The sequence below is a fragment of the Thamnophis sirtalis genome, unplaced genomic scaffold (assembly GCF_051295495.1).
Source record: "Thamnophis sirtalis isolate CommonGarterSnake01/CBP01778 unplaced genomic scaffold, rThaSir2_p1.2 scaffold_2, whole genome shotgun sequence".
NCBI classification, from domain to species: Eukaryota; Metazoa; Chordata; class Lepidosauria; order Squamata; family Natricidae; genus Thamnophis; species Thamnophis sirtalis.
In genome coordinates this window covers 120,957,358-121,101,536 of record NW_028261382.1, presented here as the reverse complement: position 1 = coordinate 121,101,536, position 144,179 = coordinate 120,957,358, and the positions used below count along the sequence as shown (strand labels likewise).

General features: G+C 39.0%; 1 protein-coding gene across 1 annotated transcript; it reads right to left on the bottom strand.

Moving 5' to 3' along the window:
- Positions 1-70,545: 70,545 nt before the first annotated feature.
- Positions 70,546-125,374, bottom strand: LOC106549910 (nardilysin-like). Its single transcript, XM_087703570.1, has 31 exons — positions 125,190-125,374; positions 123,480-123,840; positions 121,757-121,838; positions 119,560-119,713; positions 117,246-117,319; positions 115,627-115,722; positions 113,005-113,127; positions 110,181-110,238; positions 105,585-105,658; positions 103,440-103,509; positions 100,511-100,588; positions 99,703-99,823; positions 98,806-98,864; positions 96,817-96,871; positions 96,527-96,631; positions 95,500-95,623; positions 94,289-94,375; positions 93,698-93,817; positions 92,792-92,843; positions 91,557-91,707; positions 89,520-89,647; positions 88,151-88,313; positions 86,911-86,942; positions 84,711-84,849; positions 82,839-82,886; positions 80,227-80,279; positions 78,619-78,702; positions 75,119-75,209; positions 74,391-74,507; positions 72,303-72,392; positions 70,546-70,740 (listed from the first exon to the last, which is right to left on the bottom strand). The coding sequence occupies exons 1-31, from the start codon at positions 125,372-125,374 to the stop codon at positions 70,546-70,548; spliced, it is 3,369 nt and encodes a 1,122-aa protein (XP_087559696.1).
- Positions 125,375-144,179: the final 18,805 nt, after the last annotated feature.

The following is a 144,179-nucleotide window of genomic DNA, read 5'->3' as shown; positions in this document are numbered from 1 at the left end:
GAGGCAATCAGCCTTATGCCCACAGACATACAGTATATAAGAAAGGAAGATTGGGGTGATGATTCTTGGTTAGCTTTCCTAAAATTCCAAGTTTTAAATTTGCTCTCTCCATATCCAGTAAAAGTTGGAAGTTTCTGCTGGGTATACAGTGAGATGCCATCCCCTACCCCCCGCCAATTTAAATTGAACCAGAATGTGACTTTAGGATAATGCAGTATGTAGTTATGAATGAAACAAACTTATAAGGAAAAAAATATCATTTGATTATTCAGCTGCCAGTTTCTTTCAAAAGAGATATAAAAATATATGTTTAGTTATATAGTACTAACTAAAACCATGCCTTAAGTGTTCATGCCTACTTTAAGCTCATTCATGTCTACTTTAAGCTCATTCGTGCCCGTGGCACGACATAACCGCGAACGTCAAAAGCGCGCCGACAACAGCGTGCTGACAGAAGCGCGATTTAAGTTAAGGTAAGGTTTAGGGTTAGGGTTAGGTTTAGGGTTAGGTTTAGGGTTAGGTTTAGGGTTAGGTTTAGGGTTAGGTTTAGGGTTAGGTTTAGGGTTAGGTTTAGGGTTAGGTTTAGGGTTAGGTTTAGGGTTATGTTACAGCGCGCTTCTGTCGGTGCGCTGTTGTCGGAGCGCTTCAGCGCTCATTCGTCTCCGTGGTTTTGACGGCACAGTTTTGTCACCGCGGTTTAGTCACACGCGCTTTTGTCGTACGCGCATTTGTGGTGGAACCAGTTGTGCCTACTTTAAGCTCATTGATGAATAACCTTCATTTTGTTTTATTTTCTTTTACCATTCATTAATTTTGGATTTAAAGATGGCTTGGTCCTTCAATGGACCTGTTGAGGACTTGTGCTGTTTTTCACATCTTTCCTTTTTATCAGAAAAACAATAAAAATCAAACATTCAATTAAACAATCAAATTATTTAGTCTATTATAGAGTAAAAATGATCTCTCTTTCTCTCTCTGTGTGTGTCTCTGTCTGTCTGTCTCTGTGTCTCTGTCTGTCTGTCTGTCTGTCTGTCTGTCTCTCTGTTTCTCTCACTCTTCTCCTCCTATTGGATTAGTTTCAGAATATCAAACATTAACAAATATCTAATTTGGTGACTTATCTAAAAATAGCATTCCATTTTATTTGATACAACACCCCAAAAATCTTTTTAAGATCTTCTGACTTAATACAATGTTTATTTACTGAAATCAGGTCTCCCCCACTGTCCCCTCTTCGATGTATTGGTCTATATCTCTAAAAATTGTTGGAAATATTGAAATTTATAGTCTTAATATAATCCTAGTTTGGGGGTCCATTCTTTTTCCATCCAACAGTAAAGAAAGCTGCTTTGAGTGGTGTGCAGTTTTATGATGTGATTAAAAATGTTCTGTTAGCAGACACTTTAACTTGGAAAATCTGCAATCCATTATCCATTACTTTTATTATTTTTAAAGTTTTTGAATTCTAGTATTATCTTCTTGGCTTTAAGACTGAAAACAATTATTCTCATGGTATAGCTGTAAGTGATAACATGAAGCTATTGAACAATGGCACAGTAAAGATGCTATATTTTATAACCTATTTTATTTTTGAACAGCAAACAGCTTTTTTTTAAAAAAAATCATTTTTATTATTAATAATGATGCCTATGAGAAAGTAGGGATTAGTAGAAAAATCAATCGCAGCTAATTCCTCCAGAAGCACTTGTGTTATAGGAATCCATCCATTTCTGTTGGGCTGCATCATGTTCACTGATTTAATCCTGTTGAAAACGACTCTGTCAGCACATGGGGAATACATGGTGGGGAGGGTTTAAAAATTACCTAGGAATGATTGTTCTGTGGGAAAACAGTGGAGGCAACATCACAGTGAGGAACATCTTTCATTACCTGATAACACTAAAATTTGAAGAACTTTAAAACTATGATTTGCTGAACATCTCATACCCTTGTGTGGATGAGTAAACAATGTGTTGAATAAGAGCCAAGAATATTTAGTCCTAGCTCTAGTCAATAAATTTTGAGGTGTTTTTGGACATCTTAATGCTACAAAGTTTGGGGGATGTTAAGATTGCAATCGTCATCTCTGTTTCTTCTCCTCAATTTCTTGGGTGAAGCAAAAGATACAAATACTGTATTCTTCGGAGTATAAGACACACCGGGGTATAAGACGCACCAAGGTTTTGAAGAGGCAAATTTAAAAAAAAGTAGGTAGGTAGATAGAGGGATAGAGAGGGAGAGAAAGAAAGAGAGAGAAATACAGTAGGTAAGTAGGGAGAGAGAGAGTGTATGTATGTATGTATGTATGTATGTATGTATGTATGTATGTATGTATGTAGGTAGGTAGGTAGGTAGGTAGGTAGGTAGGTAGGTAGGTAGGTAGGTAGTAGCTAGGTAGAGGGATAGAGAGAGAGAAATAGAAAGCGATAGAGATATACAGTAGATAGGTAGGGAGGGAGAGTGAGTAGGTAGGTAGGTAGATGTTTCCAGGTGTATCTATTCATGTGCTGGAGAAGGAAATCGCTGATAATCTGCAGCACCTTAAGACTTTGTTTCTGCTGACACAGCACTTGATCTATGTAATTCTCATCAAGCAGTTAAAAGAGCTTTTCAAAAGGAAAAAAAAGTTTTTGCACTCTGCAAACCTCCCAAAAATGGCCCGTTTTTCACAAAAATGGGCCTGTTTTTCTTTTTTTAAAAAAAGGCATGAATAGCCTTGTGGGGGGGGGGGTCTTGCAGAGTTCTCCTGGGAGGGTGTGGGGGGGCAAAAACGAGCAAAAAATGGCCCATTTTTTTGTGAAAATGGGCCCATTTTTGTCAAAAAACCTGCATGAATAGCCTTATGGAGGCTTGTAGAGTGCTGCTGGGGGTTGGGGGAGGCAAAAAATGGCCGTGTTTTGCTCATTTCTACCCTCCCCAGCCCCCAGGAGGTTTCTGAAAGCCTCCATAAAGGTATGCACAGCCATTTTGATGAAGGGGGTGGGGCTTTGGGAGGCAAAAAATGCTGTATTAGATGTATAAGACGCACCCAGATTTTCAGCCTCTTTTTTGAGAAAAAATGTGCGTCTTATACTCTGAAAAATATGGTATATTCATTTGATCATTAATCAATCAATCACTAAAAAGTTCAATCCTTCCATCCCAGGATTCACTGGCCGATGTGTCAAATCATTTCCCTTTAGTGCAACTTTCAGTATAAATATAATATTTTTATTAAATAAGAATATTATTGAAGTGGGACAGAACAATATGTACCAGTCCCGAGCATTCTTGAGGAAGGTTAAACTTAAAATGAGACATAAATAGAATAGAATAGAATAACAGAGTTGGAAGGGACCTTGGAGGTCTTCTAGTCCAACCCCCTCCTCAGGCAGGAAACCCTACAGCAATTCAGACAAATGGTTATCCAACACCTTCTTAAAAACTTCCAGTGTTGGAGCATTCACAATTTCTGGAGGCAAATTGTTCCACTGATTAATTGTTCAAACTGTCAGCAAATTTATCCTTAGCTCTAAGTTGCTTCTCTCCTTGATTAGTTTCCATCCATTGCTTCTTGTGCTGGCCTCAGGTGCTTTGGATAATAGTTTGACTCCCTCTTCTTTGTGGCAACCCCTGAGATATTGGAACACTGCTATCATGTCTCCCCTAGTCCTTCTTTTCATTAAACTAGACATACCCAGTTCCTACAACTATTCTTCATATATTTTAGCCTCCAATCCCCTAATCATCTTTGTTGCTGAATTAAATTGTAATAAATAAAACAAAATATTTCAAATGCTTTGGAATACATATGACCCTTATCCCACAAAAGAGAAACATGGATTATGGATCTTGATAACGCCATGATATCTGCTCTGAAAAGCCTAGACACGGTTCCAGTTAAAAAGAAAAATAAATGTTTTAATACTATATTCTGGAGTGTCTCCAACGGAGCATAATTTTTCACATCCTCAAATCTCTGAGCCATATTATACTAGGGCAATGCCATTCCCTATAAAACTTTAAGAAATTAGCCTACACAATAATATCCTGCAGTGAGATCACTTGTTGGAACTCCCAGGGCTTGATTTAAATGCAGACAATTGGATGATCTTTATTAAAAAGAACAACACTGTTCAATTTTATGTCCATCTAATATCTGTTTGTATGTCTGGGCAAACTGCTGATATGACACTTTGTTATAGATTGATCTCTGTTTTACTCATGGTTGCTCATTCTTTTCTAAAGACCTCTGCTTGAAATCTTTTAGGATCTTCCTGGACCAGGGGTATCAAACTTGATTTCATTGAGGGCTGCATCAGGGTTGTGTTTGACCTCGGAAGGCCAGGGTGGGTATGGCCAGCTCGATGTTTTGCAGCTCTCTGCCACACGGCCCTCCCGGGTTCTGTTTTTGCTGGCGGAGGCTGCAGGAGGCCATTGCAAGCCGTTCCGCGCGCTCCATTTTCGCTGGCAGAGGCACCGTGGGTCAGTCCTTGACTGTTTCCAGGGCAGCCCTGTGGGCCAGATCTAAGCATCCTGCAGGCTGGATCCGGCCCGTGGGCCTTGAGTTTGACACTCCTGCCCTAGACATTCATTGCAGGCTCATTTTAAACTTATTTTTAGAAATACAGTATTATAAGACGCACCAAGGTTTTGAAGAGGCAAATTTTAAAAAAAAGTTTTTGCGCTCTGCAAACTTCCCCAAAGACCTGTTTTTTATGAAAATGGGCACTTCCTCCCCCCCAAAAAAGGCATGAATAGTCTTTAGGGGACTTGCAGAGTGCTCCTGGGCGGTGCCCCCCCAAACAAGCAAAAAATGGCCCGTTTTTCATAAAATGGGCCTGTTTTTTGTCAAAAAATTGCATCCATAGCCTTTAGGAGGCTTATAGACTACTCGTGGGGCTTGGGGGGGGGGCAAAATTGAACAAAAAAATGATCCATTTTTCACTCATTTCTGCCTTCCCCAGCCCCCAGGACCTCTCTGAAAGCCTTCTATAGGCTCTGCATGAGTATTTGGGTGAAGGGGCGGGGTTTTGGGAGGAAAAAAAATGCTGTATTCAGTGTATAAGATGCACCCAGATTTTCAGCATCTTTTTTGAGGGAAAAAAGTGCTTTTTATACTCCGAAAAATACAGTAGCAACATATTGGCAGAAAATGATCAGAGACTGTTATATATTATGATTTGTGTTCTGTCATATTCAAAAGGGCTAGCAACTGCTCTGTGCTCCCTGATTGGTTGGGACACAGAGGAGGCCGTTGCTAGCGTACTCGGATTGGCTATTGCTGCCTATAAATACTCTGGTGACCGTTGGAACCGTTTGAATTGCTGTCATCTCTCTTCTGTAACTAATAAAGTACACCTACTGGCTTATCCATGGCTCCTGTGTTCTCTCCCACATCAGTATGTAACAGAGACCATTCCTGATTTCAAAAATTAAGTCTAAAGTAAAAAGAGTTCGAGCACTTGTAAAAGATATACAATTTAATATATCAATTAGAATTCAATCATATGCACCCAGAATTGCATACTAGAGAATGAAGAGGGTGTAGGTGTATGGGAGATTCCTCTCAGTGCTTGTGATAATCTGTGCAACAAAAGAATCAAATAGTGAAAGATTTAACACTTTTACTAGAATTGTCCTTGAGAGTAGTAAAGCTGAATGTCTGTAGAGATTCTCAATCATCCAGGTCAAGATTGTCAAGAGGTCAAGAGTAATATTTCATCATGATGCTCTGCCATAATGATCAGGGGATGAAGACGGCTGGGCTGACAAAATAGAATAGAATAACAGAGTTGGAAGGGACCTCGGAGGTCTTGTAGTCCAACCCACCACTTGGGCAGGAAATCCTACACTACTGCAGACAAATAGTTATCCAACGTGTTCTTAAAAATTTCCAGTGTTGGAGCATTCACAACTTCTGGAGGCAAGTTGTTCCTCTAATTAATTGTTCTAACTGTCAGGAAATTTCTCCTTAGAACTAAGTTGCTTCTCTTCTTGACCAGTTTCCACTCATTGCTTCTAGTCCTACCCTCAGGTGATTTGGAGAATAGTTTGACTCCCTCTTCTTTGTGGCAACCCCTGAGATATTGGAACACTGCTATCATATCTCCCCTAGTCCTTCTTTTCATTAAACTAGACATACGCAATTCCTGCAACTGTTCTTCATATGTTTTAGTCTCCAGTCCCCTAATAATATTTATTGCTCTTCTCTGCACTTTTTCTACAGTCTCAGCATTTTTTTAAATATTGTGGTGTCCAAAACTGAATGCAGTATTCCAAGTGTGGCCTTACCAAGGCATTATAAAGTGGTATTAACACTTCATTTCATCTTGATTCTATCCCTCTGTTTATGCAGCCTAGAACTGTGTTGGCTTTTTTGGCAACTGCTGCACACTGCTGGCTCATATTTAAATGATTGTCCACTAGGACTCCAAGATCCCTCTCACAGTTATTACTATTGAGGAAGGTACCACCTATACTGTACCTGTGCATTTTGTTTTTCTTGCCTAAATGTAGAAACTTACTTTTTTCACCACTGAATTTCATTTTGTTAGATAGCAGCCAATGTTCAAGTCTGTCAAGATCCTTCTCTATCTTAAGCCTATCTGTTTGCCATATCAAAAATTAATCAGTCAATCATCCAGTCAATTAATCAATCCAATTAGTTTAGAATTAAAAGGGAAGGAGAGAAAACAAGCACTTTAATGGTATTGCCAGTCTCAGATATTCTTTTCCTTTTGTTCCAAAGATATATGACTACTGCAGTTCATTTACAAAGCTTCTTAAAATTCGGGGGGGGGGGGGATACTTATGGAATATGATATCACAATTTGTATTGTCAAATCAATCCCAAAAATATTACTACAAGACAAAACCATTACAAAGCGGAAAAAGATATAATACCGATACCAATTCTGAAGAGAAGTCTACACTGAATTAAGGATTATTTTAATACCTTTGATATCAGGAACTGACAATCTGTTCCATGTATCTCTGTGGATTTATTTCTTATTTGTTAAAGAGCGTTGGGGATAAAAAGTGACAGTGTGTTCAGAAAAGTTTCATTGGTTCATCACATTAAATCAATTTCCCCTTCTTTGTTTGCAGAAATGTCAAATGAACAGCCATATTTGGCTCACATTCATATGTAGACAAGCATACCCACCAACGTGTGAAAGAGTGTATTTAAGGTTTCCTTTCATGACTATTTGCTGCATTTTTTCACATGCCAGTCATTATTTGTCTGCATTAAAGCAGTTCCAACTAGGGAAAAAAATACTGGGGAGATGTTTGAATAAAGACATAGTAAGTACTTGTGAGTGTATCTGAGACATAGATGGAAATGTGGATGCAATTGGGGGGAGGGCAGGGGTGATCAAGCGCTCCTCGGGTAGAAAATCCTGTTACTTTATAATAAAAGTAGTTTACTTTTCGTAACTTTGATTTACAAGTCTGGTTTATCTCACAGACCTGATACCAATCCCTGCAAATATTTTACTCACTTTCTAGTCAGACAGAAGATCCTACTTTGGCCTCGGATTTCTGTTTTCTAACCATTGTCTTAGTTGCAGCTCTTCCTCCTGTTTTTTAAGGTGATTCTTACAGCCCATTATGTACCTACATTAGTGCAATAATTGAACCAATATAGGGTCTACCAAAGCCTTCTATCATACTATTTTCAAGCTGGTTCAATGCTATTAAGTTTTCAAATTATTTTTGAGGGACGCTGGGGTCAGCCTTTGCAAGGCACCAATGTTGTTCTCTTGCAAGCCAAGATTGAACAATAACATTTAAGCTCTCTGTGCCTTTTGCTTTCTGCAGTGATGCATTCATCATGTCACTGCTTTGCTCTTAGGTATGCACTTAATTTCTTATGGAACATAACATCTGATTAATATGAAATATCATCCTCTTTATTCAGAGATTAGAATAGTCTCCGTAGAAATAATGTGATGGAAGACTAGTTTCCCCAAGGACATATTTAAATGACACATTTTGGAAACACATAAAATTGTTATGGAAATGTAAGCCTTCTATTGGAAATAAAGTTGTGTGTGGAGGCCAATGGCAATGTCTTGATAATGATTAGGCACCACTTTTTGGACAATATATAGTAACCCCTTTCCTCGGCTGGTTTGCTTGGGCCAATGTCCAAGCTGCTGTAAATTGTTGAGGTTCCATTGAAGTTGGAGAAGTTTGGCTGACTTGCATCACTACAGAATGTGGACAAGGCTGTATAACTTATCTCCTGTTGGGAAAGATTTCAATGAAGAAAATTTCCTAGTTATGTGGAGCATAATCATCAGGGATTTTGTCTCTGGAATAATATCAGAACTAGGATTTCCCTGTCAGTTGCTCTCAGTCATGGCTTCACCCTTATAGGAAGGGGCAAACTGGTGGTTCTTTGGTTGTTTGAAGCTAGTCCCTGATAGTCTCATATTGTTCTTCAGTCCCAGTTACAGATGATGAGGTTATTCCTAATTTAAAGACATGACAGGAAACATTGAACCAATGTGATTCACAAGGTAGCTGCATTGTATTTTGTTCTCAAGGGTATAGATATAGTTGGTCCTCCCTCAGTTGTTGTTGATACTGAATCTTATAAATAGCAATAGCAGTTAGCAATAGCAGTTAGACTTATATACCGCTTCATAGGGCTTTCAGCCCTCTCTAAGTGGTTTACAGAGTCAGCATATTGCCCCCACAGTCTGGGTCTCATTTCACCCACCTCGGAAGGATGGAAGGCTGAGTCAACCTTGAGCCGGTGAGATTTGAACCGCTGAACTGCAGATAACAGTCAGCTGAAGTGGCCTGCAGTACTGCACCCTAACCACTGTGCCACCTCGGCTCTTATAAATGTTTAGTAGGAGATGATAATATACATTTCTAGCCAGTTCTTCAGTTACATTTATGCTGTGATGTTTTCTTTTTGTTCACTATTAATGTCCTAGTAATCCTGTTATTATAAGGGTGTTCACTTAATCTTAATGCTATTTAAGATTCTAAAGAGTTGAAGACTTTTAGATGGATTTTTATAACATAAAGCATAAAATTGTATCATAGCATTTCCCCTGTATTTGTGTGTATCCTTGCTTTGGGTTTGTTTCATTAACTGAGCATAACCTTATAAATACTATGAATAAGAGTGTTAATGTAATTCAGTCCAGAGTATTAGAGGCTAAAACATCCTCTTTTCCCATTTGATGATTTCCAAGGTAGAAACATGCTGGATGGATCCTTGTCAAGTTAAAACAAACAAACTTGGTCTTCAATAGGGCAGAAGATCAGGGACGGACTACTCGCTTCTACTTTTAAGTCACACTTGAGCTGGTCCTCTTAATCTTGGCCTTTCATGAAAAGTTATGTTTAGCAACTGTCACGATCACCAAAGAAATGTGAACCGTGATTAAGGAGATGAAACATCAAGGCAGGGCTAGGGGTGGGCTTGGTGGACAGAAAGCAGAAGGTTAGGGCATAATAATAATGCAGTCTAATAGGAATGCATGGCCTTCGTGATGACGGGTTGGGTAGTGGATATTAAATTTAGGCAAAGAAAAGCTGTCTTTTCAGGAATGTGGTTAATAAAGAAGCCATTTCTCTGTCACATTTGTAATAAATCTTTTCGTGCATTATAAAGAGTGTATGTGAGAGGAAACTTTTTTGTGTGAACGTGGAAAGAAGAGAGTGGAATAATTTACATTTCTTTCATTACTTTTAAATTAATATATTCAGTAATTGCTCTAAAACACTGAATATATCATGTATGGAGTTCTTGGTACTGTCTGAGCTTGGCTGTTTTCTTATTACCTGATTAGGTAACAACATCTGTTCTGGGGGTTCCACCACAAAACCGCAGACGACAAAATCGCGGTCGACGAAAGCGCGCATTTGACGTCATCACAGCGCGACGAAAACATCGCGCTGTGATCGAAAAATGTAAAAACAAAGCGAAAACCTTACCCTAACCCCCCCAAACCTAACCCTAAACCTAACCCTAAACTTAACCCTTAACCTAACGCTAAACCTAACGTTAACCCTTAACCTAATGCTAAACGTAACCCTAACGCTCTAAACCTAACCCTAACCCTTAACCTAACCCTAACCCTAAACCTAAACCTAACCCTTACCTTTATGTGAATCGGCTTGCTTTAATTTTATTTTTATTTCAATTTTTAATTATTTTCGTCGCGCTGTGATGACGTCAAATGTGCGCTTTCGTAGATCGCGCTTTTGTGGACCGCGGTTTTGACGGGTCACGGTTCTGGGGAGTGTAGAATTTATCCAGTTATAAATCTGGTCTGGGATAGTCCTCTCCACGCATAGATATCTCTATAAAATTTAACTTTAGGCTAGATATGAATTTCTGGTCCTTCTGCAGTTGCTATACTTAAATTTCCTTCAGGTCCAGCAGGAAGGAGTGATGGGCATTGTAGCTGAAGAACATTTAAACATTGCAATATAAAGATCAGCATTTCTTCAGACAGATGACAAGCCTCCTGGAAACATTTAGTGATATAATTGTTATGGGGGGCACATATGCAACACTTAGAACTCATAGAAGCATTCTGAATCCTGAAGATTAGAACTCAGACTAATACACCTTCTTGGAGATGGGAGAGCAGGTTGTTCAACTGGAAGAAGAACAAGATGGCGACACACTAACAGCTTCTGAAATAAGTGCCTAATCTGTGTCAAGGCTTAACATTTCAGATTTAGCCAGACACCTGCAAAATGCTACCTAAGAGCAAGAGAAGATCAACCTAAGCATAGATACCAGGCCCCTTAAATCTAACAGTTGCATGCATTGGCATCCATCAATCTCAAAAGACTATGGTATCATGCTCTGGAAAGCGGTCAAAACTGGCATGTCCTCTACAGCACGAGGCCTGAGTGGGAGGATAGACTGTTACTCAAGAAGCAGATTCCCCCTTTCCATGTCACTGAAATAGTCCAATGGAATGGCAGACCCAATATGATTGGTTTCAGATGCATCACAGGAGTTACCAGAACATGGTTGTACACAGTCACAAACTGCTTCTGGGACTCCGGCTCCGGATTTTCCCTCAAGGTTGACTCCTGAAGCCTTTTCCAGTAGTGGATATAGCCACAAGGCAGTGGAGGTTTGTAATCAGAGTTTCCCTTCTCCTAGAAGATGATTATTCTGTTTTATCTGCTGTTGTGGTGTAAAGCCCTCTTCCACCTTCTAAATCGTTGACTGTCTTCTAGTGTAACCCTGGAAAGGGGCCCTTACAAGATGCTACCAGCCGGACCAGCTGGACCAAGGTTTTTAAAGGAGATGTTACTCCTCCATCACTCACCCTTTGTCCTGGGCTTGTGACAGGCAGACCCTGGCTTCCCAAACGTTGGGCCTCAGATGGTGTGTTTAACAAAGCAGAGAAACTAATAAGGACCAACTCCTATGTCCCCATTGCAGAATCAACTAAAATGTGAACAATGGATCCATCATCCCAGGATTCATTTCACTTTCAAAGATTATACAACATGGAACCCAGTAATAATATATTCCATGTCCTTAACCCTTCAAAAACTCTGTCCAAATTATCCCTAGAACACAGAGTTAGCCTCACTAGAGTAAGCTTCTGGTGCCCCCCATAACAATTATGTCACTAAATCTTTCCAGGAGGCTTCCCATCTATCTGCAGAAATGCTGATATTTACTTTGCAACATTTAAGTGTTGTTCAGTTACAAGGCCAATCACTCCTTCCTGTTCGCTGTCTGTGTTTCATGGAGCTAAAGAAAATGGAAGTCCAGCAATTGCAGAAGTTCATTCGTGCCTTAAAGTTAAATTTTGAGACAAAACATGGTGTCAGGAGACACTGTTTGTTCCTAAAAAAGCAAGAAGAGATGAGAGTGGGTTCCATAGAACAAACTTAATACTGCAGAGTGCATGGTTATTAAGAGCAACACTTGCAAAATGCTGAATTCAGGGACTATTTATATCATTGCTCCTAATTCGTGCAGGAAAAAAAATGTCTAGCACACCATTTAAACTGTTTCAAGGCATATAACAGCACAATAATATAAACTTTGACATATTTTGCATTGTTTTCATTGAATGATTCTTGAAGAAAAAATAGCAGTGATATCTGATTTTGAAGAAACACAATCCCCAGACTTAAACTATTATTGTTAACTGGGAAAAATCCAAATAACTAATGACTTGAACCTTTTTCAACTGGAATTAAAATCAGTTTCAAGACAGACAGACAGATAGAAACCAAATTATTTATACAAACTGTATACCTTCACCAAATAGGTTGTATTTAAACAAATTGTATCTAGTACCTCCAGTTGTATTGGCTGTTAGCCATATTGGACAGGAATTTGGTTCTTGTATTTCCAATACGTTTGGGCTTGCCATTTTAAGAAAACTTATTATAGAAATTTATGGCTGTATGAACATGATTTGAAAATGATTGAAAAATATTATTAAGATCAAAAGAAATTAGAGTGATTAAAATAACACAGAATCTCTTTAGCCCAATAACATTCAGTATGATAGATTAAAAATCATGGATGACTGAAGTTCCATGTTTCTATATACTCAATTTGCCACCAGTGGTTTTCATACTTTCCAAACACAGATTCAGTTTATTTATTTGAAATGCATCAGAAGCATTTTTGAATATACATGTTTATTTTTTATTTTGCTGATACATCATTATGCAATCACATATGCTGAACATTGAAATCATATTTCTCTTAATGTTCTCTCAATGCTCTATGTATGTGTCTATATTTGTTGCTTGGGCAATGAAGTTATGGGTGCTCCATAGTGGTGGGATTCAAAATTTTTACTACCGGTTCTGTGGGTGTGGCTTGGTGGGTGTGACATGGCTTGGTGGGTATGGCTTGATGGGTGTGGCAGGGGAAGGATACTGCAAAATCCCCATTCCCTCCCCACTCTAGGGGTAGGTTCCTGCAAAATTCCCATTCCCTCCTGATCAGCTGAGATTCAGGAGGCAGAGAATAGATGGGGGCAAGGCCAGTCAGAAGTGGTATTTACCTGTTCTCTTAAATACTCAAAATTTCTACTACTTGTTCTCCAGAACTGGTCAGAACCTGCTGAATACCACCTCTGGTGCTCCAACAATGGAGGTTTTAAGAAGATATTGGACAACCACTTGTCTGAAATGGTGTAAGGTTTCCTGCTTGAGCAGGGGTTTGGACTAGAAGGAAGTTCCCTCCCAACTCTGTTATTCTGTGCAACTTCCTACACATTGGAATACAAATTTCCTTTGGATTTTGCACATGTGCTGATTTTGCTGTGCAGTATGATCTCAGATATGCATTATACATTTTATGTTTTAGGCTGCAATCCTTATGATAGGAACCCTGAGGGAATACAATATTAGAGTTTTTCTTCAAGATCAAGATTTATTTCCTTTCCTAGATGCCAGGGAAAAATCCACAGCCCTTCCTTCCTGTGATCGGAACTCTGGAAATAGGAGAATGTTTCAGAACAAGGGATATGCAAGCAGGAATCAAAAGAATTGAAAGCATTCCTGATCACATTCCCTACCCAGAGAAATTTTTTAGATCCATTCTGGAATTGCAATAGAAAATTAATTATTTGGGAAGAAAAAATGATAGGCAGATGTTCATTTCTACTCATTTTCTTTGGGATGGTAGAGAACATTATCACGATGTGAAGGCTAAATTCCATATAAGCGCTCATGTTAGCATATTTTCCTACAGGTAGTTCTCTTACTAACAGCATCATTCAAAAAACATTCAAAGTTATGACAGTGTAAAAATTTAGCTTTCCAACCAATCTTTGCATTTATGACCATTTCAGAATCCCACAATTATGTGATCATCATTTGTGTGTGTGACATGCAGAATCAATCGAGCAGGCGGAAGACGTAAAATTGTAAGTCACAGTCATGTAATGGTTCACTTAATGATTGAATGGGAAGTGAGATTGTAAGCTTTTTTTCAGTTATGTAATTTTTTTCACTTAGTGGTTGCAGACCTTAGCAACAGAGTTATTGGTACCAGTTGTGGTCACTAAACTAGGAATACCTCAGTGGTGGGTTTCAAAACTTTTTGGAACCTCTTCTGTAGGTGTGGCCTGCTTTCTGGGTCCACTGGTGGAACTTTGTCTAACTGGTTCGGTAGATTTGACGAACCGGTTCTACTGAATAGGTGCGAACTGGTAGCAACCCATCTCTGGAATACCTGTATTCATTAAGATTTATCTACCTGTTATGATCACAGGCAAATTCTGTCAGCAACTTTTTCCTGGTAAAGAGACTATTACATTCCCCCCCCCCCCAAATAAACAAGACATTTTATAACTCTACTACAAGTGAAAAAATATTTTTGGGAACACCGAAACTCTTGCAAACTGCTGGCACTTTCTTGCAAAGTATGTATTGCAATAGTAATTGTCCTGGAATAATAATAATAAAAAATGCAAGTTTGAGAGAGTCAGCAATACATTGATACTCTAGCTATGTAGATTGTTGTTGTTGTTAGTTGCGAAGTCGTGTCCCACAATGCTGTCCATGGGGTTTTCATGGCAAAGATACTGGAGTGGGTTGCCATTTCCTTCTCCAGTGGATCACATTTTATCAGAGACTTCTGCTATGACCTGTCTGTCTTGGGTGGCTCTGCATGGCATAGCTCATAGCTTCATTGAGCTACACAAGCCCCTTCACCACCCACAAGGCCGTAATCCATGAATGGGATCCATGAAGCTATGTAGATCCTGCATGGAAAATCAAATATCAACCACAAGCATCAGTGACAGAATACTGTAATTAGAGCAGAAGCAGTAAAATAAAACAAAAAGGATAAAAAGGATATGCCAACATGTGGAGGTTTGTTCATCTAATCGTCAGGCAAGAGCTGTCCCCACCTCCATAGTAGCTCCTCATGTGTGCTAAAAAGAAAACAAAACAGAAGGTGGTTTGGAAGAGACCTCTGAGGAGAGTAAATGTTTGAAACTGAAAGTTATAAGGCAGGACTGAAGTGTTAGTTGTTGCTGAGAAGTTAACAATTCGGAATGTGTGCCCTACCCAAGAGAACCAGCCTTGTGGAGGTGAAATTGGCAGACACATGCTTTAAATTAGTGCTTTTCAAAGCAGGAAGTGACAATTATTTGTTATGATTATTTGTTAAACAATCACATCTGTCCTTAATTACCACATGAGCTAACCAAGTTTGCATTTCTCACCAGTCAAAATTCAAGAGCAGTAGGTTTGTAGGGGCCCTTCTTTTGTGTGATAAGCAAAATAATTATTCCAGGAATGTGGGAAGTTAAAAGTTCTAAAGAGGTTTGTGTCTACCAGCACACAATATCAACACCAGAAATAACCCACAAAGATTGCAACCCACACTGTTTGTAAGATTGCTAGGTAAGGTCATTTTTGTTTTTTGTTTTTTAAAAAAGCTTTTGGTAGTGTGTTATTTCAGAGAATTAACAGGTGATATGTCCTATAGTATGAAGTCAATTAACAATGGAAGAGCACAGAAATATCAAAACTGTTGTCTGGATTTTCACAAAACCAGGTATTTACAATTTTATTTGTATAATTGTGACTCTTAAAGTGCAGTAATATTAAAATAAAACAAATTAGAAATTCTGACAGAAGAGTGACAAACATTTTATTTTGATCAACAATTAGAACATTATATAAAACATAATTTATAAGAACATCAACACTGGAAGTTGTATCATCTGTTGCATTGTTTTTACTTCAGGAATATAATACTTAGCTACTCTTCAGAACAGTATCATTTGAACTTGAGAGAGGTTTCACTTAATAAGTTACCCTTTCTCCCTGCTGTTGACACAATAGACATGTTCATATGGAAGTTATAATAAAGTAGAACATGATTGATGGCCTAACGCCAGTAATATTGGTAAAGATAACATCATGCAAGATTGGGCACTGACAAATTTATAGTCTTACTGAAAAGCTCCATGAAAGACAAAATCCATTTTACTTTTTGGCCTTAAAATTAAATGGCATCCATATCTAGACTTTGACCTTATTGTGCAAAATTGCTTCTCTTACTATGCATACCAACCCCGTCTAATTTGGTGAGGTCCAGTCAGCATAATTATTTGCTCTGATATTGAGGAATTCTTATGCTTCTATACTTAGAAGTCACCAGCTTGGAAAGGCAAGCATTCACACATTCTATGTCCAGAGACACCTCTTCACTCAGGTTCACTGAAGTTCAGGGCCTATCACAGAATAGTTGGTCTATCAACAAGAACTTCACTAAAAAAAGACCTGGCAGAAGATAAAGAAGAGTCTCAAATTTTATTTTTCATATCTTTTTTTTCTTTGGAGGGGAGGAATTTGCTAGACACGGGTGAATCATGGAAACATTTGGTGATACAGGTAATGCTGAACTTACAACTAGTCACTTAAATTTACAGCCCATAAAGTACATCTGGCTGTTGCAAAATGTGCCAGGCGCCTATGGCTGCATGCCTGCTTTTAGGTGCATGACAACTGACTCATCTGTACAATCCTTTGCAGCCCATATGATCATGTGACTGTGATTTGCAATGTTTTTTGCCAGTTTCCAGCAAACCACACCCAGTTGAATTTGTACGTATGGTCAACTCTGTTTGCTTAATGACTGAATTTGCTTAATCATCACCACAAAAAATGTCAAAAAAAAAAACAGGTCTAGTCATTGAGTACCTAAGCTTACTATTGTTATTGTCATAGTTTATGACCTGAAATTCAGTTCCAATTGTGTTAATAAGTTAAGGGCTACTTGTATAAATGTAATGCAAGCATGTCAGGTTGTTGTATGAAAGCGTCAAGTTTTATTTCAGAGTAAATACCTTATATTAGACACACACACAGACACACACAATAAAGTAATATATTTAAGAAGATACTGTACTTAACAGACAAAGCCCCACTGGATCTATCTGAATATTTTTAATGAGTGATCTTGATATTCACACTGATGATGCTTCCTTCTTGACTCAGCTGTCTCCCATCTTCACTCCCATTTATCCCTATATTTCTCTGATTTAGAAGGGGTTTCTTTCTTTTATCTTGTGCAAGGACAGCTTTGTTTATCCTATAACCAGCTGTTTTGTTGGCCCACAAGCTAGTTAGCACGTAGCTTTTACCAGTTTTTAAGTTCTGCTTCTTCTGAGACGTTCATCTGTTTCCTTTTTTTCTAAAGTGTTGCATGTTCTGACCTCAGCTAGTTCCTTAGAGTCTGCTATTTCTATCTTGTCTTCACCCCTGCCCTCAACTTTTCACATGTCAGCTGCAAATGAACTATTCACCCTAGGTATGTCTTGGTTGTGCAACTGAAGGAATCTGATGTCTTCATAGATCCTATCCTCCTTTTTGTCTGACATCTATTAAACCTAAAAAACACTATGATGCCTTCACGATTCACACAGAATAACATTAGAGAATGTTAAAGGAAAAAAAAGCTTTTTTAGTCCAGGATTCTGCTTCCCATAGTGACTAGACATATATCAGTAAGCAATAAGGATGCAGCTGCTTCTTTGTTAACTGATTTGATTAAGCCTATTGTGCAAATTAGAACTATTAGAGCAGTAGTTCCTGTTGTTGCCCAGCAGGAGCCGTTGGAGCTGCCACCGGACTCTGACAGTGAGGGGACCTATGAGTCAGCTCTGGAGAACGTGGAGGACCCTGGACAGGGTTCTGACAGCGAGCAGGGCGCAGAGAGGCTGGTTGGCCACCAGGAGGTGCCTGAACCTTGGACCAGTGGGGAGGAGACAAGGGAGTGTGATCCTGAAGGCATGCATTGGAGCAGTGGGGAGGAGCCAAGGGAATTGTTCCTGGATGCCGGGCAACGAAGAGCTAATAGGCGTAAGGAACAGTTACGCAGTTACAGGAGATAATTGCACTCAGCTGGTGGTAATTAGGCTCCTCTCAAGACTATAAAAAGAATGATTGTGCACACGCCCCTTTGCAGGAATCAACGTATTCAAAGTTGGAGAACTTTTGAGGCTAGCTTGGCAGGCTGGATTGCTGCCAAGGTTAGTCTGTGCTAGATTGCTGGCAACGTCTTGTCTATGCTCGCTTGCTGCCAAGGTCCTGTCTGTGTGTCAATAAATCCTTGCAATATCTTTGTCTCGACATGCTTTGGTGTAGGACGAGGTGGGTCAGAACAGGTTCCCAACCTTTTTTTTTTTTGGCCATGCTCCACCTAAGCATCTCTGAAATCCTGATGCTTCCCAGGACATATAGCTTTTACTTTACTCAAAAAGTGAACTCTACTCATGTGGAGGAAACCTAAAAGGCCATTAGCTTGGTTTAAACAAGTTGCCCCCATTAAAAATCAAATTGTCCCCCTGTGCGGCATGGGCAACACTGTATTAGAGAAAACTCTGGCTGCAAAATTCTGGGCAGAGACTAGATGGCACAAGGTTTCTTGTTTTCTGTCTCATCTGTGGCATTTTCTGCAGGCAACTCTGATAACCTGGAAGCAACCCAGTCCTTGAGTTGATGGGTCTTGCCCAAACTATAAAGACAAAAATATTTTCCAAAATTTGAAAAATTGAGGGAGATATTGAAACGTTCTAGAATGAGAAGAAGGACTAAAGGTGACATGACAGCAGTGCTCCAATATCTAAAGGGCTGCCACATAGAAGAGAGGGGCAGCTTATTTTCCAAAGTACCTGCAATGGATGGAAACTAATCAAGGAGAGAAGCAACTTCAAACTAAGGAAGAAATGAACAATTAATCAGCGGAAAGGCTTGCCTTCAGAAATTGTGAGGGCTCCAACACTGGAGGTTTTTAAGAAGAGAATGAACAACCAATCTCTTGGTGTAGGGTTTCCTGTTTGAGCAGGAGGTTGTACTAGAAGATCTCCAACGTCCCTTCCAACACAATACTCTTGTTTTATCTATGCAAATCTGCTGTTTAAACCAATACCTCCCAATGGCTGATAAGATTGCATAGTGTGGGCCTTCTTCGGGTGCCATCAGCCAGGCAATGTTGGCTGGAGGCTCCCCAGAAGAGGACCTTCTCTGTTGCCCCTCCAACCCTATGGAATGAACTACCCCCTGAGATCTGGACCCTACCCACTATCATGGCCTTCTGAAAGGCTATTAAAACCTGGCTATTCCGGCAGGCCTGGGGGCTGACCTCATGACTGAGGTCCAGCCCTGACCAGAGTGGGTGCATGATGTGGTTTTAATCTATTTTCTCTGTTTTTTTTAATTCTTTATATATTTTTTTTCAAGATTTGTTTCTTTCTGTAAGCCGCCCAGAGTCCTCCAGAATTGGGCGGCCTATAAATCTATTAAATACAATACAATACAATAATAATCAATCAGCAAACTCACAGCAGCCTGTGCTGAAAGGAATGCTATATCTGATCCTGGAAACCGTAGTAAGTGATCCTGGCTAGTAGCCATGAAGACTACTTGGAGGTTCAAAGGAACATTTAATTTTGTCACAGCAACACCTTGAAATGAATCAAAATATATCTGAGAGCTGAAGATTGAATGCGAGCAGCCATGATCTTTTAATCCAGAAGCAGAAAAGAAGCCTCTGTAGATTCTCAAAAGTTCATTTCCCACAGAATAAAATAATCAGGTAACTTGAACGCTTTGATTTGACACGCTGAGACAAAATGACTTGCTTTTTTTTTTCTAAGTTGAGGTATTGCCTCAATGGTTTGGATTGAGCCAGTATTTTTAGGCAAAGGAGAGTCATTTTTCATGGCCCAGCTGGCCACAGACAGATTTATTGCTAAGCTCTATTATCTGTGTAAGCATGTGGTAGATCACCACTCTTGATGATAGATTTTCAAAAGTTAACTCTGTGAAATAGTCCCTTTCATCTTTTCTGACTCTCCCACTATTTATTTTTCCTGGATTAGCACCCTACACTGTGGTCTATACATATATTGATGCTACCTAAGACTTATCCAACCAGATTTTTTTTCTCTTTATCTGCTGCTTGAAACTCTACCTCGCTCAACTATTTTAACACTGAAAAAGATAAGCTCTGACTTCTTTATTTCTTGTTTCTTTCAATTCATTCTTTCTTCAACTCTACCTTTTCCTCACTTCTCTTCTCTTGAGATGACTCAAGTCTTTTGATTTTGTCTGATTAATCTGATGTTAGTCAGAACCTTTAGATTTCTAGCCAATCTCCTCCTCTTATTTATTAAAGAAGAAAATATAGGATGGAATAGTCATTATACAATAGATTAATTGTATGATTAATTTCTATCATTTCCTTCTTTTTGCACTCAAGCATTCCAGATTTAAAAAATCATCATTCCTAGACCCATTTTTTTTTCCTACAGTTAGAAAATTGCTATCTAATTGTCCTTTGCTGTGTATCCTTGAGATGTGTACTGTTGTCTAAAATATGTCTCCATTAACCCTTTAAAAAAAATATTTTTTAATTGAATGAACATTAAAAACATTGGACACAGAGCGACCTTTCTGGCTTTGTCATTTCCATACATATTTTAACGTAACAACAAATACAGCTTCTACTTATCATACATTAATCTTTTTATCATCCTTTATATATTTAGCTATGTATTATCCAGTTCCAATTTTACAATCCTCAAAATATTCTGTTCTTGATACCCTGCAGAAGGGTTTCTATTTCACATATGTGATCAATTTTATTTTTCTTCTGCTTTGGTGGTGGTGGAGGGGTGTGTGTGTGTGTGTGTGTGTGTGTGTGTGTGTGTAAATTAGAGTTTTTATTTGTTAAACTGTATTAAGCTTATTTTAGAGCTTACAATTTTCATGTATTTCCTGTTTCTAAATGAAAAAAAAAACTCTTGCACCACATGTAGTCAACAATTGTGCTGTGGGGAAATTTTCTGAGGCAAAAAAAGTGGATATACGTGGATTGAAAAGCTAAGGCTGCAAAATGGCTTAAATTTAACAGTTGAACATAATTGACTAGTACTTATGGGAGGTCAATCCATGGTACAAAATTCATGGTACAGAAGCAATTTATGGTACAAAAGCAAATGTAACAATGACTTAAAGAAGGGATGTATTGTAAAAGTAAAAAGAAAAAAAATCAGAAGGTGGGCCACTATTTCTAGATTGGAACCCAATTATACAGGTTTGACATTATTCTCTCTTGACTTTTGACAAACTGACCTTGAGGCGCCTTAGGAATAAAATCAGAACCCACAGTTCCTTCTTGGGTGTTTGTTGTAACAGAATATAATTGGTATCATAATTGGATCTTGAACCACAATCTGTTTAAATGCAAAACCCCTCATTTGTTTAACGTCTTTGTGGTCAGAGAAGGAATCTGAAAATTGATTGTTTGCTGATCTGTATTGTCATTATTTTGTACATGTCTCTGTGGTATAGGCAGGTCCAATAATCATACATTTATCTTAATCAGAGTAATCATAGGGTAATTAGCATACTTTGTTTTCCTTTTGTGTAGGCTGTATTTGAAGAGAGAAAGAACTCTTGATTCTTACTGTTCAGATCATTTGAGCACCTGAGGACACAGAGACCATCATGAAGTAGATGCCAAATTTGAAACAACAACAACAACCTTTATTGTCATTGTACATATATACAATGAAATCTAAGGACCTAAGAATCCGAGGAACATCAAATTTGTAGAAACATACAATTGGAAGTGACTCTTTAAACCATTAAACCCAGCTCCTTGTTCAGTGTAGAAATCCAAATAAAAACATGCCTGATAGATGGGTGTCCATTTTCTATTTGAACACATGCAATAAAGAGCTCTCCCAACTTTTCATGTCGTTGGTTCCTGTCATTCTTGGTTCATTAGAAATATTTTTAACACTTACCCAGCAACTGCCTTCCCATAACCCAAGACAATTAGCCCACATCCTGCATTCTGAGAGAACAAATAACAGACTTCTGTCTGAGAGAAAAAGCAAATAAGTCTTGATGTTCTTATATATGATACCCATCAGATATTTAAGTAGTGCAGTCATGTTAAGACAGTAAATCCCATGGAATCTTCGCCCTTCAAACACACCCAATTACTGCTTCTTAATAAACAAGATAGACTTGTGTGATTGATATTCTACTAAAACTTGAGGGAATCTTAATCTCGGGATATCATTAGTTTATACCCTGTCATTGCTATAATTTTTTTAAAAAAAACTCAATAAAACTTGCTAAATATTTAACCCCTCAATTTGTTTTTGAGGAATTGATTCAATTTTTTCACATTGTAGAGTGATTTCAACTAAGCACAAGATTTGTGTAAGGAGGCATGGCTTTATTTCATGATATACTTTATCCCTACAGTGATACATAGCTTCTCATTGAGGCAAAGAGGCAATGTATTATCCTGAATCTTTCATTGCTAGTTTCAGGAAATAGAGGACATAATTGGAACAGGTGAACTTAAACATGGGCACTTTGTATGGGCATTTTCTCTTGTCCTTTAGAAGGAAAGTGTTGCTTCATGTACCGTTCATGAGGAAATGTTTTGCTCAAGCCTTGGACAACCCTATTGAACAAATATATACATTGAAGTCATAATATAGTTAAAGTCCATTTCTAACTCATCCCTGATATAGTTTGGTGAAAACAGGATTCTTGAAAGACTTGAAGTTATTCGAACCATAACTGGTTTCAAATTCCAGTTCTAAACTCATTTGGTTGATGTAGAAATCCCTCCCGTACCCATTTTTTTCCAGAGCTGAATCTGTGGGGTCATCCAGCTTCCCAAAGAAAACAATTTTAGTGCCAACTCTATTTAGGAGTGACTGGATGCTATTAAAGTTGGAATTTATCATTTTTGTAAGGATAGCACTGACAGTTTTATGTCAAGAATAGGAAAAATAATAATATTCTTTGCAATTCACTCATTTTTAGTTCCTTTTTTGGCCATAGCATGGACATTTTCATGGAACCACCTACAATTCCAATATTGACTTCATGGCCTTGTTACTTAAATAAATCTCCAGAAATATGAAGCATACAGAAACTGATGTGCCTGTGATCTATGGTAACAAAATATGGTCATCCTGAGCATGTCTATCTCCCAATGGTTTAATATTCCAGCTTTATGGCATATTAAAGAAAAATTCGGGAACTCTGAATGCTTCCCGATCAGTGAATGTTTATTTAATAGTCAATTCTGACCACCGTAAATATGCTCTTCTATCTTGCCCAGTTCTCACAGTTTTCTTCCCCTTCAAAAGAGGACTTATTACTTTTTTAAAGAACTTGAGACTTTCTTACCAGTTTCTCTTGGGGAGTATTTTGAGCTTATTTTATGATTGGAGATGAGAGATAGCTACTTCTGGAGTTGTGTTTACTGCCAATCATCTTTCAATCCCTCTAAAATAGGGTAACCAAGATTTCCCAACTGGAAAAGTTCCTATAGGAAGGGTTATTGACCTCGTTATGCCTTTCCTAGAGACTGAATGAGTGAGAAGCCAGTAAGACTGTAGAGGACTGAACCATGAAAAAGAAGACATTCTCTTATAGCCCTTGACCGTCTTGTCATATAAAAAGTGAAAGAATAGTGTGTTTTTTCCCCTGAAGAATTTATTATTAAATTCATAGAACTGCACCTCAAAATCAAATTCTCAAATTAAATGAGAACTGATAGGGGAAAAATTATTTGGGACTTTTTCTGCATAATAGCATTTCATGAGGCAAGACCTTTACAGTATGTAAAAGCCCCATGTGGTTTCTGCCTTCTCCTTCTCCTCCTTCTCCTCCTCCTCCTCCTCCTCCTCCTCCTCCTCCTCCTCCTCCTCCTCCACCACCACCACCACCACCACCACCACCACCACCATCATCACCACCACCACCACCACATCCTCCTTCCCCTCCAATTTGTGCTGCCCTCATGTGTCTTTTCTGACCTGTATGGCATCTTTTGAGCAATTCTACATATATAGATCAAGGAAGGAAGGAAGGAAGGTCTCTGATACTCCCTGCCAGCTTCCAACAAGGAATCTCAATGGGAAGCCAGAAGAAAGTTGCTCTCATTCCTACTGCTTTTTTTGCCCACTCTTGGTTGCTCTCTTTAGGTAAGAAAATATCTCTGAAATCATGAGGTACAATCGGGTACAGGTTGCCTACTTAAAAATGGAAATGAAATCAATATTAATTTGATTTCTTGCTTTTATTTTTGCATGGATTTTGAAAAAGTTCATGATGCACATACCAATATTTCAGTGTTTCTTCTGTTTTGGGAAAAATTGCATCAGAGTGATTGCATAGTTTAAAAACAAAAGCCTAAGATATATTCAGCATAGCATCAAGCATCTAATTCATACGAATGTAACATATTACAGTTCTATATAGCAGGGGTGAAATTCAGCAGGTTCTGACAGGTTCTGGAGAACCAGTAGCGGGAATTTTGAGTAGTTTGGAAATACCACCTCTGGCTAGCCCCAGAATGGGGTGGGAATGGAAATTTTGCAGTATCCTTCCCCTGCCATGCCCCCAAGCCACGCTCACAGAACTGGTAATAAAAAAATGAATTTCACCACTGCTATATAGCATGTGGCTTCTGATACTAGATACTCTTACATTTCTTCCACCATGCTTGACTCAATTGCTTTTCCTTCCTATATTTTGTTATACTGTTCTTTTGCAATCTATGTAAATAAAATGAAAGTCTACATACTTTCTTGGGAGTAAATCATACAAACCCCAGCAGAGAAGAGTGCCAAGTAAACATAGAGACTGCTGAAGAGGAAATGTTACCTTGCTCTGAATCCATCAATGGTATAATTATTTGCTTTTCTATGGAAATATTTCTATTTAAACTGCTCAGAAAGTTAACAACCAGTTCTCCTGAAGTGGTGCAAACTGGCTGAATCCCACCACTGGATACAACATCATCTGTCTCCAGTCTACAACACAATCCTTTCAACAGTTCCAAGAAGGATCCCCACTCATTTCTACCACCCAGGTAACTCTGACTACACAGATAAACCTCCAGGTGGCCTTAACAACTCACTAAAAGAAAGCAAATGACCAGCTGTCTGCAAAGAGTATAAAGTCTTCCATTCCCCACCATCCAGTCAGAGCTGAAGAAGTTTCTTGGATGAGAAGCAAAATGTCTTCAAAGAAAAACAGGAAAAACAGTTGCCTCTTGAAGAAAGCACCTTTGTTTCTGCTGGTTAGTTGTATATGTGGAGAGTTGTATATGTGAAGAGCTGACAGATAAAAAGAAATTTGTAATTTTTAAATGTTATCTATCAAGTCTATTGGAAAATTAGAAAGGAGAACAGTAATTGAATTTCCATGAAGCTGGATCATCTCATAGGAGGTTGAATGAGAATATTTCAATAGGAAATCTAGCATTGGATCCATCAACACCACTCGATTGTTTGAACTCGGTATAGGCGGTGGAGACTACATCTCAACTGTATAAGTACTGAGAATACAAGTTAAACTCCAACACCCTTCAAAATAATAATAACAAAACCTAAAACTAAAGTCTGAAAACCTGGGCTGTTGGTTTTAGGTGTCAATTTTGAGAATATAGTCCAGTAGTCTTATTTAAAATAAAACAAATACTTTGTTCTTATATTGGCCCTTTTTGTTTGAAATTTGATAAAGGTAAAGATAATTTGGTAAAGGTTCCCCTTGCACATATGTGCTAGTTGTTCTTGACTCTAGGGGGACATCTGTCTTTAGTCATGTGGCTGGCATGACTAAATGCTGAAGGCGCACGGAATGCTCTTACCTTCCCACCAAAGGTGGTTCCTATTTTTCTGTTTGCATTTTACATGCTTTCGAACTGCTAGATTGGCAGAAGATGGGACAAGTAATGGGAGCTCACTCCATTACATGGCACTAGGGATTTGAACCGCCAAACTGCCGACCTTTCTGATAAGCAAGCTCAGCATCTTAGCCACTGAAACACCACATCCGTTCTTGAAATTTGGTACAACTACTGAAATCAGCAATTTTTTTGATTGGGAGAATATCACTTTAGGTTTATTATGGTGGTAGGTTGTTGGGGTATTTTTGGCCCGTGCCTGTTCCAAAATCTTTTTGGGATATGTTTGTGGCCAATGTGTTCAGTAATACCAAAGTGCCTAAAAGTTACAATCAAGTGCCTCTACATCAAAAGTTATTTATACTTACAATAGATTTATTGAATAAAAGACCTTACATTTCTTTACTAAGAAACATCACAAACATTCTTCTCAGATTTAATTTATTCCACCACCCCTAAAATCATTCTACCCTTTCTGTCCTTGGTGTGGTTTATTGGGGGATATTAAATCTCCATTGTGCTTATTTTCCCAAGCTCTGATTTGCTATTTCCCTAGACGGCAGTCTACTACTAATTTAGCAACCTAATTCCCCACCTCCATTGTCTGTTATACTGAGAATGTCAACAATCTGCTGGTCTAATGCTATACTAATTAAATCTTCTTTTTAGAAAACATTCTGGTAAAATAAAGTTGTGTTAGTTTCTAGCTATGCCTGTGAGTGACTAAATGGCCTATTTCATTACCATTCAGTGAGTCCATAACCCACTGTTTATGGCCATGTTTGTCATCTTTAAGAGATATGGACTTGCTGGCTGGGGAATTCTGGGGGGTGAAGTCCAGACTTCTTAAAGTTGGCAAGATTGACAAACATTGGTTGATGGAGCATTGGTCTGTGAAAGACTCATACATTTCTGGCTTCAGCAGGAACTTATGTAAATATGCACAAGGATGAATATGGAAGTATGGTTTCAGCAGTACATACATAGAAATATGTCTCTTTCTTTTAATAATAGCTAAGGTATTGCCCCAAGTATATTTGGTATTTTTGGTATTTATTGTACATTTATAGGCCGCCCTTTTCCCTGAGGGGACTCAGGGCAGCTTACAATAAAAGGGGAAAGGGAGTGTAAGACAAATACAAAAGAAATGTGAACGAAAATAAATTAAACAGTAAAACACAACATTCACTCGACATTCGGGAGGGGCGAAAGTAAAAACTTATCCCCAGGCCTGATGGGCTAGCCAGATCTTAAGGGCTGTGCAGAAGGCCTGAACGGTGGTGAGGGTACAGATCTCCACGGGGAGATTATTCCATAGCGTCGGAGCCGCAACAGAGAAGGCTCTCCTCCGAGTAGTCGCCAGTCGGCACTGACTGGCGGATGGAATACGGAGGAGGCCAACTCTATGCGATCTGATGGGCCGCAGGGAGATAATTGGCAGAAGGCGGTCTCTCAAATAGCCAGATCCACTACCATGGAGCACTTTATAGGTGGTGAGTAGAACCTTGAAGTGCACCCGGAGATCGACAGGTATTTAGGTATTTAGGTATTTATTGGGATTTATATGCCGCCCTTTTCCCTGAGGGGACTCAGGGCGGCTTACAACCACAGGGGAGGGGAGGTGTAAGGTCAAAACAAAAACAATATGTGAACAACAGAAAAATAATAAAACCCAACTTTCATTCAGCAATCAAACACTCGGGCGGGTAATTAGGAGCCTATCCCCAGGCCTGCTGGGAGAGCCAGATCTTGAGGGCTGCGCGGAAGGTCTGGATAGTGGTGAGGGTGCGGATCTCCATGGGGAGCTCGTTCCATAGGGTCGGGGCAGCAACAGAAAAGGCTCTCCTCCGTGTGGTCGCCAGTCGGCATTGACTGGCAGATGGAATTCGGAGGAGGCCCAGTCTGTGCGATCTAATTGGTCGATTTAGGGAGGTAATCGGCAGAAGGCGGTCTCTCAAGTACCCAGATCCACTACCATGGAGTGTTTTAAAGATGGTCATCAATATCCTGAAGCGCACCCGGAGACCAACAGGTAGCCAGTGCAGCTCGCGGAGGACGGGTGTAACGTGGGCAAACCGCGGTGCGCCCACTATCACTCGCGCGGCTGCATTTTGGACTAGCTGTAGTCGCCGGATGCACTTCAGGGGCAACCCCATGTAGAGCCCATTGTAGTATTCCAGTCTAGAGATCACAAGGGCTCGAGTGACTGTTGTGAGAGCCCCCCGATCTAAGTAGGGCCGCAACTGACGGACCAGGCGAACCTGGGCAAATGCCCCCCTGGTCACAGCCGACAGCTGGTGATCAAGAGTCAGCTGTGGATCCAGGAGGACTCCTAAGTTGCGGACCCTATCTGAGGGGTATAGAATTTGACCCCCCAGCCTAAGCGTTGGTGTGTTAGCCAAATTATTGGGGGGGGAAACACAACAGCCACTCGGTCTTATCCGGGTTGAGTACCAGTTTGTTAACACTCATCCATTTCTTAACGGCCTCCAGACCCTGGTTCATCACGTCCACCGCTTCATTGAGTTGGCACGGGGCGGACAGATACAATTGTGTATCGTCCGCATATTGGTGGTATTTTATACCGTGCCTCCGAATGATCTCGCCCAGCGGTTTCATGTATATGTTAAATAGTAGGGGTGATAGGACCGAACCCTGGGGTACCCCACATGTTAGGGGCCTCAGGGACGATCTCTGCCCCCCGACTAACACCGACTGCGACCTGTCCGAGAGGTAGGAGGAGAACCACCGCAGAACAGTGCCTCCCACTCCCACCTCCCGCAGTCGTCGCAGAAGGATACCATGGTCGATGGTATTGAAAGCCGCTGAGAGGTCAAGGAGAACCAGGATGGATGCATAGCCTCCATCTCTGGCCCTCCAGAGATCATCGGTCAATGCGACCAAAGCGGTTTCTGTGCTGTAACCAGGTCTGAAGCCGGACTGGAAGGGGTCAAGATAGCTAGCTTCCTCCAAGGCCCGTTGAAGCTGAAAGGCCACCACCTTCTCAACAACCTTCCCGATAAAGGAAAGGTTGGAGACAGGACGAAAGTTGTTTAAAATGGCTGGATCTAACGATGGTTTCTTCAGGAGGGGTCTCACCACCGCCGTTTTGAGTACGGCGGGGAAGTGCCCCTCCCGAAGGGAGGCGGTGACAACCGCCTGGATCCAGCCATGTGTCACCTCCCTGCTGTTAGCCACCAGCCAGGAGGGACACGGGTCCAGAATACAAGTGGAGGCACTTACAGCTCGGATGGCCTTGTCCACATCCCCAGAGGCAACTTCCTGGAACTCAACCCAGAGCTGATGTGGCAAATGATCCTCCTGTGTCTCAGCTGGATCTACTGCGGTGGAGTCCAGGTCCGATCGAAACCGAGCTACTTTGTCCGCCAAGAATTGAGCATAATCCTCAGCCCTACCCTGCAAGGGGTTTCCCGCCTCCCTCCTATTAAGGAGGGAGCGGGTTATCCTGAACAGGGCGGATGGGCGTGACTCGGCGGACGCAACCAAGGAAGAAATATATGATCTTTTTGCAGTTCTTAATGCTCGGACATAGTCCTTGGTGCAGGTAGTTAAGAGTGCTCGGTTTGCCTCGGACCTATCGGACCTCCACTGGTGCTCTAGGCATCTCCTCCGGCGTTTCTTCTCCCGGAGTTCCTCGGTGAACCAGGGAACTCTCCGGGATCCACTGACCCGGAGGGGCCGTAGTGGCGCAATCCGGTCGAGAGACTCCGACGCCGCCGAGTACCAGGCGGCGGCCAGAGTCTCCGCCGAACTGTGGGCGAGGGTATCAGGAATAACCCCAAGCTCCGTCTGGAACCTCAGAGGGTCCATAAGTCGCCTGGGGCGGAACCACCTGGTCGGTTCCTCCTCCCTACGGTGGGGGTTTGGCCTCCGGAAGTCAAGCCTCAGTAGGCAATGGTCTGACCACGACAGGGGTATGATCTCATTACCCCTCAGACCAAGATCACACATCCACTGCTCCGAGAGGAATACGAGGTCGAGCATGTGACCCGCTGCGTGGGTTGGGCCCCAAATTACTTGGGTCAAGCCCATGGCTGTCATGGAAGCCATGAACTCCTGCGCCCCATCAGAGCGTTCACCGAGCGATGGCAAGTTGAAATCCCCCAGAACTATAAGCCTGGGGAACTCAACTGCCAGCTCGGCTACTGACTCGAGGAGCGAGGGGAGGGATGCTGCAACGCAGTTGGGAGGCAGGTACGTTAGCAGCAGACCCACTTGACCCTTGAGGTCCAACTTTATCAGCAGAGACTCACACCCGACAAGCTCCGGAGCAGGGACCCTACGAGGTAACAGAGACTCCCGGATTACAATAGCCACACCGCCACCCCTTCCCTGGGCTCTCGGCTGATGAAGCACCTGAAATCCCTCTGGGCACATCTCCACAAGGGGGACTCCTCCTTCTGTGCCCAGCCAGGTTTCAGTAATACATGCCAGGTCTGCCCTCTCGTCAACAATTAAGTCCCGGACGAGGGGAGCTTTGTGAACAACAGACCTGGCAGGTAGCCAGTGCAGCTCACGGAGGATCGGTGTTATGTGGGCGAACCGTGGTGCGCCCACGATCATTCGCGCGGCCGCATTCTGGACTAGCTGAAGTCTCCGGGTGCTCTTCAAGGGCAGCCCCATGTAGAGCACATTGCAGTATTCCAGCCTGGAGATCACAAGGGCTCGAGTGACTGTTGTGAGGGCCTCCCGATTCAGGTAGGGCCGCAACTGGCGCACCAGGCGAACCTGGGCAAATGCCCCCCTGGTCACAGCCAACAGATGATGGTCAAAACTCAGCTGTGGGTCCAGGAGGACTCCCAAGCTGCGAGCCCTGTCTGAGGGGTATAAATTTTGTCCCCCCAGCCTGAGTGATGGTACGTTGGTCAAATTTTTGGGAGGAAAACACAACAGCCACTCGGTCTTGTCTGGGTTGAGTACCAGCTTGTTTGCTCTCATCCAGTCTTTAACGGCCTCAAGACCCCGGTTCATCACGTCCACCGCTTCATTGAGTTGGCACGGGGCGGACAGATACAACTGTGTATCGTCCGCATATTGGTGGTATTTTATCCCGTGCCTCCGAATGATCTCACCCAGCGGTTTCATGTATATGTTAAATAGTAGGGGGGATAAGACCGAACCCTGCGGCACCCCATAAGTTAGGGGCCTCAGGGACGATCTCTGCCCCCCCACCAACATCGACTGCGACCTGTCTGAGAGGTAGGAGGAGAACCACTGCAAAACAGTGCCGCCCACCCCTATCTCCCGCAGTCGTCGCAGAAGGATACCATGGTCGATGGTATCGAAAGCCGCTGAGAGGTCAAGGAGAACTAGGATGGAAGCGCTGCCTCCATCCCTAGCTCTCCAAAGATCATCGGTCAATGTGACCAAAGCGGTTTCTGTGCTGTAACCGGGCCTGAAGCCAGACTGGAAGGGGTCAAGATAGTTAGCTTCCTCCAAGGTACGCTGAAGCTGGAGTGCCACCACCTTCTCAACAACCTTCCCCACAAAGGGGAGGTTGGAGACTGGACGGTAGTTATTAAGGACAGCTGGATCCAAGGACGGTTTCTTCAGGAGGGGTCTCACCACCGCTGTCTTAAGCGCGGTGGGGAAGTGCCCCTCCCGAAGAGATGCGGTAACAACCGCCTGGATCCAGCCTCGTGTCACCTCACTGCTGTTGGCAACCAGCAACCATATTGTAATGGTAAGTTCCAGAATTCTCAACTAGCACAGTCAAAATTAGCATAACTTATCAGCATCAACTGGCTAAACACACACACAAAAATTGGTCAGTTATTGCTGAGAAAAAGGAACTAAATTTGTATATCATGGGTTGAAATAGGAAAGATTTAAACAGCTTCTCAGATGACATCTTTTAACACTTAGATTTCTAGCATTTCCCCCTTTATTTAGCACTTCTTTATGTGGCACAAAATTCCACAGACATCATGTGACAAGATATGTCTCCTGCAGTATCACAGGAGTGATGGATTTAAATTTGGAAACCTTTTTCTTCCTTTTGTGAGTCAATAGATATTTATCTGGTCTCTTGATAGCCTTTAGAAGATCTGATCTATGTTGACAAAACTATTCTGTCTGGCATGAAGACCATGGATTCTTCCTCACCTGTTGTTTTTTATTTGAAAGTTACAATGAGTAGAAGTCTTGTCCATCAAACAAAAAGACAGATTATCATATCATTTATAAGACTGTTTTTCATTAATCTAGTACAGTGGTTCCCAAACTTGGCAACTTTAAGACTTGTGGACTTCAACTCCCAGAATTCTCCAGCCAGCTCTGCCGATCACCTTCCATAGACCGATTAGATCTCACAGGTTAGGTCTTCTCCGGATTCCAACTGCCAGCCAATGTCGGCTGACGACTCCCCGGGGGAGAGCCTTCTCTGTCGCAGCTCCAGCCCTTTGGAATGATCTCCCCGTGGAGATCCGGACCCTTACTACCCTCCCGGACTTCCGCAAAGCCGTTAAGTCCTGGCTGCTCCAGCAGGCCGGGGGGCTTTTGAAATATCCAGCCCCTCGGAAATTGTGACTGTTGTGTATTTTAACATGTTGTTTTGTGTATTATCTCCTTCCCTTGTTTATTGTAAGCCGCCCGGAGTCCTTCAGGAGTGGGAGGCATACAAGATCAATAAAACTAAACTAAACTAAAACTAAACCACTGATCTAGTATAACAGGGACTACAGCTTTAAAACACAATTCAAAATCCAATGTAATCATGCTGGGAACCAGAGTTTTAGTTGTAGAAACAAAATTATCAAGAAAATATGTATCAAAAGACAACATTTTCCAACCATCATTTCTACATCTCTTCTCTGATGTATTCTAAATGTCAGATCAGATCAGGATCTTCATGTCACGATATTTGTTTATGTCTATTGTAATTTGGCAGACCATTGCTAATGATCAACACGCAGAACTTCTTCTCAATTCATTTGTTATGCAGAATGAGTTTCTAAATCTAAAAATTAACTCTTATCACTGTATCATTGTCAAAAGCAAAGTAAATAAATTATGTTGCAGAAACGAGACACATGTTTCACAAACCAAAAGAGGGAAAGAAAAATACTATAATAAGTTTTCAATAAACTCCTCTATTTTGTGCATAATTTTGATTGGCACCAGGTTTCTTCACAGTTGGTTGCCATTACAGCATCAGATGACAAATAGGACCGTGCCCAAACAATTTAAGTGCCTCTAGTTTAATCAAGCAAACAGTCTAGCAAACCTGGTCTTTTTGTAATTCCACCCAGATTAGAGACACCTGTCTCAGAAGAAGGCTGAATAAGTTTTATTAGATAGAAAGGCCATTTAATTAAAAATGTTATTCTTTATGCCTTCCAAATCCCTGGACAGTAATACAATATTTTTAAAAGATCTTTTAGTCCATGTACTTTGTATAATAGAAACAGACCAGACAAGTAATTTTAAGAACTTAATTGACTTCCTTATTGCTATGCATGCATGTCTCTCTGTGTGTCTTATGTGTTTGTGGAATGTCTTACAGTATAAGGTCTTCCTAGATCCTTTCTTTGTATTTCTTGGCAATTGTAGTTGCTTAGATTTAATTGGAAAGGTTTTAGGGTTTTATTGATAGCCTTGCTAAACTCTGAAACGCTTTTTCCAACAGCGTTTTGAATTAGGATAATCAAAATAGTGTACTGACATGATTGCAGTTATTTACATCCCCACAATATGCATCCCATTAGTGGACTAGTCCAATGGTTATTCACATGAATTGGTAAAAATATACAATGGGGTGATGTTGCCACACCTTTAATCTCATTGTTATTTTATTTGATACTTTGCATGAAGTAAAACCAAATGACTGTACTGGAGAACCCTAGGTACCAGCATTTTTCAAACTTGGCAACATTAATATTTGTGGACTTCAATTCCCAGAATTCCCCAACCAAAATTCTGGCTAGAGAATTCTGAAAGTTGAAGTCCACATATCTTAAAGTTGCCAAGTTTGAAAAACACCACTCTGTACCTATGTATACTTCTCAACTTATTATAAAACCCATTGCTATCAAAGTTTGGATGGATTCGGAAACAGAATTAGTTAAAGACTGTATGTTAAAGTGGGCACAAAATTTTGAAGAACCAATAACGTTGGATACATGGGAAAAGATATGGGTAAGAAATGTAAAATTTACACAAGCCCAGAATTTGAGAGAAAACTTTTATAAGATGTTTTATAGATGGTGTTTAGATCCTAAAAAACTGGCCTCTAGGTATCCAAATTTACAACCTAAATGCTGGAGATATGATTGTGCTGATGCTACATGCTATCATATATGGTGGACTTGTAAAAAGGTAAAAGCATTTTGGATAAAAATATGGTGGATTATGCAAAATGTCTTTAAAAAAGGATAAAGTTTACCCCTCAGTTATTTTTGTTAGGTATAACTACTGATTGTACATTTGTAGAGATTAACCTGATTTTGCATTTAATAAGCGCAGCTAGACTGTTGGTGGCGCAATACTGGAAGAAGGAAGATTTGCCTACTATTCAAGAATGGACATTAAAAGTAACAAATCTAGCAAAGATGGCTAAAATATCAGCATATCTCAAGGATCACTCAAATGAGAGATATAAACCAGAGTGGAGAAGATGGATTGACTATACTCAAAATAAATATGGGACTAAAAAATTCCAGATAGTTCATGACTGAAGAAACAAGGAATGATATAATCTGTTTAGAGTTAGCCTAGCAAAGAGGAGTTAAAGCTCAAATGAAAGATAATACTAATTTTTTTTAAAGTTTATTTTAGAATATCTTTGTTAAAGATTTATACCCTGTATTGGTTCTGAGAAGTCGGGGGGGGGGGAAGGTTGGGGGGGTTGGGGGGGAGGTAAACATTTGTAAAAGTTTTTTTCCCCAAAAGTTTTCAATAAAAAATTAATATTTGTGGACTTCAATTCCCAGAATTCCCCACCAAAAAGCTGGCTAGAGAATTCTGAAAGTTGAAGTCCACATATCTTAAAGTTGCCAAGTTTGAAAAACACCGCTCTGTACCTATGTATACTTCTCAACTTATTATAAAACCCATTGCTATCAAAGTATATTATGTTTAGTTCACGTGAATATGAGTCAGTGGTTGGATTCAGCCAGTTCACACCTATTCAGGAGAACCGGTTGTTGGAAGAAATCTCATTTTGTGTTTTTTCCACTTTGCAGGGCTAATCCTGTAAGGAAGGCGGGAAGGAAACATTCCGGCGTTGTTTCTAGCCTCATCTTTATTGCCTTGCTTACAGAAACTGTCTCTCTGGTTAACCCTTATTACATTGTCACAGCTAAGGCGAAGCGCCTATTGATCTGAGTGACGTTGAATTAGCCACGCCCACCCGGTCAAATGACCACCGAGCCACGCCTACCCAGCTGGTCATTAGGGCAGAGAACTGGTTGTTAAATTATTTGAATCCCACCACTGATATGAGTGAATGGGACAAAACAATGTGGACTCATAGCAATGGTGGGATTCAAATAATTTAACAATCGGTTCTCTGCCCTAATGATTTTTTTCCAACAACTAGTTCACCAAACTGCTCAGAAAGTTAGCAACTGGTTCTCCCAAAGAGGTGCGAACTGGCTGAATCCCACCACTGACTCAGAGTACCTCCATACTTAAAGGATTTTCCCTTTAAGAAAATAATAATGATCTTATAGCAATAGCACTTAGACTGCTTCACAGTGCTTTACAGCCCTCCCTAAGTGGTTTACAGAGACAGCGTATTGCCCCAACAACCTGGTTCCTCATTTTACCGACCCTCGGAAGGATGGACACTGAGTCAGTCTTGAGCCAGTGGGACTTGAATTGCCGAAATCCTGGCAGCTGGCAATCAGCAGAAGTAGCCTGCAGTACCATCACTTCAACTGCCATTTTATGAAAATACTCCAGCATGTTCTCAAAGTTCTGAATATGGTCACCATCTCAGGTTGAAGGTTTATCTTTGAGATGAAGAATATTTTAAAGCAAACAATCCTCAAACTTCAAGTGTATTTTTACATGTGCTGAATATAAATAGCAATGCAATGCACTACAGTGCTTTTCTCTAACCTGATTATTTTTGCTGGATCAAGACAAAATTCAAAACTTCAAGGAAGGTCAAAAGCCTCTCCAAGTACATTGAGATTTGGACAATATAGTTCTCCAAAGATCACAACTTTTAGAAATTATCATCTGGATGGAGATTAAGCTTTCTGGTCATTAAATAATATATTTCTTACTTGTCTATAGCCATAAGAATTATATTCTGCTGTGATATTCCACTCCTGTGTAAATTCTTGGGTTAAGCTTCTGTAGCCCCATTCATTCTGAAATATTGGCCAGAATGAATCTATCATAAATATTAGCAGAGCTATTTTAAAACTTGCTGGTTTTCTGCTTCAAATGCTCTTCTCAACTAGCTAATGACTTCTGCATGTTTGTTATAATTTCTTCGTCTGAAAAGAAACCATACCTTTGTCTATAGGAAACATACATTTCAAGCCAATGGGGAGACTTGACTTAATTATCAGATTTTTAAACTGAAATTATGTTTTCTAGTATGGAGGATCTATTCAATCAGATACACTATATTGCCAAAAGCTCACCTGCCTTTACTCGCATATGAACTTACTATACGTGATATCCCATTTCTAATCCACAGGGTTCAATATGACATCGGTCCACCCTTTGCAGCTATAACAGCTTCAGCTCTTCTGGAAAGGCTGTCCACAAGGTTCAGGAGTGTATTTATGGGAATTTTTGACCATTCTTCCAGAAGCGCATTTGTGAGGTCACACATTAATGTTGGATGAGTTTACATGGCCTACCACTTTGTGGTTGAGTTGCTGTTGTTCCCAAACACTTCCATGTTCTTATAATACAGCTGACAGTTGACTATGGAATATTTAGGAACAAGGAAATTTCACGACTGGATTTGTTGCACAGGTGGCATCTTATCACAGTTCCACACTGGAATTCACTGAGCTCCTGAGAGCGACCCATTTGTTCACAAATGTTTGTACAAACAGTCTGCATGCCTAGGTACTTGATTTTATACACCTGTGGCCATGGAAGTGATTGGAACGCCTGATTCTGATTATTGGCTGGGTAAGCGAATTCTTTTGGCAATATAGTGTAGTTCTCAACTTAGAACTTAACAACCATTTGAAATTGCAACAGATCTACTGAGGGAACTACTCATGATTCAAATTTCTGATGGTTATTTCCCCACAGTCATGTGACCAAACATCAGGCACTCAGCAACTGAATTGCATTTATGACTGTCACGACTAATGACCATGATGGGCAAGCTCCATTACAGTTGTAAGTTAAGGACTAAGCGTATAACTCACATACAGGCTGGCTATCAGATTGAAAATGAAATATGTATTGAAACGTGGAAATTCCAGTCCAATCATGATAACAAACAACTCAGTTTAAAATAACATTTTGAATTTAGCACCTCCATAGATATTGGGAACCCAAAACCCAGAGTTCCCAGCACAATTATTAGATGGGAAAGCAATTTAAAAGAGCATGAACTGGAATTCAGTTATGAAAATCAAAAATATCTTTTCAAACACAGAATTGGAGAAACTGGATTATGTTGTTGTATTTTGCTTGGCTGCATCAACTGCTGAGCCAATACAGTGCTGATTTTGAGGTTATCACATCTTTATATAAAGCACAGTCAAGACTTTGGGGCTTTAAAATATTTATCTCCCCCCCTTGTTCCCTCCCTCCTTCCCTCCTTCACCCCATCCATACCTAGCATCTTCAGGCCACCCTGTCAATTTCCATTTCCAATTTCCATAAGATTCATATTTCAATTTTATCAAAAAAAAATCATAATAACCCCTTGTTATAAAATTCAGGCCATAGTCTTTCTGGCTTTCTTTCCCCAAATTATATTTGACTTATGTTATTTTATATTATTATCTAAAATAGTTTTTTATTCTCTGTATCTCTGAAAGATCCATTGGCATGCATACAATAAATCATAAAATAAAATAATTTGCTAGGTTTTTTAAATAAAGGCAAGGATTTGAAACAAACCTAATGAGCACAATACACTTTTATAATTTTAGTGTGATATATTTCACACAGACACAAACACACACACACGAAATAAGGAATACACCTGTCCACATAATTCCTCTTTATATTTTCATTAGAACATGGCACTAAGCTACTAGGGAAACAAAAAATAGACAATACTTTTGTATCTTTAGCCAGCAATTCATTTTCATGAAGAAGATATGAATAGTTTGTCAAACTTTTCGCTTTAAACAAAGGCAAGATTTTTCTCTCTGTTACGATAAGCATTATGGTGTTATTAACTTATTCAGCCTGTTCCAAACACGTACATTTCTCAAGCAATAAAATTCAATTGCACTTTGGTGGTTCTCCCAAATGGTCCTTTATCATCTTTGTAGTTGAGGACAGAATGAGGCAAAATAAGCTTTAAAAGTAAAGTTGATTGGAGGAGATGATAGTTTTGGTATTGTCTGGCAATTCAGACAATAGAACTGGAGGCTTAAATTGGTCCATTGATTTGAGATTCTCTATTATTCCTTTGGCTCACTGGCTAAGGCGCTGAGCTTATCAATCCAGCAGTTCAGTGGTTCGAATCCCTGGTGGTGCATAATGGAGTGAGCTCCCGTTACTTGTACCAGCTTCTGCCAACCTAGCAGTTTGAAAGCTTGTAAAAAATGCAAGTAGCAAAATAGGGACCATCTTTGGTGGGAAGGTAAGAGCGTTCCATGCGCCTTTGGCATTTAGTCATGCCCGCCACATGACCACTGAGACATCTTTGGACAGTGCTGGCTCTTCAGCTTTGAAACAGAGATGAGCACTACCCCCTAGAGTCAGGAATGACTACCACATATGTGCGAGAGCAACCTTTACCTTTACCTTATTATTCCTTTAAGATCTGTTGCTGCCAATCCTGGATTAACCATTAAGCAAAAGAGGCAAATGCCGAGGGCACCAAGGGAAGGGGTGCATTTCAGACTTTTTCCCCTCTAGATATCATATCCTTAACACTTTCATTGCTGCTCTCAATTTCTATCAAAGTTTTTGTAATTGTCCTTATTTTCTGTGTTCAGCCTTGATTTGCATTGTTAAAAACAGTGTTTTCTTTGGCATGGTACATGATTGAAGCTTAAAAATCTGGGTCTTAATGTCTTATTAATTAAGCTTTGGAAAGGCTAAAGGGCACTATTACTGGGCTCTGCTTAAGGAAGGAGTGTCCAATTTTGGCAACTTTAAGGCTTGTGGGCTTCAACTCCCAGAATTTTCAAAGAGGAATTAGATATTCTGCTTTCATTGGGGAAAAAAAGGCAAACTAGACTTTGTAGCTAGTATTTTTATCTGCACAAACCCTAGGGAGATGGGGGACCCCAAACTTCCTTTCAGCTGGATCCATGGTGACATTCTTGTACAACCCTGGTTCTGAGCTGCTATAAAGCAAAGTTGAATATTTGTTTCAGTCCTACATTATTTTTCAGGGTAAACTCACTTTTTACTTCTTAACCAAATGAACATCTGGCTCAGATCGTAAGTAAAATCAAGATGCCGCGTTCCTTTTTGAATTTTTAAAAAAGGTCTCCAGTTGCCCCTGCTGCTTCTGCTTACTACAGCTTTGCTTTTAATCCAACCATTGCTCGCAATAAAATTAAAAAATGATCTGATTTTCCCCCCCTTTTAGGATTAGAGATCAGAACTCCGCGATGTCCTGGCTAAGCTGATGTTAACTTGTTTTGCTCTGTGATTAAGTGTTGCACTGTAGCAAAAGCTGAGTATTAAACTACAAATGTCTAGGCTTTCTGACGGGACAAGATAGTATTGTTGAAAGAAAAGCATTTGGAAGACACCATTAAGGGATAAGGGATTAAAAAGCAATAGGATATTTCGTTCTGTGAATGGGAAACAGTTAATAGGGCATATAAATGGAATGGATCCGCAATGCTTTTTCTGGCTGAAGTTACCTATCTCAATCTAAGTGAAAAGGAGTGGGGAAACTCTTAAAATGCATATATTTTTTTTCCTTTTGGCAGTCTTGCTAGATAATAATGAAGATTAAGAGTGACAGGTTTAGATAGATGTCACAGGCTGCTGGAATGATTGATGTCTTCGTTTGGGAAAATTATCAGGGGCTTTTATCAGTTCTTGAATGACTGGCAAGGAAGCTAAGGCAGGAATAAATTCTAATGAGATCTTGTAATTTTCCCTTTCAAAAACCTGGAGCGCAGATGGGTGACAGGATGCCTGGCTCTTGGCCACTGCAATGCCAATGTGATGACTAGGGAAGCAAGAAACATAATATGTATGAGACAGAAAAAGGAGCCATAAAGGAGCGAAAAATCAATTGCATTTGTATTCAAAGATTTCAATGAAATGTATTTAATTCATTAGCTAATTACCAAGAACTGGTGTACGTCACTGCCATTCCATGCACAATCATGTGTTTAATGCATTTTTTTCTCAGTCTTGCCAACTTAAAAAAAACATGGAATCCAATTCCCAGAATGCCTCAGCCAGGGAATTCTGGGAGTTGAAGTCTGTACATCTTAAAGTTGCCAAGGTTGAAAAATCATTCCTTTAGTGCAGTGTTTCTCAACCTTGGCAACTTGAAGATGCCCAGACCTCAACTCCCAGAATTCCCCAGCCAGCATTCGCTGGCTGGGGAATTCTGGGAGTTGAAGTCCGGACATCTTCAAGTTGCCAAGGTTGAGAAACACTGCTTTAGTGCAAAGGTAGGGAATTATGGCCATTTTAAGATTGTGGACTTCAACTCCAAGAATTTCGGAGCCAGCCATGCTCAGGAAATGTTATCCAGCTCTGGAATTCAGGGAGTTGAAGTCCACAAGTAATAAAGGAGCCAAGGTTCCCTACCTCTGCTTTAGTGGCTTTGAAGCCTCCTTCTCATCATTTAATGGGAATGGGCCTTTAAAGGGAATTCAACTGGAAAGTTGGGTAGACAGTCAGAGAGACCTGGGAGAGATGGAAGAGAATGGAAAGAAAAGAGCACTACTTACTTCAGCAGTTGGAAAATAAAGAAGAAAACAGACAACCTTTTCATATTTGCGGTTACTAAAAATATCACTCCAGGAAGGGTGGGGGGCTGCTGCAGGTTCACACTGGTTAAGGTGATCCTCTAGCTAAGGATCTGCCCAGTTTGGCGAACCTACAAATCCCATCCTTGGAGGGGCCTCTCCACCCTGCACCCTGCCCTGCCCCGCCCCGCCCCACTCCTCCTTGCCTTGCTTGGCCTTCAGATACCTTGGAAAATAGCATGACCCCTTCCTCTCTGTGGCAGCCTGCCAAATATTGGAAGACTGCTATCATGTCTTGAATGACTGGCAAGGAAGCTAAGGCAGGAATAAATAGAGCCAAGGTGGCGCAGTGGTTAAATGCAGCACTGCAGGCTACTGCTAGATCAGCAGGTCAGCGGTTCAAATCTCACCGGCTCAGGGTTGACTCAGCCTTCCATCCTTCCGAGGTGGGTAAAATGAGGACCCAGATTGTTGGGGGCAATATGCTGACTCTCTGTAAACCGCTTAGAGAGGCCTGAAAGGCCTATGAAACGGTATATAAGTCTACTGCTATTGCTATGTCTCCCCTGGTCCTTCTCTTCACTAGACTAGCCATGCCCAGTTCCTGTAACAGTTCTTCTTGCAGATGTGAGGACCTGTATATTTCATGAGCGAGAATGAGGACTGAGAAAATATCTACAGACCCCTCACCTGTTGGACATAATCTATCTCAACTTCTCCCTTCTGACACCACTATAGGCCATTGCATGTCAAAATAACTACACAAATGCCGTCATTCTGCTAAATACCTAATTCCCACAGCACTGTCTTATGCCTAAATATATTTACCCATATAGTAGCCTATATTACTCTTTTCCTTCCCATCTTCCCATCTTCTCATCTTCTTCTCATCTTTTTTACTACCTTCTCCTATTGGTATCTTATGATTTACCACTTCTTGTTTACATCTTATGATATATGGCTGTATCTTATGATTTATGATCTATGCTGTATCACCTTGTTGTTAGTATGTACATGGAGAGTTTATGTTCAGGAGTCAAATTCCTTGTGTATCCAATCACACTTGACGAATAAGAAATATTCCAATGTTCCAATTCATTATCAAACTAGGTTTAAGGTTAAGGTTTAAGGTTTTAATGGATTTGTATGCCGCCCAATCCCGAAGGACTCTGGGCGGCTCACATCAAAAACAATTTAAAAATTAAAAAAGTTAAAAAAACAAGACAAGCGAATTAAAAAGGACACAACATGCACTCAATCTTAGTGGGGCTGAAGCTCAATCAAAGATTAGCAGCCCCAGGCCTGCTGGATCAGCCAGGTCTTAATAGACTTTCGGAAGGCCGAGAGAGTGGGGAGGGTCCAGATCTCAGGCGGTAGATCGTTCCATAGGGCTGGGGCAGCTACAGAGAAGGCTCTCCTCCGAGGAGGTAACATCTTCAGTGCTAGAAGATGTAGCCTAGCTGGGTAATGTAATTTCTGCAAGAAAACAACCAAGCTCAGAGAACTGATTAACTGATTCCTATCCTCAACTTCATACAGTATCTTTCCTTTGTCCCTTAGTAACAAGTTTTCTATGAAACAGTGTTGAAATTTAATTTACTAATTTAATTTAATCTTTGTCCTTTGTTCACATTGTACCTTTGGGATGGGGCCATATTTCTTTGTTGTACAACCTCCAATGTACTAGGACACAATGAAAATGGGCATCCTTTGCTTGGTTATTTTTTATTTATTTAGCATGCGGTATATCAAAAATGGCCTAGCAAAATATATTACCATTTCATTTAAATTAGTAAAACAAAATAAAATATAAATGTTAAAAATATCTTTGTTCAAATACTAATGTCTAGGCCATCAAACACTGATGTGTAAAACTGTTTATATTTTAAAAAAAATCAGATACTGGACCAGTATCTGCCCTCATCTTACAGCCAGTTACGATGTAGTCTACATTTTGACATGGAACCCTGCAGTCACACTGGGGATACTATGCCCCAGTATGGGCATACCAGTGCCTTCTGGGAGAACCAGGTACTGTTTCGGTATGGTGCTCTGGAGGGCCCACCCACCTGCCCACTTTCCTTACTGCTATTAGAGCTGATTGGGGCCTTTGTGCACATGCACTGAATGTACAGCCCCTGCACGACGCTCCACTGAGTAGCTGGACTGTCGCAGGCAGTGGGTATGCATGCAAGCACAGTGCGCGTGCACATGGTGGGCACCCGGTCTCGTTGCACCATATCGGTTGCAACCGATATGGTGCAACGAGATAAGGAACCCACCACTGCTTTGCCCCATTTATACAGAGAGCCCTGGCAGATGGTATGTGGGGTGCAAACCCTATTCAGGATTGTCCATTGCTGACATGGTAGTCAATCATTTGTTTGGAAGTTTCAATCCTTCCATTCCTTTGATTGGAATTTTCATTTTTAAGGGAAGAATTTATAGTGCCTCAAGAACTGATACACTTTAATGTACCTCAGAAGAGCTGAAGTGGTGCAGTGGTTAGAGTGCAGTACTGCAGGCTACTTCAGGTAACTATAAGCTCTGCAGTTCAGCAGTTCAAATCTCACCGGCCCAAGATTGACTCAGCCTTCCATCCTTCCGAGGTGGGTAAAATGAGGACTCAGATTGCTGGGGGACAATATGCTGGCTCTATAAAACACTTAGAGAGGGCTGTAAAGCACTATGAAACTGTATATAAGTCTGTGCTAGTGCTAAGTGCTATATAGTATCTTTCTCATAAAAGCACAATAGGTTTTCTTGGAACCTGGTATGACATACTGGTAGTACTCCCAGTAAACCTTCCTTGTTCATGGTCATGCTGATTCGAGTTCCTAGAACTGAGAATCAGAAATATTTGATAGTTTACAGGATTTCCTGCATAAATCCAGCACAATTATAATAATTAAAACTATTTTTGATATTGCAAATTAACTAACAATATTCTAGGGCAAACAGATACCAGTTGTGCATTTAAATGAAGTGGGAACCATGCAGAATTTTGGCTGCATATCAGCAGACTACCATGGTTATTCCTATAAAAATATTCATTTCCTATGGCCCATTTGTCAGCTGAAAACCACTTGTGTGAGGTAGTGATTTATTATTTGTCTCAATTCATTCAATTCCCTCTCAACTAATGAAGACAGAAATGGAATTTAAACAGTTCCTTTTCCTGTTCAAATGAATTCAACTGTTAAAATATGCCTATCCTATCTAATAACATAATCTTCAAAAATTTAACTAATTTTATTTCATTGTATAATTCTATTCCAGCAATCCTAGAGTATTAGTTTGATTGCTTTAAAAGTTTCATGAGCCAATATAAGCTAGAGAATATTTTCATTAGATCATGTAATAATATTTTCACTGCACAAATAACATTTTAACCAATAAAAAGGCAGGATACATTTTGTGAGAAGTCAACAGTGAGAAAGAAAGACACTAGGAAACATGTTCCTCAAATTTTTATTTAATTCAACAATGTCAATCTTTATCAACACCTTTTGTTTGGATTCTCATTTGCTAGTGTCTGTAGAAAAGTAAAATTAAAACTTTTTAATTATTCTTTCCCAACCTGTCAATGGCTCTGAAATTATCTACCCACACATTTTTCAGCAGATTGATTTTGAATTATATAAATGTCCATTTCCATAACCTAGACTATGTCATTTTGTAAACAAGTATGATTGACTGATTATTTTAAACTTTAATTAGGTGTTGCCAAATTATATTTCCTTTGCCATTCTGGAATCAGAAACTGAGGCTGATTTCTTTTTTAATCATTTACCTGAATTTTTCACACAGGATAATCCTTATTACTAAAGAAGAGATCAAGTATCAAGTTAGTATCATGCAATACTAACATGTGTATTGAATCATATTTATAAATGCTCAAATTTGCAGAACACAATGAGGATTATTTTCAAAGGCACCTTTTTTAAAACAGTCACTTCATTCCTGTTAAAAGTTGGTGAACATTTCATTGCTTTATATTTTATTATTAAAGAACATGCAGTTTCTTTGTCCAATTCTTATGGAGATCATTTTGAAGGTCTACTTTTTACTTTTTAAATTTGATCTTAATCCCCCCCAGTTATAGCATATTCATAGCTACAGCCATTTTATGTTGCAAAAAGTCTAGATAACCACTGCACAGCAGTAAAGAGAATCATACAACTCTTTGGCGGTAGGGAAGCACTGTTTCAAGTCTACCAAATGTATTTCCTGATGTCCTGCTGTAAACTGTGGGTAACATCTTCATTTGGCACTCAATGAGACCAAACAGAGGTCTACCAGAAGGTGATTCAACAAGATCTGTTTCAATTGCATTTACGAGTCACAGCAATTGTTTTGAATTGCAATGATTAATTAATGAATATTTTAAGTACCAAACTTCTTATCGCTTGCCTAATTACATTCAAGCTGCAAGACACACTTTCATTGTATAAATCAGTGGTTCTCAACCTTCCCAATGCCACGACCCTTTAATACAGTTCCTCATGTTGTGGTGACCCCCAACCATAAAATTGGTGTCTCGGTTCCTAAGACCATCGAAAATATGTGTTTTCCTATGGTCTTAGGCGACCCCTGTGAAAAGGTCGTTCAACCCCCCCAAAGGGGTCCTGACCCACAGGTTGAGAACCGCTGGTATAAATGATTCTCCTGAAATTCAGTCATCCAAAGTAGGAAACTTACATCATATGTCATGGTACTTCATTTTCTTCCCACCCCTATTCCTGCCAACAGTAACCAATGATGTATAGCAGAAGTGTGAAGTTATAAAATGACATCATGGGATAACTAGAGTTCCGTTAAAGAACTGATCTTCATTCAGTGATTATACTTGGCATGTTTCTTGAAACATGTCAGTGAGTCATGGGATCCACTTATTATGCAGTCAATATAATTTTCTCTCTCCCTCTTCTTTATGCTTCCTCTGTTACATCCATTTCTTCACCTGCAAATATTACAGCTTTTAAAACCAAAGGGACTTCAATGTTTTTGCTTTCTTTTCTTTCTTTAAAAAAAGCTCTATCTCTTGAAAGTTTGTAAAAGTCTGGGAAAAAGATTTTGGATATGAACTTGATGATTCAACTTAGAACTCATGGTGTAGAATTGCCTTTACATCTTTTTTGGCATGCCATCAAGAATTAACTATAAAAATATTGCTCCCTTAAAAGTACATTAAATTTAACAGCATTAATCAAAGTCTTCCCATATTGCCTTGAAAGGAAAGTGATCATACTGAGTGGATGGAATTCTCTGAGTTTGGTATTTGAGTTGCAGAGATTGCATTGCTCTACCAGGTAACCATCATCAAAGCATGTGGTTTGGAGAAGTGAAATTTGCTGATTGGCAGGGATGATATATTGCTGTATCTTGTCTGCTTTGTGTGTGCAAGATTGGGATGGTTCTGTGGGTAGATATTCAACAACAACAATTTATTATAGTCTTAGATCAGAGACCAGAACAAATAAAAGCATTCAGTATATATACACTTAAAATTCTAGTATAGAATAATAAATAACGACTAAAATCTATAATAAAATCCAGCGTCAATTATACATGGTCTGACTATATGATAGTTGCAATCCCTAAACTGTGTGGCCCATTGTAGGCTCAACACTAAAAGGGCAGTGACTAAGCAGTGCAATTGTTATATAACATCACTATGGTGGAGAAGAGACATTTTTGTGATGAATCCACAGTGCTACTGCGCAGAATCTGGGCACCTGCGTTGTAGTTATGGACTGTTCATCTTTAAGCAGCCACTGAAGATAGATAGTGTCAGAATGGCCGGAATATCTAGCAGTTATTAGCAGAATATGTTTTTTTCCTAATCTTCATATAAAAGGAACATCTATGGAACATTTGACCCACAGTCTCCACCTCTCATGAGTCTTTCAATAATACAATAATACAATAGCAGAGTTGGAAGGGACCTTGGAGATCTTCTAGTCCAATCCCCTGCCTAGGCAGGAAACCCTACACCACTTCAGACAAATGGTTATCCAACATCTTCTTAATGACTTGCAGTGTTGGGGCATTCACAACTTCTGGAGGCAAACTGTTCCACTGATTAATTGTTCTAACTGTCAGGAAATTTCTCCTCAGTTCTAAGTTGCTTCTCTCCTTGGTTAGTTCCCACCTATTGCTTCTTGTCCTACCCTCAAGTGCCTTGGAAAATAGTTTGACTCCCTCTTCTTTGTGGCAACCCCTGAGATATTGGAACATATATACACTTAAAATTCTAGTATAGAATAATAAATAACGACTAAAATCTATAATAAAATCCAGCGTACCAGAGGAGGTGGGACATTGCTATGTGGCTGCTTGCCATAACAAGGAGGAGGTGGGACATCGTTGCAGAGTGGCAGGAGGGGGAGGAAGGGGAATCGTAAGATAGCCCTGCATTACATTAGAACGTGAGGAGGGGGGATGGTGCGGTGCACGCTGCGCGGCAAACTGACACAGAGGGAGGGGAAACTCAGGGGCGCTGGGCCATTCACGAGCGTCACCCAGCGGCATGGCCCCACCCCTTTTTCTCCTCCATTTCAGGCAAATTTTTCACTGACTCGAGTATAAGCCGAGGCGGCTTTTTTCAGCTCAAAAAGTGGGCTGAAAAACTAGGCTTATACTTGAGTATATACAGTATGTTGAGACTTAAAAAAAGTGCAGAGAAGAGCAACAAAATGATTAGGAGACTGGAGACTAAAACATATGAATTGCTGGAATTGGGTATGTCTAGTTTAATGAAAAGAAGGACTGGGACGACATGATAGCAGTGTTCCAATATTTGAGGGGCTGCCACAAAGAAGAGGGGACGTCAACGTATTCTCCAAAGCAACTGAAAGCAGAACAAGAAGCAATGGATGGTAATTAACCATCTATAAGCAATCTATAACTAAGGAGAAATTTCCTGACCGAACAATTAATCAGTGGAGTGACTTGCTTCCAAAAGTTGTGGGTACTCCAACCATGGAGGTTTTTAAGAAGAGATTAGACAACCATTTGTCTGAAATGTTATGGGATTTTCTGCTTGAGCAGGGCATTGGAAGAGAAGACCTCCAAAGTTCTGGTATTTCAGTATTTGGCTCAGTTGGGTTGATTATGTTGTGTAGTAGCACTACAGTTGATTAGTTTGGTTCAATTGATATGAAGAGAAAATCTGTGTTGCAGGATATCATGATTTCATTCTTTTCTGTTGCAGGGTATTTTATTCTTGAATCCATTGAGATGGTGGTCTGATGGAATCTCTGCAGCTATCTGCTAGGACTTTGAATTTCTTGGCCAGTTCTTTGCATAGACTGTATGTAGGGTTCCCTGATAGTGAAAGACCAGAACAGGATAACAAGTATGTGTATTTTTGGATATCATTTGGAAAATTGTGAAAACTTAATTCTTACATAGATATATGTTCATTTTTCCCAGTAGATATAAAATGGGGCCATAACAAATCAATCATTTTTGTAAGTTGCCATGTTTACTGTAGTAAATACTGGAAATTCAAAGTGCATCTTTTGTTTTTTGAGCAGTGGATGTTAAAAGTGTATTAAATTAGCTAAAACCTAACAGCAAAAGCTCTTGAATTTTTTAAAAATATATAGGTTATTTTACTCATATCTGGTTTATAGTTTTAATTATATCAGCAAAATAACTCTTCACGGGTTATGTTAATATACTCAGATTTCTTTTTGGTTAGAAAAATTAAATACATTATTGAGGTTTTTTTTAAACTCCTGTATTTTTAGATACTCCCAAAGAGGACAAGAAATTGTTTTGATTTGCTTTTGGTGAATTTCTCTTTGCTATTTCTATTGTTTTATTTTTCTTGTGGGTTTTAAAATTATTTCCAAAGTTTGTTGATTGTTATATGTTTTTAAATAAGGCTTTAAAAAAAGCGTTCACTTTTTAAAATTGCACAACACTTGTTTGTTATTTGAAGCCTCAAATCTGCAAACAGAATCTAATGTAATTACAGCTTCTGGTCTTTCATCTCCCTTGGTATGACAAATATTTTATTGCTCTTTTTGCTGTCTAATTTGGTGAAGATCTTTATCAGCAGAGTGTTATAGTGGGGTCAATAAATGAATGATGCAGTACAGACACTTGAACTGAAAATAGTTTTTAAAACCAAAAATATTCTAAAAAATGTCCTGCTTTGAATTTAGTTTTACAATCTTCCTTCTAAAAAAAAATGTCCTATAGTTTTAGAAGATGCTAGGGAGGATTCTTCCTTCTGAGCATTTAAGTATCCCTCCCACACGTACCCCTAATAATCTCCAGTTGAAATAGCTGATCTGTTTGCCCCCTCAAATGGTTGGCTTTTCAAACGGAATTTAAAAAGTGTGGAGCAAACTAACTTCAAATATTTAGTTATTTACTCTGGGCACGCCATTCTGCCCTGCTTTTTAGTCATGATCTAATCTAGCCTGCTCTCCAGTTTTAGCATCTGAGAGATTAAACAGTTGAGATATAAATCAAATATAGTGTGCTTGATTTCAGAACCAAAGAAAGATCAATCTGTAAGAGAGAAGGTGAAAAAGTTGTTAAAGGAGAAGTAAGCATAGCCAAAACCTGTAATTATGCTAAAAATACAGATGCTGTAAATTGGTTAAAATAGCCTGTAGGTTTTCAAGCCACATTCAAAAATTAGGAATCAGACATGTATAATAGACTTAAGCCATATATATTAACTTGTCCTGAGCTCCTGCATTGAATTGGATGACTTCTATTCATGGTTGCTTGAAGGGAAATAAGGCTCAATGTAATTGGAACACTTACACAATCAGGCTTTCAAATGTGTAATGGTTTACTTTTCGAACATAAAGTGCGATAAGAAACTTAATAACTTCCTGACTTAACAAAGAGCAACAAAATAGGCCTGGCAGATACCAAGAACTGAGAACTTAATCAAAATTTCCTTACCTTTTTCCATACACAAGATATTAGAGAATGTAATTTCTACATTTGTTTAAAAGATTCTGAATAAAGTGCTTTAGATACTAGAGAATGTCTTCTTTTGCTCACCTTTCTAGCAACTTCTAAACTTTGTTTTCTCAATTCCACTTCTATATCAGACAAGAAAGACTCTCACCTTATCACCAGATATAAAAGATCTGGCCATTGATACCTTCTCCTCATTCTTTATTCCTACTAATTCCAGTCCTTTGTGTATTGCTAAGTCACTGCAAGCAATGAGTGTGTATACATGTTTGAGATGGCTTCATGGATCATGGTTTCCTATTTCTTTCTGAGAAATAAATTATCATTTGCCCATTGAGGTAGGCTGACAGATTTTGTACCATGAGGAAACTGGTCTCTGTTCATGTATTATATGTAACAGTAAGGAATCCTGATATGAAGGTGTCTGAGCCTGTAATATGTTTCTTAGGGAGCTCAACCTAGAGAGGGTTTACAAAGAAATTGTGCCTAAGAACATAGAGGTGAGAGTAATTGGATTAAATACACTTCCCTAATCATTTAGTGTCTCAGTGGCTAAAACTCTGAACTTGTCCATCAAAAAGGTTTGCAGTTCAGTGGTTCAAATCCCTAGCGCTGTGTAACAGAGTAAGCTCCCATTACCTTTTCCAGCTTCTGCCAACCTAGCAGTTTGAAAGCATGTAAAAATGAGAGATCGCCTACTGCCGATTACCTCCACTAGACCGATACGATCACATAGATTAGGCCTCCTCCGAATTCCATCATCCAGCCAGTGTAGACTGGCAACTACCTGGAGGAGAGCCTTCTCAGTGGCTGCTCCAACCCTCTGGAACGAACTCCCCGTGGAGATTCGGACCCTCACCACCCTCCAATCCTTCCACGCCACTTTAAAGATCTGGCTGTCCTGGCTGGCCTGGGCTTAAGATTCTAACCCCACTCGAATTGTGTGACTGTTGTGTTTTCTTTTTAATATGTTGTATTGTCTTCATGTTGGAACATTGTTTGTCCTCCCCCCCTTTTTTTTGAACTGTGAGCCGCCCTGAGTCCCCCCAGGGAAAAGGGCGGCATACAAATAAAGGGAAAAAATGAAAAATGAAAAATGCAAGGAGAAAAATAGGAACCATCTTTGGTGGGAAGGTAACAGTGTTCTATGTGCTTTCAGCATTTAGTCGTGCAGGCCACATAACCACAGAGACGTCTTTGGACAGTGCTGGCTCTTTGGCTTTGAAACAGAGATGAGCACTGCCCCCTAGATTTGGAAATGACCAGCACTTATGTGTGAGGGGAACCTTTACTTTTAAACATTTAAAAGAGAGGTGGGATGGCTCAGTGATTAAAAACACTGAGGTTATCAGCTGGAAAGCTGACAGTCAAGGTTTGTGCCCTGAGCATTGTGCAATTGGATGAGTTCCCATTTCTTGCCCCAGCACCTGCCCACCTAGCAATTCAAAAGCATGCAAATGTGAGTAGATAAATAGATACTACTTTGGTGGGAAGATAACAGCTTTCTATGTGCCTTTGGTTTATATCTAGGCTGGTCACATAACCACGGAAAATGTAGTTGGACAACGCTGGTTCCCTTGGCTAAGAAACAGAGATGAGCACCATTCCCTAGAGTCAGAAACAATTGGACAGAGGAAACCTTTATCTTTAATCATTTAAAATTTCAGCTCCATCTAATTTTTTTCAGCTTCCTCTGTTTGATGGCTTTTGTATGAATTGCATGCAACTCTCAGAATATCCAGAATTTCTACCATGGAGTTCTTGATGCTATCTGAGCTTGGTTGTTGGTTTGCAGGCACCTTATGCCTGATATCATCAATACTGTTTGCACTGGCCTAATTGTGTAATGAAACATCTGCAAGCAAAAATGATGAAGTTCAAAAGCACCAAGGACTTCATAGTTCAATCCTGATTTATGTATATTCCCTTCTAATAAAATTAGAACTGTCATTTCAGTGGCACCAGAGTAAGGAAAAATGTCTTCCTTTTGCTACACGGGAGACCTTTTTGTTTAATATGATATAGTGGGTCTGTCAGCGTTCCAAGTATCATGCAGAATTAAATCAGAGTCCAAGGAAAAACGATCCTTAAAGTTCCAATTTAATAAGTCAGACATCTTAGCACATCTGTGAAATCCCAATTCTGGAAGGTACATTGGATTCCCACCCAGTTGAAAGTTCATGATCTTGTCCCCATACCCACAAATCCATCACATGGCCCAATCTTCTTCTTCCACACTGGCATCTCCACCCAGCTGGTTCCAGTCAGGTGCAGAGGTGCGGAGACAAAAGATGACCTTGGGCTTCTAGAAAAGAATGACAACAACACATTCCACAATTCTACTCCTTTCTATTCCCCCTCCCAACTACTACACTAATGAAACAGCATAGTGAAATAATAGAAACTGTGGCAGGCCAAAGATCCTAAAAGAAACATAACTACAGGCCTGACAGGGTCATTGCTTGCTTGAAATGGAGGCAAGTTTGGTGAATGGGAGCAAATAGTAAGTAACTGCTACAAACCTTATGAACCTGAAATGTGACTTCCAATTCTAAGACAGCCCTATCAGTTTACCACCCATTGTTGGGTTTGCAATATTCACCTTTTGGACAAAAAAGTTAAGGACCTCAATTTGCTACATTTGATGTTATTTCAATGACCTTTATTTGCAAAATTAAATTAACTAATTTCAGAAGTTTGAGGTGTGAGCTCTTCAAGAATCCCAGCCAAATGTCAGGAGAGTGAACATTGGCTTTGGTACATAAACCCACATCCTAACATCTGACTTTCCAATTCATGACTGTGAAATTAGCTCTTTGGTAGACCAGAAGATAGAAGGTGGTTTTAAATGTGGAAAACTATGATTTTTTTTTCACTCCTGTTGATCAAAACCTTCCTTCAGGTTACAAGAAGGACATGGGTGGTCCTTAGTTCTCAAGTAGACATGCCATTGTTCAAAGCCTTATGATTAAGAAGGCACAGTGTCTAACATAACATCATATATCTTACATATGTGTTTGTAACAAATATGATTAAACTAATCTAAGCCTTATGTTCTCACTTTGAGCCTAGCCTAATATTGGCAGGCTGTCTTGCTTACATGAACTAATGCTTAGATGCTTCAGTAGCATTAATCTGATACATATGTATTTGCCTTAATGTGTACACAAACACATCCTGGGGATGAAGGATATATCCAATGAAATCACTTGAAGAAAAATCAATTCTGAGTGGCTGCAAGTAGATTGGCTACAGCTAAATATGGCCGCATTTAAGTTTGTTTATTTGATTTGGACCTGTTGCAACAATGCAGATTCTCAATGGCCTACAGTAATTAAGAGCAATAATAAAGGTCATCACTACTAAAAACATTTATAGTAGGAGCAAAATTAAACACATATAGCTATAATATAAAACCCAACAATCTTGGCTATCATGTCACTCACTACGGGCCCTCAAAATAATTCAATTTTCCAAAGTTTCTGGAGTGCTAAAACTGGAGAGCAGACTGATTTCTAAGGAGAGTATAGACCCTGGCAGCTAAAGTAGTAGCTATTACTCAAGGTAGGCAGAAATGGGAGGTCACTAGCCAGTTTTCCCATGATGAATGAATCGGTTCTAATTGGAGGAGGCAATTCTCCACGTGCTTCAGTGCTAAGCTCTGAGGAGTTTGACAGTTCAAAACCAGCATGTTGAATTGTGCTTGGGAGCTAGTGGGAAACCTAGGAATGGGAAATATCAGTTAATGAACAGAATACTTCAGTCTGAACTATGATCTTCCAAGTACCATATTTTTCAGAGCATAAGACCCAAAAAGAGAGTGAAAATCTGGATGCAACATACACTGAATACAGCATTTCTGGCCTACTGAAACCCCACCCCTTTGCAAAAATGGATGTGAAGAGGGTTTGGGAGGCTTGCAAAGTGCTCCTAGGGACCGGGGAGGGCAAAAATGATCAAAAACAGCCAGGTTTTTCTGCCCCCCCATCCCAAGGACCACTCTACAAGCCTCCCAAAGCCTCTACATGCCCCCCTTTTTTGAAGAGGTAAATAAAAAAAGGTTTTGTACTCCCAAACCTCTGCATGGGTCATTTTTGCCAAAAAGGGGGGCATGCAGAGCTTTGGGAGGCTTGTAGAGTGCTCCTGGGGATTGGGGGGGGGACATAAACGAGCAAAAAATGGCACATTTTTTTTGCAAAAAAAAGGGTGGCATTCAGAGGCTTTTGGAGGCTTGCAAAGTGCTTCTGGGGACCGGGAAGGGCAAAAATGAGCAAAAAACTGGCTGGTTTTGCTCATTCACTCCCCTCCAGTCCCCAGGAGCACTCTACAAGCCTCCCAAAGCCTATGCAGGCCCCCTTTTTTGGCAAAAAATGTGGCATGCAGAGGTTTGCGAGTGGAAAAACTTTTTTTTTAAATTTACCTCTTCAAAATCATGGTGTGTCTTATATTCCGGTGCATCTTATAGTCCGAAAAATACAGTACTTTATAAAAGAAAACCCCATTTAGTATGTATTATAATAATCCAGGCACGTTGTAATGAAGTTATATATTACTATTATGAAGTCTTCGCCACTCCATGCACTGTCTGAAGACATCTCTGTGGTCATGTGGCCAGCATGACTAAACAAGGCCCACATAACACTGTTACCTTCCCACCAAAAGTGGTTCCTATTTTTCTACTTGCTTTTTTACATGCTTTTGAACTGCTAGGTTGGTAGAAGCTGGGACAAGTAATGGGAGCTCACTCCATTATGCGGCGCTAAGGATTTGAACTGCCGAGCTGCTGATCTTTCTGATTGACAAGCTAAGCGTCTTAGCCACTGAGCCACCGCGTACCTCTATGATTACCATAGCCCCAACTAATTGAAATATTTAAATATTAGTGGTACCAATAACTCAAACTGACTGAAACAAAACCAATGAAGCTGATGCAGGATTGGTTCAAGGTAACTCAGACACTATGTTTCTACCATCGTAGACTTTTAATTCATCCTTTAATAGACAAACAAACCTAGGCTTGAACCAAAGTTGTTTCATGGATAAACTTATCTAGTCTCCAACAGAAAAGGGAAAATACATTCTGTTATAGCTAGACTTTATTCATAAGAAAGAAATAGTTGATGGAGTCTTTTCTAATTTTTATGCCCTGTGGGTTAATTTCTTAGCTGTTATGGCTCTCCTTATCTCTCCCCCCCCCCATTGCTTTTGTGTTTTGCCTCAGGAAACATTAGATGTATTTACCTTAAGCCATAGGTTAACAAAGTTTCCCATGAGGAACTGGGGATGTCTCCAGCTGTATTTTGACTAAATTTTACCCATGGACCATTAGTGTTTGAAGCAAGGCTTTATCTTCATGGAGACAAAATTTATTGCATTTTTTTTTTAAAGAAAAGGGAAATCGGGGGTATTTGAAATAAAACATTTTTATATGGATGGGAGAGCTGGGAGTGAAGCTGCTGTTTTAACATGCTCTCTTTGAAAGCTTTTTCAGCAGATGCTTGAATTCATTCCTTTCCAAAGCTGGATATGTGTGTCAGCCTCCTCACACACGTGTTCCGTGTTTTGTAATAACAAGCAGAGGTCACTGACTACTCAGTGCAGATTCCAGGAAGTGTGGGGGGTGGTAGATTGCTTATTTATGTGCTTTGGTTGGTAAGGAGCTCTTCTCAAGTGCTAAAATTGATTTAGTTTTTCCATATGCTTTGAAGTGGGAGCTATATTGGTGTGTCAGCTTCACAACACCAAAACAATCCTTTTGCTCTTTTTCTCTGTCTGTCTGTCTGTCTCTCACACATACTTATGCACTTACTCTTTCGCTCCACCTTGGTGTATCTTTTTTTTTTTTACTTTTGACTTCTCTCAGATCTATGTTCTGCTCGGGGATGGGCTCTGGATTATTTTTACTACCGATTCGGCTCAGAGACGCACTACACACGCATACGAAGTAGTGAAAGATTGCTTCTGCGCATGCACAGAAGCAAAAAGCAAGATGGCAGCACCTACGACACCGCTGATAGAACTGGTTCAGAGGCGTGGACAGCCGAGTTACTATCTCCTCAGCCGAACCAGTTTGAATTAGTAGTAACCCACCTCTGGTTCTGCTTAAAAGACATTGCCTCTTCCCCAGTTCCACTCATGTGCAAAAACATCCAGACACGTGAACTACTTAACAGCCTTCTCTAGAGATGCCTAACATCTTCTACAGCCATGACACACCTAGATTTTCAGTGGAGACTGACTGCGTATTTTAAAGTGTTGTTTTTGTCTATTTATCCCCCTTCCCTTGTTTATTGTGAGCCACCCTGAGTCCTTCGGGAGTGGGCGGTATACAAGACAAATAAACTACAAACTACTACAACTACTACTATTCAGTAGAATAATATGAGTAGAGAAGCATACAAAGAAACATATTTTCACTGGCTTCAAGCAGGGAAACAAGCCATTACAAATAGGTCTTTTCTGGGCTGGCTTATTTTTTTATGAATGATAAGACTTAAAAAAATGCTGGTAAGCTAGACAGAATCTAACAACCGCAACATCCTTGTTAAGATATTTCAGTTTAGTAGCTGGAGCAGTGGGGTTGTGCAGTGAGCCAGAACACACAGTTGTGATTGATTGGTACCAGAGTACTGGCTCCTGTGTGAGGCAATCTGTGCTGTGATTGGTTGCTATGGGTGTGGAGGAGGAGTTTCCCCCTTTCCTGCCTTTTTTTTCTGTGTTCCCTGTGCTCTGTGATTTTCCAATGGTGCTTCGGTTGCCTGATTATCTACTTTGCTTGCTGTATATACAGATGTTAAATATATTTATTTATATGAAACTACAAGTTTCAGTCAGCATCTATGACTTCATTTGTATACCTGCTGCACAATTTCACAACCCAACCCCCCCATGACCTGACTTTCACTCCTTTTACAGCATGTAAGGAATCATACAATAAAAAATTGTGCAGGAGAGAGAGCCTATGTTCATGCTTCTTCTGGTCAGAGCACATGGCTTTGTTATTATCCTCAGACCTGCAAGATGAATTCATGGCAGAATGTCTATGGCTTCAGCCTTGCAGATGTCTGAGACTTCAAAAATCTGCTGGGGCTCTTTAACACTTCAGTCAGCTCCAATGGAGATGGTGGACCTCACAATATAGATCCCGACGGTCTGTGTGAGACTTTTAACTGTCTTTGGAATGCTATAGAGACAGGTTTGCTCGTATTTTAATAGGAGAAACTCCAGAGCTCTCCAAGGTACTGTTTTTATTCATTTGTGCTGTGTAGGCTACCTGTAGAGAGCTTTAGATATTCAAATTGGTTTGGGGCATACGCTGAGTTCATCACTCCAGATAAATGTGTTTAAAAAGGGACAAACTTTAACAAGTGAATTCAGATTTTGAGGGGATGTTTTATAAAGCTTATAAAGGTACTTTATATCTGCTTCTAAATGCCCTTTTCATAGTGCCCTGGACATTAATTGGCAATCATAAAGAGTCGATGTAGTGCAGTGGTTAGAGTGTAGTATTGCAGGCTACTGCAGCTGACTGCTAGCTGCAGTTTGGCAGTTCAAATTTCACGGCTCAAGGCTGACTCAGCTTTCCATCCTTCCGAAGTGGGTAAAATGAGGACCCAGATTGTAATATACTGACTCTGTAAACCACTTAGAGAGGCTGTAAAAGTACTACAAAGCAGTATATAAGTCTAAGTGTGATTGCTTTATAAAAAGGGATATTTTCCCCCTTGTGATTTAGACCAAAACCTGCCAACAAACTACAACAAATCTGATAAAGCTATTCCTTCTTTGAAAAAAATAAATATTTCCCAATGTTTGTACATTAATTTTAGAATCAACAAATAGAACAATTACTCAGGAAGTGTGCTCAGGGTTCAGATTTTCTTCCATATATATGTTTCCTAACTGGAAAGAGACTCACACCAATTTTCCCCCCTGTAATATTAAATCACACACCAAGTTGAAATCTTAACTGACTAAAAGATAAACAGCAGTCTGAATTTATCAACATCAGAAAAAGTATGCCAAATAAATACTTAAATGGAATCTAAACATATTTGCAAGTTGATATTATGGAGATCCCAAGCTTCTTTCAGGTAGCTCATGGTCTGCTCTATTATTTTATCCTTGCAACTTCTTTCTAAAGTGAGTTTGAAGGCGATAATGAGTGACTCAATCTTGTTCCATGAGTTTAATTACTGAATTTAATTAATATGAAGGGTGATTTGAGCCCAGAATTCTTGTGTAAATCCATCTAATTATAACAATTATTAGAAATTTAAAACTCTTGCAACTTTTTCAGGTAACAAATGTAAATCATTTCATTTCCAATGTTGAGGAAACTGTCCCCCCCCCTCACATATGGGTATTTGCTTTTACCAAAAACAATTTTTGTCCTGAAGTTTTGACCATATATTGTTTTGGGTAAGCAAGTTCTATGAATAGAATGGCTTTTATAATTTCACATGATAAATACTTTAATGTGCCCTTTTATCAATACATTGTTATGTATCATTTGGTGCTACATCATTCAGGAACAGAAATTTTTCAAAGAATAATTGAGTTTGACTGCATTTATTGGTCTAAAAGTGCAACATTAGATTAATTTCCATTAAAATGAGAAACCAATGAATTCCAGCTGATGTCTTGTAAGTGAGCCAAATGGCATTCAAAAGATGCATAGATGAAGCCACATGGGGTAAAAAGTAAACAAAACTTCATAACAAGCTCTTCATAACTCTACCCACTACATGAAATGACTTTACAATTTTGGGTTGTTTTAATCCATTTCTGGAACGGATGAACTGCTCAATTGGATTTTTAAAATCAGTTTCCTAGAATGCAATTTAATCAGTTTCCTATTGAGGTAGACATAGTTAAGAATGTTAGTTTTTAATCTTGATGGTTGCGTCACAGGATGCAGAGTTATAAAATGTGAAGAAATTCCAATTTTCTATCTTGCGATTTTTGGATATGAGTCTTTGGATTGGAAAATGTAATTTTATACTCAAAAAAGAAATTCTAACCCCCAGTTCTGATTTCTATCCTACAAAGATCTTGCATGCCTAAAGTATCTCATCATTAGTCACATAAAATAATTTGCCATTCCAAACTTAAACTTGGAATGAGTTCCTATGCAGTTAAAAAAATAAAACAATTAAAAATTAAAAGATACAAAATGAAAAAACTGAAAAAAATCCTTAGGTCTCCGTTATCTTAATTTTTGCTTAAAAATGTGTTTGTTCCTGTCTCCATCTCTGTATGTGTTCACACACCCACATACACATACACATACACATACACATACACATACACATACACACAGAGAGAGAGAGAGAGAGAGAGAGAGAAAGAGAGAGAGAGAGAGAGAGAGAGAGAGAGAGAGAGAGAGAGAGAGAGAGAGAGAGAGAGAGAGAGAGAAAGAGAGAGACTTTTGACTTTGTCCATGGTATTTCTCTTTTATTTGTATTGCTATGACTGATTTGCTTGCTTTATAATATGATGGTTTTAAATTTCCTGGAATAAGGATCAAGTTTATAATCTAATTTGAAATTTATCTGTTATGTATTCTGGTCCAAATCAGATAGAAGATAACATTTGATTTTACATTTGTCATAATGATATGAAAGTCTTAAAAAAAAAAAAAACCTAACCTACTTTTTTAAGTTTTACAAGTTATTTTTAAATAAATATAATGGGACTCTTGGGGCTGTCAATTCCATGAGAATGCCTGAATAGGAAAACCCGATTTGTCATATTTCTCCACTGTCACTTGTTTTTTTTCCTACATTTGCATATTATATTTTGAATTTCTAATGTCACAAAAACAAAGGAAACTGTTGGATTCTCATCATCATAATCTTGCAGCTTGGACCTGGGATAGTTGATGTTATTGCTATCTTATTGCTGAAATTATATCGTCTTAGTACCAAAATACCTTTTTGTAACCCGTCTGCCTCTAGTTGAACATTTCATTTCCTGGTTGCTGCAAACCATTTAGTTGTGAGGTTTGTATAATATAGTTCTTTTATCAGTGAAACAGTTATAGAATGTTCAACTGCCCGATTACAGTAAGAATTACTTCCTGCTCTTTGGCCTTTATTTGAAGGCATGTAGCAAGACCTCTTGAGGAAAAGCTCTAAGAGGATTAATTGAAGAAACTTGGTCTATTCAGCCTGAGGAAAAGAAGACTGAGAATTTTCCAAGGAACATGTCAGGGACTATTTCTATTGCCATAGAAACTAACTAATAGATATAAGTTACAGGGCCCTTAATTTAGCCTGAAGGTAAGATCTGTACAACAGTGAACACTCTACTATCAAAGCTGCAAGCTCTCCATTTCTGGAAGTTTTAAGAAAAAGCTGAACAAATACTAATGGTGAATGCTAATAAATATCTAGAGAGAAAATATTTTGACAAAATTAAGGGTGGCACCCAAAGCTATTATGTTACAATAGTATTGAAAAATTGGAAGTACTATAAAGATCAGAATAAAGGTAAAGGTAAAGTTTCCCCTTGCACATATGTGCTAGATATTCCTGACTCTAGGAGGCAGTGCTCATCTCCGTTTCAAAGCCGAAGAGCCACTGCTGTCTGAAGACTTCTCCGTGGTCATGTGGCTGACATGACTAAATGCCGAAGGCACACTTAATGTTTTTACCTTCCCATCAAAGATGGTACGTATTTTTCTACTTGCATTTTTACGTGGTTCCGAACTACTAGGTTGGCAGAAGCTGGGACAAGTAACAGGAGCTCACTCCATTACCCGACACTAGGGATTCGAACCGCCAAACTGCCGACTTTTCTGATCGACAAGCTCAGTGTCTTAGCCACTGAGCCACCACATTCCCTAAAGATCAACATAGTTATTACCTAAAAAATAGCAAAATGAATAATAACAAAACATGGCAAAGGCTTTTGATTGCATTCCTCAAGAAAGAAACAGGAGGATTAATATTTGCAGCACCAAAGCAAACACTAGCAACAAATACCATAAAAAAAATCAAACAGCAATCCAGATAAATGAAAATGAAAAAATTGTGGCATGCTATTCTAAAAATGGTTGGTTGGTTAGTAGGTTGCGTATCACCCTCAGTCCTATTTTCAGTTACGAAGCATCAATTTTTAGTAACATGACTTTGGTGTATTCCTAGGAAAAGATGGTAAATGTGTTTTAACTGATAAAAGTATTTCCCCATTTTTTTTTAAAAAAAAAACTTTAAAAATCTTATGGAAAGAAATGGTCATTGAACATTTCTGACATTACGTCACTTTCCTATTCCACAACATATTGTCACCGTATAACTATCTCAGGTCTGATGATTTCAGAAGATTTTTTTTCAGTTCATTTGAAAAAGGAAAAGTGTAAGGACTAAGCCACAGCTTCTTGTCTCTAACTAAAACTTTAGCGGACTCGTTTGGGCTACAGGTTTTGCAGGGTCCTAAGAGCCTCCAGATTTTTATGGTCAGTCCAGACTTCGAACGGTATCTTCCTCCCTTCCAGCAGGTGGTACTAGGTTAGCAGTGCCCATCTCACCATGAAAGCCTCTTTTCCCGATATGGCCTATCGCCTCTCTGTGTCCGTGGTGTAGGCGCAAGGCTGTAGGTTTCCTTGGCTGTTTCTTTGGAGTAGCACTGCTCCCACTGCCACACCGCTGGCATCTGCTTAGATAACAAAGAGTTGCCCGGGGCCAGGAGGCTTCAGCACCGGTTCCTTTGTGAACAGTTCTTTTGATGTTTTGGTTTTAGTTTAGTGCTTAATGTTTTAGTGTTTCTCGTTTTTTCATCTGCTTCAATGGAATTGTTTAAAATGACAACTTTTTATGCCATAACATCTATTCCCTCACTTTCAGGAATGGTTAGGGTTAAGCTTTCATTCAGATATCTTTTTTAAAACCTTAATTTCAAAGTCAGCTTGGCTAAATAATGAAGAAAAGCACATGTCTTGTTAAGTATGTTTGCTAAGCCCATCCTCCAGCTTAGTAAGAAATTTTACTCTGAAAAGAGTATAAAAATTTCCGTTTTAAGCAACTTTACTAATAAAGGGTCCTCATCTTTGTCTTAGGCGCTATTTGCAACAGACTGTAGCACACTGAGAAGTAAGAGGAGCTATTTCTTTGCTTGTAATGTAAGCTATCACATTAGCACCACATTCCTCCAATTTTATGAAGCATTCCTCTGCAGATTTAGCACTCATATGGTTTGACTAGTTAGTTCCCTGTTTTTTGTCATGGCTTAGCTATGTTTTGAAAGTGGTGCTAAGCTGGCTAAAAACCAAAACCTTGTTTTCTTAAGCACTCTGTGCTTGCATTGAAGAGCTGCAGAAGTTAAAATTGTGTCTGTTTCTTCGTTCTAATGTCTCAATCAATCAGAGCAAAGCTGGAAGGGACCTTGGAGGTCCAATTCCCTGCTCAAGAAGGAGACCCTATTCAATTTAAGGCAAGTGGCTGTCCAGTCTCTTCTTAAAAACCTCCAGTGATGATGCACCCATAATTTCTCAATGCAATCTGTTCCACTGGTTAATTGTATTCAGCGTTAGGAAGTTTCTTCTTAATTCCAGGTTGCTTTTCTCCTTTATTATTTTCCACCTATTGTTTCTAGTCTTCTGAAGCTTTGGAAAATAGGTTGACCCCCCTCTTCTTTGTGGCAGTCCTTTAAATGTTGGAATACTATAGTCATGTCAGGCCTAGTCCTTATTTTCTCTAGATTAGCTATGCCTAGTTCCTGCAGCCATTCTTCAAATGTTTAGTCTCCAGGCCTTTAATCATCTCTTGATTAAATTTAAATTTAGGTTGATGCATGTCTGTTAGCAATAGCAATAGCAGTAGACTTATATACCGCTTCATAGGGCTTTCAGCCCTCTCTAAGCGGTTTACAGAGAGTCAGCATATTGCCCCCAACAATCTGGGTCCTCATTTTACCCACCTCGGAAGGATGGAAGGCTGAGTCAACCCTGAGCCGGTGGGATTTGAACCGCTGAACTGCTGATCTAGCAGTAGCCTGCAGTGCTGCATTTAACCACTGCGCCACCTTGGCTCTTTTCTCTGTTACATGCATCAACATATATAATTATTAGTCATATCGGAATCCACAAAAAATCCCAATGATCACTAGATGCTTGTCTCTCTGCTGTCATCTAGAGGTTATCTGGGTACCCCCTAGAGCTGTGATGGCGAAACTATGGCACATGTGCCATAGTTGGCACACAGAGGCCTCCCTACCGGCACGTGAGCTTTTGCCCCAGCTGAGCTCCAACACACATGTGTGCATGCCTCCTGCCAGTCAACTGATTCTTGGGTCTCTGCATGATGTGCTGTTTAATCAAAATGCAGTTAAAACACTATACAAGCCATCAAGAATATCACTATATACATCCAACAAGAATAGGAAGTGCCACACAGGAGCAGATAGAGGTAAATCCTAGAGAGGCAGAAAATGGATCACTGAACAATGGAGATGAATGCTAGAGAGGAATAAATCTGCATACAAGACCGACAAAAAACCTGTAATAGTGTGTGCATGCACAGGGCGGGGGGAGCACAGGATGGAGGAGCTCCCCCCGAGCTCCATTTTTGGTCCAGGAGGCTTTAGGGAGGCCTGCTAGGCCCAAAATGGGGTGGGGTTTTTTACACATGCATTATATTACGGGGGTGGGCACGCGCATGTGCACTGTCGCCCATGCCAGCACGCTTTCGGAACGCGAGGACAAACAGGTTATGATTTCCTTGGAACCATCTGAATTTACCAATTTAAAGATCACATTATTAAATTCTGTACTCTTTCTTTCCTAGACTCATAAATCCCTTTATTATTAAATTCAAACTATAAGGAACTAATTATTTGGAGTATAATAAACATAGACGGTGTAGAAGTATTTACTAGAGAGTGAGGCTGAGGGTAGAATTATCTTACTTACACATTTCATTTATTTCTTCCCTCTAGGAGCTCGAGGCATCATTTGTAGTATTCCTTTCTCCCATTTTGTTCCAGTAACAACAATTATGTGACATATCTTAATCTTACATATAATTAGGCTATTGGAATGAAAAATAGGGACCAGCACACAGTCAACCAATGAGCGTACTTGACTGAGTGCGATGAATTTGGTCATAGTCCACAAATATTAAACGTACAGTTGGGTCTTCTGTTTATTTGAAGCTACCTTGATTGACTCACAGATGTAAGCATGCACATTTATTACTGATCAGTTTTGGCTGTACCAAAAAAAAAAGAAGAAGGTAGAATGTGGTTATGGAAGAACATGAAATCAAAGAGCTAGCAGCAAGACTGGGAAGAAAAAAAAATCTTGGAAAAGAGAAATAGCAACCAAATCTTTCTATATTATTGCTAAGAAACACACATCTGTCATGAAGGAAGCACAGTTTAAAGGACTTTTTAAAATTTATTGTCTTAGAATAAATGTACATCTTGTCAGGCCTGCAGCGATTCCTTTAAGATTCTTTGGCCTGCCACACTCTCATTAAGGGAAGGAATTAGCAAGGGTAGAATGTGTTGTTTTCAAAATAAAAAATTCCTTTCTAGAAGCTCAAGGTCATCTTTTGTCTCCCAAACCTTTGCACCTGATCGGAAGCAGTTGGGCGTAGGTGCTAGCGTGGAAGAAGAAGATTGGACCATGTGATGGACTGTGGGTGTGGGGACAAGATCATGAACTTTTAACTGGGTGGGATTCTGATGTAACTTCCAGAATTGGGATCCCATAGCACGATGCCAACATGCCTGTCTTATTAAATTGGAATTTTAAGGATAGTTTTGCCTTTGCCTCTGATTTAATTCTGCATGATATTTGGAACCCTGACACATCTCTCACAATATGCTGTAAGCATATACATTCATAAATGTAAGCCAAAGTCCTTGACAGCACTCCATATTGTTTTAATTGGAACACTTCTGCTTTATACAGAACTCACAAATATAAATAACTATAGCAGCAACAGCGACAATGACTGCCTGTTTAAACTAAAATGTTATTTTTTATGTGTTAGTAGTTTGTCCTTGATGAATTCCCAGTAACTCCAATAACAGTTGGGTATTCAAAAATCACATAAGGCTAAAACATACTGGATGTACATGTTCAGTGTCGAATGCAACAAACAAATTCCAACTTCTCATATGACCCCTTGCGTATGTGCCCATGTGTTTGTGTATTTGTGAAATTGCCCAAGACTAAATTTAGTTTCAGAACATGAATGTAATGTGTTCCAATGCAAACCAATTCATGGTTTGGATCAATAAATGGCTCAGCGATAAGCTTTAATGGAGGAGACGTCTACTGTTAAATGTCTGTGGAGATTCTCGGTCAACCAGCTCCTAGTTGTCTCAAAGATGCTTTTTTTTTCTTCAAAAGGCAACTGGATTGTTTTTATTCTTGAGGAAAAAGAAGATGAAAATGTTTTGCTTCTCATTCAAGAAGCTTCATCAGTTCTGATGGTGGGGGGATGGGGTGGGTGTGGGACGGAAGGATAGGTACAGTGGTGGGTTCCGGATCCTGTTGCAACCCGTATGGTGAAATGGGGCTGGTGTCCACCACATGAACATGCACAGCACTCACGCACATGCATGCAGCACACGCATGTATACTTACCACCTGCAATGCTCCGCGACACCTCCGCGATGCTTCAGCTGCTCGGCAGAGCATCGCACTGGCGCCATATGCTCTGTGCATGTGCGGCGAAGCCCTGAACAGCTCAAATACCAGTAAGGGGTGCAGGTGGGCGGGTCGGCCTTCCGGAGCTCTGTACCAGAACGGTACCTGGTGCTCCTGGCAAGCACCGGTACCCCCGTACTGGGGTGTACTATTCATAACCCACCACTGTATAGGTAGGTACTGACAGTTGAGACTGGAAGGTGGGGGGATAGAAGGATAGGTTCTGAATGGATGGGGGGGATGATGGAAGGATTCTACTTCTTTGCAGTTATTTCGTCATTAGCAGTCTCTGAGAGCTGTTGACGCCATTTGGGGGTTTATCTGTGGTCTCAGAATCACCTAAATCAGGGTGCAATTGGTTGTGGAATCTTCTTGGACTTACTGCAAGGGCTGTGTTGTCGACTGCAGACAGGTGATGTCTTATTCCTCACCCTTGGTTGAGGGAGCGGTGTTCAATTCTAACATAGATGGAGTCTTTTACCCCTCTTTCAAACCAATGGTCCTCTCTATCCAAATGTTACTGTCAGCCCTGCAGCCATCTTTTCTTTTGGGTCTTTGGCCTGCTACACTTCCTATTATTCTGCTTTGCATTTTCTATTGTGGGAAAATGGGAGGGGGGATTATATGGAGTTGGGTGATAGGTAGCCATAACAAAATACTTTCTAGAAAGCCAAGGTCATCCTTTGTCTCTGCACCTGGCCAGAACTGGATGGGTGGAACTGCCAGCATGGCAGTAGGAGATTGGACCATGTGATGGACTTGTTGGTGTGGGGGCAAGAACTTTCAACTAGGTGGGGAAAACTGGGAAGCTTTCAGATTCAGGTTTTTCCAGATGTGCCAACATGGATCTCTTAATAAATTGGAACTTTTAACAATACTTTGCCTTGGACTCTGATTTACTTTTGGATGCTATTTGAAAACCTGACAGTTACTTGCCTACTGTTACTTGCAGATTTTCAGCTAGGTTTATTCAAGTTTCACCACAATACATTTTTGCAATAAACTGCATTTGAATCAGGAAGTGTATTACTCAAGTTAAAAGCTTTCCCTGTTTAAAAAGTAAACTCCCACTGAAAACTAAAGAGTCCATTATCCTCAGACCCTTTACTTTTCTGTCAGGCTGGCCTCTTGGCATGAAACATTGGCCACTTACTTATGTCATTATTAAAGACTCCTTTGCATAATTCAACTGTTTCTCAGTATGTCTAAATATGGAAGGAAATTGCAACAGTTTGAGATCTGTAAGTTCAGATCTGCACCAGAAAGTCCATTAATCTTCAAATTTCCTTTCAATTTCTCAGAAACGTTTGTGTGACACCTGAACTGACTCCGTGAATTATTTCAAAAATTCAAGTCAAATATTTGTTCAAAGGGGTGATTTGATTGATTCTCTTTTGAATCAAACCACCCCTTCAATCTTTTTCTCTGTGTGAGAATGAGTGAGTGTGGGAAAGAGAAAACGTCAGCTAGATACTAGTTATTGCATGACTGTCACCCCGTTGATAAATAGACCACAAATTGACTGCACTGCTGTGTCTTAATTGATTTGATAAACTTGCTCCATGGAAGATTAAATCAATCTTGTTTCTGCTTTATTAAATGCATTCGTCACTTACTGCCACTCTTTTTTGATTTAAAATATCACACAAATTTGTTCTTCCCTGTTGTATCATAATTCTCTTAAGGATGCGTGTCTTTTTTGTTATTCCACTCCAGTCACTAGTTATTAATTAAGAGTTCCCTACTGATATTCATTCAGCTTGGAAGCATTATATAGGTGACAAGATATAAGTGAGGTATGGTAAATGTAAGTTCCTCTCTACCGTGCATGACAGGGCTGAGGGAGATTTTATCAGAGCCCTTGTCATCAGCTTCCTCCATATAAGATAGCTTAGGAATTATACAGGGGAGGAAAGGAATGAATCTTCATTAAATGTTACTTTTCCCAATGTCCTGTTAGAAGAAATGTCCATCTGGGTTTAGTTCCAAGTGGGGAGAAAAACACTGGAAACATGGTGGCTGTTTGGAAAGATGGTTAAATGGTGGACAGGATCACATGCCTTGGGGCTCCTGGATTAAAAAGAGGATCACTTGCTTCAAGATGTTGGGTGAAGAAAAAAGAAAGAAAAAAAGGGGTGAGAGGCTGTGAGTGCCTGAGTTTTATACCCTCTCCTGGGCCCCAACTTAGATCTTCTTGTCCTGGTGTAAGCAATGTATTCTGATTGGTTGTCAGACAACCAGGGGGCGTGGGGTGGGGTTTTTAGCTAACTTTGTATGCTGTCCTGAGACTCGAGCTTGTTTGAGCCTTTCTGACGGATGTAATATTTTCAGCTGCCATGTGGTGAGATGAGTGGAGGGCTAATCCTACCTGTGTTATGTAGAATAGACTGACTCGGGCCTTAATGCTCCACTGACAAAGCGGTGGAGAAGCTGTAGAGCTGCTTTGTCTTTAAAAACACGTTTCTCCTTTCCTCAACCAGGGAAATATAATATTCTGCCTTTTTAATATTTCCTAAAATATTTCATTTTTCTAGGAGAGGGAAGGTTGGGTGCTAACCTCCTACAGTACAAACCTGGAAAAAGGAATTATGGAATAAAAAAGGTATGGAAACTAGTCAAGTGGATCTTGAAAGCAAAATAATGTTCCCCTTGAAATCATGAGACTTAGCCCAAAATGTAGAAGAGTGGACACATCACACCTCTCTCCAATATCCACACATACCCTCTTAAAAATACCTGCCTTAATTTTATTATTATATTTTTGGCCCAGTCTTAACGTAGTTCTTGCTGGGTAAAGAACTGCATGTGTGCTCCAACTATATCAAATGGATTGCATTCTCAAATAAAGTCTATAAATCATGTTGACCAACTGAATATTTAAAGGAGCTATTTATATATTGGTATATATTGAGTTGAGATGGCATGGTAGCTTAGCAGTTAAGATACTGTACTTGTTGGCAGGAAAGCTGGAAGCCCAGGTTTGAGGCCTGAGCACCACGCAACACGGTGAGCTGTCCTCACCCCATCTCCCGTCGTAGTTCAAAAGCATGTAAGTGCGAGTAGATACGTACCACTTCGGTGAGAAGGTAACAGTGCTCCATGATGTCAGCCATATGATTGTGGAAATGTCTTTGGACAGGGCTGGCTCAATGGCCTTGAAATGGATATGAGCACCGCCCCCTACAGTCAACAACGATTAGCAGAGTAAAATATGCAAAGACTCCTCTTTTTTATATATATTGAGTTAGAATCAAAATTCTCTCTCTTCCTTAAGTCTTCAAAAGAGTTAGATGGTCTTGGGAAGTCAACAAGAAGTGAACATAATATTCATCATGTTGTCTATTTCCTCCAGCATCTTTTTCTAAATATGAAAGTTGGATGTTTGGTTATTGTGAATTCTAAACTTTCACCAGCTTCTCTGTTTGTTAAAATCCACTTGTTGCAATAGGTTCCAAATAAGTATTTTTATGGCACTAAACATATATTTCCATATATGCCTAAGGTACACAAGTTAAATTTTGCATGTTAAAGCTGTTTCAACTTGAGATGTGACAGCTTAATGAACTATACTCCAAGTGATTTTTTTTCTTCTTTTAAGGTATGGGGATATAAACCTGGACTTTCCCCAAAACTATTAACCATGCAAATATAATTTTAGGTATCATACATCTGGAATGGATCAAAGTGACTGAGGTTAAAAGAATGCACACAATCAAACCCAGATGTTAAAATACGGCAGTGCCTCATAGGCTCAACAGATCTCAATGGGTAACAAATGAAAGATAAATGTTTGAATGTAAAAGGGCTAAGTGGCTTTAAATTTAGGTGGCTTGGAGGTGATGGGGATGGTGAATAGCTTTATATCAAAGTAGGTGTGAGGTCCAAGAATTTTAAAAACTCCAGTCAAGGTCTTTTTTTAAAAACAGACTTCTTTTTCTAAAGGCAGGATATTAAGTAAACTTTCCATAAGGACAACGACTAGCAATCTCAGCTGAACCTATGTGGTTTAGCAAATTAATTTATTCTGTATTTATCACATTCCATTCCTGTTCTTCGGCTGAGGATTTCAAAGTCTTGTGTGTAAGGTTATCTTCACAACAACCCTATCAAGTAAATTAGGGTAAGAACTATGATTGATTTAAGGCCACCCTGTGTGCTTCATAGCAGAGGGGGAATTTGAACCCAATGTGCTATCTGCTACATCATCTTAAGTCTCAACAAAACTGCTTTTGTAGTTTGGTAAAAACAATTATGCCACTTTTTAAAACTGCTTTTCACATCATAATAACTTGGACAGGACCAAGAGGTATTTTTGTCAGGAATTTATAGCTAATCCATCCAATCTGTCCCACAGATTGTCCTATGGTAAACATAGATATCAGATGGATATAATGCCAAATAAACTTTTCTGAACCTGAGTTGCTTAAATATGTTAGAACTTCACCTTCCAGAGTTATCAACCAGAGTTAGAGTTGCAATATATCCACTAGTTCCCAAATAGACCTGCGTCATTAGATGAAAGTTGGTTAAAGTTTTCTTAGATAATAAAGCTAATTAGATCACCATCTTCATCACTGATATGATTATTGACCATTTGCTTTCCTGGGAGTACTTCTACTCCATGGCATTCTATTTTAGAAGTAGAAGTAGAAGCTTAAAGAGGGCTGTAAAAGTGCTATGAAGCGGTATATACCATAAGTCTAAGTGCTATTGCTATTGATATACATATACACATACCCTACGTACATGCATACATGCATACATACCTATATATCAGGGGTGGGTTTCTCGCCCCGTTCCAACCGGTTCGGTTGCAATCAAGCTCAGAGACCACCAAGGACTCCTTATTTCACTACAGCATTTAAGGACATAAGCAACAATAACTTGTACTAACTACTTAGCCCTGAAGGGGGGAAAAATGAAATGCAAGTGCAAATATAAAAGAAGCAGAAAAAAACCCCAGAGGAAAATGGGAAGAAAACAGAGACTGAGGATATGATGAAAAAAAATTACATGGAATTTTTCTGTCCTATGTTTTCCTCAGTTCCTCAAACAAGATTGTCTGCAAAATTACTTGTGGGTAACAGACTATGAAAACATGACACCAGCAAGCTAGAGAATGAAAATTATTTTATGAAGCTATTTTAGTATCATGTGGATTACTTTAATATCTTATGGTAAGGAAGAATGTTGAGAGTTGAGATGAAAGATCTAATGTCCAGTATAGCGGGGATATTCAACAGAGGAGAAGAAGGCAAAAAGGTCAGTTGCGGTTCTCTGCTAAACATAGATTCTTGGACAATGGAAATAGGTTTAACATTCACATCTCCTTCTTGTTTACCATAGCCTATCACCTGAAAGTTCAAAAATCAAATGGTTATTTAAGATCAGCAAACATCCGGAATAAAGAAATGTAAGCAGAGTCTGTTGTCCAGCAATCACAATGATTTTTTTTATTTTAATCTTGACTTCCATAATTTTCTAGCAAAGGATATATATATATAGATAGACAGACAGACAGACAGACAGACAGATAGATATAGATATAGATATAGATATAGATATAGATATAGATATAGATATAGATATAGATATAGATATAGATATAGATATAGATATAGATATAGATATAGATATAGATATAGATATAGATATAGATATAGAAAGATAGATAGATAGATAGATAGATAGAGATAGAGATAGAGATAGAGATAGAGATAGAGATAGGTAGGTAGGTAGGTAGGTAGGTAGGTAGGTATAGGTATAGGTATAGGTATAGGTATAGGTATAGGTATAGGTATAGGTATAGGTATAGGTATAGGTATAGGTATAGGTATAGGTATAGGTATAGGTATAGGTATAGGTATAGGTATAGGTATAGGTATAGATATAGATATAGATATAGATATAGATAGATAGATATAGATATAGATATAGATATAGATATAGATATAGATATAGATATAGATATAGATATAGATATAGATATAGATATAGATAGATATAGATATAGATATAGATATAGATATAGATATAGATATAGATTAGATATAGATATAGATATAGATATAGATATAGATATAGATATAGATATAGATATAGATATAGATATAGATATAGATATAGATATAGATATAGATATAGATATAGATAGATATAGATAGATATAGATAGATATAGATAGATATAGATATAGATATAGATAGAGATAGAGATAGAGATAGAGATAGAGATAGAGATAGAGATAGAGATAGAGATAGAGATAGAGATAGAGATAGATAGAGATAGATAGATAGATAGAGAGAGAGAGAGAGAGAGAGAGAGAGAGATAGAGAGAGAGATAGAGATAGATAGATAGAAAGACAGATACAGATACAGATGCAGATACAGATACAGATACAGATATAGATATAGATCTGGACGACTTAGAACTACGCCACCTACGGTTGGACTTAAGAGTAGTACAAAAAATTATCCACTACAACTTCCTACCAGTCAATGACTACTTATGTTTCAACCGCAATAATACAAGAGCACACAACAGTTACAAACTCAATGTAAACTGCTCCAAACTTGATTGCAGAAAATACGATTTAAGCAACAGAGTGATCAATGCTTGGAATGCACTACCTGACTGTTGTTGCATCTTCAAATCCCCATAACTTTAACCTTACACTGTCTACTATTGACCTCACCCCATTCCTAAGAGGTCTGTAAGGGGCGTGCATAAGGACACCATTGTGCCTACCAACCCTGTCCTAGTGTCCCCATTTATTCGTACCCATTTCATTCATACTCATGTTTATTCTTATATCTATTATCTTGTAAACGGTTGACAAATCAAAATAAATAAATAAAATAAATTTCTCTTTCTGCTTCTCCCTCAGTGCGTGTAAGTGTTTTTGGGAATACTTACATGGACGCTCAGCACTCTCCTATGCTTCCTCCTGAAATGTAGGAACCAGTCGATCAACTGGGATCTAGTAAGGCTTTTCAGTGCTACAATCTATAAAGCCACAGAGAACAGAATTCCTTAGAATCATCCAGTAAAGATTTGCAAGTTTTACAGTATAACCACTTTGACTCAATGTTGTTATTTTATAAGAACTAAAAGCATGCTTCACACAAAAGTCCAGAAGATGGTCATTTTAAACTGTTTTACAGGAAAAAAATGAAAGCAGGAAGCCCTCAGCAGTGAGATTTTCACACTGGAATATTTGAAAAAGGAAACACTCTTGGCACCCCAGTCCCATTAGTTTGTTCTAACTAGAACAACTAACCATGCATATATGCTCTGTACTAAATTTGAGAGGCCAACCTTACAAGACTTTCTTTAGCATAGGTTTCCAATGAAGTTGTTTCCTCCTTCTCCTCCTCCCCTTCCTCCTCCTCCTCCTCCCCCTCCCCTGCCCCTCCCCCCTCCTCCTCTTGCAGAACACCCTGTACCATTCTGGCCAAATGGCTGCCGAATCTCTTCTTAAAAACCTCCAGTGTTGAGCACCCACAACTTGGCAAGTTGTTCCATTGATTAATTGTTCTTACTGTCATAAAATTTCTCCTTAATTCTAAGTTGGCCCTCTCTTTGATAATTTTCCTGTTACATTTTGTCTTATCCTCAGGCACTTTGGAGAATAAGTTGACCCCGTTCTTCTTTGTGAAAGCCTCTCAAATATTGGAATATTAGTATCATGTCACCCCTAGTCCTTCTCTTCATTAGACTTGACCAACCTCCCTCCCTCCCGCTCTCCCTCCCCCTCTCTCTCTTTCTTCCCTCCCTCCCTCACACCCTCTTTCTCTCTCTCTTTCCTCCCCACCCCTCCCTCCCTCCCTCCCTCCCTCCTTTCTTTCTTTCTTTCTTTCTTTCTTTCTTTCTTTCTTTCTTTCTTTCTTTCTTTCTTTCTTTCTTTCTTTCTTTCTTTAAAAGAAGCTCACAGTCTCCCTTGGACTGAAAAATGGTCCAAGGCTCATAAAGCTTTGCTTGCTGTTAAGGAGGAAAGATGTCCAAAACAGTATCATGTCTGTCTAGTGAAGTTAAAAAGCTTGGACCAGTCAGATCCCGAGCGGCAAATGCCTAAGAATGTCATGTTTTTTTGTCTGTAATTTCATAGCAGAGGGAAGGATGGAAGCTCAAGTTACTTAATAACTTTTTATCAGAACCCAAATCTGCTATTGTTCTATTTTGTCACATTTTGAATACTACAATAAATCTCTTCTTTATTGCATGTTATGCCTCACCTTGGAGTTGAAATCCTAAGCATGACCATTAAGGGGACACTTCCAAGTGAAAACCTATAATTTGAATAATCAAAATATACTACAGACACAATTTCCTGGTACAGGAATTGTCTTTTGAAATCCCTGCTCTGCAACAATTATATCTTTGCAATACCCTGGAGACTGAGAATTGGCTCTCACAAATGCATAGTTTTGACATATAACAAAAAGAGGAAAAAAAGAAACATGTGAGGATTAGAAGCATAATGGATCAGAAGACACTCTTCTGAGTTAAGAGTAAAAAGGCAGACTCGATGTTTATTTTCACTAATCCCTGACTAAAAAAAAAGATACAGCAGTGAAGGCTGCATTTAAGACTTTTTTCCCCCCATTAACCACTTTTTGAGATTTTGAAGGCTTCAGTTGCTGCTGTCTCACACATGACCTACAACGAGATAATATTCATGTGGAAAACAAGCTGTTCGTTGACACTTATGATGAGTTGTGTATTTATTTTTCTCTCAGAACATGATTTTAAGAAGCCTAGATCTCCTATCTTTCCATTTTACCATGCTTTCACCATTTGTCGGGAACCACTTAAATTCCAACTCTGTCCCTTCAGGCCAGCAAAACAAAATGTCTCAGTTTTCCATTTCTGCTCATTTATGAACCAGATTGCCTTTATGGTTTAATTATAAAAAGTGTGTGTGAAAGTACGCATGCATATTTGCCTACTTAAAGCTTTACAAATTTCGAAAGAATGAAACTAGTAATGCTTTCCATTTATTACCTCTCGGGCAAGCCTGTCAAAGACATATTGTTGAGTAATCACTTCATTCCAGTTTCTGTCGACTTCTTCTCCAAGATGGGAGTCATCTGTGCGCTTAAGCTTGATTAGAGCAGATACCTGTGAAATATATGATTCCTTACAGCAGTGGTTCCCAAACTTGGCAACTTTAAGACTTGTGGACTTCAACTCCCAGAATTCTCCAGCCAGCTCTCCTTACAGTTTACAAAAGCAAATATTTATTTAGCCAATTGCTAGATTGCCCAGCTTCAAAAATGACTCTGAGCAACCTAGAGAAACTAAAACCAAAATATGTATATTCTTCTCTCTCAATTGCCACTCAGGGCAGGGGCAAGACAGCTAAGCAGACAGGAGTGGATGTTCCTAGAGTAGCCCCATTGTCATTAGTCCTCTCTAGGACATCGTGTCAATATCAGAATAAGAAACTCAACCAATATCTATTGAACAAGATCTGCTCGGAATTAAATTTAAGTCATTAATTGGTGCAGATTAGAGCGCTCTTATGACAACCCAGGGTGACTCCTACAAATTCCTTGAAAATAACATGCCATTAAAAGGTATCTTAATGTCCTCCAGATGTTTTGGATTAGGGTTTCTACAATCCCTTGCTATTAAGTAAACCTAAGACTAATGAGATTTGAACTACAAGTATCTGACGATCATAAGGTTACCTTTCTATATTCTAAATCATACATTTATATAATCTGTACCTGAGCAAGAAATTCTTCTTCAGACAAATTCCGGAGTCTTTCCTCAAAGTGGGCGAAGAATTCTTCTATTTTTTTGTCAACATATTCAGAGCTAAAAACATTTAAAAGAGATAATATGATCTTCAATATTTTTAATGCTACCTATATAGTATTTAATCTTGCCTAGGTTCAGTTATGGATTTTAGTGCAGGCTGAACACTTTCGTGTAACCCAGAGCGGATCAAAGTTCTGTTGACTGCTAGCAAGTATTTTATTTATTTATTTATTCATTTATTTTGTCAAGCGTGAATTAGATAACAGATATAAGTATAGACATGATTATGAATACATGAAATGAATACGAATACAAGGGAATACTAGGACAGAGATGGTTGGTGCGCTGGTGCGCTTATGCATGCCCCTTAAAGACCAGAGGAATGGAGTGAGGTTGACAGCAGATAGTCTAAGGCTAAAGTTTTGGGGGTTTGGGATAGAAACCACAGAGCCAGGTAGTAAATTCCAGGCATTGACAACTCTGTTCCTGAAGTTGTATTTTTGGCAATCAAGTTTGGAGCAGTTTACCATAAGTTTGTATCTATTGTGAGCTCGTGTGTTGTTGTGGTTGAAGCTGAAGTATTCATTGACAGGTAGGACATTGTAGCAGATAATTATATGTACTACACTTAGGTCAGATTGAAGACGGTGAAGTTCTAAACTGTCTAAGACCAAAAATTTCAAGTCTGGTGGCATAAGGTATTTTGTTGCGAGCACTCTTCTCATGAAATATCTCTGGACTTGTTCAATTGTATTTGTGTCTCATGTGCAGTGCAGGTTCCAGGCAGATGAGCTATATTCAAGAATTGAACTAGCAAGTTTTGTATGCCCTAGTTTGCAGTTCAATATTACCAGAGAAGAAGTTATGCAAGATTAGGTTAACAACTCTTAATGCCTTTTTGGCAATGCTGTTACAGTGAGCTCTGGCACTTAGATCATTTGAGATGAGTACTCCAAGGTCCTTGACAGAGTGGGGCTCATCTACGAGGTCATATCCACCCAGCTAGTATTTTGTGTTCTGATTTTTCCTGCCAATGTATAAGACAGAGCATTTGTTGGTTGAGATTTGGAGTTGCCAATTGTTTCACCATTCTGACACATAGTCAAAGTCTTTTTGTAGGGTAGCAGCATTGTTGGTGGTGTTGAATAATTTTACATTATCAGCAAAGAGAACACGGTTGCTTATAATATGATAGCAAAGGTCATTTATGTAAAGTATACATAAAATATAAAGTAAAGTCATTTATGTAAAGTATAAAGTATAAAGTCAGGAGATGCTAAAAGCAAGATCCCCCCCCCCCAGCATTAACCAATAAACTTACACAGTAGTGAACCTGGAAAAAAACGGAACCCAAGCAATAGATTGATTTGTATTTAGGTGGTCCAATTGTATTAAAGGAGGTAAGCCATGATGGGCATCAGATACTCATCAGAGTCAAATTAAAATTACAGTAGGTTTCAGCAATTTTTCCCAGTGAAATAATTCCATCCATCTGTTGAGAGGGCAGGGAATGTGACCATCTCTACTAAACTGGTTACCCATCTCCCCCCCCCACATCTAAATAGAGGTAGAATATTATGAAATTTGGAACAAAATGTATCAATGGTTGGAAAGGAGGAAAATGAGTCAGAACAGAATATACTGAGGATTTGCAAAATTGGAACTGGATAAAACATAAACAAATATACAAAGGTGGACAAGGGATATGTTTATAAGATCAAAGTAGCTATGTATGATAAATAGAAACTGTATTTGTTGTTATGTTAAAACATATATGGAAATGGCAAAGCCAGAAAGGTCCAATGTGTTTATATTTATATATATATATATATATATATATATATATGTATGTATGTATGTATGTATGTATGTATGTATGTATGTATGTATGTATGTATGTATGTATGTATGTATGTATATATATATATGTTGCATTTGTGCTGATAAATAAATAAAGGGAGACTAGTATAGATCTATTTCAAGCTATTCAGCTCTCATCAAACCCTTACTGGGAATCGAACGAATACACACACACACACACACAAACAGACACACACATACATATATATACACATACATACATACATACATACATACATACTCCTCGACTTAGACCACAACTGAGCCCAAAATTTATGCAAAGTGAGACATTTGTTAAGTGCATTTTCTCCTATCTTAATGACCTTCCTTGCCATACTTGTTGTGAATCACTGCAGTTGTTAAGTTAGTATCACAGTTGTGAAGTAATTCTGGCTTCCCCATTGACTTTGTTGTCAGATCACATGATTCCTGGGCACTGCAACCATCATAACTATAAACCTGTTGCCAAGCGGCTGAATTTTGATTACGTGACCCCGGGGATGCTGTAACAGTCTTAAATGTGAAAAATTGTCATAAATCACTTTTGTCAATGCCATAGTAATTTTGAACAGTCACTATAAATGAATTATTCTGAGACTACTTGTATTCTTGTTTTCCCTTTTGTGTTGCTACATTATGTATCAAGACTAAAAATAGGGAAAAAATAGTTTACTTTTAGAAAATAATATCCAGCCGAGAGACCAATAATTATTTGCCTATCTCTTCTTGACAAGTTTTAAGTCCTTGGCAACTCTTATGTTCTTAATATAATCCAATTAGCATATTGAAAAGCTGCGTGTCTAAGGCTGCAGTTTAGCACATTTCTAAACAAGACTCATATATTTGTCTTTCTTTTTCTGGCGAATGTTCAACTCTCTTTCATGAAGCATTTATTTTTAAAAACCTTGGGTTGTCCTTAAATGGACACCTCTCTGTGTGTGTTTCTGTGTGTATGCACATTACACAATTATGCATATATAAAGATCCTTCTTTATTTAAAAAAGAGAGTGGTAAAAGTGGTGAATTTTCTCTGAAAGATTTGCCATCTCCCTAATTCAAATTCAAGTTCTATGCAATATGCTTGGTCTTTGTGTAGATAACATAGAAATATGCTACCCTCAGATCTTCTAAATTGATGATGTAAAAAAAATTAAGGCTGACATGTGTATTCAAAAGTAATTTATGAAGCATAGGACTTCATGTCCTATGTTAAGCTAAAGTCAATTTTCATTTTTAGAAAAAATCCTAATCCAGCTAAAATTCAGTGAAGGTATGTTGTGGAGTTTAATTTAGTAGCTGCTATGAATCGGTAACTTTCGTTTTAATGTACCTGAATCTGAGCCATAAATTTGATAGGCATTCCTGTCTCTTATAGGTCAGACAATTAAATAGGTAGGCTTGTTTTGGAAATATATCTCAGCAAATACATTAAACCTCTCAGTTTTAAAAGAAAGTAGCAGAAACATTTGTAATGGAGAATTAGCAGTTTTAAACATCTCAGAGTTTTTCAAGAATGATTAGCTATTAAGACTTCCAGAACTCATAGTGTTGTAGGATGGAAACAATAATATGACATTTACTTGGTATGAGAAAAAGAGAGACTTACTTATATTTGGTTGCCTGTGTTGTTACGGTAACAGAAAAACCCAGGATCCCAGAAGTATTTCTTGTAGCAGGGTAGACATGGTAACTAAAGCAAATGAAAAGAACAATATTCAGAATCAAAAGTCATTTTATGCAGACTATTAATTAGGGTGTATTAATATACATTCATTTTCCTATTAAACTCATTCTTCCATATGCTTATTGAAACTTCATGGAAGCCAACAGTCAGTGATTTGCTAGAGTTACAGCTTTGAACCAGAGATTTAAACAAAGGCTTTCTATCTCCTAGACTTCAAGGGAGAGGGAAAAGACAGGGATGGTCCACTCCATCAGTAGGGTTAAGCCCAGCTGTCCCTGGATTCTTTCTCCAATGTTAGATCATCCCCATTGAGGCTGCAACATCAAACATCTAAAAGGTACCAGATTAGAAGACATTTTGTTAGGTATTTCGTCTTCTGGGCTAATATCCAGGATGGTAAACTTATTCATTTAAAGACCTAATTCACAGAAGGGATGGTGGAATGCCCAAAGCCAAAATTATGGCATTTTTAAAAATCTGCCTTTTCAAAAGCGGGAGTAGGGAAATACTCTATAGCAGTGTTTTCAATCTTGGTAGCTTTAGGATGTGTGGACTTCAGCTTCCAGAATTTCACAGCCAACAAGGCTTCAAACTGACAAGATTGAAGGAACAATGATCTTATAGACTTGTTTGATGTTTAAAAGCAGTTATTTCAGATGAACAGGTACTTTTAAGTTAAACATGGATAGATTACAGTTTAGGAAGGGAATAATTAGGTTTTTCACATTGTTTCCTAATTAATAACTATTATTTTGGGGGTTTCCCACTATTCTTATAAAAAAAGTTTTCCTTCCTTCCTTCCCTCCCTCTCTCCCAGAAAGAATACCAGAGACAAAAGTCTGTTGGTTTCAAGTAGCTATTGAAATGTCTACATTGGCTTGAGGTTTGTCCATCTATAAAGGAACATGGTGGCTCAGTTGCTAAGACACTGAACTTGTCAATCAGAAAGGTCGGCAGTTTGGCAGTTCGAATCCATAGAGCCGAGTAATGGAGTGAGCTCCCGTTACTTGTCCCAGCTTCTGCCAATCTAGCAGTTCGAAAGCAGGTAAAAATGCAAGAAGAAAAATAAGAACCACTTTTGGTGGGAAGGTAACAGCATTCCATGCATCTTGGTCATGCTGGCCACATGACCATGGAGACGTTTTCCGACAGCGATGGCTCTTTGATTTTGAAACAGAGATGAGCACCGCCCCATAGAGTTGGGAACGACTAGCACATACTGTATGTGTGAGGGGAACCTTTACCTTTTGTCCATGTTTTAAAACATTTTTTAAATTTCTGTCAATTATATACTAATGCTAGATCTTGATAATTTTTTTTGCCTCCAAAGGTATTATCTGGAGAGTGGAAAAACTTGCAAATCTTTACAGAAATACATCACATTTAATATAAAAGGCTGTTCTGTTCGTTTATATTTAAATAGAAAGATACAGGAAGCAAGAGAGAGGAACCAATCCTATAGACATAAAAACTATAAAAACTATAATCTTTGATCAGATACTTCCACAGGACTAGAAGTGGAGAACTCACCCCAGTGTATTCTTGGTCCTCAGGAAATCAAAGCATGGCTCCTCCATGTGCATCTGAAATTCCAGAGATTTAGAAGTTAAATAATGTAGTTTGCTTAACTCATACATTTATAAAATTATACATGCCGCTGTATGATTCTATCTTTTGTCCTTATAAAGAGGATAAGATGTTAAAAGCTTTACAATTGTGACTTTCTTCTGAAATGTATCTAGAATTAAATGAAGAATCTGATAGCACTTTTGCTAAGTAACACATTTTTATTAAAAGGGATAAGCTTCTGCTTCATTTGATGAAGTGAATTTCAGCTCACGGTATGTTGTTCAAAATTTGCTAGTAGAAACAAATGCTATCAAACTCCTGAACTCCTATTTCTCCATAGATTGACAGATTTGCTTCTCTAATGTTTTGAATTAGAGCTATAAGGGTGGGGATGAGGAGAAGTACACTTTTTAATAACAAAGAAGTGGTGAAAGAGCTTACAAATCAGTTGAAAAAATACAATAGTTCTTCAGCCTATGAATTAAAAATTAAGCACACCAGGGGGAGTATGAGGAGCCATGTCGCAATGTTACAATGTGCGGTCTCGATACTCTGAGACCGCCGTTGACACTTTTGCTGCTGGGGAGTCCATTGAGACCTAAACCGTCCCGTAGAGATGGTGATCAGGAAGACAAAGCCATGCTGATCTCAGGGATATCGCAAAATCCCTGATAGACCCAAGGGAAGTGCTTCAAGCCCACGGTGAACAGGCAGCCCCTAGGCTGATGAAGTCGGGACGTTCCAGAAGGAAGGAAGTGAAAAGAGAAAGTGAGTCCATCTGGTGATGTATTTTTTCCATTTTGCAAAAGACTGCCCAAAGAAATTTTTCTTTAAAACCAAATTAGATCCTTAAGCAAAAGAATTGAGCGGCGAAATTAACCCTAATTGGATTGCTTTGGAAAGCTTTTTTTTCTTTGTAACTATTCTTTGTGGATTGAAGTGCTTGCAAGGTTTCTCATTTCTCCTCTTAAAGTGAACGGATTGATCTTTTTTCTTCTGCTTCTTGTTGTTTTATTTTTTGACTTCTGGATTAAAACCTTCCTTTTTATTTTAACAATTCTTCCTACTACTTGTTATTAAATCACACTAAAAGCAATCTAAAGAACTTTGTTTCCTACAGAAGGTTAAAATTAGCTGCCAGTCGGGAGTTTTTTTGAAACAATGTATCTATTTCTTTATTTGACTTCACTAACTTTGCAGCTGAAGGGTTTGCAACTTGTTTACAGAAACTGATAAAAAACCAAGGGCAGGAAGGAAGGAAGAAAGAAAGAAAGAAAGAAAGAAAGAAAGAAAGGGAGGGAGGGAGGGAGGGAGGGAGGGAACAGAACCCTTCCCCTTTGAAGAACATAAAAGAACTTGTGTTTAAGTCAACTTAAAATAAAAGCTAAGAGAGGCCTGGAAGACTAGACTGGCAGTCATTATTAGTTGTTTTTTCTTTTTTCTCTCTCTCTTCTGTTTTGGAAACATGGGTCAATACTTAGATGAGGAAACCATAAAATTCCAAAATATCTTGGCTGGAATTCAAAATCTATTGGAAGGATATGGGAGAATTGAGAAGAAGCTAGAAAGACTAGTCTTCGTCACAGCAAAAGATGATGGGGTTGGAGCCCCCAAAATTAAAGGGAGAATGAAGATATAGAAGATAAAGATAATAGATGAATTTATTAATGGGGCCCTAATGAGAGGAGATGGGGCATAAATAGTAAATGATTTTTAGCCAATTATAATAACAACAAAGAAATGTTAATGTTCATTGTTTAACAATATATACATGCTATAGTATTGGCCAAAGTAACTTAGATATAAATTTTAGTCAGTGAGTTGGAAAAAAAAAAGGGGGGGGGACAGACGTAGAAATCTTATTTATTGACATTTACTTAAAAGATGTTATAAAGGTGTAATGTTATTGGAGGATTTTTTGAAATAACTAACGAATGCCATTATGTGGTTGTGTCTTTAAGTATGAATGATTTGAGGTAAAAGCATGTTCAAATAACTGTAGTCAAATAAGAATTGTGGTACATTGATAGTAAGATATACAAAGATTTTTGACTTAAAGTGTGTAATCTAATACGAACTATAAGTAATGACAGTGAAAGAAATGCACGAAAGTTATTTGTAACCAATCGACACGCTTTCTGCAAGATGTAATGAAGGATGATTTTTTTTTTGTTCAATTAAAATAAAAAATTCAAAAAAAAAATTAAGCACACCAGGACAGAGAGTGAAGAGCAGGGATGAAATTCAGCAGGTTCTGGAGAACCAGTAACAGAAATTTTGAGTAGTTCAGAGAACTGGCAAATACCACCTCTGGCTGGCCCCAGAGTGGGGAGGGAATGGAGATTTTACAATTTCCTTTCCCCAGAAGTGGAGAGGGAATGGGGATTTTGCAATATCCTTTCCCCAGGAGTGGGAAGGGAATGGGGATTTTGCAGTATCCTTCCCCTGACACACCCACCAAGCCATGCCCACAGAACCAGTAGTAAAAAAAAATGAATTTCAGCACTGGTGAAGAGGAAGCAGAAAGAACAAACTTGGGCAATAGTTTTTAAAGTTACAGCACTAGAACTCACCACAAGCAGTTCTGTGAGTGTATAGTCTTTTAATTTCTTAGCTCCGGTCTAAAAAAATAGATAATAGTGGATTAATTATTTGTCTAGGTATATGGTATATCTTTCAAAATGAAAGTGTACCATAAGAATGGTTTTAATTTGTTCTTGCTCTACATTTTGCTAAAGAACTCAGACCTCTGAATCACCAAAGCCTACAATCAACTTGGTTAAACTATTACTATTTTTTCCCTGCAGTGCTCAAATTGCCCATTTGAAGGAAGGGTTTGGGAGAAAAACACTGGCAGTGTTTGACAAGAGTGATGTCAAGAGATATCCAACAGGCAGGTTGAGAAAGTCACATTGGTGGCCATAAATGTTGGACCAAAGACACATTTTTTTTTGCAGATAATACATGTAAAAAAAAGATATGAAGTCTTGATTACTTCTGATTATCTATCAACCTTATTTTTCACTCCATAAGATGCACTCCCTCCTAAAAAAAAGTAAGTAGAAATGTCTGTGCGTTGGTGCCGTTCCTTTGGTGAATAGCAGCCGGGCTGCGGTAGTGAGGTCCTTTAACAGTGCTGAACCCCATCTTTTCTGTCTTTGTCATTGCCTGCCTCTTCTGTCTCTTTTCCACAGTGCAGGAGTCAATAGGCAGAGCTGGCACATGAGAGGACACCTATCTGTGGTCCTCTCAGGCTCCACCTGATGTTTTTGTTCTTATTTTCCTTCTCTAAATCTAGGTGCATCTTATGGTCAGGTGCATCATAATAGTGCAAAAAATATGCCAATCTATTACTACTGATTTCTATCACCATTATGGTTTTGGGGCAGTGGTGGGTTTCAAAATCTTTTAGAAACTCTTCCGTAGGTGCGGCTTGCTTTGTGGGAATGGCTTGCCAGCCATGTGACTGAATGGGCATGGCCAACTTGTAGAATGTGATGAAACTCACTTAACAACGCTCTTGCTTAGCAACCAAAATGTTGGCTCAGAAACTCTGGCATTTGAAGCACACAAGTCTTAAAGCTGTCAAGTTACAAGACCCTTGCACCCCTAACCCTTTAGAAAAAAAACCCCAGGGGTGTTCAAACTTGACAGCTTTAAGACTTGTGGACTTCAACTCCCAGAATTACTCCTGTCACTCTTCATCTTGATGATGTGCGGACGGGCGGGGGGAGGGAGCTGGAACCGGTTCTAAACGGCACTGTAGATTTGTGGAACCTCTTCTATAGAAGAGGTTAGAACTGGCAGGAACCCACCCCTGTTTTGGGAGCTCTTTTTTCTGATAACCCCTTCTTGCTCTATTTGATAATCACTCATTCAAAAAGCTTATTTTCTACCCTTTCCTTAATAATGCCATTTTATGCTTGAAAAGAAATAGAAAAAAGACACTTCCAATTTCCTTTGCAGCAAACATAAGCACAATTACAAAATGATCTCTTATTTTACGATTGCAAACAAAATCATTTTTTGTACTATAATTTGTGGGTTTGATTATTATTTTTAAAATAATCAAACCCACAAATTATAAAGTGCATTTTTTCTGCCTCATGTAAATCTATAAGGAGTTTCCAGTTGTAAATTATTCCAGTAATAGACTAAGAAATGTGGGATAGGTATATGGAATAAGTAAAAGGTGACTATTATGTTAAAAAGTTTCTCCTTAAAAACTCAATCATAGAGTAGAATCATAGGATAAATTATTATATAAACTTATTATTTTCATATGATGCAACCATTTTAATTTATGACTAAAAGACAAAACATAAAAAGGTACAAGTGTCATTTTAAAAAATTGTCACATGATAAAATAGCTTAACAAGTGCAATAACTTGATATAAATTATTAAACACTTTAACATCTATTTCAAATCCTGAGGTAAAATTCACCTGGTAATAGACTGTGACATCAGTGTTTGCATCCCCAACGTGAAGAGATTTCACTTTACATAGGATGTGACTATTAGGCAACTCCATCACTCGAAACTGAATGGGACATGGGTGTATTAAAGGATGGAACTGCAATTTTCTGGAGAAGGAAGGAGACCAAATAAATAAATAATAAAGCAGCTCATGGAAAAATTATTCTACCATGTTTTCCCGAAAATAAGACAGGGTCTTATTTTCTTTTGACCCCCGAAATAAACACTTTGCCTTATTTTTGGGGGGGAGGGGGGTGATTATTTTTGAGGTGCAGGAGGCAGTGAGTATGGTCACCTCATGGCTGCTGCTGTGTTGCAATATTTTTGGGAAGGGCTTATTTTAGCCCATGTGCTCAAAAGTCCGATTGGGCTTATTATCTGGGGGATCTTATTTTTGGAGAAACAGGACACATACTAAAATCTCCCTAAAAACAGCAGTCCAAGTCCCTGATTACGATTTTTGATATCTCATTTTTTTTCATTGGCAGGTGAATAATCACAGCAGCATCAAGAAGATGAAGGGACCTTGGTATTCTCTGAGCTTAGTTGGTTTTCTTGCAGATGTTTCATTACCCAAACTAGATTAATCATCAATGCACTAGTTACCTAGTTTGGGCAATGAAACGTTTGCAAGAAAACAACCAAGCTCAGAGAGCACAAAGGACACTTCAACCTTCATCTACAAATATTTCCCTTTATCGGTATAGGAGATTGTAGCACTTTGAAAGCATCTTTTTCCTGCCAAAGAATCAGCACATTGGTAGGTAAAGAAAACTTGCTCAGCTTTCCTTTGAAAATGCAACTAAGGAATGAGGCAGAAGTCAGATGCATTGTAGGCCCAAAACTCAGTCAAAGCAGCAGAAAAATACAATCCTCTTTGACTCCAAGTAGTTGTAGATACAGGGAAAAGTTCTAACAGAGGAGAATTCCTAATATACATAGTATTTCTAGCAGTGGATCATTTTCTAAAGGCAAGCTATAGCATTCAATCTGCCACTCTTATTTAGAATCTCAGAAATCTGGTTTATTCAGCAGCAGTTCTAAAAACACCCAAGTTTCCATTCCCAAGGAAGAAAGACTGAACTTTCCTACAGTCTCATGCTTCTCCATCTTTCAGTAGTCTGGCTTTTGACCTGCTGTCACTCTTATGGACTGAGATGGTGCTTGGGGGTTTCCTGTATACAACCTAAGATTTCAGCTACATTGGCAGAAAAGACCAGTTTTTCTCCATCTGCTCTGTTGGGTTCTGTCTCTTAGCCCATATCAGTCTTCAAATGATCCTGCCCTACAATTGCATTACTATGTCATCTGACAAAGGCCATAGTCGAAGGTATGTTTATGTAAAAAAAAAATCCACAATGTCCTTTGAAGTTCTACGCAATGAAATATCCTTGCTTCCAAATATTAGAATGGGATGACTGCACCATCTCTTCTGTATAATAAATGTAGTGCAGGATTTGATTGAGGCTTATACCACCCAGGGAGCAAAGCTCCCTGCTATGGTGATACGGAATTTACTTTGCTGGTGTATAGTATAAGCTCATGGAAACCAAAGGTGGGTTGCTGCCAGTTTGGCCCGGATCAGCCGAACCGGTAGTCGCGGTGGCGGGAGGCTCCACCCACCCGCCCAGACACTTCTATGCATGTGCAGAAGTGGTGCATGTGCAAGCACACACAGGAGCGCACCCAAACCAGTAGTAAAGAAATTGGCAACCCACATCTGATGGAAACAGTAGATGGCTTTACAATTAATATGAAAATTATGCTGGAATTTTAAACTGGCCAGTTGGTCTAAATTAATACAAGGTGACATCAAACAATACATAATAATATTTATAGTATGAAAAAACACTGGAATTTCAAAGCTTTTTTTGCTAATTAAGATCACTGATAGAAAACAATTTTTAAAATAAATATAGATATTTAAACAAGCGCTATAGTAATGTAGGTGTTCTTAAACAAATGCATACAAGCCTAATACATCAATAATACTACACAACTCTACTAAATGTATACTAAAAGGGCTGGCAACTATAAAGAATTAGGTTTCCAATGCAAATTATGGCTAAGTGTTGTGAAAATAATACCAACTACCATGCAGTTCTAGCAAAAAGAAAAGAAAAGCTGTGTCTTTTATTCAGTAGGGAGAATCAAACTGCAATACTTACCCAGAGATATAATTCATAAACTCCTTTGACTCCTAAGAAATAAATTGTGAAAGGTAATAAATTTGAAAAAAAAATAGGCAAAGTGATTCTGTCCCAATATTCAACAGTTTTTGTATGAAGATAATGAAATCCCAAGACTATAGGCTAGATTAATAAAGCTATATCGGAAAATTTATAATATATTGATTTCATTATTTTCATTTATTTATTAATTTTTTTGCCACCCATCTCACCACAACATGGCTCTGGGCAGCTTACAACATTAAAATAAAACTATAAATACATAAAAACATATTAAACAGCAATAGCATTTAGACTTACCGTATTTTTCGGAGTATAAAACAGACCTTTTTCCCTCAAAAAAGAGGCTGAAAATCTGGATACGTCTTATACACTGAATACAGCATTTGTTTGCCTCCCGAAACCCCGTGCCTTTCACCAAAATGGCCGTATATACCACTTCATAGTGCTTTACAGCCTTTTATGAGGAGTTTACAAAGTCAGCCTATTGCCCCCAACAATCTGGGTTCTCATTTTACCGACCATGAGAGGATGGAAAACTGAGTCAACCTTGAGCCTGCCAGGATCAATAATAAAGTCAAATAAAACAATAAAATACAAGTTATAAATAAAGATGGGGTTTATTATTATTATTAAAAAATTGTTATCATTTAATAAATATCTAGTACAAGGGTGTCAAACTTAAGGCCTGCAGGCTAGATCTGGCCCATGGGGTGCTTAAATCTGGCATGTGGTGCCAGCCTGGAAATATCAAAGCACCGGCCTGCAGTGCCTATGTTGGCCAAAAATGGGTCATGAGGCAACCTCATGAGGCCCCCATGTGGCCAGTTTTTGGCCTCCCTGGCCTCCAACAGTGCACTATCAGCCAAAAATGAGCTGCACAGAGGCCTCACAGGGCTTCTGCACAGCCAATTTTTGGCTGGCAGAGTGCTGCTGGAGGCTGGAGAGGCCAAAAACAGGTCTCAAGGGGGCATCACAGGGCTCCATGTCCCGTTTTAGCCATTACTGTGGTGCAGGAGGCATCTGTCCCATCTCCCCCATTCCCCCCCACCATCCCACAGAGGAGAACTACAATGCTGATCTGGTCCTCAAAGAGATCCAGTTTGACACTCCTTGTTTAGTAGAACATAGTTTGTAAAAGGGTATAAAAGGGAGTCCTAATTCTTGCTACCAGCTGATGACCTTCATCATCCCATAACTAAGTAGATTTTGTACTCACATTTTTTGTAAAGTTTCCTTGGACAAGTCCTTCTATCCACAGGTTTGATTTGAAAGCACCCACAAATTTTGTCAGAGACGCTATAGAAATACCATTGACCAAAGTTTGATATTTCTCTATTAATGACCATCTGCCATGCTCCAATATTGTTAGTCGTATGTCTCTGAAAATTCCAAAATGAAGATGTATCTGTAAATATGTATCGATCCTAGATTCTTAGGGTTTTTTTTAATGCTGAAAGCATCATAATAATCTAACTCCATTCATATGTCATTTAATTAGGTATTGGGGCAAATTGTTCCCACTCCTCTCCCAGTGTCCCACCACTAAATATGTGGAACGTCTATATGTGAACATCCACTTACTCATAAGAGGACCAAGCAAAATATTTTACTGCAGGGGTGTTTCATGATTATAGGGTTCCAATGCTAGAGAAAATGCACCTCTATAGCAGAAGGTGCATAATGTGAACTCACATTTCTCTACTCTAACACATTGGGTAATGTTGTTCAGAACCTTTCCAAAATAGATCACCAATTGGTGACAGCCTTGATGTGACAAACAATTAAGTATATGAGAAGTCATACATTGAGAACTAATTGCCGGAATATACTTTTAATTCAAGAAAATGAAATCTAGTTTTTGTTCAGTTATTGTTCAGATTTGTTATCTTGATTCTAATTTTCGAAGTGCATCTTCTGGTTTGTTAATTTGTTTATTAATTCAAGGCCAAATGTTTCTTCTAGCATGGGGATAATTATAGATTGCACATATTGTCTATGGCAGTGGTTCCCAAACTTGGCAACTTTAAGACTTGTGGACTTCAACTCCCAGAGTTCTCCAGCCAGAAGAGCTAGCTGGAGAATTCTGGGAGTTGAACTCCACAAGTCTTAAAGTTGCCAAGTTTGGGAACCACTGGTCTATGGATTCAAACCAGGGGTGGGTTTCTCGCCCCGTTCCAACCGGTTCAGTTAGAACGGGGCCGGCGGCGTCCTCGTGCACGTGTGCAGTGCACGCATGCGTACTAGCGCCTGTGCAATGCTCCAGCTGCTCCTGGAGGATCGTGCAGGTGCTGTATGCGTTCTGCGCATGCGTGGAAGCGCAGAGCTCATCAAAACCGGGTAAGAAACGCGGGCGGGCGGGTGGATCCTTCGGCGTTCCCGGAAGTTACTTACTTCCGGGTTCGCCGACCAACCGGTTTGCGGGGACTGCCGCAAACCGCCTGAAACCCACCCCTGATTCAAACACTACCACACCTCTTTAAACTCATAGGCCTGAAACTAGTTTTGTTGTTATTTGTTTTGTTTTTGTTTGCAGTGAATTTATATAATTAAGCTCCTACACAGTCTTAAAACTTAAAAACACTCACTTGGCCAGTGTATCTGTTTTGATGAGATAATTAAAATATGATCTTTTCAGCTGCTCTGTTATTATCTGAAAGTTTGAAGGTGTGATGCTCAGTTCAGATAAATTATTGATTATCAACTGAAACAGCAACTAGAAAGAAAAGCAAAGATCAAGTAGAACAGCAGTTTATGAAATAAAAGACAAAAGCACCTCACAACTCTTGATCTAAAACACAAACATATCAATATATATTCTGGATAGTGAAGAATCTAAAATCCAGCATCTTTGATGTTCAGTTAAAAGAGGAGGAAGAGAGAAGGTTAAATAATATCAACCCTCAAATATTAGTAAGGCCACATTTTGTAAAATTAAGCAAGCCTCTAATAGGCCTCACAAACTTTCAGAAATCCGAATCTGCTCCTTGAAGTGAAGAATAAAATAATTCAACCCACCCTTAAAATGTAAACATTCAAATTAACTCATTAATTTATTAAATAGATGCAATCACTGAGCTAAACATTTCCATCTGCCATTCCTGGTGACATTATAAATTCTTCCCTCTATCCCATGTAAGCATTGGAGCCTGATGAGGTACAATAAATGATTGTCTTGTTTTGGTCTATAATGGCAGAAAGACACAAAAACAATGGAATGTTGATATTTATATAGTTCAGTAAACATTACATGAATCAGGAATAAAATCTCAAGAATATTTTCTTTCTTCTGGTTCTTTATAGCTCATTTGAGGATTGCAGTATATGATTCCTATGCACGGAATTTAGAGAAGTCAAACATCCCAATTTCCAACTAGACAATCTCAGATAAGAGGATGGAGAAAGAGTTGTAGCCAGACAACAAACCAAGGTAACAAAATTTGATTCAGTGTTCACCAATGTTTCTCAACCTCAGAGCCTTTAAGATGGGTGGAGTTCAATTCCCCATGCTGCCTGTGGAATTCTGGGAGTTGAAGTCCACCCATCTTAAAGGCAACAAGATAGAGAAACATTGTGTACTCCTTCTTACGGCACTGATTTATGATGTCTTTAACCAAGGATTAGGTAAATAGTAGCAATAGGTAGTCCTTGACTTGTGACTCAAATTGGAAATTTGGTTGCCCATAGTTACAATGATAAATTGAGGAATCCATCTGATCAGGCCTAGGTTTTTTGACATTTTCCATGATGGTCATTAAAAGAATCACATCATCATTAAGCAAATGGTAGGGTCATTAAGTAAACATATTCTTCCACAAAATGGGCAAAAAAATGTCACAAATCATGCTCACAGAATGCTACAACTGGTTGTAAAGGCAAGCTGATTGCTAAGTACACCAAATCTAAGTCATGTGACCAAAGAGGAGGACAAGGATCATTTTACAGTAGCTGGAAATACTTCAGTTGCCATAAAACGGTTCCACCACAAAATCGCGGAGGACAAAATCGTGCTCGACGAAAGCGCGCATTTGACGTCATCACAGCGCGACGAAAACATTGCGCTGTGATCAAAAAATGTAAAAATAAAGCTAAAACCTTCCCCTAACCCCCCCAAACCTAACCCTAAACCTAACCCTAAACCTAACCCTTAACCTAACCCTAAATCTAACCCTAAACCTAACCGTTAACGTAACGAAAAACCTAACGCTAACCCTTAACCTAACGCTAAACCTAACGCTAACGCTCTAAACCTGACCCTAACCCTTAACCTAACCCTAACCCTAACCCTTAACCTAACCCTTACCTTTATGTGAATCGGCTTGCTTTAATTTTAATTTTATTTCAATTTTTAATTTTTTTCGTCGCGCTGTGATGACGTCACATGCGCGCTTTCGTCGAGCGCGATTTTGTCCTCCGCGCTTTTGACGGGTCACGCCATAAAACACCTGTTCTAGGCTACTGTAACTCTAAACAGTCATAAAACAAATGGTCATAAGTTGAGGACTACCTGAACTTCCATGTCTTAGTTCTTTCATTTCAGATAAGTTGTCCTGGGGATGATCTTTTTTTTAATCTTTACGGTCACTGGAATGGAAGTAGATTATGAAGAAGTAAGGATCACTCACAGGTAGCTTGTGGTTAAAGCCTTTCACTCGAATGGTCAAGCCATGCTCTTTAGCCATCACTTTATATTCCAACTGAGCAACATCGGCTTCATATGCTGGTTCAGCAAGGTTATGGCTGAGGATGCTTACAAAAGTATCAAAAAGCACCATGCTAGGTGAGGAGAAAATGAAGTGAATTAACAGAAGTTGAAGTGGCAGCATTGTCATGTCTTCATGGCACAGGAGAAACTGAAAAGTAGCTGCTCTAAGACTAAAATTACAGATCGTCATTTCCATGGGTCAATTTCCCTTCGACATAATACCTTTGGGAGAGTTAAACTGCAATGGGAAAAATACAGTCATTTTCAAAAGTTACAGATAGTTTTGTCCCAAAGGTACTTTTTCAAGATAAAATCAAAATCAAAATCAAGAGCCAACTATCCAGTGGCCTCTTGAAAAAGTACCTTTGGAACAACCATGACCTGGATGACTGAGAGTCTCCATAGACATACCAACATTTTTACATTGATGAGCTTTTTCCATCTTCAAGATGTAGAATTTAAGGTATAGAAACAATTATCCTTCCCTTTATGCATTCTAGTGCAAAACTTTGCAGTGGTGGCTTCACTACAACAGAGATTCAAACGGATTCCTTTAAACTCCAGAAAAAAATAAAGACTATGAAAGAAAACTGAGAGAAGTCTTGGGTAAGTTGTGCAGATCAAAGCATCTCTCATCTTCTTTTGCAGCATTGGTCAAAAGGCTTCCAAGCTGGATGACTTTGGCAAATGGCACAGGATTCCTGGCTCTCTGTGTCTAAAGTGGCAATCTAAATACTTGTTGAGGTTCTTCCAGATCAGCAACTTCAATGAATCACGCAGTGTGCACTGAAGCTAGCAAATGTGGAGCCTTTTCCTGATTGCTTGTTAAAGGTCCTGCCAAAGTAGATAGCTCTGAAAAGTGCTGAGGACAATCTCAAAGCCATACAACCTGAAACCCCCTTTCCATGTACTGAAAGATCTTCGGATCTCAAGGCTTTGGTGGACACTGCACCAATTCCAAATCCATCTATCCTAGAAAACTTAGGCTAGTGTTAGGGTAGAGCTGCAAGGAGCCTTCTAACCACAATATCAAGGTCTTTGCTTAACCAAAGCAAATCTAAATCATCTCATACAAGGCAGAATATGTTTTATTGCAACCTAACACTAATCCTTTTTTAAAAACTAATTCAACCAGTCAATTATAAAAATGCTTACTTCAGTGCTGACTGTAATATTACTGGTGATACCAAGTAGAAACAGATAAATCCTGGAGAAAAATGAATACGTTGGAAAAGCAATAAGAATGTAAACATTGTGCTGTTTATGTACATACATCTATATTTTTAGTCACTGAAATCTCTTCTACACCAGTTGTGGGTTGTTCAGTTAGATCAAATACCACAATTTTGAGTTTTCTGAAACCATTACCTTCCATACTTGAAGATCCTCATTCTGATGATGATAATCATCATCATCGTGGTCATCGTTGTTGTTATTATCATCTTAATGTTTGTTTGTGTCTGTCTGTCTGTCTGTCTGTCTCTATCTCTCTGTCTCTCTCTGTCTCTCTCTCTGTCTCTGTCTCTCTGTCTCTGTCTCTGTCTCTCTCTCTCTCTCTCTCTCTGTGTGTGTGTGTATGTGTGTGTGTGTGTGTGTGTGAGAGAGAGAGAGAGAGAGAGAGATGGAGAAGAGGGAAAAAGGCAGAAAAGGGAAGACAAATGGAGACACATAAACCATCTTCCCTATCCCCAACATTGCCCCCAATAGTAAACACTAATCAATGGGTAGAGTTGACTGTTAACACAAAGTTTTAATTTCTGTTGGTCAAAATGGTTGTTTCGGGGAATTTATAGGAAGCAAATGCACTTTAAATATGTCAACTCTTTGGGTAGATTTACCTTAAATCACCTTCTTGTCAAGCATTTATCCTAAGTTCTTTTCAAATCTCTTTCCCCAAAGGATGCATTGAGGAGAAATTTTCCATGACAAAGTTCTTCTCAAAGCGCTGATTGCTTTGAGCAATTAATTAAAGAACATTAATACCTTGATGAGATATCTTACTATACCTTTCCTATGGATGTAATCTAAGAAGTATGATTTATTTGTATTTATACAATTTACCTTTGGGGACACCAAATTTATTGTCTTCCTTGTACCATAGACACCCTTCACGTGTGTTTATTATTTTGGTAGGATATTCTGGAGTACGGGTATCTGTTTCTTTCACAGAGAAATCTGTGGCTAAAATAGGGGATAAAAGTGGCAAATTACTATACTGAATATAATATTTATTCAGGGACTTGTTTGCCTGCTAAATTGCTGCATAAGATCTTCATAAACTTTGTATGAATCTCTGGACATACAAACTTCTATAGATACTTCCTAAAGTCTTGACCACAATTGCCAAAATGCACACATAATTTATTCCTATTTTCAGGCAAAAGCATTACAATCTGAGACTTAGATTAATTGAATTTTTTTAAAAAATAACTCTTGTCCCATAAACCTAGATTGGAAAGCATCAAGGGAAGAAAAGGAAAATCTTGGCTTATGTATCCAACTCTATTATTTGTTATTTATTATATTTGTAGTCCTTGCTACCCAAAAGATATTAAAGCTACCAATGTGTACAATAGTGGGTTAATGGTTTAACTCAGTGCCATAAGAAGAACATTATTAAACTGAACAAGACTATGTGGTTGTAGTACTAACCTATATATTTATTTTCTTGTGGCAGATGTAAATCTGGATTGAGGGGGAAATCAGTCCTCCACAACGTGCTCCAATATGAGTCAATGTCTGTGAATGTAACACAACTCAGAGTGAATGCTTTAGTAGAGAATACCTCAAGATAAGAATTAGCCTTAGATTCAGTGGTGCACAGAATTTAGCTTAAACTAGACTCAAGCAGGGACACGGTGGCTCAGTGGCTAAAACACTGAGCTTGTCAATCAGAAAGGTTGGCAGTTTGGTGGTTCGAATCCCTAGCACCATGTAATGGCGTGAGTTCCCATTATTTGTCCCAGCTTCTGCCAACTTAGCAGATCAAAAGCATGTAAAAATGCAAGTAGAAAAAATCCTTTGGTGGGAAGGTAACAGCGTTCCATGTGCCTTTGGGGTTTAGTCATGCTGGTTACGTGACCATGGAGACATCTTCGGACAGCGCTGGATCTTTGGCTTTGAAATGGAGATGAGCACCGCCCCCTAGAGCCGGGAACGTCTAACATATATGTGCGAGGGGAACCTTTACCTAGACTCCAGCAATCTCTAGTTTTCTTAAATTTAAATCTATAAGCTTTTAAAATTGTGCATACCACCCTCCCTCTCAAAGGGCAGCTAGACTCATTTAACACCAGAAACACCACAGGAAAAGAAGAAAGCTGTCAATTTTGTTTCCCAAATCTCAAAACTTTTTCTGCATCTTCATTTCATCTAATTTCATTTGTTTAATCATAATCTGTGACTTTTGTTCCTGGGTTTACTTACTCTTGAACCTTTGACTTTTGGATTGGCTGACTACTAGACTCAGCACTCTGGCTTATGGATCATATTTGGATCACTCTCTTGCTGCTTAAACTTCAAATGGACTTATTCCGATAAGCTCTCTTTGCACCGACTCTGATTTATGGTATTGTCTACTGTTATCTGCTTAACACCACAGAAACTTTCTCTGCCTGTGTATGTTTGCAAACTGAGACAGGACACAGTCAGCATGGCGAATGCCACAAGACACCAGGAGCTGCCATGCTCCACGCCCTACGAATAAAATGCAAACTCTGAATTCTACAAGGAAATTCTTGTAACTAAACAATTCACCTGGAAGCTGATGCAGCAATTGGCACCATTAGTAACATCTCTGCTCCAAGATGCTATTTTTGAAGCAGATTTTGACAAACCAGTAATAACACAAATGGCCACTTTACCTAACATACAATATTGTGCCCCAAACCACTTTTCTTTCTTGGAGCATTGTCCCTCGTGGGAAGGAGATAAGAGAAAGATGTTTACTTTTTCAGGAGTGAGATGATTAAGGGCATCAGCAATGATCTGCAAATATAATAGATACAGGAATGAATCAATCCATTCTCTGTTAGTCAATGTTTCACAAAAGTTGCCTCTTTGTTCTTAAACTGATGTTATTTTTTATGCCACGACATCAGAATTATTATGGGAGATGGAGGATGGGATATTATCAATCCATTGAAACTCACTGGCTGGTTGGTTAGAACCCTGGTACCTACACAATAGAAAATCAAATCTTACCATTGCCGCTAAAGCTACACTTTAAAGAAGCTTATAGTTATAGTTATAGTTTATAGTTTTATTGATTTGTATGCCGCCCACTCCCGAAGGACTCCGGGCGGCTTACAATAAAACAAGGGAGGGGGAATAATACACAAACAACATTAAAATATACAACAGTCACAATCTCCGGGGGGCTGGATATTTCGAGAGCCCCCTGGCCTGCTGGAGCAGCCAGGACTTAACAGCTTTGCGGAAGGCCGGGAGGGTAGTAAGGATCCGGATCTCCACGGGGAGATCGTTCCAGAGGGCTGGCGCTGCAACAGAGAAGGGTCTCCCCCGGGGAGTCGCCAGCCGACATTGGCTGGCAGATGGAATCCGGAGGAGACCTAACCTGTGTGATCGAATCGGTCTATGGGAGGTGATCGGCAGGAGGTGGTCTTTCACTACATTTTGGATCAGGAAATGTACACAAATATTCTAACTAAGCAAAACACTTTTTGAACTTAGTGTTAATGTTTCTAGAGCAGACTCTTCAGCTGAGGCCATCTAGATACCTGCAATCTACAAAAGATATCTGAGCTATCATAAGCTTTTATAGAATTCTAAGAGTGGCAATCATATATCTGGATGGTGCCAGAGTGGGAAAAGTGATTCTAGAGTGATTTTCCTTCCACTTTTTTTCAGACATATGTGGACTCCACTTACCTCAGCATTATATTCAATCAGTAGTTGATCTCCTGTTAGTAAGTCTTCCTTTTCAAAGAGGTGCATATTTTCACATATATTTTCTACGAACTCAATTGGGTCCGTCTGGAGATACGGAAAACACGATGAAGAAATAATAAAGTCAGAAGACTAGAGTTTCCTAAAACTTAGTCTTGAAACACAGCATAATTCACAAGAGTTAGAATCATTTGAATTCCATTATCTAAAATAATGTGCCATTATTTCCAGTGATACTGCAGGAATATTGGAAACTGGAAGCAAACATATACCTGTTCCTGGAAACAAAATTCATTGGCTTCAATCTTCTGAATCTCTTCCCATATCCTGTAAAACAAGAAGTTGTGACCATTATCACATAGGACAGCTGTTCCCCATCTCGGTCTCCTTGAAATGTTTGGCCTGCAATCTCAAACATTCTCAACAGTATTTGTAATGGTTGCATTATTCTTGGACCTTATCTACACATCAGAAAGATACAAGTAATCCTTGAATATGCCTAGTTTCTGTTGCTAAGCGAGACAGTTGTTTAAGTAACTTTACCCCATTTTACTATCTTTCTTGCCATCGTTGTTAAGTGAATCACTGCAGTTCTTAAGATACTAACATGGTTGTTAAATGAATCTGGCTTCCCCATTGCCCTTCAGAAGGCCACAAAAGGTTATCACATGAACCTGGGATACTTCAATTGTCATAAATATGAACCAGTTGCCAAGTGTCTGGATTTTGATCATGTGACCATGGAGTTGCTGCACTCATCGTAAGTGTGAAAAAATGGTCATGTCACTTTTTCAGTGTCATTGTAAATTTGAACGGTCACTTTAAAAAATGGTTGTAACTCAAGGATTACCTGGGACTGGTTGAAATTGAGGGCAATTTTTCTATACTACTATTCATCAGGTGATAGAAAATTACATATAAAATGTGAGCTCAACATAAGCAAAAATTGAAGCCTGCTTTTCATCACTATAGAATAAAAACACCTTCATTCTGGGTGTACTGAATATGCATGAGAGAAAGAAAGATGGCTTATCATGACAGGTTACAGTTTTGACCAATGGATGTTTAATTTATTGCCTGTACAACCCTCACTTGTTAAGACTGAGTTATGGACTCTCAGAAGTTATGGGCTCTTCAAATAAATCTGCATATTTTCTGAATTACCAAGTTGGTATTCAAACCAACTCTTGTACTTCGCTTACTAAGATTTATTATAATTACCTTTTCTTAGATATATAACCTGGAAAAAAAAGAAGTGCCCAAATTTTGAGCACTGTGAAATGTTCCCCGATGTTTTCAATGCTAGATAATATAGTACTTTTGGGGAGCTAAGATCCAGTAGAAGTGTATTGGAGTCATGACATATTGATTACCCCCCTTGTTTTAAATAGGTAGTCCTCAACTTGTCCCAAGGTGCTTTTTCAAGAGGCAACTGGACTTTCTTCTTTTTCTTTCAAGACATTTTGATTCTCATCCAAGAAGCTTCTTCAGCTCTGACTGGGTGGTGGAGGATTTATATTCCTTGCAGACATTTGCATTCTTTTAGAGAGTAGTTGAGGTAACTTTGACCTCACACTTAGCTCACACTTTAGCTGTGTCCTCAGGATTACTTGAATAATGCAAATGGGTGTGGTGCCTTCTTAGAACTGCTGAAAGGACTGATCATTTTGAGCTACACAACTTACGATCACAATTGGGACCAGAATTTCCATTGCTAAACAAGGCAGTTGTTGAATGAATCATGTGACTGTGAGAAGTTATGACAGTATTAAGTGTTAGGACCAGTCATAAGTCACCTGTTCTTTGTAACATCAAATGGTCACTGTTGTAAATTATGTATTCTTCCTATCTGTCACTCTTGTAGGATATGAGAAATAGAGACATATGTTATGGTTTTGAACAGATGACTAAATATTACATCAAATGAAATTTCACTTTTGTTGGAAAGAATGCCTTTTAGAGATCTATTCCTTGTTAATATGAAACCTTATATAATTATTTACATAGCATTGTTTATTACTGCTGTCAAAGAGATTATCCTGCACATTTCAAACATTATTACTGAATATCTTGCATATGTTGATTTGATTTGATGTACAAAACATGATGATTTGATCTGAAGATTAATATGTTTAATATGCATTCTTAAACTCTTTGTTCTTTACAGCATCTATTACAATATGTACTGAAAATGTATTAAATACAGAATTAGAAATGACTAGCAAAGTCATAACATTTTTAATGTATATTTATATAAATACCTTTTCTCTGGCCCATTTTTTTGCAACATCTTTAAATACTGAAATATAAGATGGATAACCTGAAGATAAAGAAATGGATGCAGTTATTTTTGAGATGTATTTGACTACAGAATAGGGGAGCATTCATAATTAATAAACCAGGATTTATCCTCCCGACAAAACAAAAAAAGTATTGTTTTGTCACTTTAGCCCTAACATCTGATAATTTCTGATATTCTATGGTTCTGGCATCCCCAATCAGAAATTATTTTCTCTGTAAGTATTATCTCACTTAGCATTGATTGGTAGTACAAATGGACTAAGAATATTTTCTGAGATTTTAGATATTTTAGTATGGATGATAGCCACTGAAATTGCATGCCTGCTTTGATGATATGCCTAATTAATAATGGTTTAATTCTAGAATTGGAAGAAAAAATATTATTTTGTGGGATTTTTGCCTGGACCCCATGGAATTTTCATGAATCAATTTATGGCTCAAACAGACCATAAGTATATAGACTATTGATGAAGACCTATGCTATGGAGGATCTAATAAGCAGAACTGATTTTAGAAGAATTGTCCATTTCCTCTTCTTCATTACTGATAAATATCTCTAAATCCCCAATAAACTCTGTAAAAATAGTTACTCAATGATTCCCAAAAGTATAACTAGTCACAAAATATGAATCTTCACCCTTTGCTTCATCCTCTGTAGAATTGTCCTACACTAAGCCATTTATAAATCTCTATTAAATGCAATCTATACTTAAAGATGACAGAACAAACATTTGGAATTTAACCCATTGTATAAAGAAAAGAAATACTAATTTTCTATTCCTTTTCAAGTTATTTCATTGATCTTTGTGCAATTTACAGTACAATAATATATTGGAATAATAATAGTAATAATTGACCTCATAGAAATATTTAAGGCCTTCATCTGTTAAAGTCACTGAAATGCTGAAGATGGAATAGGTAGAGTTTTGTTCGAAACCTGTTTCACCATTTCCTCCATATAAGGCAAGAGCCCAAAACCTATTGTGAAAGTAAAGCCGTGATTAAAGTAAGTAAATAAATATTCAAATTGTAAACAGTGAACATTAACTAAACATTTATAAAAGTGAGTTCTTGCAAAGTAGGTTTTCAAAAATATAAATATGATAAACAATATTGCAGGCCCTTTAATATTCTCAAAAAGATATTAATAGCAAGGATGAATTGATTAATCAGTATACATTTTTTTTCTAATCAACTAAAAAGTAATATATTTTCAAGAAGCATTTCTTGATAACTGCAGAAAGGTCGGGGTTAGGATTAGAGTAGAGGTGTCAAACTTGATTTCATTAAGGGCCACATCAAGGTTATGTTTGACCTTGGGGGCTGGGTGGGTGTGGCTGGGGTGGGCATGGCCAGCTCAATGTTACTTGTGTCAGGGGCACCCCTCCCAATCTCCATTTTTTCTTGCAGAGTGCTGCAGAAGGCCATTGCAGCTGAAAACAGACTGCTTCCAGGGCAGCTTCGTGGGCCAGATCTAACCACCCCTGGGTTAGAAACGTGGTCTCAATCTTTGACACCCATAACTGTTTTACTTTGCGACAATTTTTTCCACTCTTAAATTATAAAGAGGAGGTGGAGGCGCTAGAGATCTTTGTAGAAGTCTGATCTCTTGCAGTGGGCTTTGAAATTATACTGTACTGTGATATAAAAAAATTTAAGACATACTTCTTCCTCAGAATGGAGAGCACACTTCCGCTGCCTTCATGTCCTATCAGCCAAGAAATATAATGCAGTGGCTTCACCCTAAAAGTTTTGGGGAAAAAACATTATGCATCAACTTATTTTAAAAGAGCTTGTTTAGAAGAAGGAACGTTTCCTTTATTTAAAAAAAACTGTATTACTTTTCTGTGCATTCAGTAAATACTACCTTATTTCAGATTAGAAGGTCACCTTGAAGTCCCGTGGACAGAAAGAACTAAAATTCTAGTCTGTTCTGATAATAAATGCTATGTTAGGGAGGATTAACACTAAATTTAAAAGCTGTGTCATTTAGTATAATTGGAAAATATAATATTTTATTGAGCTTACAGTAGCGCAGTGGTTAGAGTGCAGTACTGCAGGCTACATCTGCTGCTTGTTGGCTGATTGCAATTTGGCAGTTCAAATCTCACCAGGCTCAAGTTTGACTCCTTCCACCCTTCTGAGGTCGGTAAAATGAGGACCCAGATTGTTGGAGGTAATATATAAGTCTAAGTGCTATTGCTAATATACAGATAGTCCTGAACTTACAACCACAATTGAGCCTAAAATATTGTTGCTTAGCGAGGCAGTTGTTAAGTGAATTGTGCTCCATTTTTATGACATTTTTGCCACAGTTGTTAAGCAAATCACCGCAAATGTTAAGTGAAGCCTACAGTCGTTAAGCGAATCTGACTTCCCCTGTTGAGTTTGCTTGTTGGAAGCCTGCTGGAAAGATTACAAATGTTGATCACATGACCTGCGATAGTGCAACTGTCATAAATACATGTCGGTTTCCAAGGCCCCAAATTTTGATCATGTGACCATAGGGATGCTGCCACAGTTGCCACACTTTCACAAGTGTGAAAAATGGTCACAAATCACTTTTTTTCAGTGCCATTATAACCTTGAATGGTCATTAAAGGAATGGCTGTGTGTCAAGTACTACTTGTAGACACATTCAAAGTTACCACTAATTAAAAAGCCAGGAGGTTAGGTTTGATTACTGGACTTCTATAAAAGTATATAAGAAGAATGTGATGGTCTCGTCTTATGCTCTGCTCCCCCTTGATCGGGTAGATGCCTCTGGGAAATGTTTTAGGTAATTGTGTGGTAATAACAATGTTCTGTTGTTCCACAGCATTTTTGTACCCCTCCCAGAGTGACTGACAATGTCAAGAGGACATTGTGAAGGTTATACTTCAGACACATCTAGACTGTGGCCATAGAAACATCCTGTTAGTTGACAAGTTGTGTCTGACTATTAAATACATGGGGGAACACATAAGATTTCAGAAGTGGTTTGCCATTGCCTCCTTGATTGATCTGAGAGAAAAAGTAAGTGGCTGAAGATCACACAGCTGGTTTTATGCCTGAGGTTGGACTAGAACTCATGGTCTCCAAGTTCCTAGCCTGGTGCCTTAACTACAATATCAGATTGGCTCTACATGTAGAGTAGTCCTGTGTAAAGGCCTCTTTGAGATGACCACAAATAAAATATCCTTGGCAGAAGTGCAGAAGTGGCTTGCATTGTATGAATTTTAGAAAGCCATTTAAATGCTAATTAAATTTAAATACTTGACTTACAACAGTACATTTAGTGACTGAAGTTACAATTGCACTAAAAAGTGACTTATGAACAGTTTTCACACATTTGTGTGACATTTTTCACACATTTTACAACCTTTGTAGCATGCTCCATAATCATGTGATCAAAATTAAAATGTTTGGCAACTGGTTCATACTTATGACCATTGCTATATTCCAAGGTTGTATGATCTCCTTTTGCAATTTTTTGACAAGCAAAGTCAATGGGGAAATGAGATTCACTTAACAACCAGGTTCCCACCATATCAACTGCAGTGATTCAGTTAACGACAATAGCAAGAAAGGTGCAAGACTCACTTAACACACGTATCACTTAACAACAGAAATGTTAGGCTCCATTGTGGTTACAAGTCGAGGACTACCTGTATAAACCTACCTTGAAATAAATAGCTGTCCTACTCTTTAGAGAGTGGCCTGTGGGAGGCCATTCAAAAACATGAGGCTCTTAGTCTCACTCTGATGCACAAATGCCATAGACTATAAACTCATCCTAGACCTCATTCCAGAGTGGATGTGATTCCTAGTGTGAACAAAACCATCACCTCTCCCTTCACATTAGATTTATTCAAAGCTTTGAATGGTGCAACTGCATCTACTCATTTGTCCCAATGCATTACAAATATAGGCTATTTAGAAACAAGTAGCCATGTTAAACATCAGAACTATCATGAGACAAAGGCCTTCAGATAAGAAGACAACTCCATCTGTACAGCTTCTGAGTAAAGAACATGGACATATTCATGTAAGTCAACAGGATTTGAACTTGACTCAAGGGACACCTAATTGATAGAGACTAGTGAAACTGTTAGGTCATACAATAATATGAAAAAGGAACTCATATTCATGGAGTGTTCTAATCAAAAGCAGGAGGCATCTGTCAGTTCTGGAAGGACTTCAATTAGGACTGCTCATTTTTACAAAAGACCTTCTTAATATCTTATGATATCTCTACTTATTCTCTTGCCCTTTCCCAAATCATGTTTCCCAATACACATAATTGCCCTCCAGAGATAGCTGATTACTGACTTGATTTGGAGTTTATTAATCTATTATTTATTCACTGCATTTAAAATGAACTGGATAGTCATTTCACTGGGACCGTACATCCTTAAAACCTGTTTATTTTGCATTGGTCAATGACTAATAAAGAATTGAACACAGCTATTCATTATTGCTTTGTATAGCAGGTTGGGGAATGGAAGGACTCAAGACAATAGAAAATAATATCCTTAATTATGTGATGGATGCTGATCGGACTCTTTGTTACTGAAATATATAAATGGAAGATTGTCTAAATTCCATTCCTTACTTGTAATTCTTTTCCTGTGGGGGAAGAGCCCAAGAAATGTTCAGAGAATGTATTTCTTTCACTGGAATAACTGAAATAGAATAAGGGGGTTAATATCATTTATTCAAAAGGGTGCATACGCTTGAATTTGAGAAAAAAAATGGGTAAGAAGCATAGGAAAGATCTCTGCTGACCAAGAGATCAAGGATCTTTGGACACCTCTTACTTTCTAAGAAGAAGATTATGGCAAAGTGAAGACCAATCATTATATTTGTTAGACAATGAGGACCTCCGAGGAATTTCTTTTTCTCCTGAAGTTGTGCACTGAGATTTTGCATTGTTGAATTATTTATTGGCCTTGCACCACATTAACTCTTTTAATCTGTTATCTGAATAAACGTGATCCAGAGGAAAAGATTTATTCTGCTAGATGGCATGTATGGGTAGATAGGAATTAGAGAACAGAGTATTAAAAAAAAGTGATTGGCTTATTTGGAGATCAAAGAATTAATGAGATTTGTAAGCCTTTGCATAGAATAAAAATCTGTTTTGAATGTTGGTTTACACAAAAGTTTATGCAATGAACACACACAGGAAAGGAATCTAAACTGAAATCATGACTAGTGAAAGCTACAATGATGATGAATGGTTATGAATATGAAACAGAACAATTTTTGATTGTGTAAATACTATACATTGTGTAAAAAAGGAAATGCAGTAAAAAGAGATATGTGAAAGAAACTATTATCAGAACTGTATGATGGTATGAACACAAAACCCATATCATATTTGAAATTGTATTAGAGCATAGATAAATCTCCCAATGGGGTAAATAGAAAACAGATGTACGAAAAGAAAATGTAGGATACAGCCAAAAAGCTAATAGTGTCATTAGCATTTTAAATTACATTTAGCTTTTGTTGTGGCATCACATAATGTTTTAACCTGTCAACTTTTGATAATGTAAATCCCAACATGTTAATCAAAAACTCATTGCATCCACTAAATATAAAGGTGCACACCTCCATGTTTAATGCTACATTTTAAGAGTACAAATATATACTATATGGTGGCCAGCTGTTGATTAATCTCTTTTTAAAAAAAACTTATGTGGAGCATTCATGCTATGATCTCAGTATTGTGAATACAAAATAGTCATAGGTGGAAGGCGATGACTTGTCTATGACATATCCATCAACACCTGATAAGCTATGAGTGTAGTTCCCAAGATTTCTTTCTGGAAATCATGCTGACTGGGGAGTCCAGGAGGTGATGTCCCCACACATTTGGCAGGAACTGGGCTGAAGAAAGATTAGCCTAAAATGACAGGCTAGCAAAATGATAAATTCTTAAGCCAAAACCTCTCAAGGGGGTCTGCAAAATCAAAATTTTTGCCAGATATGGAAAAATTTGCAAAAATGTAAACCAATGACATGCTCCCCATTGTTATTTTTTTTATTAAAAAGTATATGGCTTTTTCATTAAAAAATATTTCATTTATGCTAATATCTAATGGGTTTAATATTGTTATTCCTAAGTAATTCAATCAGCAGGCTGTGAATATATTGAACACTAGTCGATAACCAGGCGTTGCCTGGGTATTTATTTATAGGGGGGAAATGTCCAGACCAAAAGTAATTTCTAATGTTGGATTTTCCCCCTTACCAGAGAGAGTCCCCTTCTGGAGTAGTGTGAAGCTGTTACCATGGCAACTCCACTGCACTGTACAGTAGAAGCCAGTATGATAGTAGAGAACAACATGCTGTATCTTAACAGAACACACATCACGAGGGGTGTTAGGTGTGTCTTACCCCCACAGTATTTTTCTCCAGAGAGTAAATCATCTATGTACCAGGTTTGGTTGGAATTGCTTGAGACGTTCCAGAGTTATGATGGAAAACACACACACACACACACACACACACACACACACACACACACACGGCCATTTATATTTATATAGATTTAGTTTTAATGTTTAATATGATGAACATCAATAAAAATAACCCCTACAAAACAAAAGCTCTTTTGGGGTTCATCAAAGTTGGAAATGCATACTCCTTAAAAAAACACCATGTTACACTATACTAGGAAATGATATTTTGATGCACAATTTCCATCCAGATTCCCCAACTTAAAAAAATAATCAGAATCACATCTACTTACTTTTGTAAACCATGTGAAATTCCGGTGTATCAAAAGGATTCATCAGATGACTAAAATCCGGTCTGGGCAACTCACTTAAAAAACAAACAATCAGGAGCATTTTATTTAAGGCTTCAAGTTTAAATTCTACTGCCATCTCATCTCTCTGGTGTTCCTATACAAACCCTGACACTGTAGAAAATCAAAAAGTCTCTTAATATAAGACCTCTATGACCCCATAACTGAGTTATGATACTGCCATTCCTTAGAGATTTATCTTTGCGTCTACTCCCGAGTTTTGGTGTCTACTCCGATTTATATCTACTGTGGCAAGACCTACTTTCACTGGGAAAAATTACTGCATCTCAGCCTACATCAGCTTTGTTAGCTAATTCAGAATGGAACTTGTTGCCCTAACATCTGGATATTATATTTGGCAAAAACCCAAGAGTCCCAACCTCCTATGCAAGAGCCTGTGGGAATATTGCAGGACTGCTTTGCTCCTCTCCTATCAAATGTTTCTTTTTTTCCAACTAAACAATGATGTGTTTCCCCAGAAAGTTTTCTGTACTTAATCAGCATGAAGTTTAAACATGATCTGTAAGGGGGCTACTCCTGGAGAGCACTGCAATTTCTCATATTTGCTTTTTGAAGCACCTCACTGGGGCTTTTGTTATGCATGTAAACCAAGGCTGAATCACACACAGTCTTTCATGCTGTAAACCACTCAGATTTGCTTCAAAATGACATGGGTGGCCAAATAAATAAATCTATTTATGGGTTCTCTGAGGTTGCCTAAATCGGGCATTGATGTCCCATGGCTTGATGACAATTTTCAAGCATTACTTAAAACTATGTTAATTTTTAAATGGCTGCATTCAGAATCTGAGCAATTTAATGTATTTCTATGTACTTATGTATAGATCAGAGGTGGTATTCAACAGGTTCTGACCAGATCTGAAGAACAGGTAGCAGAAATTTTAAGTAGTTCAGAGAACCGATACATACCACCTCATACCACCATTTAACCACTGCGCCAAGGTGGCGCAGTGGTTAAATGCAGCACTGCAGGCTACTGCTAGATCAGCAGGTCAGCGGTTCAAATCTCACCGGCTCAGGGTTGACTCAGCCTTCCATCCTTCCGAGGTGGGTGAAATGAGGACCCAGATTGTTGGGGGCAATATGCTGACTCTCTGTAAACCGCTTAGAGAGGCCTGAAAGGCCTATGAAGCGGTATATAAGTCTACTGCTATTGCTATTGCTATTGCTATTGACTGGCCCTGCCCCCATCTATTCTCTGCCTCCTGAGTCCCAGCTGATCGGGAGGGAACGGGGATTTGCAGTAACCTTCCCCTTGAGTGGGGTGGGAAAGAAGATTTTACAGTATCCTTCCCCTGCCACTCCCACTAAGCCACACCATGCTCACCAAGCCACGCCCACAGAACCAGTAGTAAAAAAAAATTGAATTCCACCCAAGGAGTATATATCTATTCCTTACAGCAATGTTAGATTCTCTCTATTCCACATATCCCTAACCTCCAATCTTTAGACTGCAAAATAGAAGAAGCAACTTAGAACTAAGGATAAATTTCCTGACAGTGAGAACAATTAATCAGTGGAACAACTTGCCTCCAGAAGTTGTGAATCCTCCAGCACTGGAAGTTTTAAAGAAGAGATTGAGTAACCATTTATCTGAAGTGGTGTAGGGCAATCATGGCTATCCTTTTTGCCACCGAGTGCCAAAAGCAGAGTGAGCGCAGAGGGTCATGTGCGGGGGTGCCCACACTAAAATTCTATGTGTGCAATCCCCCCGTGCATGCACGCATGACCCCCATCCTCCCCCCACTTTTTGCATACAATGGACCTTTTTGTCGCCCTTCCCAGGCTCCAGAGGTTTTCTCTGAGCCTGGGAGGGTGAAAACAGCCTTCCCCGCCCCCCCCGGAGGTCCTCCGGAAGATTCAGGATGGCGAAAAATGGCTGAAAATGAAGGCTGAAGTGAGCTGGTCAGTGCACACATGTGCACAGGAGCTGACAGGGCAATGCCTTGAGTGCCCTAACAAATGGCTCTGCGTGCCAACTGTGCCACACGTGCCATAGGTTCACCATCATGGATGTAGGTTTTCCTGCCTAAGCAGGGGTTGGCCTAGAAGACCTCCAAGGTCCCTTCCAACTCTGTTATTCTATTCTACTCTAAAAAAATTTTTCAACTTCTGATAGTTTGTTTATTATTTATTTATTTATTTATTTATTTATTTATTTATTTATTTATTTATTTATTTATTTATTTATTTGTCTTGTATGCCGCCCACTCCCGGAGGACTCCGGGCGGCTCACAAAAGACAAGGGAAAGGGGGGAACGAGACAAAGACAACATATTAAAAACAAAACCAACATTCACAATTTCTGTGGTGGTAGATGCTTCTCAGCTCCCCCCAGCCTGCTGGAACAGCCAGGACTTGGTGGCTTTGCGGAAGGCCGGGAGGGTAGTAAGGGTCCAGATCTCAACAGGGAGCTCGTTCCAGAGGGCCGGAGCTGCAACAGAGAAGGCCCTCCCCCGGGGAGTTGCCAGCCGACATTGGCTGGCAGATGGAATCCAGAGGAGACCCAACCTGTGTGATCTAATTAGTTTCCTAAATTATTGGGAAAGAGGTTTTTTAGAAAGACTCTCTTCACATTCAACTGTACCCATCCTCAGAATAGAGGAATGGTCAGCTGTGATCTAGCAAAGAATGTGTATTCTGGTTGTGGTTTTATATCTTTGCATCTTTTTCCTGGAGAAGATCCAGGGATGATTTTTAGATAAGCATTAGGATTCTGTCCTTGACAGTTTTATGCTTTTGACTGAGATTGATATTGCTTTCTTTAGTTCTAAACAAATTTCATTTTGTTCCTTTCGGAGGACCAGGAAAGAGGACTATTATTGAATTTTTATAAAAGTCATAAATGAGCCCAGAGCTTGTGGCAGAACAGAAGTAATGGATGTGTTTGGCCCGTTTCTGCTAAAAATGCATTTTTTAAGAGTTCATTTCATAGTTTAGCAAATACTTGAAGATGAAGAATCCTCTGCCTGCCAATAAATAGGACACTTTTACTGTATTTTTGGTTTGATTTAATTCTCTTTGGGAACCAAACAAATAGTACACTATATTAGTTAATGAATATATTACCATTTGGTTCCTAACCTGCATTAAATGATTAGTATTCAGGTCAGAAATTCTATTCAAAACTCCGAATTGAATGGATTTTTGAAACTGAATTGGAAGATTAGTTTGAATCAGTGAACTAACTCAGATGTCTCCAAATTCATTTTGATAATTTTGGATGCTTTTGCCTATAAACAGAATTGTTTTCCCAGTTCTAAATTCAGAGCTATTAATGAATTCAGAGATATTAATCAAACCATGTCACTGTGATCTGAACATTTTAATTGAATCAAATTAATTTTCTAAATAAATTTAAATTATCAGATTGATCCATTTTCAAAATGGAATTAATGGTTAAAATGTGTATATTTTTGATATTAAGTTCCAAATATTGACTGCACTTGTTTGAACAAACATAAAAACACACATTCATATAAAATCATGTATGTGTTTTAAACTGGGCAGATAACTAATATTGACCAATAAAGGCAAACTTAAAAGAAATCGTGAACCTTCAGTTTCCATAACCTAAAGGTAAAGATTTTCTTGTCCAGTCATGTTCAACTCTAGGGGATGGTGCTCATCTCCATTTCTTGGCCGTGGAGCCAATGTTGTCCAAAGACTTTTTCCAAAGGTGCATGGAACTCTGTTACCTTCCTACAGAAGTGGTACCTATCAATCCGGGTTGCAGGCAATATGCCCCGGTACAGGTGTACCGAAGCCTGCCGGAGCATCATATACTGGTCCGGTCCGGTGCCTGCCCGAGCTCCTTACCTGTCTTTTAAGGCTTCCATGCTTCCATGCACGTGCATGGCGCATACAGCGCCTGCGCAATGCTCCCCTAAGCAGCTGGAGTATCGCGGAGGCTCGTGGAGGTGGTAAAACACATGTTCGCTGCCCGCATGTGCGAGCGCACTACACACGCCCATGTGGATGCTGCTGGGCCCGTTCCAACCGTACCAGTTGGAACGAGATCTGCAACCCACCACTGTTTCAAACATTTAGGTGGGCAAGAGCTAGAATATGGAAAGGGAGCTCAACCCATTGTGTAATGTTCATGTCTTGAACCCAGGTGTCATCTTTTCAGCTGAACCACTGCGCCCCTTCCATAATCTATCTACAAATCTCAAATCTTTAATTCCCCACCCCCTCTTATCCTTCTGTTCTTTTTATCCTTTGGTTTGAAACTTTATAAAACAGAAAATTTCCAATTATTTATAGTCCTACACCATCCATCTTTTTAAAACAGAAGAAGCATCTTATGGTTATACTTATGGAATGTATAGTTATGTTTATGGAAGTTTTATAATTTAACCAGAATACTTCAGTTATTGGGTGAATTAGAAATTTTAAGATTAAGAATAACATTAACAGAGTATATTCTTTCACGTTGCTACTTCTAATGGAACATATGGCGTATAGAGAACACTTAACTCTTCCAGGAAAAAAAAGAAAAGAAAAAGATAAACTCACTTATTTGGGATGTGTGAGAAAATTTCAGTCACCCATTTTTGCAAAGTATCCAGGGTTTCTAATCAGAAGAATATTTAAAAAAGGAAAAGAATCACAACATGTAGAAAATAGGGAGAATAAGGGGGAATTGACAATTATGCTATGAAAAATGAACTATATATTGTAAGATAAAGGTAAAGGTTCCCCTCGCACATATGTGCTAGTCGTTCCTGACTCTAAGGGGTGATGCTCATCTCAGTTTCAAAGCTGAAGAGCCATCTCCGTGGTCATGTGGCCAGCATAACTAAATGACAAAGGTGCATGGAACGCTGTTACCTTCCCACCAAAGGTGGTCCTTATTTTTCTACTTGCATTTTTACATACTTTCAAACTGCTAGGTTGGCAGAAGCTGGGACAAGTAATGGAGTTCACCCCATTACCTGGCACTAGGGATTCGAACTGCCAATCTTTCAATCGAGAAGCTAAGCATCTTAGCCACTGAGCCATGTATCAAATTCCTATGCATGTTTCAAAGTCTTCAAATGGCAGCTGTGCATTTAATCAAAGATGGAATTTTCTACAGCTTAGTGACTAACTATGAACCCACAAAAGAAGTACACAATATTCTTCCTTGAAGAACTCTTGAAATCTCTATTTTTGACAGGAACCAGAATCTTTTTACACTGGGACTCTTTTTTCTTTTCTTTTTTTGCAGCAAGGATAAAAAATGTGCATACTAACCACATTTCAGTAGTGCAATTTTTAAATAAAAAGTTAAGGAGAAGAAGGGAATGGGAGACTCAAACAGATAAGTCTCTCCTGTAGTCATTCTTAGTGCTGATAAACCCCTGAAATCTTCCTTCAGATTGGTCTGAGGAACATTACAGTTAAAATTTCACATTTAATTCTTCATGCAAAGCATCACATTTTGGGCAATGATGCTAAACAATCTGGTGGTCCATGCCAGTTGGGATGCCTTACACACATCAAGTGTGCTTAAAAGTCACTCCTTATTCAATGCAAAAAACTCCATTTGCTGTATTGATACATTTGCACAGAATTAACCAACCAGTGATTCTTCCAATTAATTCACTAATCATTATATGTTCTAGTATAATTGTGTGTGGGAAGAAAAGATGCTGCCTAGAGAATGATCAGATAAAGAGGTGGGGGGAGAGAGATCTAAATACCCCATGGGTCAGATATGGCTCCTGGGCCTTGAGTTTGACACTCCTGTTTTAAGGGGTTGGTGATCTTATGAGGTCATTCTGATCTCTGATTATTATTTTAACTTGGGTGAGCCTCAAACAAAGTTATATACGTCAGTGTCCATAGGAACACCCCCCTCCGTATTTTTGCCAAACAACATATGTGTGCCAGATTACCCACCATGTACTGATAAAACAATATGAAACTTGCATACAGATTAATATTACATGCTCAATTTTCCAGATTAAAAGCAAAGAGATGGAATTCTATATTGTCTCTCAGGAGCATTAGTCATATCTTTGGGAGATGGTAAGCAACAAAATATTTATTTTACTCATTTACTTAGCTGAACCTAGATGTTCTTCTGCCTGCTTACCATGTATCTATCATGTATTTACACACACACACACACACACACACACACACACACACACACACACACACACAGTATCTATCTATCTATCTATCTATCTATCTATCTATCTATCTATCTATCTATCTATCTATCTATCTATCTATCTATCTACCTACCTACCTACCTACCTACCTACCTACCTACCTACCTACCTACCTACCTACCTACCTATCATCAGAGTAAGGTTCTACATTTAGGTAAGAAAAACAAAATGCACAGGTACAGTATAGGAGGTACCTTGCTCAACAATAGTAACTGTGAAAGGGATCTTGGAGTCCTAGTGGACAACCATTTAAATAGGAGCCAGCAGTGTGCAACACATGCCAAAAAACCCAACACAGTTCTAGGCTACATAAACAGAGGGATAGAATCAAGATCACGTGAAGTGTTAATACCACTTCATAATGCCTTGGTAAGGCCGCACTTGGAATACTGCATTCAGTTTTGGTCACCACGATGTAGAAAAGATGAGGAGACTGTAGAAAGAGTGCAGAGAAGAGCAACAAAGATGTTTAGGGGACTGGAGATTAAAACATATGAAGAACGGTTGCAGGAACTGGGTATGTTTAGTTTAATAGAAAGAAGGACTAGGGGAGACATGATATCAGTGTTCCAATATCTCAGGGGTTGCCACAAAGAAGAGGGAGTCAAACTATTCTCCAAATCACTTGAAGGCAGGACAAGAAGCAATGGGTGGAAACTAATCAAGGAGAGAAGCAACTTAGAACTGAGGAGAAATTTCCTGACAGTTAGAACAATTAATCAGTGGAAAAGTTTGCCTCCAGAAGTTGTGAACGCCCCAACACTGGAAGTCTTTAAGAAGATGTTGGATAGCCATTTGTCTGAAACACTATAGGGTTTCCTGCCTAGGCAGGGGCTTAGACTAGAAGACCTCCAAGGTCCCTTCCAAATCTGCTATTGTATTATTGTATTATCTGTCTGACTTCTATCCATCTATCCATCTATCCATCTGTCCATCTATCCATCTGTCCATCTGTCCATCTGTCCATCTGTCCATCTGTCCATCTGTCCATCTGTCCATCTGTCCATCTGTCCATCTGTCCATCTATCCATCTATCTATCCATCCATCCACCCATCCACCCATCCACCCATCGATGTATCATCCATCCATCCATCCATCCATCCATCCATCCATCCATCCATCCATCTATCCATCTATCCATCATCTACAATCTATCATAATTATGCGTAATTTCTACCTCTAGACTGGACAACCAGATTCATGTAGTGAGCCGAGTAGTATCGTTTTCTGAAATCCCTCAGTCTTGCATAGGTATCAATTCCTTTCTTTTTGGGTGTATATTTCAGTGTCTCTGCATTACCTGTATAATTTATGAAGAGGTTTTCTTATTGATATTAGTATTAATTTTCCTATAGTCTTGTACTTTAGTTCTAAATGTTTTCTCTGTGACAAAGCAGATTTTGTTTAACTTAAAATAGCCCAATAATACCAACTAAACAGTTTTTAACACAGATGTTATCTTCTATGCTTCTATTATACTGCATATGATATTTTTTTAGAGTAAAGAGCAAAAGGGAGATTAGAACAATGATTTTGGAAAGTTACCAAATAGACTAAAGGTGCAGATGGATTTTAAGTAAGATTCTAATATTGCAAAACTGCTCCTGTGGGGGAAAAGCTTTTTTTTTAAAAGGTCTTTGAAGCTTGGACACTAAAGATAGTCTTAAAAAATTATCAATTACAATTAAAAGAGAAGAATAGGTATACTTGATTTACTAATACAGAACGGAGCAAAATACTTCAACATTAGGCAGTTTTTTTAAACAAGGAAAAGCCAAACTTCTGGGTTCTAGCACCCATGCATGCCTGCTGATCAGCTGGCTGAAGTGCATGCATTCACTGGTTTTCAGCCCTGCTACACATGTGAATGACAGTTGATCATTGCGGGTGCATGCATGCCAGAAACCCAGAAAACAAACAGGCAAAGCTGTGCATGCCAGGAAACATGACTTCGTGTGCTACTTCACCTGTCATAGGTTTGCCATCACAATTCTAGGCCATTATTTGACTGGATTAAAAGTCAAGATTGTTAGAAGTAAAAGGAAGATATGTAATATTGGTTTACTTGATTAAGGTTAAATAGATATGTTGTTATCCATGGTAATCATTAATGGAGTTTTGCTGAGGACAACTGACAAAGCTTTAATAATTTGTTTATAGATAAGAGATGGGATATTGGAAGAGAAGATTATATGTTGTACTTAAGAGAAAGTGATAAGTCAACAAAGTTATTTATACTTGTGATGAAGGGGGTAGCCATTTTTTATATATGTTTTCTTTTTCTTTACTATATTTTTATTTTTTTTATTTCTTCACTTTTCTTTCTTTCTTTTCTTTCCTGCACTTTTTTCTTTTTATTCTTTTTCACCTTTTTAATTGTAATTTTAATGAAATTACTATAAAAGAAAAGTGTCACAAAATCAAACAATTGCTTGATTTTGCCCTAGACTTAATGGTAGAGACTTTGCACCTAGTTTCAGGAAGGCAGATGTTGTGATTGAATTTGGGGACTTCTGCAGAAAGAGGATGTGTTGCAACACTAAGCTAGAGCCTAGCCTTTTCCTCCATTATTTTAATTTAGACCAGATGATAATTGAATGTCAAGCAAATACTTTAAGAACCTGCAATTCAATACCTTGACTACTCTATGACTGGAGCCAAACATAGTTAGACAATTTGTTAATTATGGTTATTTGAAGAAGCCACAATTAGCCAAGTTTTACAAATAAAAGGTCGGAAACATGCTTTAAGAACCACAATAGCTGAGTTTGTCACATCATGATACAATGAACATGGAATTGTTCTAGGCAATCTATTTTTCCAATCTATATTAACATCATGACTTCAAGATTTATCATAACTTTGGGGATTACCACAGGGGTGGGTTTCGGCAATCATTACTACTGGTTTGGTCATGTGCGTGCTGTGTGCGCACTTGATGCATGCTGCATGCACATGCACAGTGCAAAAAAATGCTTCTGGGCAGCGAAAAACAAGATGGCAGTGCCTACGGCACCGCTGGGAGAACTAGTTCAGAGGTGTGGCAGACCTGGGTCTCTGCACGTTCCAGTGATGCAGGCAACCAAACCACTACTGGTTCGGCCACACTGATACAAACTGGTAGGAACCCACCACTGGATTACCACCTTTTTAAGCCTACAGGAGTGAGAGGCAAAACTATATCTAAATCTTAAATCCAGCACTTCATCTACATGGGTTGTTCCTTATTCAAAACTAAATCACTCAAAAGCTAAAAGAAGACTAAAAGTAGTTTTGCCTTCTATGGACTAATGTAAAACAAATATATTGACCTGATTAATGTAGAGATAATCTATTTGGATTCAGAGGAATACATAAGAGGAGAGTTTCACATAATTTTACCATCGATTCTCTGCTCACCAAAACTGTGAGCGCACCCCTTCTGCGCATGGCCTTTCGTGCATGTGCTTTATTCATGCACATTGCTTGTACGTATGCATGCATCTTAGAAAGCATGGCTAAATGGGACAGCATAGAGCCGGGGTGGTGGGCAGGCAGATAGTCATTACCAGTTTGCCTGAATCGGTCTGAACCAGCTGAATACCACTACTGGAATACACGTTTCTACAATTTGATAAACCACATCAAATTTAACAATGTCTTGTAGAACACAAGATCATTGTGGCATACAAAGTTTATGTCATGAAGCTTGTTTGAAGAATGACATACCCACAACTTTTAAAAGTAAAGAAAATATATTACATAAAGTTTCTTTCAAATACAAGCTCCACTAAAGCCCATCTGCTTCCATCTCACTTACCCCAAAAGAATTTTCTCATAGGATGTCCCGGTTTTGCAAGACTTCCAAGCAGGAGTTCTCTTCTGTTAGCATCAGAGGGTTTTGCAATCTGATATTCTGTTTATTTTAAAGTACACATTAGACATAAGAACTTAAGAAAAGAATTCCAGTGATATGATCACTTGGACAAGGCGAAGAGCATAGTGCACACATACATAAAGCAGCAATGAAAAGTGTCATACTCATTCGACACATGCACTGGATTTCTAGTTTTGTTGCAGAAATATCATGGGCTCCATCGGGGATTGCTAGTTCTTTAGAGAATGAATATTCCTGATAAGCTCTGCCTATTTATCAATGGTAATAGAGCTAGAATCTCAATTAAAAATAGGATAAATAGAAGTTCTGTTGCGAGAGTTAGGGTTAGGGTAAGGGTTACCGTTACCATATTTCCATACAACCATGACATACATATTGGTGGGAAGAGAGAGAGGTCCTTGATTGCCTGGTTCTTCTAATGGAAACATAAAATAATCTTCCTTCGGGATATCTCATTATTAGTATTTGTTTCTATACCTTAGCGCTTTCCACTGCTCTAGGCTTGAGATTAATATAATGGTGTATCAAAAACTGGATTCCAAAACCAAACTTAGAACTTCACAGGCCAAGGAATGATCACCCAGAGCTGCAGTGAGGTTGAGAGTAAAAAAAGTGGCCAGTTTCATCATGAGGCCTCCAAGGAGGCCACCAGAGTTTATGCTGGTTCACATCTTCCTTTCTTCTTTGCTACCTTCCTTCTTAACCATGTGCACAGGGGTGGGCTGCTATGGGTTCGCCTGGGTTTGGGAGAACCCATAGCTAACGTTATGGCCGGTTTGGAGAACCTCCAAATCCCACCCATGGCTGGCCCCTCCCACCCCTCCCCATTTTTTTAAAAAAAGGCATGAATAGCCTTTAGGGGGCTTGCAGAGTGCTCATGAGGGGTGCCCCCCCAAATGAGCAAAAAACAGTCTGTTTTTCACAAAAACAGGCCCGTTTTTGGGCAACTTTGTTTGCATGCATAGCCTTTAGGAGACTTATAGAGTACTCCTGGGGGCTGGGGGGGGGGCAAAATTGAGGAAAAAAACCAGCACATTTTTCACACATTTCTGCCCTCCCCAGCTGCCAGGAACTCTCTGAAAGCCTTCTACAGACTCTACACAGCCATTTTGGTGAAGGGGGTGGGGCTTCGGGAGGCAGAAAATGCTGTATTCAGTGTATAAGATGCACCCAGATTTTCAGACTCTTTTTTGAGGGAAAAAGGTGCATCTTATACTCCCCAAAATACGGTATTTTTTCTCAAAACTGTGCACGTGCACGCAGCAAAGCACGCAATCACTGAACTGGTTGTTAAACTGGTAGGATCCCACCACTCACTAAAACGTATTGCCTAAAGTCCAGTGCAAAGTATTTGTAATGCAACTGATTTAAAGAGATTGAATTTAAAATATACTGTATATTTTTTCTATAATTTTTGGGGATGAGACAGCTCATCCAAATTTCACAAACACAAATGCCTCAAAAAAATAAGGTGAGATAGTTTTCCGCCCTCCAAGAATTGAAAAAATATAAGCAGTGAATAACCCATTCATTAGTTTTACCACTATCCACAGCTTCAACTTCACGGTCAATAGCATCTTTAATCATCAGAGGATGAATGAAGAACTGTGCCCATCTACAAATAAAGTAGAAGAGAAATACAGGTGTTTGTTATTGAGCCTTGAAATATGTGGAATAATAATGACCTATTTCCACAAAAATGCTTATGAACTAATGTTATGGCAAAACAAAATTTGATTTTTTAAACCACAATTTCATTTTTTATTACATCTAGGCAAGATAAAGATTTATTTTTCTGTAATTACCGGTACTTGGAGGGAATAAACACACAAACAATCAAACAAACACTGTATTTGAATGTAGAATTATGTCTCCGGAAAGCATGGATTTTCCATGGCTTCCCAAATTTCAATGAAATGCTATTAAAGTAACGGTAAAGGTTTCCCTCACATATATATGCTAGTCATTCCTGACTCTAGGGGGCGGTGCTCATCTCCGTTTCAAAGCTGAAGAGCCAACTCTGTCTGAAGATGTCTCCATGGTCATGTGGCCGGCATGACTAAACACCAAAGGCGCATGAAACGCTGTTACCTTCCCACAAAAGTGGTCCCTATTTTTTTACTTGCATTTTTTTAAAAAAACGTTTTTATTAAACATTTTTACCTTTAAAAACAGGAAAAAAATGCAACAACAAAAAAGAAAAAGCAAGACAAACATAATATAAAAAATAGTTATACAGCCTTCTATATCGACATACATGTTTGAAGTTCTCCATTCTCCATTGCCTTCCTATCGGTTTTAACCTCTGTAATAATGTAATAATAGTTGTACTAACAATTATAAGGACATTAATTGTTCCTATCATGGTGTATTTACATTGTGATAATACTTTATGTTTGATAGTAATTAGTAATTTTGGTTAATTTTTATTCAGTACTAGTTTGGAAAATACAAAAACAAAGACTTCTATTTTCTCTTTTGGCTTCTGTTTTCTAGCCACTTATAAATTTTCCATGGCTTTCCACATTTCAATTAAATGCTATTAAGATAAAAGTAAAGGTTCCCCTCGCACATATGTGCTAGTCATTTCTGACTCTAGGGGGCAGTGCTCATCTCTGTTTCAAAGCCGAAGAGCTAGCACTTTCAGAAGACGTCTCCATGGTCACGTGACCGGCATGACTAAATGCTAAAGGTGCACGGAACGCTGTTACCTTCCCATCAAAGGTGGTTCCTATTTTTCTACTTGTATTTTTACATGCTTTTGAACTGCTAGGTTGGCAGAAGCTGGGACAAATAACGGGAGCTCACTCCGTTACACAGCACTAGGGATTTGAACCGCTGAACTGATTGACAAACCTTTCTGATTTGACAACCTTAACAGCCACTGAGCCAACGGGAGCTCACTCTGTTACACAGCGCTAGGGACTCGAACTGCTGAATTGATTTCTGTTCTTTCCATCTTCCTCTAAGATTCCCTTCAATTAGAAAGAATTTTTCAAAATTTTCTTCTAGCAATTAAAGTCTGAATGGCCAAAAGTTAAAAATGATGGTATCTGGACTCAGCAATAGCTGCAAGACCTCTGCTGACCCAAATCTTAAGCAGAGCACACAAATCAGTTACTGCCTGGTGATCTGCAATAAATTATATTTATTAATATGGTTAATTTTGAACAGTGCTTCCCAGATGTAAATAAATTACCCCAAATTGGGTAAAAGTGTTTTTTCTTTGCATAATTACACACAACCCAAAATATCCCAACGGGGATATTTAAATTGACCTATAGAAAAAAATCTCCAAAATAATTCCTATTATGATGAAAATGAATCACATTATGGTAATTTTTGAAATGAGAAAAAGTTATTTCAGTGATATTTTTATAATGCAAGTAGTCCTCAAGTTACAACTGTTCATTCAGTGACAATTTGAAGTTACGACCAGAGATGGTATTCTTCCAGTTTGCCCCAGGTCAAGCGAACCGGTAGTCGTGGTGGTGGGAGGCTACACCCACCCACCCAGATATCATCATGGATGCTCTGAGCATGCGCCGAAGGTTCGGTGCATGCGCAGAAGTGGCGTGCATGCGCAGAAGTGGCGTGCATACTCCCAGTTCTGAACCTGTAGCAAAGGTGGATTTCATGTCTGCTAACGACTGTGCTGAAGGAAGGGATTTACAATCAGTCCAGAAACTCTGATAAGATTTTCTAATAAACAATTTGAGGTAATGAAGGAGGAATCTGGGAAGCACTGATCTAGAATGTACAAGGTATAGAGTGACTGTAGTCTTCAAATGGCTACAGTCATTGTACTTGATAGACCTCTTAAGTCTTTTAGTTCATTTTGCACTCCTAAGTTACCTTTCAAGAGCATCTTTGAAATATTTCTTTTGGATATCAAACTGGAAAATAGTTCGTTCCGTGTCAGTCGAAGCATTGTCTGACCCTCCGTGCTTCTTTAAGAACGTATCAAATCCATTTTCATCTGGATATTTCTGGCTACCCATGAACACCACTAGGAGAAAGCAATCAGATAAATTGGCTGTGATCAGATACAGGCACAGATTTCAGTCTATTATCACTCATGTTCACTGATATCATGTGGTGCAATGGCTCCATACAGTAGCTCTAAAGGGAAGGGGGGGGGGAGACAAATCCTTACTTAGGGCTACATCAATTAGATTTGCCAGTTTAAAAATAGGAGATGATTCCAGAAAATTGGGGTTGTTGCTGAAAAAGCTCTGCTTGATAGGTGAACTAGTGGCTATATATTTATGTGGCTATAATCATCCTCTTTTAATTACCCCATAATCTCTTGCAGGGTAGAACCTAGGCAACTGAATGGACCTGAATGTTTACTGGCCCGATGCCCTTCCTGTTGCCATTGTGGAGTTTTTTTCCCAGCAGATATATTCTCAGTGTGCCCAGAGAGAGAAATATCTGCCTCTATCTAGGATCAAACTCACAGCCTCCTGATTGTGAGGCGTGAGATTCATCTCTAGGCCACCGCACCACTCATCTCTATGGCTGTAATTATCTTACTGAAATATGTCAACCAGGTTTGAACTGCTGATATTGTCCAGACCCTTTTGGACCTCCTACCTGCCTCTGCCCCATGCCACTGGCTAACTGATGTCACTGGCTACTGTGTATCGGAAAGTGTTGATGCGGTTTTCAGTTTTTAACTATCAATTTCCAATGGAAGATAATGTATGTAGCTTTGGGTTGAACTGTGGTGTCCTTGCTGCTCTTTGAGCTTAGTTGTTTTCTCATAGACATTTCATTACCTTACTAGGTAACACCTTCAGTTCCAGAAGGGAGTGGGATTAGCCCTCTGTTTACGTACAGTAACTTGCTCTGTCAGTGTTGGTGGCAGTCAGGGGTGGGTTCCGGCAGGCACTACTGCCAGTTCGCTCATGTGCGCTTCGCATGTGCGTGCTTGATGCATGTTGCACACATATGCACAGTACAATCAAAATGGTTCTGGGCATGCACAGAACTGAAATACAAAATGGCAGCATCTATGGTGCCACCCGGAGAACCGGTTCGGGGGTGTGGCAGGCCTGGGTCACTGCCGGTTCCAGTGACGCAAGCCGCCAAACCATTACCGGTTTGGCTGAACCAGTCCAAACCGGTAGGAACCTTCCAGTGGTGGTAGTGGTGTTTTCTCCTTGGTAGTTCCTTGTTTAGGCTGCTGTTAACTATTTAATTGTTTGACTAGTTTAATTCCTGTTTATCTGAGTGTTGATTGTTGGCAAAGAAATGCTCTGGTCTTTTTTTGAACCCTTTCTAGCTTCTTTATTATCTGTTTTGAATAGTGTGCAAATGTTGTTTATCTCTATGTGCTTGTAGAAGCCATTAACATCTGCAAGAGAGTATCCAAACTTAGAGAGTAGCATAGTATCAATTTCCCACAGTGTTGTGCTATTCTTGGCCACTGTGGAACATTGAAAAGAGAAACAGATTTCCATACTTATCCAGTACCAATAGTTCAATTAGATTGCGATTTGGGGAATCGACAAGGAAGTACTTCACTTTCATATCCAGCTTTGTTTTTGCTCCTTTCCCTGGAACATCTTATAAATGTTAATGTTTATGGAGACTCTTTGTCATTCACGTCATGGTTTCCCCAAAGCTGCTTTTTCAAGAAGCAACTGGGGTTTCTTTGTTTTTCCTTGAAGGCATTTTGCTTCTTGTCCAAGAAACCTCTGAAGTTCTGAAGAAGCATCTTGGATGAGAAGTGAAATGTCTTCAAGGAAAAATAAAGTTGCCTCTTGAAAAAGCACCTTTGGGACCTACAATGCAAATAGACTTCTGGAAAGGTATTGATTTATCTGCCTTGTTTATTTTTTTATTGCTTCCCGTTAACTTTAAAAAAAAAACACAGTTTGACTGATTTTAAAATAAAGCTAAGAGCAGTTTAAGTCTGTAAAAGAAAATATTTAAACAGTACTGAGGATGTCAACATAATTTGGTATTGAAAGCTACACATTCCATAGGAAGAGACGGAATGTCTCTTTGTTAATTGTTCAGTAGATAGACTTGAGATTTTACATACTATGCTCCAAAAAATGAGCTAATCCAGGTAAATCATCAGGGTCACAGAAACTCCCAACACCAATAGCCAGGGCAGCTGCAGCCTGCAATCAAAATAGAAAGGAGAAACAGTGGGAAATCATTACAAGGCAAAGCCAAAGAACACAGCCTTCTTCCAGCATGAAAGGAATCCTACTTCTGTCAAAATTCTATTCCATTCCCAACTGCAAGCATTGTCCCTAAGAAAGCAAGCAGACACAAATCGCTGTTATGTTTCGCTCTTAAAATGTTCCTTGCAGGCAAACATGTGTAACGTACGCAGCAAAATGAGCCCTTCAAATCCTGCATTCAGGCTGCTTCAAATAATCCCATTTGCTTCTGGCTCTGTGGTAAAACAATACCTTAGCTTTTTAAAATTATTACAAAGTTGTAACTGAGGAATGCTGATTATCATTTTATTCGTTTTGACAGCAGCATTACAACCTCTGGCCCATGGGTTGCAGATGTACTCTCCAAGGCCATTTTTGAAGTCATCAAGGCATCAGAGTTCCCCTACCCAGACCCTTGCTTTTTTTCCAAAAATTTCTATTATAAAGAAAAAATAGGAGTATTAAGCTTATCCAGGGCTTAACACATACATTGCTTTTAAATTTATTTGGAACAAGCACCAAATAGTCACGTTTAGAGTCTGTATAACATCTTTGCCAGGGGTGGGTTCTGGCTTCTTCTACTGCCGGTTTGCTCAGGTATGCGCTTCGGGTGTGCATGTACTTGATATGCATTTTGGGTGTGTGCATGCTTGATGTGCGCTACACGCACATGCACAGTAGGTTAAAAAAATGATTCTGCGTTTCAGGGGCATCACCGGCCAAGTTACTACCTACTCGGCTGAACCGGTCCGAACTGGTAGGAACCCACCTCTGATCATTGCCATTTGCGCTCTTAGTCTTCAAAATGTGTTAACTATGACATAATTAGGCTGTACCTACCAGCTAGAAAACAATGCATTGCTCACTGTGATATAACATAATTAATTCAAGCTACTGTCTCAACAACAGTGCTCATTCTGAGGTGAAAATGGGTTTACAGCAGTGGTGGGTTGCAGGCGGTATGCCTCGATATGGGCGTACTGGAGCCTGCCCGGAGCACTGGGTACTGTTCTGGTACGGTGCTCTGGAGGTCCCACCTGCCTGCCTGAGCACATGTGCGCACACGCCGCACAGGTCCATGTGGGCGATGCCGGGCCCATTCCAACTGTACCGATTGCAACGGGATCCGAAACCCACCACTGGTTTACAGATAGTGCTTGCTTAATGACCATAATGGGGACTGGCAACTCCATTGCTAAGTTCATTAAGTGAGACATCAAGTGACTGTGCTGGACTTACAATGTCACTTTCCCCCCACAGTCCTTAATTGAGATATCACATGACCAAGATTTGCAGTTTCGCTGCTGGATTCTTCATTAACTCTGCTTGTCAGACGTTGGCTGTGAAGCACCCAGATGGATATCTTATGACTGCAACAATCTTAAAAAGGCCATTGGTTGTAAAGCAGCTAAATCTTGACTACATGATCATGGGGACATTATGGCAGCTATGAGTGTGATAACCAGTTGTAAAGTTACTTTTTCAAATACTGTTGTAACTTTGAATGGTTGCGAAACACAGACGTCATTACTTATCTATTTCATTTAATACTACACTTCATCGATTGATAAGTAGCTAAGTTATTTTATAACATACCTGCTTTTCTGTACTGCCCATCTTATTTTCATCTTCTTGTTTCACCAATTCTTCATATATTTCAGGGTCATCATGATCTTCCCTCACCTCAGGATCAACTTCGACAATACTATCACTTCCAAAACCACCACTTCCTTCACTTCCAACTTCACCATCCAGAGATCCATCCTCAGATTCCTTGATATTCCGATCATTTCTCTCCATTTCTCGAATTTTTGTAGCAAGATTTTCTTCCTCATCTGTTCCAGACGATATTAGGAGATCCTCTAGTTCAGTGTCCGATTCATCAGAAGAAGTGCAATCATCAATGGTCCAGTCAGAAATCAACAGCACATTCATGCCATTTTTTAAATTGATGTACCTGTAAAAATAATGACCGAGCTGTGTTTAACCCCTGCAAATATATTTGAAATATATTTTATGGTGTATTTAGTAAGAACTGTCTGTTATATCGAGGGACTCAAAATACCCATTTCTCAGGTGTGTACAGAGAGAATGAATGTTGTGAATAAATATCTTTTGAATGGTAAATAGTGAATCAGACAAAATGTCTTGTATTCCAGAATTTCTTTCCAAAAGAAACAGGCTCTTTCATGCATGCATGCTCTTTTAAGCATTTTGCCTTCAAGAACAATAGAAAATTAAGTCAATTCCTTCTGGCTTCCCTATTTTTCACGCCAGGGCCACAAAAGTGGGTGAAGTGATAGTTCATATTGATTATTATGTATCAGCATACAGATTAATTAATTGGCCAAGGAAATTATTATTTTAATTCTCAATCTTATATCTATTTCTTATTGTTTAAAAAAACCCTTTTTCCAATTAAAAGAAAGCCTGGAGTGTGGTGTCTAAGAACCCACACCAAATTGATGGTATGATAATATCTCTAACACTATCAAACCACCACATCTGCCTATCCCAGGTCCTTGGGAAGGACTCGATAGGTGAATAAAAATGTCAAATCCAGCCTGAACATCTTGCTAACTATGTAGTAAACAACTATTAATAGTAATAATTGTGAAAACTTTCAACCTCATTGTGATAGTAGCCACATGTCCAGTGGTCTTTTGAAGGCAACAATAATAATGATGCTGATGCTGGTTTGGAAGAAGACAAGTTGTCCATACCAACATCTTCTTCTTGTGCCATATCCATCATTGGATGTTGGCGATCATGTTAGCAATCCTATTTTTATCAACAGCCCCACGAAAAAGTGCTTGAGTTTTGTCCAAACCAGTCCCTTAGATTTTGAAGCCATTATGTTTTTCTTCTGCCTGGACCTCGTTTGCCTTCAATCTTTCCTTGGAGGATTAAGTGAAGTATGCTGTATTTTTCTGGGTGTCGCCTCACATATCCAAAATGTTCTAACTTTCACTTTTTTATGGTTTTGATGATTTCCCTTGGCTTTCCCAGGCAGCTTATCACCTCCTCATTTCCAATTTTGTCAGCCCAACTTATAAGTAACAGCTGCCTGTAAATCCACCTTTCAAATGCTTCTAGTCCAGTGTTTCTCAACCTTGGCGACTTTAAGTCCTGTGGACTTCAACTCCCAGAATTCCCCAGCCAGCTATGCTGGCTGGAGGATTCTGGGAGTTGAAGTCCATAGGACTTAAAGTCACCAAGGTTGAGAAACACTGTTCTAGTCTCTTCAAGTGGCTTTCTGTCAGAGACCAACTGTCCACTCCATACCTACTGTCATCCCATAATTACCTGTATTCCTTATGGTCACTGGGAGATTTTACGATATCTGGGTCTCCCTCATTTTTCTTGGCTCGACGCTTCCGAAATTCCTCTGCACGTTGGGACCTTTCATTACGGCATCTCTGTGGCCTCTGCTGCTGTGAGCGTATAACTGGACAATTTTCTGTTCCTTTGGTTCTAGTCTCCCCCGACATTCTGGAGCCTCCAAGATGATCTTCAAAGAGCTGGCCAGCTGACCTACTTGTCTACTAACTATACAGCTCAGTCCAAACCAAATAAGTATCCCATCCATCAGCTAGCTCCCTTTTTATCTCTTCCTTCTCATTGGCTGACTAGAAGCTTTAGAAATAATATATGTTTATGACATCAGTGAAGAAGAAAAACCAGGATTCCATGAGAGTTATTAAAGAGGGAAGAAAGGACATAAGAAACCCAGAAAGCAGTATATTGGACTTCTAGTTTTGGTTGTAGGCTAGATGTCAATCAAAGAGTTAGGGCATGCACAAATAGTAACGGTAGGTTTTAATTAGAAACTTACTTTGAAGAATGAAAGTTGATGGTTAATTCATTTTGAAATTATCCAAGTCTTATGAAATATGAACCTGGACAGACATTTGTTTGATGGTATAGGGTCTCCTGCTTGAGCAGGGGGTTGGACTAGAAGACCTCCAAGATCCTTTTCGACTCTATTATTTTATATTCTGTATTCTACAAGCTCTGATGCATCTTCCTGCCCACATTGAGCTTAATGAGCTACTTAGAATTAAATAATTATGTAGTAGCAAAAAGCTTCTTTCTCACAGGGTAAATTAGAAATTGGGGGGGGGGGTTTCAAGAAAACTAATATAAAATATAATCTGATCATTATTTTTGAATTTTTAATGTTCTGGCTGGGAAAAGAACTGAACTTTTTCAGTTATTTCATAAGTTCCAATGAAAATCTGCCATTTGTATATTAATGTTGGGGAATATGCCAGCTTGGATAAGCATAGTTGACCTATACATTTGTTCTACAATTAATTTAAACTGAATCTGTGCCATTTCGCAGGAGATAGGAGATTGTATGTTTTATAACATTTCTATATATAATGGTGTTTTAGCATTTGCTGGTTCCTTCGGGATCTGTTACAACTCTTGAGCAGCTGTATTTTTGTAGCGGCCCAAGGTGGCTGAAGTTTGAATGATAACAACAACAATCTGGATAGTGAATGTCTCAGAATCTGGAGACAACAAAATAGGAAAGAATGAAGATAGCAAAATACACAGACCCGCTAACAGTGGCAAAATAAAGCAAAGTTATACCAATAGGAATAGGGACTTTGGCTGCAGTCCCAAAATAAGTGGAGTATCACCATCAGTCAATTGCAAAAGGTGGCTTTACTCAAAATAGCTTTACATCCTGCGAGGATATCTATAACACCATCAAACAGACACATCTGCCTATCCCAGGTCCTTGGAAAGGACTTCATAGGTAGTCAGCAATGCCAAATTCAATCTGAACATCTGGCTGACTGTGCAACGAACTATAATTACATTTTTTTCTTTGAGTTTTTAAAAATTAATTAGGTAAAACCAACAACAAAAATATACATGGATAAAGCTAGATAGATAGATAGATAGATAGATAGATAGATAGATAGATAGATAGATAGATAGATAGATAGATAGATAGATAGATAGACAGACAGACAGACAGACAGACAGACAGACAGACAGACAGACAGACAGAACATACATGCATACACATAGACATACACATAAATACACAAACATACAGATAACTTTATCAGTAAGCTTAATCTTAGACCTCTAAGCAAGGTTTACAGTAATGCTGGATCTCCTTCCTTACACAAGCAGGATCACCAACATCTTACTTCATGTAACATTCCAAGCTTTGAGCTCCAACAACCCAAGCTGTATTCCCCACTTCCACGTATGGATGTGGAGGGTTTGCAGTGCAACTTGCTACCATGATTGGGGCTATTGTAAAAAGTGCCTGAAGGCCAACTGCCAGTGGACATTCCAGTCTTGCTCTTTCTTCCAGAAGAATCATCCTTTTCCAGAAGTGTGTCTTCCAAAAGATGAAGATAAAGAGATTTGTGATGTTCTGGATATCACCCAGCATCGAACTCAGCTTGAGATCTAGGAGAAAAACATTTGGGGGGAAATTGGAATGCAGAGTTTTACACATTCTTGCTACAAAGCAAGGAAAGAGGTGGAAAGAGCCCTAGATTCCTCCCATTTGAACGCAAATTTTGAATAATGGAAGGATTCAAAGAACTGAAATTATGATGAAGCATAAGAGAACATAAGATATTTGACAATAGGGTAATTCTATGAAAAAAGGGTTTATTCTGCATTGATGAAAGAGATGTGGTCTAGAAAAATGAATCAAATATATGGTTGAGTGTTTCTATTATTAAGTCATTGGCAGGATAGGAAAGAAAGTTCCATATAATCTATAGTGAAGATATTTCCCCCCATAGGGGACAATTAACATCTCCCTTTGAAATATTGGACTGGAGGTTATAACTATAAGTTTGCAGCAATATAGAGTCTACAATATCATTCTTGTACCATCCAAGCCTATTTTTGAAAACCTCCAGTGATTAAGCACCCACAACCCCAGTAGGCAAGCTATTCCATTGATCAATTGCTCTCTCTGCCAGAAAAAAAAATCCTTCTTACTTTTAGGTTGGATTTGTCTTTGACAAGCTTCCACCTGTTACTTCTTGTCCTTCCCTCTGTTTCCCTAAAGAACAAATCAATCTCCTCTTTTTGTGACAGCCCTTCAAATACTGGAGGACAGCTATTATGTCCCCCTCCATCCTTCTTTGGATAGGCTAGAGATACTTAGCTGTCTCAACTGTTCACTGTATGATTTAGCCTCCAAATCCTTTCAACATTTTTGTTGCTCCTCTCTGCACACTTTCTAGAATCTTATCAGCACAGTATAAAGTCGTACTATTTCTTCTTGTTGACTTGATGCATCGTAGGATTGCACTGACCTTTTTGGCAGCTGCAGTACACTGCTGGCTCATTATGAAGTTGCGGTCCACTAGGACAACTAGATCCCTCTCCTAGTTACTGCAGTTGGGCCAGGTACAACATATATCTACCTACTATGGATTTGGTTTTTCCTGCCTAAGTACAGGGTCTTACTTTTCTCATCACTGAACCGCATCTTATTGTGTAGGGCCCGATGCTCAAGTCTATCAAGATCCTTCTGAATCTTGAGCTTGTCTTCTAAAGCATTCAGACTCTCAGTATATTACATTGAGCTTCTACTTGCTTCAATTGGCACAACATTATTTCCTTCAGTGGCACAGTGGTTAGAGTGTAGTACTGCAGACTCCTTCTGCTGATCATCGGCTGCCTGCTGTTTGGCAGATTGAATCTCACCAAGGTTGACTCAGCCTTCCATCCTTCTGAGCCCTTCATGGTATTGGACCTGGGTACTTGAGAGACCGCCTGCTGCCAATTACCTCCACCAGACCGATTAGATCCCACAGACTAGGCCTTCTCCGAATTCCATCCGCCGGCCAGTGTCGACTGGCGACTACCCGGAGGAGAGCCTTCTCTGTGGCTGCTCCGACCCTCTGGAACGAACTCCCCGTGGAGATTCGCACCCTCACCACCCTCCAGGCCTTCCGCAAAGCCCTTAAAACCTGGCTGTTCCGACAGGCCTGGGGCTAAAGAACCGTTGCCCCTATCTCGAATGGTATGATTGTTGCGTGTTTTTAAATTATGTATTGTTTTGTGTTGTTGTTAATTTGTCTGTATCCCCCTTCCCTGGTTTGAGTTGTGAGCCGCCCTGAGTCCCCCTTCGGGGGAAAAGGGCAGCATACAAATGAAATAAACATTCAACATTCAACATTCAGGTTGGTAAAATGAGGACCCAGATTGTTGGGGGCAATACAATGACTCTGTAAACTGCTTAGAGAGGTCTGTAAAACACTGTGAAGCGATATATGAGTCTAAGTCCTAGTGCTATTCCATTCATTTCCATTTTACTATGGTGCAGCTGTTCCTGGATCAGGCGTTGGTTGAAGAAAAATTGTCCAGTTTGCAGAGATGTGAATTAATAAAATAAAGTCAAGAAGGCACCTATTATTTTTGAATTGCCTCTGGTTATATTCATGCTAAAGTACCGAAACTACTGAATTAAAAAGCATTAATATAGCTTCTTATTCACTAAGGATCTTCCAATAATTTATCAGTGGTCATATCATGATGTACTTTTATTACACTTATTAGACTTTTCCCCTCTTTCCTATCTAATTGAAGACAGTATCATCCTCTTCCCCTCTATATTTCAGGAATATTACAGTATATATTTAGAATGTATGACTAAAACCCTGTTTCCTTTTTTCATCTTTGAGCCAACTCATTTGAGCAAACATCTATAGATGTTTGTGTTACAGGAGAAGGGCTATGCTCTAGTAAATAGGGGGCTGGAAAAGGGGAATTTCTACAGCCAACAGATGTCTTTGAAAGGTGAACCAAGGAAAGCTGGAGATTAACAGCGATGTGTCTCTAGCATGGATTTCATGAACAAGCAAAGATATGAAGACAGGTTAGCATAGGTAAAGATAAAGGTTCCCCTCACACATGCATGCTAATTGTTTCCGGCTCTAGGGGGCAGTGCTCATCTCCACTTCCAAGCCAAAGAGCCAGCACTGTCCGAAGACTTCTCCATGGTCATGTGGCATGACTAGATGCCAAAGACACCTGGAGGACTGTTACCTTTCCACCGAGATGGTTCCTATTTTTCTACTCGAATGTTTATGTGCGTTTGAACTGCTAGGTTGGCAGAAGCTAGGTCACTTAACAGGTGGCCAGTCCATTATGTAGCGCTTTGGATTCGAACCACCGAACTGCTGACCTTTCTGATCGACAAGCTCAGCGTCTTAGCCACTGAGCCACTGTGTCTCTCATCATAGTTATTATAGTGCTTAGTTATTGGAAAAAAAGTAATACTGAGAATTGATTCAGGAGACACAGCCAAAGGAGCCAAATATCAGACGAGGAAGTTTAGTTAGTAGGCAAAAAGGATAATCTCTGGGTATAGAAGGGTCAGCAATTAAAACAATAAAATCTTATTGAAACAGACTCCACACTGTTCATCAGATGTGGGAGCAATGTCTGACTCTCAAATACATCTAGCAATCCTGAAGAGTTCTATGTAACTAAATACTTTCTGACTTCAAATCCAAAATAATATTTGTGTAACCCTATTGGATTAGGGCTGGGATTAGGGTTACTCAACATTTTCTGTGAATAATTATCACATTTTATTGTAATTGTTATGAAGTGAAAGATCTCAGTGTCACAGTGTAAAGTGCTATTAGACATGTGGATTGTGATAACTGTCATTATATGACACGGTAAATAGAAATCCACACATGCTAATTTGATTTTTCAGGGTCGCTGTAGACACATTTTATTTATCTGTTTTGCAGTTTTCTTTGAACTTCAATGCTTGCCCTATTTTAGGTCTTCACACCTTACAGTGGATATTAACTTAACTCTACCTGATCTCAGCTGTAAAAATTTGGGCAACCACAAGATGGCAACAGAAAAATACAGAAGTTTCCACTTCCTGCCACGTAATCACCATTTAAAACAAGGGTGTCCAACTTTGGCAACTTTAAGTCTTGTGGATTTCAACTCCCAGAATTTGCATGGCTGGCTGAGGAATTCTGGAAGTTCAAGTACCCAGGTCTCAAATTTGCCAAGACGACAATCTTGATTTAGTTTATTAGTTCAGCTATAGTAGCCATGACATTTATTCATCTTGCTTTCTTCTGACCATAAAAGTATGAATAAGTGAAAAAAATTGTTGAAATTTGGCCATTCTTATCTTAGAAAGGAAGGTGGGAGGTGAGAAAATCTGATTCATACTTATTATAGCTGACTTTAAATAACAGCTAATGAAATGTAGTGTATCAACACTTAAAGAGAGACTCAAAGCAGCTTCTGGTTCACCAGATTATGATGCGCAGAATAACTCCCTTGGATATTGCTACCTTTCATGTTTTCTGCAGGGACTAATAGAATAATTAAATTAAATAATTACATTATTTCTTCCTATGAGCAGATGTTCTGTTATGATTCTTATTTTTTATTTAAAGAAATACCTAATCTCTTCTCAATTTAATTCATGTACATATAAACTGACTTCCTTCAAATATTTCAAACTATAAGTCCCACAATGGCTTGCCATTGCCATCATCATTGTCACTGGATCTGATGAAATTTTAAGTTCTGAACATGAGGAAGACATAACATTGCCTACTCATGATATTACAATACAATATACAATACAATAGCAGAGTTGGAAGGGACCTTAGAGGTCTTCTAGTCCAACCCCCTGCCTAGGCAGGAAACCCTATACCGTTTCAGACAAATGGCTATCCAACATCTTCTTAAAGACTTCCAGTATTGGGGCATTCATGATATAAAGATTAGATGTTTCTAAAGGTAGCTATAAAACACAACTGAGAGCACTAGGATGTCATTTAAAGCTAGGCTACGTCTAATGTTGTTTATTGTGCTGTGCCAAAATAAGTCTTCCAATTTCTCTGTAGGGGCCATAAAAATACATATTTCATTATAGCCATACTTAGAATTTTTCTGGAGTTTTTTCAGCTTGCCTTTCAATTGTAAAATGACCAAGAATGTGATGTATATTTTCATTTCGAATACACATATTGCTACAGTATGTTTCAGGGTCTTTGGCTATCTTGATCTTCTGATAAAAATAGCTGAAGGGGAGGAGTTATTCCATTATATTTTTTCTGGGGTGCAATTGGAGTATAGAATTCCAAGAAGGGTGGACACCGCTAGACTGAGATTTGTCAAATGGAAGACAAAATATATACACACAAACAAACATTGACCATGAAAAGCTGTCATACACCCCATTGAAAGTTATCTCAGTTTTTCTTTCACCTTAAAAAAAGGCTTCAAAACGTCTTTGTTTTCCAGTTAAGAAATGTGCATATGTTAAGAAGAGACTTGGGAAAAGATTAAAAACATCCAAACACTATGAATTATATTACAAGTATTATCATTAAACTGACTATTTTTTTTTAGTATTATAGAAGATTTTTCTAGAATCACAGAAGATCAGGAAGTGTGTTCAAGTGAGTTTTAGCTCAAGGCATTTGTAATTAGAACAAATACATATATTTGCCACATTCTTGCTTTTTTTTGTTTATTTGATGATAATCTCCCAAGATGATCTTTTATGACAAGTTTTTACAATGGTGTCAAAACTATTTGAAATGAGGCTGTTTTCATTTTTTAGTCATTCTCTAAACAGTTGGCTGACTGTGGAGATTCTCAGTCATCTAGGTTATGATTGTCCCAAGGTGCTTTTTCAAGAGGCAACTGAACTTTTTGGTTTTTCTTTGAAGACGTTTCACTTCTCATCCAAGAAGCTTCTTCAATTCTGACTGGATCAGAGGTGGGTTCCTACCAGTTCGCACCTATTCGGTAGAACCGGTTCGTCAAATCTACTGAACCGGTTAGAAGAGGTTCCACCAGTGGACCCAGAAAGCAGACCACACCTACAGAAGAGGTTCCAAAAAATTTTGAAACCCACCACTGGTCCTTGGATATGATTATTCTACACTATCATGCTCATATTTATAAAACTCAGTGCCTCTGTGAAAGGTAAGGATGACTATTGCATTTGTGGTGCAATCAGACCATTGCGTGTGTTGAAGCAAACCAAAGATGCCTTTTAAAAAACAAGTTTACATCATATTCTTATGCATGCCAGTGCTGTGTGTGGGGTAATTTAAGGTGGTTCTGACAAGTGTCGTCGGCATCTTCATATCCGGTCACATGGGCAGCAAGCCACTCCCATCTGGTCACATGGGCGGCAAGCCACTCCCACAAAGAAGGCCACACCCACAGAGAAGGTTCGAACAATTTTTGAAACCCACCACTGGACTGGATGGTGGGCAATTGAAGGATATATATTTCTTGTATATGATCTGCTGTCTGCATCAGTGGTGAAATTCATTTTTTTACTACTGGTTCTGTGGGCATGGCTTGGTGGGCATGGCAGGGGAAGGATACTGCAAAATCTATATTCCCTCCCCACTCTGGAGCCAACCGGAGGTGGTAGTTTCCAGTTCTCCGAACTACTCAAAATTTCTGCTACCGGTTCTCCAGAACCTGTCAAAACCTGCTGAATTTCACCCCTGGTCTATATCCTTCCACTTCCCACCATCCAGTCAGAGCTGAACAAACTTCTTGGATGAGAAACGAAATGTCTTCAAAGAAAAGCAGAAAGTCCAGTTGCCTCTTGAAAAATCATCTTTGGTATAAACAGTTGGCTGTTTTCCCAGATGATAGATTGATCCATTCTGCTGTTTAATTTTATTTTTATTTTATTGGTTTGTCAAACATGTACAAGATAGCAGGTATAAGTATGAACATGGACATGAACAAAGGAAATGGGTACAAATAAATGGGGACAATAGGACAGGGATGGTAAGCATGTTGGTGCGCTTATGCACCCCTCCCCCCCTTTATGGACCTCTTAGGAATGGGGTGAGGTCCACAGTAGACAATTTAAGGTTGACGCTGTGGGGGTTGGAGGATGTAACAACGGAATCAGGTAGTGCATTTCAGGTGTTGACCATTCTGTTACTGAAATTGTATTTTCTGCAATTGAGTTTGGAGCGGTTTACCTTGAGTTTGTATCAATTGTTTGCCCGTGTATTATTGTAGTTGAAGCTGAAGTAGTTGTTGACAGGTAGGACATTGTAGCAGACAATTTTGTGTACTATGCTTAGGTGCGAGCACAGGCAGCGCAATTCTAGATTGTCCAAGCCCAAAATTTCGAGCCTGGTGATGTAAGAGATTCTATTGTGAGCAGAAGTGTGGAGTACTCTTCTTGTGAAATACCTCTGGACTTGTTTTATAAACTATTGCGCTGATTCATTGAACTAGACTTCCTTTATTGGCCTTCAAGGTAATCTGTCATCACCACCACTACCTCATTTTCAGAAGGTAATAGAGATCTTTTCTTCATATATTTGGCTATGAACCTCAAACTTAATACATGTGGATAGGATAGGATATAATTCACAAATGATGTTGTGATTGGAATGGCATAAAAATATTCAACTAACGGTGGAGAATGTTTTTATTTAAGGATTTGATTGATTAAGTGCCATTTTATTTAAGGATTTGTTTGATTAAATGCCATCAAGTCATTTTCCACCCCTTTCCACATAGAAAGATTTTCTTCATGAATTTTAAGGACATGCTATCCAGATTATTCGGGCTCTTGTTTGATCTGGCTGGAACAGTCCACAACTCACTCCAGTCCGGCCATAAAGTATTCCACTTTATGACACCACCTTATGACCGCTCTCTAAACTCAGTAGTGCTAATCAAGTTCTTCTCAGTCTGCTGTGAAATGTGTGATATCAGAATTCTTAAAGTAACCCTAGTTTGGTTTAAAGTAACTTACTGGAGGAACTCTCTTCCCAAAATTGTCCTCTGAGTCTTGAGCAGCCTCAATAGCTACTGAATACCATGGACATTTTGGCAGGAGTCGTGTATATAGCAAGAGAATTGTGTTGGAAGTGGTGCAGGTGGAATTAAAGCTGTGCCAGAGATAGTCTTCTAGTGTCTCGATTTTCCTCTAATAAACAGATTTCCGTTTTTCTATCTTACTCTCCATTTCCTGGAAACGGTCTTTCAGATATTTGAATGGTGGTGTTCAGGGGTGGGTGGTTCTCAGCATTACTGCCGTTTCTGTGCACGCATGCACATTTGCACAAAAATAGGACTGCACATGGGGAAAATGTTAAAGAAAGAAAAAAATTAAATTTGTGCAATTACAATTGTCCTGCGTCTGCGCAGAATCGAAAATCAAGATGACTGCCCCTTAGGAGGACCCGTTCATGGGCGTGGCAGGCATGGGTTGCTGCTGGTTTTAGCAACCCAGGCTGCCAAACTACTACTAGTTCGGCCAAACCGGTCCGAACCTGTAGGAACCCACCTCTGGTGGTGTTAGTTGTAATAGTGGATTCCACTAATAGTGGTTTCTGTTCTTTTTTCCAACACCCTGAAAATGTTTAAGGGGAGAATGCCATTATTAACCCTTGTCTTGAAAGTAATGAAAATCTGGGAAGCAGGGAGGCTGCAGATCACTGGAGAGATTTTAGTACAGTAAAATATGGGACATTCATCCATACCATCTAAGCTAAATTAATGCAGAAATACTTTACTACCTATAAGGTTTTGTTTTCTCCACTGAAACAAATGTTGAAGTCAATACTCTCTGTAGGAGAAATGCAACACTGCAGACGAAACAATCTTTCATTGTTTGTTGGTTCTGTTTGCAAAAGAGCTATGACCTCAGTTCAGATTTCAGAAGAAAATGTAGGTAATCAAGCCACATTCCTGCTGCTTAATTCTAAGATGTTCTCTCTTCCAAAAACACTATTTTGCACTTGAATGATTGTAGATAATGAATCCCAACATCCTAATATAAAAGAAAATCAGTCCCAGGAGCCTTTTTGCTGTAACTAAAATATTTTGGAAAACAATAAACTGGCTGACTGGAATGGTGAACAGGAGGACAAAAGGCGGGGGACATTTTGTTGACTGCAGCCAAACAGTTTGGGATATGTGATTGTTGCACCGAGCTTTTGCACCTATAAAATACTTTGCTAGAGACACAAGCCATTCATCGAAGGGAAATTAAGGAACTGAGGTCTTTGTGTCAGAAAAGGTTACAGAGGGGAACTAATCTGCCTTCTCTCAAGAGGAAATATGAAGAATTTGGGGCTGTTGCCTCAAAATAGTTGTTAAAGTTTGTATTGCCACTGCAGGAAGCCTTCTGTTTGAAGAATAAAAGTGCAGTCACAAGGACACAGCTTCTTTCTAAAGTAAGTATGCCATATGCATTTGTGCTTATGATACAGTAAATCATTTCAATTCAGGAATGTTTAGGCAGCTTCATATCAACCTTTGAAATCCCTCCTTGACAGGTTTGACCAGTGTAAATCATGTAAACTTCCCAGAGTCACTTGATTGAGTTGAGCAGCTATAGAAATTGAATAGATAGATGGACGATAGAGATAGATAGATGATAGATACTGTGCTTCCTAAAAAAAATAAGACCCTGTCTTACATATTTTTGCCACCAAAAAAGGCACCAGGTCTTATTTTCAGGGGATGGCATCTACTGACTAACCTCACTTGCGCGCATCACCCCCGGCCTCCTTTTATTTGTCAGAGGCTTTCAGGAACTACAACTTCTGCAGCTGGCAAGGCTTTCCTGAAGGCCTCTGCAGCCAATAACAGAGCTCTGGATCGATCCGAAGGTTTGTTTTTAGCTACAGAGGCCTTCAGGAAAGCCTTGCCAGCCTTGCCAGCTGCAGAAGAAATGGGCTGGCGAGGCAAGTGTCAGGGTGTGTGAAGCCTGGTTACAACTGTCCAAAGGTAAGTAGTAGGGCAGCTCCACCCCCCCATCTCCACCCTAGTTTAATTTTTACCCATGCACTCTAGAGTGGGTGGAATCTTTATTAAGGCTTATTTTGGGGGGTAGGGCTTATATTGGGCTCACATGTAAAAATCAAGCTAGGACTTACTTTCAGGGTAGTTCATATTTTCGGGGAAACAGTAGATACATAGATAGGTAGGTAGGTAGGTAGGTAGGTAGGTAGGTAGGTAGGTAGGTAGGTAGGTAGATAGATAGATAGATAGATAGATAGATAGATAGATAGATAGATAGATAGATAGATAGATAGATAGATAGATAGAGATAGATAGATAGATAGATAGATAGATAGATAGATAGATAGATAGATAGATAGATAGATAGATAGATAGATAGATACATGAGAGAGAGAGAGATTACAAAGTAAATTTAAGTTGACTTCATACATGGTGCAATGCTGTAGCTTGCAGACTGCACAAAACAATGTAGAACAACTTTGTTGAAGCAGTTTGAACCATGGAGATGATGGAATTTACACCATCCATTTACCTGCAGTGAAACAATTTTGGCAGCCTTGATCTTCTTGAGGCCAAAGCTGTCTGTGGCCAAGATAAAGTTTGTCTTCTTATTTTTATTGGCAATATATTTTTGAGATGAAACCACAAGAATTTATGAGGAAGAAGCTTATTGTCGTTCACATGGGGAATAATTCGTTGAGGATGCATGGGGCTGGGCAGTGTTTTGTATTCAAAGAGCAAAAGGTCCTTCGGAGCATTCTTACCCCTCTTCTTCAACTCCTTCAAACAAAGTCTTTCACTATGATGACATTGCAGCTAACATGGTGGCCACATAATCCTGAGAAAATACATAGCTACTTTAAGTAAGAAGAATCAGAAGCACATCTCAAAATATCTTTCATATCTTTAGATCTAAAGCCCTGAAATGAGTGCTTGCCACCCTTACATTAGATTACATCTGTTGACTCCTGATTTTGGCCTCATTGTCAACAAATCATTTCTAGGAAGATGATACTAAGAGTAGAATTGCCATTGTTCTGTAACATTATGTCAGGTGCAATGAACTGGAATGACACTGGTGATTGATCAGAATGGTATGTTTATTGCTACTCACTTATTGACAGAAATCTCACCAGACTAATGTTTTCACTAGAGACACTATTAGATAAACAAGTATCTAGACACTGCAGGTTTATGGATTATCTGTTTCCCCCCACTTCCTTCCCCTTTAGCTATTGCAAGCTAGCAATCTCTTCATTCCTTCCCTCACTTCAGCTCCAAATCCCCCTGCTACCTGCTTATTTTCAGATCAATTTACAAAGTGATTATTCGGGGTGGAAATCAATGTTCCCTCTAATTTTTTTTCAGTGTGTGCGGAAAAGTATAGTGTTTGAGCGGCACATTTTCATGTCTGAGCACCTGAATTTTTTTCACAGATGTTTCACAGAGCAATTGATTTATAGGATCTGAATTGGAATGGAGAAAAATGGTTTTGTGCATGAGTGTGTGTGTGTGTGTGTGTGTGTGTGTGTGTGTGTGTTTGAGTGAGCGAGGGATCCGGTAAGGATACTGTGCCTATTTAGAAAAGAAGGTAAATTATTGCAAACATGATAAGTATGGGGACAGATTGGGCGGTAGAGAGAAAGTGATAAAAGAGTAGAAGAGAGGAAGAGAGGAAGAAAAAAAAGGGAAGAGAGGCAGAAAGAGACAGAGAAGGAGAGAGAAAGTGACAGAAGAATGGAAAAGAAAGAGAGAAAGAGAAGAGAGACAAAGAGAAAGAGGATGAGAGAGGCAGAGAGAGAAGAGAGGAAGAGGAAAGAAGAAGAGAGAACAGCTAATTTCAACCCTGAGGTGCAAATATTCTCTTTGATTGGTAATTTTATTTGTCCATTTACTATCCAATACTCTCATTCCTCCTTAAGTTCATCAAGAATTTCCTTCTTTTTATTGAATTTATCACAATACCTTGAGAACAACTTTTTCAGCATAGCTTTACAGCTATTTAAAATATATAGAAATTTAGGTCACGTTTTCAGAACATTAGTCTACTATTTATAAGTCACTAAGTCAAAGAAACAGAATTCAGAAAGTTGGCTTCCCTTTTTGTAATTGCCTATTTCCTGCTTAACTTTTTACCTACATTTTTGATAACTGATATTCACTGTTGACCCAAGAAGCCCATCGTAGAAAGAAACCCTCCATATGAACTTTGTTTGGTTTCCATGGAATGAAGTTGGTCTTTTTCTCAACCATACAGTAGCATATTCTTTCTAAGGAGGATATAATCAAGATAGTCCATAATTGCCTACCAATCTAAAAGTATAGCAATAGCAATTGACAATCTCTTTATATTTCAACTCTAACTCTTTCAGTCTTAAAGGTTTGGTGAGGAGAAATCCAAAAAAAATTTTAAAGAGGAAAAAAATGCTTGCACAATTGCATCCATGGAGACATGTATATATTATGCACAAGAGAGAAACAAACTTAACAAAGTGCTAAGTCTGCCCACCAACTAACTAACTAACTAACTAACTAACTAACTAACTAACTAACTAACTAACTAACTAACTCTCTCTCTCTCTCTCTCTCTCTCTCTCTCTCTCGTATCCCTCCTTCCTTCAGCCCAACACTCTCGCTGGCATCCCGGCCAGACAAGAGGGACTGCAGAGGGTCTCCTAGAGTCTAGGGCAGTGAGTCATTCGATGGGAAAGTTGCCTCTTGGAAAGAATGACCCGGATTGGCTTCAGCTTTCGATCTGCTGCTTAAAGACCGAACGGAGAAGCAAAGAGGCAGGTGAGACGAAGCAGGAGAGATGAAGCCACTCAGAATTGAACTCCTGCTGTACTGCATTCTAACCACTGCACCACCATGGCTCCTCTACTACATTATACTTTAAAGGTTTAAAGTAGGCAGGACCATAGACAAAGTTTCATATTCCATAACAAGAATAAAATATGGGTTTTTACAGAATATTGCAGATGATAGCTAGATAACTATCTAGACAGCTGCCTACATAGCTAGATGGATAACTGGATGGATGGATGGATGGATGGATAAATAGGTAGATAGAGATAAATAGAGAGAGATAAAAATTAGGAAATACAAAATGAATTAACATTTTTATAGGACGAAAGGAATGACACTCAGGCGAATAACCACTAAATTGCATAAATAAACACAATTTTGGTATCTTCCCAAACCTTTATTATCCATCACAGATTCAAAGAGAAAGTTAAGCCGAATCTATAAATGTCTGTAACTGTTTCCAAAGGAAAAATATGGCCCAGTTTTACAATAAACCAACTGGAGTTGCACTGAACTTAACAGTTTTATCACGGATGACAGTTTATACATTGAAATATTATTACAGTAATAAACCAATATATAGCGCCTTATGGTTCAAAGCTTAAATGTCAGCCTTCTTTTCTTTAATGGTTATATCTGTTTCTGTTGCAAGTGATCCAAAAGAGAAAATGCTGTGATTTTATTGGACTATTTAAAAAGGAATAGCTTTCTTCCTTGGTAATTTTGCTACATAGAATTTATAGCAAAATGCTGGGCCAAGAAGAAGGGTATGAAATGAATGGATGCTGTCATCTAGATTTCAGAATAACTTTAAAGAAAAATTAATGTTTCCTTGCTTATGATTGGGAAATACACTGTGGCTTTTAAATTTGTAGACCATTATTATCTTTTAGAGTGCCTAAAATATATGTTAATTTCTGATATTTAGCTGCTTGGCATCCTGCTCTTTTGAAGATATGTTAAGATGTTGTGTTTTATTACAACTGTGCAACCTATCATAAAAATAAAATATTTAGAAAGTTCAGGGCACTAAATTAAGTATTTTATTTCACTGGGTGCAAATACACAGTATAAACAAGAAAACACTGGGCACATATTCAGCTAAAAAGACCTTGAATAGATGATTATGATTTCACCATCAAGTTGGTGTTAACTCTTTGTGACCACAAAGATAGTTTTCTTTCCTGTGATGATGTGTCCACAATCTCGTTTTCATATCAAAACCTGGGTGGTGGGTGGGGTTCATTTGTTGACTAGGGCTGGTTTCCAGATGTCTGGTAGGCGGGAGGTATCATCGCGTGTATTCATGTTGTGGGGGTGTTTCTCTATTTCGATGGCAATCCCACCTGCACATATCAACTCTGTAGCCAAGACCCTCATCACCAGAACCAAATGCCTAGCTGACAAAGACTACCTGAAAACTGAATTACACACTCTCACAAGCATATTAATCTCCAACGGATTCCAAAGAAAAACAATTGCTAACCTAATCCAAAGGGAGACTCCCCCCAAGAAACAAGACACAGAACAGGACAACAGCATCGCCCTCCTCCCTTACATCAAAGACACCACAGATAAAATCAGCAAAATTTTCCACAAGCACAATATCAAGACAGCCTTCAGCACTGACCAAAAAATAGTCAGCATCTTAAGAAATCCCAAAGACAAGATCCAGCTAGAAAACCAAGGAGTCTACGAAATACCATGCAAAATCTGCCCTGCCACATACATTGGACAAATTAATAGGAGAATAAATGCATGTATCACAGAACATAAGAACACAGTCAGAAAAAAAGAAAAAAAACTTTCTCCCTTTTCCAGCACCTTAAAGCAACAGGACATGAAATTGATTTTGAAGGAACCAAATTAATCTCCAAAACAGAACACTTCAACAAGTGAATAATTATGGAAGCCATCGAAATAGAGAAACACCCCCACAACATGAATAAACGTGATGATATCTCCCACCTACCAGACATCAGCAGGTTCTGGAGAACTGGTAGCGGAAATTTTGAGTAGTTTGGAGAAACAGCAAATACCATCTCTGGCTGGTTCCAGAGTGGAGTGGGAATGGGGATTTTGGAGTATCCTTCCCCTGCCACACTCATCAAGCCACACCAACAGAACCAATAGTAAAAAAAAAAAAATGAATTTCACCACTGATGCAGATGCGAGTAGATTAATAGGTACCACTTTGATGGGCAGGTAACAGCATTTCATGCACCATTCTGACCACATGACCATGGAAATTGTCTTCAGACAACGCTGGCTCAGAGATTAGCACCATGCTCAGGAGTTGGACATGATTGACAGGGAAAGCTTTACATTTACCTTATTATAAAGCAATAAATTAAATTTGATGTACTTGAAAACAGCATACCACTCCTGGTGACTCAGGCCTCAAAGCCAATCAAGAGAACCACATCTTTATCATTTTCCTAAATTTTAAAATTGTGGAAGTGATGGAATCTGAACATCATGGAGATTTCTGCCTAGAACCTTGTTGAATTATGCTGCTTTATCATATATTTAGCTGCATACATTAAATTGGGGGGGGGGGTAGAGAAAACCCCCTGCATTTTCTTTCTTTTTTCTCTTTCTTCTAAGATAATCACATTTCCTCTTTAGCAAGACCCTTTTTAAAAACCTCTTTTATGCCAAAAAAGGGGGAAGGACAGGGTTTTTATAAGAGTAGGAGAAAGAGAGGCCAGCAAGGAATTTCTTTGCTATTTCTTTCAATACTTCCTTTTCTATTCTCCCAAACGATTTTCAAGAAAAGAGTGAAACAGAACTGTTCGACAAAGATTTTAATGTATAATCTTAAATGCAGTTTATAATGTGGATGTGTTCCAAGAGCTAGGGAGATGGTTTATTATATGGTTCTTTTATTTTTAGGGCATGATTTTAACTGACTTCGTGATTGTACATGTGTTCTAAAATGCCGGGAATGTATATGAAGTCACCATTATAGAAATATTATGAATACATATTTTCCTTTTAAAAAAATAAATAAATACATGAATGCTCTCAGCAAACTGGCCATAGTTGGCTCAAAAGTCTAGGAACTGCACATCCAATATATTTGTAAAATACCATTCTGAAAAAGGCTAATATAGGTAGTCTAGCTCAGGGGTCTCCAACCCCCTGCTCTGTGGTCTGGCAGCAGTCCACGGCACAGCAGAAACCGGGCTGCACAAACAAGTAAAGCCCCATCAACGGGATGCAGGCAGCACATGAAACCACGGCGCTTCCAATCTGTGGAAAAACCTCTCTCAACGTAACTGGTCCCTAGTGCTCAAAAGGTTTTGGGGCCACTGATCTAGCTTTGTGGAACATTTATGTTTTTTTACACAAGCTCAGACTATCAAATCTTCATCAAAAGTTATCCCATTTGGTTAAGATCATCAGTATCACTGAGAAAAAAAGACACTGAGCTTGTCGATCAGAAGGTCGGCAGTTCAGCGGTTTGAATACCTAGTATCTCATAACGGGGTGAGCTTCCATTACTTGTCCCAGCTTCTGCCAACCTAGCACCTCAAAAGCACATAAAAATTCAAGTAGAAAAATAGGGACCAACTTTGGTGGGAAGATAACAGCGCTCCATGTGCCTTGAGCGTTGAGTCATGTTGGCCACATAAACACAGAAATGTCTTCAGGCAGTGCTGGCTCTTCGGCTTAGAAACAAAGATGAGCACCTAGATGTGGAAAACGATTAGCACGCCTGTGTGGGGGAACCTTTACCTTTAATCCCTTAATTAGGGGTAGAGTCAGGGCTTTTCCTGATATCACATGGAGTTCTCAGCAGACACTTTGTGCCTTGAGAGAAACATCTGTTGCTACCTTCTGAGAGGGAGGTGAATATCCTGACCACTAGACCTCCACACTACTTATATCATCAGTATTGCTGCAGTTTGTGATTTTTTTTTTCATTTTACATTTGTTCCATTTGCCATTAAATACATTTTCAGGAGAAGCCATGGTTTGATAAAAATATATTGTGCGTCATGGCATCATCTTGCACTTGGGAAAATATGTACTTGGGTCATTGGTATGATGGCACATGTACAGCTTCATTTCTCTTCCCTCCCAAATCTCCACCTAGTAGAAACCAATATGCATAAAAGCATTTTTAACAAAACCTAACTGATTATGCAAGGGCCACAGTGGCTCGGTGGCTAAGATGCTAAGCTTGTCAAATCAAAAAGGCTTGTCAATCAGTTCAGCAGTTCAAATCCCTAGTGCTGCGTAATGGAGTGAGCTCCCGTTATTTGTCCCAGCTTCTGCCAACCTAACAGTTCAAAAGCATGTAAAAATACAAGTAGAAAAATAGGAACCACCTTTGGTGGGAAGGTAACAGCATTCTGTGCACCTTTAGCCTTTAGTCCTGCTGGCCACATGACCATGGAGATGTCTTTGGACAGCGCTGGCTCTTTGGCTTTGAAACAGAGATGAGCACTGCCCTCTAGAGTCGGGAATGACTAGCACTTATGTGTAAGGGGAACCTTTACCTTTAAACATTTAAAAGAGAGGTGGGATGGCTCTTCAATTTCTCTGTAATAAATGCAAAATATTTAAGGGAATGAACATAATAGAGGGGTGAAGTGGCCTAGTGGTTAAGATGCTGAGCTTATTGGCCAGAAGATTGGCAGTTCTAGACCCAAACACTCTGTGATGGGGTAAGCTCCCTTCTTGCCTCAGCTC

Coding starts and splice junctions, on each gene's coding strand:
- LOC106549910 (XM_087703570.1), bottom strand. CDS start 125,374: ATGTCGGGGGAGACTAGAACCAAAGGAACAGAAAATTGTCCAGTTATA. Junction 110,239..113,004: donor TCTGGTTGTCCAGTCTAGAG/GTAGAAATTACG, acceptor TCTTCTGATTAG/AAACCCTGGATACTTTGCAA. Junction 70,741..72,302: donor GGAGAGTGCTGAGCGTCCAT/GTAAGTATTCCC, acceptor TTGAACTTTCAG/GTGATAGGCTATGGTAAACA.